This window comes from Leptosomus discolor, chromosome 2 (genome assembly GCF_034619465.1).
Source record: "Leptosomus discolor isolate bLepDis1 chromosome 2, bLepDis1.hap2, whole genome shotgun sequence".
NCBI classification, from domain to species: Eukaryota; Metazoa; Chordata; class Aves; order Leptosomiformes; family Leptosomidae; genus Leptosomus; species Leptosomus discolor.
Window position 1 is genome coordinate 18,919,089 of NC_141392.1, and position 143,589 is coordinate 19,062,677.

Consider the following 143,589-nt stretch of genomic DNA (forward strand, 5'->3'; position numbering starts at 1 on the left):
AGACAACAGTAAATACAAAACCAAAGATACAACAGAAACACAGCTGTGCACAGAGATAAAACCACAAAGATGGCTAACCTGCACTTATATTTCAGAACATGCAAAGGTTTCAAAGTTTCCTTAACTGAGGTCTGCATGTACAAATGCGGCAAGATGTTTTTATTGTACAGCGAACATAAACACTGGTAAGAGGAAGTTTCAAGTCTTTGGAAACGCTGTCGCTTTCTCATAAATGCAGGAACAGACTTAAGACAGACATCATTCTGGTTTTCTCCTCTACTAAAATAACTTGTTTTTCAAGGACACTAAGATATCTTTCAGAAAGACTATGTGTATTTTTTAAACTGAACTAATAAATTCTTCATAAAATATTTTCAGCATACTATACCTGTCTTTTGTCTTCCATTTTGGCATTGCTTTCAGACTTTGGAAAGCCATTTTAAAACCTGCAGCAGGCTTTCCTATGTTTCCTCCCGAGCAACCGTGCAGGGCTCTGGCAGTACCTACCATTTTGTAGGTTCCCACAAAGCTCTGCTGCTCGGAGACAAAGCACCCAAGACTACATTTTTCTGAACAAGGAAGTGCGGATACTGCAGCACCGGAGGCAACTCCCTTCAGAGCAGTCCTAAGGTAGAGTGATCGAGTGTGTATTTTAGAAAAGAAAAACAAACAAACAATCAAAACAAACCCCACAAACAGCAGAAAGATCTTTAAGAAATAGTTTATTCTATAGAGATTAATCTTCTGTTTTTTCTTAAATTAACCATGGGATTATCAAGATTTATTTTAAACACTAAGTCTTTCCAGAGCAGCTCAAAGAGCACCGCTGGACGCGAACATAACTAACTATCAAGTGCGAACATCAGCTTGCCGGGAGCAGAAGCGTGAGCGAGCCCGCAGAGCAGACACAACACCCCCCGCCTCTCTCCTGATGGAAAGGAGACGCAGGGCCGGCGTCCACCAGGCCAGGGCACAGACCTCGGGGCCGGCCACCCCCGGGGGAGGCCGCCCCGCGGCCCCCTCAGCAAGGCTGAAGTTCAGCGGCGGGAGCGGGAAGCCCCGAGCTGGGAGAGGAGCCGGCTGCGCCCCCCCCCCCCCCCCCCGCCCGTGTGTCGCCGTGCGGGGCGGCCTCCCCGCCCCGCCCCGCAAACACGCCCGGGAGCTTCCCTCGATGACTAACAGTTTCTCCTCGACGGCGGGGGCGGCCATCCCCCGGCTCCCCGACGACGCCCCCTCCTCCCTGCGACGGCACCATTCCACCACCCCCCGGCGCGGGCGGGGCAGTTTCACAGCTCCTTTACCAGGACGGCCCGCACCTCAGGGCACCCCTCCCCACCACCGGCGCTGGGCCGCTGCTCCCCCTCCCCAGCCCGTCGGAAGAGACTGTATTTGGGCTGGGACGGGAGCGGGGACCCGCCCTGCCCCATCCAGTTTCGCCCAGGTGCGGGGGGAGGAAGCGGCGGTTTAACAGCGCCCGGCTGGCCTGGGAGGAGGAGCTGCCACCACCGCCCCCTGCGCGTCCCAGGTGTAACCGGAGCCGGGAGGGTGCGGCGCAGCCACCACCACCTGCGGAACCTGTCGGGCGGCTCACATCGGATCGCCGCCGCGCACGCACCGGTCCGTCTCCTTCGCCCGCGCCTGGAAGAACTTTTCTCTGGCCCCTCCGCGCCCCGCCGCCGGCCCGAGCCATGAAGCCGCTCTGCGGGGCTGCGCTCCTGCTGCTGATCTTCTGCGCCGCTGCCTGCGCCCAGGATAACTGTGAGTACCCGCACGCGTCTGTCCGCCCTGCATCCCCGCTCCTAACCGGGTTCCCCGGCCCTGTGATTCCCCCCTCCTGCGGTCCCTCTCGCCCTCCACCGCCCGCGGAGCCGCCCCGCTCCGCGCGGTGCCACAAAATGGCGCCCCCTCCCCGCCGGGAGTGTGGGGCCGCCCCGCGGCGGGAAGGTGAGGAGCGGGCAGGGGTGCCTGGCCTTCGCACCCCTTTGTCCCCAGCCGGAGGGGTCCGCGGGGCGCCCGAGCGTTCCGAGGGAAGTGCTCGCACTTCACTGGGGAAGGGTGGGTGCCCAGGTCGGAAGCCGGCTCCGTCCGGTGAGGGGCGGCTTTGTCTCTCCTCCCCGCCCCCGCGGAGCAGCGGGGTGCCCGGCTACTTCCCCGGGGGCATCCGAGCTCACAGCTGCGCTTCTCTTTCAGCGTGCATCTGCGAGAAGAACAAGCGTGTCACCAACTGCAGGCTGCTCAACGGCGTGTGCTGGTGTGACTCGGTTGGCTCCGGCGTGTCCGTGAACTGCGACACTTGTGAGTACAGCGCGGGTGGCGGCTGCGGCTTGGCCCAGTATGCGCCCTGCTGGGGGGCGGCAGGGGAGAGCGCCAGCTAAACGCGAAGGAGTGTGTGAGAACGACCGGTGGGTTCTCAGCAAATAATGGTAGCAAGGAAGGAAAGCTTCTCTTCCAGGCCAACTGGTGATGGAAGATAAGCACTTAGAATTCCTTCTGCGTGGCTTGCATGGATGTGTGTGTGCTTATACTGATGCAGGCTCCTCCATGCTCCTTAATATTTACTCTAATGGCAAGGATTTCTCAAAGAGTAATTTGTAGCTTCCTTCTAAGCACATATCGTGACTTTTCCTACAAATCTGGGGGTGAAAGAACCTTGTCTTGGGACCTTACTCTTGGTTTGAGCTCAGCTAAACTGTAAATGATTCTCTGGCTGAATGAAATTTCAGGTAGCTGGGCTTCTTATGTGTTCGGCATCGGAAGCTGACGTACCCCCGTTGTGTTGACTTTCTGCACCGCCTACATGTTAAGCACACGCTTTTCCTTGTAATGGCTCTAAATCTAGTTGCTTCTGATGTAACCTTGTGTTTTTATGGACTAAGAGCTCTGTTCTGAATGTGCACAGTCTGATGCTGCATAACGTGACTTTCTGATTATTTTTAGTGACTTCAAAATGCCTGTTGATGAAAGCGGAAATGACACGGCAAAAATCGGGTCGTCGTGAGAAACCAAAAGATGCATTTGAGGATACTGATGGCCTTTATGATCCCGAGTGTGAAAATACTGGTGTTTTCAAGGCAAAGCAGTGCAATGGAACCACTTGTTGGTGTGTGAATACAGCTGGTGTTAGAAGAACTGACAAACATGATGCAGACTTAAAGTGCAATCAATTAGTCAGAACGACGTAAGTCTTTCAGTGGGGAGTGCTGTGACATGTGACATGAAAACATTCCTGCATTAGGTTCTGCGATGTAGAGGATTTAACCGCATGATATTCGTTCACCCCAGTGCATGAAGATGGAGCAATAAACACTTGATTACGGCTTTTTTTTTTTTTTTTTTTTTCCTTCAGAAACAATGAGACATTGAAGGGTTTTGGAGGGGGCTTTGTTTTTCTCTCACTTTGTTTGGGTTTTTTCCCTGGGGCTAGATTTTTAGTATGTAATGTTATGTTCACATGCTTTAAGAATATTCATTGTTCTTGATTATTACTTCAGGTGGATCATCATTGAAATGAAACATGCTGAGAGAGACACTCCTCTGAACACTGAATCCTTGAAGAAGTAAGTGATGATAGTATAAGATGTCATGGCAATGTCTGCATGCACTACTAGATAACTAGTGTATTTCCAAACAATTGTTTAAGAGTGCTATCAAACCTGTGAACTCATTTGTAAGACATTTTAGAAGTTTAGCTATTTTTTGGCTAAAATAAAACCCTGCTTCTCTCTGTCAGAGTAGATGTAGCAAGGAAAATGTGCTTGTAGCTATTAGATACCCCCACCCCCCTCAGTGGAACAAAAGCTGCTACTCTGTAGCTCCTCTTCTGAACTCTCAAAACTGTTCAAACTCTGTGTTTGTTTTTCAGTAAGTGCATCTTCACTGTTAGGAATTAACAGAGCTCTGGTATAATTTAATAGTGAGAGTGTAGTGGGTTTGGTTGCGATGGAGTTAATTTTCTTGATAGCAGTTGGCATGTTGCTGTGTTTTAGACTGGTGACCAGAACAGTGTTGGTAAGCCACCAGTGTTTTAGCTGTCGCTGAACAGTGCTTACAAAGTGGCGAGGCCTTCTCAGACTCTTGCTCTGCTGCCCCAATGTGTAGGTTGTGGGTGGGTAAGAAATTGGAGAGGGGACACAGTGAAGACAGCTGACCGGATTAATGAGAAGGATATCCCATATTGTGTAACGTCATGCTCAGCAATAAATCTAGAGAGAAGTTTTTTCCTAAGTAGCCATTGCTCTGAGATTGGCTGGGCATTGGTCTGCTAGTGGTGAGTGAGTGCTTTTGCATTGCATGGGGCTTTTTATTCCTGCCCCGCAACGTTTTCATTTATTAGACTGTCTTTATCTTGACCCATGAGGGTTGGTGGGGTGGGTTTTTTTTTTTGGGTGGTTTTTTGGAGGGGGGGGGGGGGGTTGGTGTTTTGTTTTTTTTTTTCCTTGCTTTTGACCTTCTGATTCTCTTCCCAGTTCCTGCTAGGAGAAAGTGAGCGAGAGACTAGGTGAGAGTTTAGCTGCCAGCTAGGGTCAACCTACCACAAAGAAACTGCAGGAAAAAACCTGATTATACTAGTCTTCCCTGCTTCTGAAAACAGATGTGTAAAATAGTACTGGTTTTAACAGCTATGGCTTTAATATCCTTACAGGTTCTTCCAGGAAACCATTACCAATCGTTACATGCTGAATGGACGCTATATAAGTAGTGTTCTGGTAAGAGGCACATAATTTTTAGTAAAGTATCAGAATTTTATTTTGTTGTGAATAACTTTGAAAACTCGTGTTTGGTTGGTGCAATATATAATGAGTCTTATTAGAAGACTCAAAATAGTGACACTTAATGGAGCAGCTAGCAAGTAGCTGTATCTGAACTGAAATACTGAGAAATTACATATTGCTGTCCTCGGTCTGTAGAGATGAGTTCTTACTTTGCTTCACTAAAAAAGTGGAATTTGAATCGTACTGTAAACAGTTGGCTTGAGAACAGGTACCGTAAACTTGATTCTGGATGTGAGTTCATAAGTTGGATCATAATGTTCTGCTGTGTATTTGATAGTCAAATTTAAACTAGCCCCTTCTTAATACCATACTATATTTTTTGCAGTATGAAAAACCTTTCATTACTATTGATTTGAAGCAAAATTCCTCAGACAAATCTGCTGAAGATGTGGATATAGCTGATGTGGCCTACTACTTTGAAAAAGATGTAAGTGTGTCGTGGGTAAAGTTTGCCAAGGACTAGATGTGTATATTGCATTGCATTCAGTAGTCTTACTGCGTACTGGCTGAAGCGAGATGAATTATTGCAGCACCTAGATAAATGCCTGTTACAATGGGAACTAGCAGCTCTCTTTATTCCTATTGGTTCTTAGGTAAAAGGTGACTCCGTCTTTCATAATAACATACTAAACATCAGTATCGATAATGAAATGCTGCGTTTGGAGAAGACCGTGGTCTACTACGTTGATGAAATAGCACCAGAGTTTTCCATGAAGTCTCTGACTCCTGGCCTCATTGCTGTCATTGTAGTAGTAATAGTAGCGATAGTTGCTGCAATCGTTGTTCTGGTAAGTTCTAACAAAGCTGGCAAGTAGAATGGGTAACGGTGTCATTTGGGAAATAAACAACGTACCAGGGTAATGGGACTCTGATAGAAAGTCTTCCTCTGTCAAACTGGCTTCTTTTTTGAGACTTGGGAGGTGGGAAAGAAGCGATGGACATACCATTGCTGTTTCAGGTTATGACTGAAGGGTGTTGGGTGAAAAATGAAAGTATTAGGAAAAACTCATTGAGGTAAAGAAAGTATCTGTGTTGCCTCCTGATTTAAAGTAGTTGTGAGTGACAGACAGCCTCTTGTGTACCTCACTTTGGAAGGGTGGGGAAGGGACAGCTTCAAGTTGGAGTTTTAAAGTTACAGCCAGGTAAAGTTACGTGTTAGTGAAGACTTAAATAAAACTTCACAATTATTTTGTCCTCTTACAGGTGCTCACAAGGAGGAGGAAAGGGAAGTACGTGAAAGCAGAGGTAATTAATTTCTGTGTACGGTGTATGTGTGGGGAGGAGGTTGGCCAGAATCCAGAAACTCCTAAGTCTGCTGTAGGTTAAAAGCTTGCTTTGGGTGCTTCAGATCCGTTCAAGGAGACTGAAAGTATTCAAATGCTGCAACTTGCTTTCATCTTTGTGTAGTTCACCAAGTCCATTCAGCCTTAGTTTCAAAGGCAACTGGTGATCTGCTGCATTTCCCAGGGGTGGGAGGCGGTGCCGACAGCAAGCACCGCTTTTACATATGTGTAGCAAGGGCTGTAGGATCCACAGGAAGTACTGATAGTCTTGTTCTTTCCTGAAGACCTTTACTTGAGATATTTGCGTGCAGCTTGCAGTTTCTATTGAAGAGCTACTTTCCAATGGAAAGTAACAAATGGTACTGGCGTCTGGTGCTTCACCCCAAGTGTAGAGCCTTTTGTAAAGGAATCAAAAGGGTGTTGTAGCTGAATGGTAGCCTGCTCCCTGCACACACTCTAAAGAGTGCCGTTTAAAAAAAACCAAAACAAACAAAAAAAAACCCAAAACAAACACAAAACAAAACCCACAAACCAAACGCTTAAGTATTACAATGGTCTTGGCACATTTGATTCTGTTAGTTACATCAAATACCTTTGCTACTGAAAATCTGGGATCTTACACGTTGAGAAGTAGCACAGATGTTGATGTCCCTCTACCTCCTCCCCTCCAGGTAAAGGAAATGAATGAAATGCATAGAGGACTCAACGCGTAACTACATCAGCTGAAGACAGAGTAAGATTCAAAAAGGACAACAGAAACACTGGCATGGAGGCATGGATCTTAACTCTTAAAATAGTCCTCCTGAAGGGGAGGCAATTGTGCTCACTTAATGATTGTTTTAACAGCCAAGACTGGTAAATGTGCTACTACTTTTACTGTTTGTTGAGAGTTAAATCTTAAACGCCCCATCTTACTCAAGTTAAACTTAACTCTTCCTCCCTGATTTTTTTTTTATGATGATAAAGGAAGTTCACAACTGCTGTTACTAGGGTTTTGGAGCATACATGCTTAAATGGCTTATTTTACCCTTGTGTGAGGTTTATTGAAAATAATGATTTTTGTAGCCATGTTGTAACGAGACTGACTCCTGTATAACTGAATGTGACATTTTTATGGCTGTTTGTACATAGTTGAAGTTCTGTAACTTTTTTTATGACTTGAATTAATAAAAGTTGGAAACAGGCTTTTAATTTTTCCATGTTGAAATGATGACGATCTGCTAAGCTACCACACTTAAAAATTCCTTAAAGCAAGCAACCACAGTACAGGTGAAAATATTCTAGAACTCCAATTAACAAAGGTTGTATTGGCTATCTAACATCTCAACACTACATTTTTTTTCTTAAAGCTGTGAGAAGTGTGGTTTGTCCTCTTTTCCACTCTTAATGTGCAACAGGAGCAAAATGATAAAATATGGATTGTTTGTATAAAAAAAATAAACATGCTGTGAATGTAGCAATTTCAGGAATGTATAGACTGCTCTTTCAAACGCTATGTGAGTATTTATAATAAAACAAGCCTCTAATCTAGAACATCTCTGGTGTAGGGTTGGGATTGGGTAGACTTGGCATCTGATGGTAGTGCTGGGGAAGAGCTGTTCCACCATGATTTGCATAGCTATCCACAGCGAAGAATCTGTTTTTGCTGTTATTACTGTTTACTGTCATGGAGGCTGACCGAACTTACACACGCTATCTACCTCCCAGAGCTTTGGATAAAAGAGCTTGCTTTGGCAGTTAGTAATCTATGTAATGGGTACTGGCTAGCAAGTAAACATGTAGAGTCCATCCAGCATATCTGATTTATAAAGGAAATGCTGTAAGTCCTGTTGCCAAAGAAATAATGAGATACAAGATAAGGAACTGAATGACAAATCTTAGTACTACTATGGTGTTTGTTTTCACCCCGCTGCCTAAAACAGGAAAAGTAGGATAAACTGAGAGGATATTCTATGTGCTGTGTGCGTAAGATTGTATGTGAAATGTGCCCCGTTGCAGAGCTTGCATGTATCTGCTAAATACAACAGGGAAGTTGCTGGACTGCATCGAATGTTAACCTCTGATGGCAGAGGGCACCAACATACCTTCCTTCTGCCTTTGAACGAGGTGATAGCTGGCATGCATTACTGTCTTGAAATGTAGGCAGTGACTGTTCCCTGGGGTCTTCCAACATCTGGTGCTGTGAACTTCGGTGTGTGTGCTGAGCTGCTGCAGCCCCCAGGTTTTACTAAATTTCTCTTGAGTCTACAGCATGTTTTGGGAAGTGGAGACACGTGCATTGGTTTGCTCTGTCAAATTGCTGCTCCTGCTAAGCACAAAAATCCTGTAGTAGGGAATTTACCAAATTTTCCGGAGTGCTTTGCAGCCTTTTTGGGCAGTTGTGGCAACTTCTGTAGAGCAGTCTCTCCCTCTGCCAATGTATGCAGGTGGTCTGCTGAGTTTTCATGCAATTCTGTAAGCTGTTAATCAAATGAAGCCTAGTTTTCAGTAAGCTTGCCTTTTGCAAGTGTATTATTGTCTTCCCCAATTCTTCACCCTCCATATCCTGTGCTTTCCTAAAAGTTTGCAATATAGTATCCTTGCCATTCCTTTCTTCTCCCCGAGATCATAATGCTATTGTTTCTTCTCCTCTTTCAACCCTCCCCATCCTCATTTAATACCTCATTTTTGGCTTGTGGGATGGAAAAGAGATGTCAGTATGCTGTGGCTGGGCTGGAGCTACACATGTGCTGACTTGACTGGCTGGTATGTACTTGCTGTGTGGCCTGGACCCTGTCCCAGTTGGTTTGTTTGAAAATGGTTTTCTCCCTACTTTTCTCACAGTAGAGGAAGGCATTTAGCTCCTTTTCAATTCTTTTTTTACCTAATGGAGCTTTTCATGTTAGATACTCACACAAGCAAATTTGACTGAAACTGGCCAAGGCGTTAGAAAACCACAAGGTTTACAGAAATTAATTCAAAAATAGAAGAGAGTTTAACTAAATCCACAACTGAAGGAGCTGTCTGTATCTGTTTCTAAACTCAGTTACTGTAGTGGAAACATGATGCTGCTCATCTCTCAAAATGGTGGTCAATAATAGGTTTTTCCCTAGTTTCCTTTTCTAAATTGTTTCATTGACTTTATATTGGGTTTTGTTTTGTTCTGTCTTTTTTACAAAACACTGCACTTGTGCAACAGTCCAGCTGCATAAAAGCGTGTCTTTATGGGGAAATGGAAAAGGATGAGAGGGACAAGAGTTGAGAAACTAGTGTATTTGCATCCTGCAGCTTTATTGTGTTTTATAGGGTTTTTTTATGGCGAGAGGAGACTAATCTGCTGAAATTAAAACAAAAAAGAAGCTACTATCAGATACTGTCAATTCTTCACATAAGCATGTGATGTTTCTTCTCACATACAGAGCAGTTTTGAACTGCTGGCAAAAATGATTGCTATTGAAAAATAATATGGAATTAAATAACAAAATACTAAATGTTCTCTATTTTAATACTTTGAAAGCATTCACCAAAGTTAAAAAGCAAGTTTCCTGTAAAAGAAACAAACCAATAGAACTTATCAAAAGAGTATTAGTCACTGTATCAATTTTTGAGGTAAGTATTTTGATGCTTCCATTTGCCTAATTCATTAACTTCCTGTTGTGAAGGAGCGTGTTTTTTAAATTTAAAGTTCTACCCAAAGTTGTGACACCATGTTCCCACCCTTTTAATGTAATGGCCATTGTGATAAAGGATATGAAGGGCAGACTGAAGACTTATTAAATAATTTGAGACTGAACAAATGAGATCTTTTTTACAGAGAGAGGATTGATGCAAACTGTACAAGAAACCGTAGTAATAATATTTATCTTAGTGCCTATGTACAATGTGGGAAAATAGTGTTTGTATAGGCCAGTGCAAATCTATTACTTCCTTATGAATTATTACACTAGCATATATATATTAGTTATTATTACTGCTGAGCAAAATTAATCTTTATGCAAAGACAATGAGACATTTTAGAAGAGGATATGCAAATAATTTATTTGAGAAAGCATGATCAATAAAGTCTATACAACTTTCTTCCAAAGACCTAAGTAATCCCTAAGCGTAGTTTCCACAACTACAAAATGAAAGGTCAGTGTTGTGTACATAGGGCCTGTTGACAGTAGCATGCTCATTCCACTCCTGAACAATCATAGTAAGTTGGGTAAGAGAAATATCATTGTTTGTGAACCATGTTTGTTTATGTCCTCACCCGCTGGACTTTGATTGACATAATATACAGCGATTTTGGATTACAGACTGCTTGAAAAAGCCTGAAAAATATTCCAGGAAACTCGAAATACTTGCAGCTCCGCTGCTCCAACTTTACAACTGCTAGCTACTGAATTCTAGCAACTTCCAGAAAAGGCTACAGTCTCATATTAATTACAAAGGTCCACTGCTGGACATACAGGCAGCCAGGCATGCTGTAGAGGTGGCTCATACGTTGGGGGATAGTTGGGGCCCATCCCCGCAGAGTTTTATGAACTTTGCTAAAATCTTTGTCCTCCTTGTCTTAGCAGTGACACACAATGGCAGCCGTGTATGCAAGGGAGAGGGTGGTAGATAAAAAGGAGGTGGTGTGTAATGTTAGAGGCAACACTTACCAGGGTATAGCATGTAAAAGCTTCATACATGTAAGAAGTGGGTTCTTTTCTCCCCTAACCCCTAAATGTGCTGTGGAATCCTTGTGTGTTCGTGTGCCTGCAAAGTAGAGCATGGCTGTGCCAAATTGATCTGAGTGAAAAAAGAGCATACAAGGAAGTTACAGGGTCTTTACAAGGCAACATCCACATTTTCTGTTTTCAAACTTACATTAACTAAATATTCATATGTCTTGTTAATATCCTCTTAAGTCTCTGCTGCAGTATACATACACATCCACTGGTCTAACACCAAATTTTCTGTTAACATTCTGACCAACTCGAAAGCATTAGAGCTGTCACTGGTAACACTTGAATACTAATTAACCTTTGGTGTAAAAGGATTTATTTTTTCTTTTTTTTTTGTTCTTTTCTGTGAAGTGGTTAACAGACATCCACTTTTCTAACTGAAAAGCCCTTGCAACTTTTCTGTATATGTTAGTTATGTGTAAGAAGGCAACAAAATTAATTAAGGTTTAGATTAGCATCCATTTCCTGTCTGCCATGTGTGTAACAATTAAAGCCATCTTCTCGTTCTGTCGCTCCTGGTAGGCAAGGGAGAAAGCAGGAAGCACTCTGTTAGCAACAGCATGGTGAAGGAACCGAGCCTGGCAACAAGGAGACAGTCCCCATCCAGAGTCAGACCTGTGCAGGTCAGCCGGTGCGCTGAGTTGCCTTGGAAGAAGAGATGGGACAAAGAAAATGGCAGAAGCTCAGAGGAAAGGTGATCGATCCGGAGATGTTTTGTGCAAGAGATGTTACAGCACAAATGTTTTTCACAGACTGTGGTCACCACTTTAAGAGCATTAGTGGCCAGTTTAGGTGGTGGCTTCTGTAAATGGGAGCCAGCAGCTTAGCAGAGCTGCCTTGAGCAAACTGCTGAATGAAGATGTGTAACCGGCCCAGAGGAGAGAGAAGGAAGCACTGCAACATGCAGCAAATACAGCTTAACAGCCATTATTTTATCTCTTTTGAAAGTTGTAATTAGGTCCCTGGAGCCCAGGGCCTCTCCAGCTGCTTCTACGGGACACTTTTTCACTTCTGGGCCTATCTTTGGCTCACCTGTAGTCATCAGTATGTACAAAGACAAGCAGTCCCAGCTATTCACAATGTGTACTTTGAGCTAACCCAGTATTATCACCTCTTGGCAAGGTTGCCTGACATTATGAGTGCTTTCAGAAGGCTATGTATTTGCTAAATGAGAATTATTTAAGCTGAATTTTCCTATGTGAGTACTGCTGCAAGCAAACACTTTTGGTGGAGAGAAGTATCAGACCAGACAATTTAGCCACTTCCGAAAATAAGGTTAGGAAAAGTACACTCATTCATACTGAAATAATTTTTACAGCTGTTGTAAAGATTTTGGGCAAATACAAAGCTGTCAAAGCTTTAGTAACCTTATGCTTTGCTTCTTCCTCCTGAGTCAAATGAAGGCAGCTCAGACTTCCTCTTCTCCACAAGAACTGCCCACGGTCCTTCAGCAAGTACATTTGCAAAAGGGCTTTGAAGGCCTTTTCTGGAAAAGCTGCGTTACCTCAGTGGTAACACAGGACTGGGGTTTTGGTGGGGATAGGCAGCCCAGGGTGACACTGGGCAGGAATGGAGCAGAGGTGGGGACACTGAGGTGTTGCCTGTGGAAGGACAGCCAGCACATGGCAACATCTTCAGACCGAGGTATCAGGGTGGCCCCAGCGGTAAAAGGATAGTTTAGTGTGAGAAACCTGAAGTAGTCCTTATGTGGGCTTCTGAGGGCCTTTTAGAAAGCACCTATTGACACCAACAAATATTAAGATAAGCACATTGATTCACCAAGCGGAAACAAGAGAGAAGACAGGTGAGAAATCTGGCGAAAGAGGTCCCAAAAGCTTGGCATTGCTGGGATCAAGGGTGGGCTGGGAAGAAGAAGGATGGGACACAACATGGAAGATGCTTGCGGTAACATAGGGTGGAAAGGAGAGAGAAAGCAATGGGTCACAGACGAAGGGACATACTGAAGCAGGAAGACGGACAAACCAAAGGAAGGGATAAGCATTTACGCAAGAAATGCTAAGGCATTTCTTCAATTCTAAGACATGTTTTGACTATAGGTGGTAAGGTGGAGACTGCTGAATTTGGGTACGAGAACCATAATTTGGAACTGACTGGAAAAAGAAAAGGGCTGTAAGAAAAAAAAAAAAAAAAAAAAACTTGATTTAGCCGACAAAACCTGGGTTCCCAGTTATTCTTAATAATCACGAAATGAAAGATTGTTAGCATATACCTGACGTGCGGAAAAGACTCTACAACCTGAAAGGTTATGAAGTACGTATGTTTACTGCGCGCAGATGCACGGGGGATCGCTTCACCAAAAACGTGCATACTCGTGGCCGCTCGTCCAGTATTTATACAGTTAAAACATTACCTATTCCGGAGACGCCTATACATGTTCATGATCTATCCCCGAAAAGGCAGCTCCTTCTGGTCACTTCATTTCCATAATCTCCGCCTCGGGCTCCTCCTTGGTGCGCTTGCGCAGTTCCTCATGGTGGCCGTGGGCTGGGGTCTTCAGGGATGAAGGCTGTAGGTCTTCCTCGCTGTATACTCTTCACCTCTCCCCTGGAATTTCTAATTTGGCTGAACTTGCAGTACCAGACCGATTTCAGCCTGGTCTGTCCTTGAGTGCACATCTGGCTATCTCCCTTTTGTCCTTGTTTAGAGGTGGATGTTAGCTAGCCTTCCTTAGCCCCTATCTCTTCCTGCCTTTAACGCCTTTGAACCATGAATTACGTCCTTGTTTCTGTCTTTTCTGTTTCCGTTATCAGCTTCTTTCTCAAGCATTCCGGCCTCCTTCTCAGACAATTTGCAGGAGTTAGTGACTAATTGCTTACTTGCATGCATGTTAGTTCTAGGAAAGCAAGTTTTAATAGTTTTAGCATTTTCTATATAGCTCCCCATTAATATTTTCGATATATCTTTGGTTATAAAGTATATTTTCTATATGGGCCCCTATCATACCTGTATCATTTCTATTCCTTTGTGTCCTTGCGTCAGAAGGAAGGTGCGGCTGCCCGGGGCTCCCTTCCTCTTCAGGGAAGGCCGGCACGGGGCCTGCGCACGCCGGCCTTCACACGGGGCTGCCGCACGGACACAGCTCCCGCCATCGCGTGGGCCTCGGCGCTCACATTCAGGCAGCACCGAGCACTGGCACTGCGCCCCCAGCCTCGGCCGCCTCACCGGCGACCACCGAGAAGCAGCGACTAGCCCCGCGGGGCCCGCCTGCCCCCCCCCCCTCCGCCGCCCTGCCGTTGCCATGGCAGCGTACGGCGCGTGGGAAGGCCCATCCCTCCCCCCTCCCACAACACAGGCTGCCACCCGCCATGGCGCGCCCGGGCACCGTATAGCGACGGGGCGGGGTGGCGTGACGTGCTGCGCATGCCCCACAGTGATTGGGTGGCGCCGCTGCCGCGCGTGCGCCGCGGGCGGGTCGGCGTGCGCGCGGCGGCCGTTGGCGGGAGGCGGCAGCATGGCGGTGGAACCGCCGCGGGAGGCGGTGTGGCCGGAGGGCGCGGGGGCCGAGGCGGGCTTCGTCCGCGCCGTGCTCTCGCTGCCCGAGAAGCCCGACACCACCGTGCGCTTCTTCGAGCGCGGCGACTACTACACGGCGCACGGCGCGGACGCGCGGCTGGCTGCCCGCGAGCTCTTCCGTACCCGCGCCGTCATCCGCCAGCTGGCGGGGGCACCCGGTGGGTGCGGCGGGGGAGGCCGGGACCGGGGACACCGGCGGGACGGTGGACTGCTCCCCCCGCCCCCGCCGGGCCTTGCTGCGGAGGGGCGGGCGGTGTCGGGTGGCCGGAGGGGCGCGGGGGGGAGGAGGGGGCGGGAGCGGGCGGTGACAGTGGCCGCCCCTGGTCGCCGGTGCAGCAGTGGCGTGTTCTCAAGGGGCGTCGCTCGGGTCGGGACGCGGCTCGGTGTGTTCGCCTTCAGCCGTGGTCTTTCGTGACTACTTTGGGCTTAGGTTCTCCGTGGCGTCGTTTTCCCAAGATGGGACTCCGTCAGGGCGAGCGAGCAGGAGGCGCTGCCGTGCCCTTCCCGCTGAGGTCCTTGTGGAGCCGGCGGCACGGGGCTGCCGGAGCGGGCCGCACCGCGGGCGTGGCCGCTGCTCCTCTCCGCTGTGGGGACCGTGCGGTACCGAGAGGTCTCTGGGTTTTACCATCCGCTCTGACTCATTGCGGCTTGCAAACGGGTGTAGCTGAACGCAAATCTTTCTTGTTCAAGTTCCCGCAGCTTTGAAACGGGAGTTAGTAGCCCTTCTGCGTAGGGCGCGTGCGACAGACGTGGGTGTACAAACGTAGGAAGGATCTAACGCAGAAGGCGCGGCGACGAGTGTGTGCTTGTCGCATCAGCTCGTGCGACAGGACTGTGAGATGTGGGTAGTTACTTGAACACACCGCGTTGCATAGTCTAACAGCAGTTAATGACGTTTTTCCAGCGCATTGATAGGCTTTCGTTTGTGAAAATGATTGCATAGTATTTTCGGTGATAACTGAGGGCAGGACTCGTGCAGTTCTGTAGTGCAGGTGATAGGTAACCAGTGGTAACGTCATGCTTGACTAACGATGGCCTGCAGAAGTAAATAACATTTAATTATGTGTTGCGTAAGGGTTTTTCTTCCATCCATCTCCTGTTGCTTTTTATTTGTCACTTGGTATAAGATGGTGGAGCTTGCAGATGTCAAACGTAAGGGCATTAAGGTAAATTATCTTGTTAGAAGAGGCAAACCTTAGTATTGTCCTTAATCTCAAGGGTTATAATGTTGCAAAGTTACTGGCTCATACTTCACAAAATAAGCCTGTTTGTTATGAATGATTTTTTTGTGTGTGTGCGCAATGGCATTAAAAAGAGAACGACATTCTTGTATGCTTTTCACTTTCTATTGCAAGTGATGAGCTAATATGTAAAAACAACAAAAAAAAACCCCCAACCCTTCACCAAAATCACGAAAAAACTTGTGGATAAGTTGCAGAGCTTGATAGTTTCAAGCGTAGAATTTGCTATGTCTTCCAGGCATGTGCATCAGTATTATTTTTGTATTCTGTTTAAAAGTAATCATTTCACAGATGTAAGCCTGTGACTATTAGCTCTGGTTTTAAGACCTTTAAAGTGTTATCTAGCACATCCAACTACAACTAAGCATAAAACTACATTTTTTGTGGTCAGGATGATTTCAAAGCATGTATCAGCTTGAGCTGCCCCTGGCTTCCTGTTAGTCTATTACATAGTCTCAGCTGAGAAAAAAAAAATTGTATTTTGTTGGACAGTTCTGCACTGGGAAAGAGGACCTAATTATGCGGAATCAGGTTTTTTTACCTGCTTCCAAAAAAAAGTCTTACTAGAGATTTGAGGAAAGAAGAGGAAAGAAAATTTAAAAATCCTATTTAAAATAAAGCCGTAAATTCTTACAGGTGTGGAAATTCGCTGTTTAACATCTTTCATATAGAGGCTGGAAGAGCCTCAAGTGTGATGAAGGCATGCTGCTGAAAAGAGGAGTGTGATAATCCCTATCTATTGCTTGTGCTTCTTTTGTATGTCATCTAGCTGTTGTGTATCCAGCATCAGTCAGAGTTAATTCCACTTGCCAGTCTGGCAGAACACTTAGTCTACCTGCTGAAACCTCAGTTTGTTTAGCGTTGGAATTACCTTATTCTGCGAGTAGGCTGGTGCCAGAGGTGGCACGGGACATGAGGAGGTAGAAGTGGTACTGCTCCTCTTGGCAGCTGTGCGGAATTAAATTTGTTCAGCTGTATCATCTGCCTGCACACTTACAGGAACAGGAGCAAGAAGTCTGTCAATTAGGCACTTTCTAAGTTAGGTTTTAATGTAAACTTTTGAACTTTTTTGAGAATATATTGTTTTTACAGTATATATTTTGATAAAAGGGAAATGTCTTGCCATCTTCTGAGTGCGAATAGGGTGATGGTCTGTTTTGTCAACAGAAGGAGCTTATCCAGGAAAGAAAAGACGTTATCCAGAAGGAAAACCTGTAGCAGGCTTATGCCACTCGTTAGATTAAAATGTGTGAAACTTTAATTAGAAAACCATAATATTGTGAGGAGGGGGAAAGAGTGAGAGAAACAGATCTTTGTAGATCTGTACGTATAGATTTAGTGAAATTTGGAAATGAATATTGTTTTTATTTGGATATGGAGTGTGCTTTCTTCATTCTTTATATTAACCGGTTGAATACTGTGGGTTTGTGTTGTTTCATGGATTTTACATGTTTGCTGCTTTGATATTAGGATAGTGTCCTTCCTGAAGGCTATTCTTGGGGATTTTGATTAGAGAAAATAAACTTTATGAACAAGTTCAGGTATCTCATAATTTTCTTTTTTCCATTTTTGTAGGAACTCAGAAGCTTGAGAGTGTTGTGCTTAGTAAAATGAACTTTGAATCTTTTGTGAGAGATCTGCTGCTGGTTCGTCATTACAGAGTTGAAGTTTACAAGAACAAAGCAGGGAGTAAATCTATCAAAGAAAATGACTGGTATTTAGCATACAAGGTACAATTTTCAACTTTTCTTTGTAATCGTGAGGTGAAAGAAAAACCCCATAACTCTTTCCTGAGCCCATCAGCTTGGAGTTTTGTGATTTTTTTCAGGGACTGACATTGGTGGTATGATGGTAAATTGTATGGTCTGTTATATATCCCTGTATTTTCTACTGCTGGTGAGGCTGGAAGAGCTTGTTCTGTATCTTTGCCATAGGTTGAGAAATAAAGGAAACCTGAAATAGTTCACTTTGTGTAGATAATATGTAAAATTTTAATGATCCAAAAACCAGAACAGCTGTATGTTTTATATTAATAGACTGTTCAGTACTTCGTTTTATCAGTTGTTCTTTTTAAAGAAAAAAAAGTATGTGTGTATATACACACTCTCTAAAAGCATATTTCTTTCCTAAATAGGGTTCTCCAGGAAATCTTGCCCAGTTTGAGGAAGTTCTCTTTGCCAACAATGATATGTCGACAGCCATTGGAGTTGTGGGGATTAAGATGTCTACTAATGATGGACAAAGAGTAATAGGAGTGGGGTATGTCGACACTACACTGAGAAAACTGAGTGTCTGTGAGTTTCCAGATAATGACCAGTTCTCGAACCTTGAAGCTCTACTGGTTCAGCTAGGACCAAAGGAGTGTGTGCTACCAGGAGGAGAGACTGCAGGAGAGATGGGAAAACTACGACAAGTAAGGGAACCATTGTGGCTTACAGTTAGACAAAACTTTATCTAAAAAGCTGTATTATTAGTTAGGCTCCATGATTTATGGAAAAATAAAGGAGCAGTATGTTAAAGAAGTTTTGATTTACGTGTCCAAAATGTATTATTTGTCTGTGACTCATTTGCATTTTCATCAGCAAAAATTACTCTAAGGGTAAAATCTTATCTGTCATTCTTCTCTCTGCAACCTAGCAGTAAATAAATCTCTCTTCATGTTTGCTTCTATATGATGTACATCTGTCCTCTGAATATTGAAAGTAATTGATAACTGTGTGTGTTTATGGACAACAGGTCATTCAGAGGGGAGGAATCCTGATTACAGACAGGAAGAAGGCAGATTTCACAACAAAAGATATTGTTCAGGATCTCAATCGCTTGTTAAAATCAAAAAAAGAAGAACAAATGAATAGTGCAGCATTGCCAGAGATGGAAAAGCAGGTGAGCACAGAGCAATGTTTAATGTGCTCCTATATTTTAGAAGCAGAGTGGTGTATGCACCTGTTGTGAGCTGGTCTCCTCTGTCCTCACTGGTCCTGTTTTATGCTGGATTCCCATATCTCTGAGAAAGTGTATGGTACAACCTATGGTATATTAAGCTACATTCTTGCTAAAGTGTTTAGCAGTTCTGCTCAGCTTGAGTATGTGTCAAAGTTGAATATCAGGGGTCCCGGAAAAAAATGAGAAACCCCTTCACTTACCTCTTTAAAGTGGTAAACTCTGGTAAGTAAATAGACTGTGCATAAGAGGTGCTTCCTGTTCATAATCTGTGTAGCCTAAGGACTGAAATACAATACTTTGATTACTTTGCATGACAGGAAAATTGGTATTTGAAAACGGAGTAATGTTTATGATAATATTTTTGTGTTTTATATCATCTTGTGGCTCAAGCATATGATTTAGTGCCTGTATGTGAACTGAACGTGTTTGTTCTTAGCTGCAAACAGGAGGTAATTTGCTTGAGATAAACATGTTTTAAATGCCCTTCAATGCTGATGCTCACTGCAGGTGTAAGGTACAGAGTTGTTCTCCCTTAATGTGTGATTTCATAACAGGATGAAATTGTTTGAAGTGTGTTGCAGCTGAACAAGTCAGTCATGCTGCTGCCTCTCTTTTGTGCTGGCACTAGTGTTTGTAACACCGTGCAGTGAGTCAGATCAGATCCTTATTCTGGCTGAAAACTAACCCTGAAACCATGTCCTAAGATGATCCATGATACCTCATTTATATGCAATAACTTGTTTGTGTTCCTGAGCCAGAAACATCCTGATAACAGCTTTGGAAAGCTGGTGAGCTTTCTGGAAAGCTTGCACTTCACATTTTGTTTATCAGATTATGCAAATGTCTAGTTCGTTGTTCTTGCATCTACCTAGAAGGACGCTGCAGTGCCATAGAGTGTCCCAATGAAAATGTCTTGTCGAACAGGATGAGCCTCTCGTAGCACTGCTGGAATTGACATGAATCAAAGTCTTCCCTGATTGTAATTTTCTAGGGGCGTTTATCAAATACTCCCTGAATCAGGAGTGTTTCTAACTAGAATGTGGTGTGGTTTTTTTTTTTTTTGTTTTGTTTTTTAAACTTCAGGTTGCTGTTTCGTCTTTGTCAGCCATTATCAAGTTTTTAGAGTTGCTGTCAGATGAGTCTAATTTTGGACAATTCGAACTGACTACTTTTGATCTTAGTCAATATATGGTTCTAGATAATGCAGCTGTTCAAGCCCTCAACCTTTTTCAGGTAAGAAATGCACACTTGAATTGATAAGTGTTTTGCAATATTCCTATTTAGCTGCTTGATAAGTAGCGTGACTGCCCATTTGCAACTCCCCAGATCCTGATTAATGGCAACTTCTACATTTTAGCTTTGTTTTCCTGGACAGCGTGTGTTTTAAATGCTGTTAGCCACTGTTACCACCTTTTTTGGGTTTTTTTTTGGTTTTTGTTAGCTTGCTTTGAATGTAGAAGAGAAGACCATCAAGGAGATAGGAAGTGGCCACAAACAAGTGTTTATGTAGAGTGCAGATATGGGAAGAGCCATAGAAGTACCTCATTATTGTAGCTGCTGAGGAGTCTGTCTAAGCAGCGGGGAGGACGCTTTGTCTTTCCTTGGTTTTAGTCAGAGAAGTTCACATCTCCAGTGGTGGGAGCAGACTTGGGGTGTGGGAGGGGAGGAGAGTTCTGTAGTTTCGTGGTATGATAGGGAACTCCCAAGCATAGTTGCTTTATACAGTAGTACTGTTTTCAGGAAAGAAAATAGAAGCCTGAATTAGATAGTATTAGTGGAACTGGAAGCGTATGGCAGAAGCACTGCTGCTCGTGATGGAAAGGGAGGGCTGGCTGCAGCAGGCAGGGCAGTGAAGAGAACAGCACTTAGGAACATTCTGAAAGAACTGTGGCATGCTAACTGGCCAGTGGTAGCTTTACTTTTTGCATGTTTTCTACAAGTCCAAGCGGGTTGCTAGTTTCCTCCATACCTCCCACCACTGGTTTTATGTTTTGCCTGTTTTAATAGTAGGAAGATGTGGACTCAGAGTGGTGTGTTGTATCAGCTTTTCTCTTTTGTTTTCATGTTAGTAAACTCTGCTTAGTGATCTTTGCTTGGAGTTAATCAGCTTGAGTTTCAGGTTTATAGGAAGAAATCACAACTATGGTCCCCTGTTTACCTTAGAGGGATTTTTGGAGGAAAGAAGAGCATATATTCAGCATCTGAGCTGGTTAACCCTGGAGAGAGATGTTCTGATTTTTCTTTTTTTTGCTTTGTTTCCTGGTTCTGTGCTACTGTCTAGGGAATGAAGCAAAAATTACATCTTTTCTCAAGTTATGGAAGTGTTCTAGGAAGTTCAGCACTGTCTTAGCTACATCCTTTTATAGTTACGTGTTTTGTGATAGGAAATCCACTGCCATGTCTATCTTTAGAGGCTGCTGTGAGCTTTGGAACAAGGAGTTTGCCATGTAGCAGGAAGCTGCATTGTTGTGTGGCAGGCTGGCTGTGGGGAGGTTTTTGGGCAGACACTAGAGCGAAGACAAAATGTTTTGTAGTCGGAGTTGCTCTGAGCTATGTAGGTAAAGTTCTTATGGTGCAGCAGATGCAGTTGATTATATGAAACTGTGGTTTTCCAACTTGGATGTGCTGAAGTAGGTTATTCATGTATAAGATATGTACTCTGTGACACTTTCTTGGATTCAGAAGTTTTTCATATGTAGTACTGTCCAGAACACTGAAAATAGGCACATCCGCGTTAGATGATAGATTTTCCAGGGGTTAAGTGTGTCAGTATACCTTCTCACTGCATTCATTTCCTGTTGCGGTGATGCTAGTTCTACATCCCAGTGGTTTACAGGCATCCAGACCTGCTCCTGGTTAAATGCTTGCCTGGTGTTTTAATTGCAGATGTTCTTGGGTAGAAACAGTTGAGATTTCAGTTTCAAAGTTAAGGGTTGAAACAAGCTTGTTTGCTGTTCAATGTTAAACATCCTAGCTGTTTGTGTAAAAAACCAAACAAAACCCCAAGAAAAATGACCAAAAGGCTGTCTTGAGTTTAGTTAATATTAAACCTAAATTATAGATAGTAAACTGTAATCTGAACAGAGTAAGTGTAGAGGTGTTAATAGTACTCCAAAGATGATCTGGGGAAGCTTGAGAGAATTTGGTTGTGTTCTTTCCCATTGCATCTTTCTGTTGTGTCTCTGCCTGCCCCACCCCCAGCACCCCCCAAAGATCCACAACCAAAATCCTTGAACCCAAGTCCTTTTTCTCGCTGCCTTTTTTTTTTTTGATGGACAGGACCCCTATTTTTTGACCTTACAAAGAGCAAACTAGCAAATATCTAGGTATATTTCCACTTTTCCTGTTCAAGGGGCAAACTGTCCAGTGACTAGATAAATTTCTAACTTTCCTGTTCAGTCAGGATGAGTTTCAAAATAGGCAAACCTATTCCTTGCTTGCCATGTTCTAGGGACCAGAGGGTAAGTGCTTTAATGCTGTGCTGTTTCATTTGCCTTTTCTGATGGGTGCAAAGTTGAATACAGAAGAAACAGTGATCTGTTCCTAGGTAGCAAAGTTGAGTGCCATTCAGTGGGTGCCAATAAACTTCACTAACTTGTTTTGTTTGTTTGTTTTTTTTCCTTTCCAGAGTTCTGTGGAAAATCCTAATACTGCACAGTCTCTAGCTGGTTTGCTAAATAAATGCAGAACTCCTCAAGGACAAAGACTAGTTAATCAGTGGATCAAACAACCACTTATGGACAAGAATAGAATTGAAGAAAGGTAACAATATTATATGTTTGATAGACTTGCACAAGTTAGTAACAATTTAACAGAAGATTCTGTCAAGCACAAAATACTACAACCAAGAAATAATGGTGTTTGGAGGTTTTTCTGTGCTATCCTGTAATACATAGTTAAATAGAGCAAAAAATAATTTTCCTTGAGGTGCAAATTGGCAGGTTACTGTTAAATTAAATGCTTTTTACAATTATGACATTTTGAAGAGGAGGTAAGATATGTTTAGATGGTCAAATGATTCATGCTACAGGCTAAGGCAGTATAGCAGCCACTTCCTATTATTCATACTGCAAATGCTCAGTCTGTATAGTATTTTGATGTCACTTCCAGTTTGCCAATTAAAAAAAAAAATCGATGAAACACCCAAGCAATTAAGCAGTAGTGACCTCTTCCCATTTCCAGAAAAAAGAAAACAACCCTACCTTTGGTTGCAGTGGGTCACTCTTAACCATATTTTGCCTAGATAATGTGGCCCAAATACGAGTGCTCTTTTTCTTCCTTGCTCTTTCATGCTGCTGCCTGTCACCCTGTGTCTGCCCTACCAGTAGCTAGCAGTATCAGTCGATACGAAGCCTTAGAGAATCTGGCAGACCTCTGCTGAGAATGTACAGATAATTCTTGTTCCTTCAGAAAGGAAAACTGCAAAGGCCATATTCCTACTGTGTGTGTTTGTCTCTTGATTATGGTCACCATGCAAACAAAAGTTATGCTTTTTTTAAACTCATGCTAAATATAGCTATATTCTTATAGTTTAAACCCAAACTTCATGCAACTCAGCTGATCATCAGGTTAATGCATTGCAAAATGTATGTTGATATGTATCTTGACAAAGCAGAAGAGGCCAGAAAACTGAATTTGACTTCGATGTCTTCTCTAAGGCTCCTATTTCAGATAAGGCATTACAGGTATGTCTATACATGCTGTTAGGCTTTAACACAGATCACTACTACCAAAAAAAGAAGTGACTTGGGCATGCTGATATTTAAAGAAGTTATGCAAAGAGTCATTTTCTCTCTAGATTTCTAGAGACTGAGTTATTCTGCTTCTCTTCAACACATTTTTCTACTTTTTCTAACCCTTTGCAGAATGGTGCCTCATAAGTTGATCAGAGCCTGCTTAGAAATGTTTGTAATGTGGCACTGAAATATTTGTCCCCAGGTTTATTGAATGCTGTATCTTACTTCTGTGTGTTACAATGGCTTTTGTCCTTAGTTCTTGATTACATACTCAGGATCTTCTGCTTCTGTCAGTTTTGGATCCTAAGATCTGAGACAACTTTAATTTTATGCTTATGCTGGTTTTAAGATTTTGAAAGTTATTACTCCGATTTGTAGTTTCCTTGTGTCAAAGAAAACATTGTAAATTCTAACTTTTGTGTCAGGCCTGTTTGCTCATTACTGTGCATCAGAAGTCCTGCAAGTTTGCAAGAGTGTTTTCTTTATAAAATGGGGTTAAATTATAGGCAGAAAATGTAACTTGACCTGTTTCATAGAGTTATGGTCATCTCTGCATTTTGTGTTGCGATTCTGTATGGCTAATGCTGACTGCATTTAGGAAAAGCTGTATTTAAAGGAGAAGCAAAGTAATTAGATGGAGTGAAACTCTTAGTGAAGCTTTGTAAAGGTTGGTGTATCCAAGTATTAGGAGGTTGAAAGAGATCCATTGATAACCTGTGTTTTGCCCAGCCACAGAATCATCGGGGCTGCAATTTGTTAAAAGTAGTTTGTTTTAATCTGTACTTATGGACACTGAAATACTATAGTAATATTTTTTCAGTTTATTCTGCAGCGTAGCTAAGCCTGTCTAAATGCATCTTGCTTCCAAGTACTACTTTGATGAATTTAATTATTTGGGATAAAAGCAATGTATTTTACTTGTAAGTTATTGGTGCACCATCCTCCCAGTCTTAATACTTTTCAAAGTGTGTAGGACTGTTCTGTGTGTGTTGCGTTTTTGGTGTTTTTTTTTTTTTTCCATCTGAAAGAACAAGCATAATAAGCTGTTAGTGGGACTGATGAGATGTATCGCCAGATTCAAGTATACTTTGAAAGATACGCAGCTGCCATGTTGTTTTCTGTATGCTTTACAGTATAGTGTGGCTGTTTTAAGAATTATGAGCTATAATTCAGAACATATAGGTGGTTTGAGAAGAAAATATTTGGGCTGCTGTTCCTTTACATTTCCTTTGTTGTCATAGGGAGTTACTGATTATTTCTTAGCTTGAAGTGTGCCATGTTAAAGGACCCCAGTTAACATTAACCAGTGCAGAACTCTTATCAAACTAGGCTGAACTACCAAAACTGACTGTTCTGAAGTAAGCCTGTTGTTTTGCTTTTGCAGGAGGTATTTTGACTTAACTTTTATTCTAGTAGTGTAGAATTTGATGTCTGAAAGTTGAGTTAGTCTCGTGTAACCCTCTACTAAGACCTGCAGGTGGTGCAAGTCATCTTTTGGAGCTAAATGGATTAACTTCTTTCAGTAGTTTGTTACGTGCAACGTGTTGTTAAAATTTATGCATAAATAGAACACAATGTTAAATCACTAGTCCATATTAACTATTGATACAGTAACAACACAGATTAATGTATGTAGTGCGCATGATTCAGATAGAATAATGTTTATTCACTGGAACAGTTCCTAATGAGAACTGAGAAAACAAGCGTTCCTGATACTTGCCTGTCTTGAAAGACTTGGGGTTCTGCCCATGTCTGGCTGGTTTTCCATGATGAAAAAAATAATTATCAGTCATAAGTATACAAGATACAGACCTGCTTCTCCCGTGTGGTGCATTCAGAAGGCATGTAGATGAGGTTCTTGCTCCTTGCCTTATAGTCAGCATATTTCTGAAATGAAAATGTAGTTGCAGAGACAGGAAGTGCAAATACATATATTAGTTGTGTAACATGATTGATGGTAATACAGCAAGCAACTTCAGTATGTAATGTTTATTATTCAGATACTGGAAAGTCTGAGAAATGTGGCACCGTATAAAATAGTGCCTATTCTGTTGTGCCCTAAGAAGAGAGCTGAATATATATATTTTTTTTTTTCTTTGAGAGAAACTATCTGACACTTATACACAGCGTAAGTACAAGATTCCAGCTTGCCTTTTTTAGTCCTCTATACATACTGTGACTGAACCTCTTATATATCTCTGTCCTGTGATAGAAGAGACGCAGGAGTCTCAGAGGAGTTAAAGGCTGTACTCAAACATCACCTGTTCTGGTTCACGCCTGTTTTAAGATTTTCTCCTAAATAGTGTTCCTAAATATGCTGCATGGGGGCCACATTGTAGAAACGAGTCTTATCTCGAGCAGAGTTGGAAAGTAGTAGAGTCAGGAAGCTGGAGGTGAATAAATGGCTAGCAGGCTAAAATTTCTGAGTTCGTAGAACATTCACATGAATCGGTCTTGAATGATAATTAAAGAGCTTGTTTAAAAATGAAAAAAAAAACCCAACTTGTTGCTAGCTAACGTAGGCAGGCTTGAATGCCTTTACAGTGCTTTATTTAGCAAGAAGTTAACATACTTTCTCTAGCAGATAAATGGAGGGACAGAGTAGGGTAATGCATGTAGGATAGCTCAGAAGCCATGTGACTGGGGGCTTAGCTCAGGTGCACACAAATACGCAGCATGCATGAGAAACAGCCAAGTGAAATGAAAAGACTGTGCGTTGCAGGTCTGTGATCTCCCTCGGACCGTGGAAATGTCATTGTGCAACTGGAGTGCTGTAGCGTGTGCTTTTTATGAAGGCTGGACAGGGAAGATGGAGGGGTTGTGTTTTTGCAATGCTGTGGCTTGAAGGTGCAAAGCTGTGCTGCAGAGAGGGCAGTGGGCCTATCGCAAGCTTCTTGCAGGTCAGGATCAGAGAGGGGACAGCAAGGCGGTGGGCATTACAGTGAGAATCTGCAGCACAACTGCCCCATCAAGACGAGGAAGCGGACAGAGCCGCCTTGAGACAACAAGAAGAAACATGATCATAGGCCCTGCTCTCTTGGAGGACTTGAGCCACCTGGCACCTTCTGGAGTGAAGCATGGTACTTGCATCTTTGCACATGCTGGCAGATGAGCTAGCTGAATGGGGGTCAGCAGTGCGCCCTTGCAGCAGCAAAGGGTGACTGTACGCTGGGCTCCACTAGTAAGAGCAGGCTGAGGAATGTGATTGTTCACATCTGCTTGTCCAGTGTGGGGCTTTGCAGTGGAAATAGATGGACAAAAAGGAATTGGTCCAGCAGAAAGCCACTGAGCAGGATTGTGGGGTGCAGCATGTGGTGCATGAGGAGAGGCTGAGGGAGATGGGTTTGCAGCCTCGAGAAGAGAAGGGGCAGACCTAACTGCTGGTTTCCACTGCCCGGTGGGTGGGAGTCATAGAGAAGGGGAATCCAGGTGCTTCTTGCAAGGGCACAGCAAAAGCATGAGACGAAACAGACATCAACTGACTATCCAGCTGGATATAAAGAATAAAATCTTTGCCTTGAGGATGGTCAGACTCTGGTATGTGTGCTTAGAGAGATAGAGGGATCCCTGTTCTTGTTCAGTGTTCAGCTGAAATTAGCCTTGCTTTGAGCAATGGATGGAACTTGAGGCCTTGAGTTCCTTTCCAACATAAATTGTTCTGCGTTTGTGATGTTCTGTGACCTGCAGCTGTCCCTGCAAAGTATTGCAGATAGGCTTTATTGCTTCTGTCATTGTGGTTAGCAGCTCTGGAAAGACCTTCAGTACTTTTCCCAGTACAGTTCAGTACTTCTCTACAGCGACAGACTGATTTCAGGAAGTTAAATCAGTAGGTGGTGGCTTGCATCCTCAGTAAGGGAGGGGAGAATGTGACCAACTTGGAGGTTTGTCTAAATGGCTTAATTAAAATGCACTTTAAATGCTGGGAGTGCCCCTAATGCCTGTAAAGAAGCTTCTGAAATACAGGTTGAATCTGAACTGGTTGGAAAACAGAAATGTGGTTTGTTATTGTCATGCAGATCATGATGCGATAAATATTTCACATAAAAGAAGTTGTCATTCCAGTGACATGAAAATGGTGTTGGCTTCTCAGTAAGCCTCTAGATATGTAGATATGTTAAAAAAAGAAGTCACCTTTGTCATTCTAAAAGTTACCATCTCTAAGTCCCTTAGGGAAATGTTTGGAGCTTGAAGCTGTCAATGCTTCTTCAACCCTTTGCCCTCCCTTCCACTTATTTTTACTATTTTCAAAACCACTAAATCACCTGTATTTTCATTTGGGTTTGCTTGTAAGACTGAGGCTGACAGTACCTGCTGTCTAGAAATATTAAACAAAAGCTCTACTAGTCAAGCGCGTGTCAGACAGGCCACATCTCTCCAAAGGAATTTCCATCAAAATCCCAGGCACTTGAAACCTATCAAAAAGCTTAGATTTTTGTGTTGCAGAAGACATTTTTAATTTTCTTGCTTGAGGAGAGAATAAGGGAATGTAAATAAGAGCTGAAAAAAGACACTTTTCATGACACCTTCAGGTGTGGGAGAGCCAATGTTGCCGTTTGAACTGGAGAAGTGCCTGAAAGCTCTTTGTATTCTGCACATTATCCAAATAATTTGTCTTCTAGGTCAAGGATCAGCAATCAGTGTTGCAAATCTGTAAATTATAGGTGGCATTCAGTGGTGCAGCACTGGAGCAGGTAGTCATAGTATCTCCTAGTTGATACTCCCAGCTCGCCCACTTTATCCTGACAAGTCCTCACTTGGTGCAAAATAAATAGAAGGATTAAGCTTCTAGTCAGTTTCTTTTACATCTGAATTTTGAGGCTCAAGGGAAAGGAAAATTAAACTAAAACTTGGTTGAAACATAATTTTTAAGAAATAATCGAATTGCTGTTTATTTAGGGAAACGTGAATCTGTAGCTGCCATACTGTTCTTTTGCTCTCAGCCTGCCAAAAGGAGGTGGATGGAAATTACTGCGGTAGTTAAATTTTACTTACAATCTGTGTTTAATTATTCAGGGTATTCAGGATAAGTTAATGAAGTTTCTAGTTAAAGAGTGACTATATGAAAGGTTTTACTACGTACATGCGCAAAGCTCTCTGTTTTATCAGTGTCCTTGGTGGTCACTATCTTGAACATTGTATACAGGAATATGGTATATTCTCCATGAAAGAACAGTGAACATGTTGTTTCTGCTCTGTTTAACTTACATCTGCAAACATTAGAAAGGTAGCACGTTAGGAAACTGCAGCAGAAGCTCTTGGCAAGATAATTTTGTCTCTGCTTGAAATTTAATTTCATTTGTCATGTATAAGGGTTATAAAAGTCTTTAATGTTTTATTTACATACAGTTTTTGAGTTTCTCCTCTGTACAGAATGAATGCAAATGAGGAAATATTTGATTTTTTTACAGCAAAGAAATAGATCTTGTTCAGTATGCTCTTAGTCTGCGCAAGTTTGAAGAAATGCACAGGTTAGCAATTTAAGAATATTAGTGTTGATGGAGTAGTGTAATAAACTTAACCTCTTAATTTTAATAATGAATGGAAACTTGAAAAGAATAAAACACACACAAAAATAATAATGGAAATACCTCTCCTGAGCTGTCTCTAGTCTTTGAAGACCATGCAGTAATATTGTTTTATCATTGGATCCCCAAATGCCGTGTTTAATTAAAAAGGAAGACTGACACAAAACCTCTGCAGTGTAAGGCATTATGCTGAGAAGTAGCTGTAGCTGCTTTCCGCCTTCAGTTTCTCTGGAAGGTTTTGGGTGGGGCAGTTTCACTATATGGAGTTTATGAAGTTGCCCATGACTGTACATTACTTGATGAGTTCTTGCTCTGTCTTCGTTGTTCTCTGTTGTTATAGAAGAAATGGAGGTTTATTAGTAGTTCTTAAAAGATGGGCATTTGTTTTCCAGAAGCCTAAATACTGTGTTGATGGAATGGCAGTGTTCAAAAAAAGTATTGTGAAACTGGTTTTTCTTGTCTTTATTTAAATTAGGATATTTTTGCCTTCATGTCCTTGACACTTGCTTATGCTAGCCATTCTGTATGTAGGATTTCCTTGGTCTTCAGTGGTCAGAATTCAGTGTGAATGGTTTTGGGTTTTTTGTGGGTTTTTTTTTTTTTTTTTGACTCTTATGTATCATGCAGCAACTTGTGATGCTGAGTTGTTTCATAGTTGGCTGACATTGTCAGTTACCACTTTAAATCAAAAGGTGTAGTCATGCTTCCTTGCCCATGGATTGTCACTAATTCACTTGTTATTTGCACTAGCACTAGTGTTCATGTAGCTGCTTCTTTCATCTTTCAGTGGAGAATTTAGCATGTTAAAATAATTGAGGGTGTAATGTCGTATATAATCTAATCCAGTAAAACTAGGCAGTTGCCAAAAGGGGCAATCCCAGTTCTTCTTTCTGGCCTTCAGCTTCTGCCGCTCTCTTTTTTTCGTCTCATAACTACAGAATTATTTGGTTTGGCCTGTTCACCTGATGAAAACTAATCCCTGAAAAAGTGAGGAAGTTGTCATCTAAAATTAATCCTTTTGCTACTCTGCAGCTGGTCCATGACCTGCTGTCATCATGAGAAAATTAACATCACCTTAAATGCAGATCAAGCAATACTAAAAGCCTGTTATTCAGATTTAATAATCTGACTTGTGTTTGCATTGTTTTGGTATCTTGACTTTTCTAGAGCTTACACTAATTAATTTATATTGTGAATTGGATTACCAAACTTGCTACAGGAGGATAAACTTGATATCTGCCTATCCTCAAATTGGAAAAGTGAATGAATCTGTGGAATGGAGCTCTTCACTACCATAGCTCAATAAACCTGCTGCCTTTCTGACAAATTCTCTATGAAGATGCTACTTGAATATTTTTAGCTCCTACAGAAGACAGACTATGCAAATTTTATGAAAAATAAGGTATGCGTGGAAATAAATTGGTAAGTCTTTTGTAACATTGGGAAGACAGAAAACATGTCTCTGCCAAAGTGTTTAGGAGATACTTAGGGAATTTTGTTTTATGACATATCCTTTTATTACTTCTGTCTATACAGTTCCTTCAGGGTAAGGGACTGTTCAATCCAGCAAGATTGTGCTGAGTTTTTGAGGTGGGAGAGGAGTTGCTGTGTAAAACATCTTATGTTCAAAATTCAACTTTGCTGATGGATCTTCTGTGTGGTTTTTCTTCTATAAGCATGCATGTTTAAAAGTTGGGAACAGTGTTTATCATTCTGTGAAGCAGCAGGTTGCTAGAAGGTGAGAATTTTCCCTTTTGATCCCAGCTCCTCTTCTGTGGAGCTGTTTTAATTCATTAAGGGTAATAATTTTGTTATTTCTTATCTGTGAATGAGGAGGAGTGGTGAATCAAATCTAAGTAGTACTGTTACATAAAACTCTAGTCTGAATGGCAGTTCTCAGTAATGATTAAAAAAGAAACTCTGCTCTTCTTGGGAAACATAACTTTTGAGAAACATAAGTGAAGGTTTATTTTCCTTTTCTGTAACTTGGATAGCTGACTTTTACTGTAAGTAATATACCCAAGTTGTGAAATGGGAAATAAAAGAGACTTGGTTTTGGTTTTAACTGTGACTGAGATGATAATGTAGGTGTAGGTTGGATGCACAGGTGTATGAATGTTTCTCTAGAATATAGACAGGAACAATACTTTTTGTTTTAAATGTTTTAATATTTTCAGGACCCAAGTCTTGTAGAGCAGGGCTGGTCTCCCATGGGGGTGTGGAGTAGTCCTAACTGCAAAATGAACCATCAGCGGGAGCTGGTGAGAGGGAGATGCTGGTAGGGCTCTTTGGGTCCCTGATGCAGGGCATAGGTCACCTTCTGTCCTATCTGGAGAGAATCAGTGGGACCCTTGACAAGTTCTGGTCATCATTTGCCTTTGGAAATGCTGCTGAAGGTCCCTCTCTCTAGCACTCTGAAACAGCTTGCAGCCTGCAACTCTTGGCCGTATGAAGGGATAGGTGTGTGATGGCATCAGGAGCGCTGCTGGCCTTGCCTTATAAATGAAGAAAAAATGTTTCCTTTCTGCTTCTCTTACTTTTTGTTGTAGGGAATTTGTGCGCATGCCTCGGAGCCCTGCAGTTCTTTGCTTTGACATGCTTTCTGGCTAGAGGAGGCAAAGCAGAGCTCTATTTGTGTAGTGCTGCTTTATTTGTATATGCTTCAGAATGATGCCAGGCACTTCCTTTCCTCAGGGTCTAAAAATATTGCTGTTGCAGCAGTCTGCTTCAGGAGCAAGATCTTAATTGCCTCAAGTGGTACCTTGCTGGCAAGGATAAGACCCAAAATTTTATTTTTCTACTGAGGAATTGTTTTCTTTACCTTGCCTAATCTGCTGAGGGAGGAAAACGTTTAAACACTTGTGTAAAAATACAACTTATTTCAGAATACATAAGACTGCAGTAAGTATCTTTGGGGAAGAAAAGCCCATTATATTGGAGTTAACAGTGCTTTTTCTGATAATACTTTTCTGGTTTTTATTCTGAGCTCATTGGCTTGCAGACTCACATACATACAGCTTCCAAAGGTTTGCTTGATTGTTATAAAAAGTAGTTATTTTGTGTCTGGTACCCCTGATATAATATCAGGGCTTTAATTTAGTATCTCTAGACTTTGGCATAATACTCAAATGGTATATGCAGGAATTCATGTAGGGTGGGAAAGAGTATCTTGCTTCCCTGATACGTATTAATTTTATATGTTATATAAATGTAACTGATGTAGAGGAGTGAACTCTTGATTATTTGGAAGAATGCATTTATTGAATTTAAAAATGTGTCTGTTAATGGACTGTTCTGAGGTTATAAATACCCACTATTTTCATGATGGGATGGTTTGGGGGCTAACTAGGAAAATTAGAAAAGGTGGGAGTGTGATGTTTGGGTGTAGCTTTCTGTTGTGTTGCTTAATCTTTCAGGTTAAGCAGCAGGGACCCTGATGCGGAACACTTTGGCTGCTTAGTAGCATACTTTGTGTACCCAGTGTGCTCTGCAAGTGTGTGCAATGTGATGTCTGTCTAAAACTGCCCTTCAAACCTTGGACTCTGTATTACAAGGGACTACTTCAACAGAGCTGCAGAAAATAGCCAGCATATTCATGGTTTCTTCAAGTTACACGTTTGAGATTAAAAGACAGTAGTAGCAAGTTCAATCCAAAGACCTGACTGGTAATAGTGGAATGAAGGCCAATTTCTAGTACTAAATACATCCTGAGGGCATCGGTTACTTGCCTGGAGATCCCTTGATTTGGTTTACTTCTGACTTGAGGGAGAAAGTATGGCGGGGTAGAGAAGAGCAGCAAGCAGCAATGCTATCTTATACTTTCTGTGGTGGAAGTGCTGGTTTCTGCTGGCTTGAAGTGTTTGTGGGACTGTGGCTTGAGGGTGTAATTTCCTAGACAGCTTAAGCCAATGTCAAGATACAACTGGGCTTGTCTACAGCTGATGGGGGGCCACCCCAGCGTGAAGTAGTTCAGGGTAGCTTCACTGGTGGAAAGCTAACACAGCTACAGCAAAAAAAGATGTGTGTTTAAGGAGGGGGCTGCAACTGGGAGCATCACCTTCGGTGTCAACCTGAGGTGTTTGTAGCTGCCTTTACCAGACTAACAGTTTTTCTTTTTCTGTGCTACCTGGCTTACCTGTGTAAAGAGCAGGACAGCTTTCAAGCTATACTACTGAGGCAGGTCATGCTTGATCTCTTGACTTTTTTGTTTCTGTAGAGGAGAAGTTTTGAAACCCCCATTTGTGTTTAGAACTGTGAATCATCGCAAAATCTCTTTGAGAAGCTAGGAAGATTATCAGAGTGCAAGGATTGCTCTAATCTTACTGGGATGACAGCATTGTCTTTCTAAGAACACAGACATTACAGGTAAACTAAGATGCATCACTCTGGGACTGTTCGTTCCTGGTTTGCTGTTTCTGTTAATCTATTATACAATATCTTTTCATTTCAAGAAGCCTGTAATTTCACATCCCCCACATGAAACAGTAATGCACTTTAAATTCTGAATTGAGGATCTATATACACTGTTGTAGTCCTTCACTGTCATCTTGAATATTTGTTATTTAGGCAAGCTGTATCTTTTAGTTTAGCGCTCTTTTTTTAGATGGTAACAGTGGTTTTCAGGGAGGGAAGCTGTGAAGCAATTTGATATTACAGAAGCTTTTATAGCATGTTCTTAACTGAGGAAACAAAATGAACTTTGTGCCAATGTGCTAAGAAGAAACGATAACAGGTCGCATGGTTTGGGCAAGAACAGGTGGGAAACAGAGGAAGAACTTGAGCCATTTAGTGTGGAGGGGAATACATGTGAAGGTGGAGGCTGCTCTTTTGGCAGAGTAGGAAGAAGCCTCACTTACCTGAGCGCAAGCCCCTCTCACAAGCCTGTTGGTGTTGGCTGGGTTGTCTGCTTCTGAACTACAGGCCCTTGTGCATCCATGTGTGTTTTGGAGAGCGGAAAGAGAGCTTACTGATGAACAACTTGTGACACTCAGATGGAAGATTTTGGACCCTTAATGATACGGTAGACCCAAATTGTATGAATTTCATTACACAAAGATTTTGACCTCTTACTTGGGATATTCTTTCTCTTATGTGAGATATGCTACAGAGATATGTATACAATTCATCCAGAGAGTGATATTCTGAGTTGTTGACCAAAAAAACCCCTGGATTCAAATCTTGTGTTTTCGAAGTGCTGGAAGAACTGGTACTTATGGCGAGTCCCCTGAAAGGCTGCTCCTGCAGTTTGGGTAAATATTGCCACCAGCTGGAGGCTTGCTGCCAGAAATCAGAGCAACTTCTGTCTGCCCACGGTGCCCAGTCTGAGCTGAGTGTGTAAGCTGACTGGGGGATTGAGAGGATCTGTAATACTAAGCCGATGGCATATGCATAAAATAAAATAGCTATTGATGGTACTACTCTCTTTCGAGCTGTTGGTTCTTTATTCCTGTGTTTAATTTATTTCAAGTTGTTCACAAAGATTGCTCCAGGTCCGTAACGAAGTCTTTTGTGCATAACTAAGCACTTCCAAAAGCATTTGTGGGTTGCCTAGAGCTTTTGCATTGTTAATTCGTTATTCTTGTCAGAGAAATTTTGAATGTTACTTTTATAAATGCATGTAACAACTCTGATTATATTGGGCAAAATGACCTGGGATGGTCAGTGTGATTTTTATGCTGCTAAGACGTGTGCCAGAGGTAAATAATTCTCAGTACCAGGCTTTAGATACCTGATTTAGGCTCCTGTGTGCCCATCTTAGGTGTCTGTCTTAATACTTCAAATGCTCTAAAGCATACTGGGATTCTTTGTCATAAAAAGAGCTTTGCCAATTTAAGGTGATATTTACTGCTTACCTGAGCTGGTGACAATTGGACTTCGGCTGATTTTTGTGAGAGGGATGTTTGTCTAGGGAACGATTGGGTCACCAGGGAGAAATTTATAAAGGGAGCTTAGGACAGCGCCTTGCTTATTTCTGGCTGGAAAACACAAATGCTGCTATTAAACAGCTACAGCAACTTGCTGTAGTGTGGGCTTCCTCCAGGGTATTAAAATCTGAAGTGCTTTGTGTGGAAAAGAAAACCCAGTTAGAAGAGGTAAGATGGTGGCTTGGCTTTGCCCTGCCCTCCTGTTGGAGAAGGCAGTACCTGAGGCTGTAGTTTATTACATTATTCTGGTAATTTCTATAGGGTTAGAAAAGAATAATTTATCAGTTTTTTATATATGTGGGTTAAGTGTGTCTGGGGAGGGTTTACCTCAGCTACATTGGATTAAGAAGAGATCTGAGTTTGAAAGAAACCTGAGGGAAACCAGAATAATGGTACATGAAGTGTTTTCAACTTTCTTTTGTATAAAGGAAATAGGAAATTAAACTGGTATAACTGTGCATATTCTGAAACTTCTGTGGTAAGATGAAAGTCTTAACTTATCTTAAAGCAGTCCTTAATGTGCTGCTTTTGTAAGCAGCATTTCTCTGATAAAATTCTCTATAATCAAGTTGAACAGTTAGAAAAGTTGATCTTATTCTGCAGTCATAGAAAACCTTTAGCAGGCAGAGAGTACAAATGTATGCTCTTCAGAAGACTCAGCTGTTGTATAGCCAGGGGAGTTACAACCTTGAAGATCCTGAAAGTCAGCCGGCTTCTCCTGTAAAGAGTGCATTCTTACTTTGATTTCAGTTTTAGCACTTTTTTCATTGTGTCACGTGGAATTATATTTAGTGCAGTTTTTCCTCATGAAAATGTCTACCAGAATTAGGGATTTTAAGTTACTACTCCGTAGCAGTAGTTAAATATGTATATATAAAAAACTAATTATTAAATACATATATTACTGATTATATATGGATCCAAGTTTCATAGTATGGTAAAAAACCACAGAGTCCTTTTTCTGAGCAGAGGTGCTTGGAGGAAGCATTCTCCTTACTGCATGCGTGGAGAGGTACAGAACTGTCCAGGGTTTTGCAGGATGTTGGTGGAGGAGAGATTAAAACCTGGATGCTTTATTACTTAGCTTGTTGTATAGCACATTGGTTTGTTGGGGTGTGTATGTGCTGTCTGATCCTGCTCGGGCATTAAAAATATTCTGTTTGTTCTAACTCTGGTCTTTTATTTTAATCTGTTAGTTTAGTTATTATTTCTACAGACAGAATTATTTTCATCCTTCTGTGAAATCTGCGTACGAATCAGGCTCGATTAATGGTTTCCCGTTAACTTAAACTTCTATATTTAGCTCCATAAAAGCCTAGAAAATCATGATGAAAAATGCTGCATAGATGTAGCAAAGGAAGAAGCAATCTTTTCCGAGTCAAATGAGATGTAAACCTCACTGGAATGGAAGCATTGTGATGAGTCGTGGGAAAGTGGGTGCCATTTATTAGATAGAAGCCAGATTTTCGTTGTCTCTTTTTGGTGTGGCATGTTAGTCTTTTGTCTATTAATAGTAGGTCCAAGAGACGCCTCTTATCAACGATAAAACATGGGAAAGGATGAAATGCTTTCAGTTGGATTCCAGAATATCCAACAGAAGGTTGGAGATACGTGGGGTTTCTTTCTGTCTGGAACAGCACACTAAGCCTAATGTTAGTTGTTATTGCACAGAATAAAGGGGGGTTCATTTCAGTGTTCAAGAAAAGTACTTGTGTTGGTTTTCAGTTATATTAGCTGAAACTTTGTATGCTCTTTCTGTCATTAAATTTAAATAACTGTCTTGAGACAAAGATTTCATTTATGTACTAGTGTGGTTTCACTAGTTATAATTGTTTCTGTTATCTTGACTGTGCTGCCTTAGGTCTCTGGTGGAAACTTTTGCCTTATTTCGCTTTCCCTTTCGGCTGTGTGGCAGAAACGAGTTATCCAATGTAGTCAGCTGTTGTTTGATTACACTTTCTTGGATTTTTTTTTTGTTTCTTTTGTGTTTTCTTTTTTGTTTCCTTGGTCAAGCTTTATGTTAAAAACAGCCTGCATTAGGCATGGCTTATGGTTGCATTATCTTAATGTAGCCCTTTCTATTCAGCAACCTTGTATTTATTCTTACCATACAGGAAATCGTTATGCAAAATGTGGCATGAACAGACCTGTCAGCCCTATATTCGTGGTTGGCAAATATAGCGGGAGGTGGGGGGGAATAGAGACAGTACTAGGAAGGTCATGAGGTGTTGGTCTAATTAGCATGGTTTTGGCAGAGGAAAGCTGTGTCAAGCTGATCTGAGAACTCTTTGAACTTGTCATTGTTGTGGACAAAGGAGGAGGAAAAAAAAAAAGGATAAATTAGATCTTTCAAAACGCCTTTGACAAGTTCTTACCCATGAGGCTGTTGAACAAGCTGAGGGAGTTGTGGGATGAAAGAGAAGGGTTTGTGTTAAAGGCACAAGCTAAAAAAAATACAAAGTTTTAATCTTGGCAAAGGTAAGCTCAAGAGTCCAGAAGTTGCACGTGAGATGTTCTTTAATGATCATGATAGCAGCTGGCTAGTAAGGTACAGACACTTTTATAGGTGAGACAAGTAAGTGCCAAACTTCTAATGAAAACCCAAACAGGCCAACTGATTGGACAGTACAGGGGTGGTTTGGATTTTAATGAGAATAAGTAAAAACCAATATGTACAGAAATGATGTAATCTGCCTGTGTCTGACAGAGCTTTACATGGATTCAGAAAGGGTGTTGGGTATCTGTGTGTCAGTTTGAAGTCAAGTCTCTGTGCAGCTGGATTTTAAAGATAAGGTATGGTGGCATTATAGAAACTGTTGCTTCTGGTCTTTTCCAAGTGCAAAATTTAGTAAATTTCAGTAAGTGATTCCATGTATATATAACTGTATGTCAGGATTATTGAGTGCGTAAGGACCTCTTGGAAGAGAAACTGAATGCTCTGGCTTTAAACATAAACTATCAGAGGACAAGATGGGATATAGTGTAGAGGATGAACTTGAATTTTGCACATTCTTGCATGTCTGAGATTGGTCATCAAATTCAGAGAAAATAGTTTTTATACTGGAAATTTTAATATGGAAATCATGGAGTAGTCTGTACCTTAAGCATGTTGGATAAAACCACTAAACCCTGGTTTCCTATCACAGACAAGGGTAGTATTTTTCTAGATTAAAATTCACTTTTTAAATTCGATAAATACTCCAAATGCGTCTTGCTTTCTTCCTAGTACTTTTTTTAAGTGAAGAAAGGGTGTTTTAGACCAGAACCTCATGCAATTTTGCAGGTAATAAAACTTGATGGTATGTTTGGTCACCAGTTGCTGCTGGTGCTTCTGAGAAAACAGTTTGTGAGTCTTAAGTTGGGTCTGCTAGGTAAATTATAGGGATTTTTAATAAACATGGCAATATATCTGCTGTGACAAGGTCATGTAATTCTTGTTATTCCTCCAAACCATTTAACAGAAGCCTGAAAGCTAGAAATTGTGCTGGAAAACACCAACAAGGATCAGAATTGGAAATTAGTTGGCTATTATGATATACAAATCTTGTTCTGTGTTCTTGCAGCGGGTATCTTAAGTATATTCCTATCTACTTCTCGCAAGCTCTGTATATATGCTGAACAGAGCATGTTCAGTGTATCTTTTAGAGATTGCCCCTGTTCCCTGTATTTTTTGGAAATAAAGCACAGTAATGTCAATCTTTAAATTTACTTACTAGGGCAATAGTTGAATGGATAAAAGTAGAGGTAGGATTCTTCTCTTGTATTTTTCATTGATTTTGTTTGGTATAATACAGAGGGTTCCCTGGAGTGGTGTGGGTAGAACACTCTCTGCAACACAAGGACGTTCCTTTCGGATTTTTTATGTACAGAAATGTACTGCTACCTGTCCAGGGGTGTCTCTCTTGTGTTACCTTAGATAAAGCCTTTGTTTCTTGAGTGGCTGTCTTTACTAATTAGCTGAGACAGTGTACCATGTTAACCTTTGTGTGCTGTTTCCAGTGTCTAGCGCTCTTTACAGAACACTGCATGGTGTAATGTAGAGATTACTGCTTTCAGAATGACAAAAAAAATTTGTCATTTGCAAATGCTCCTGTTATTGAAACTGATGCGGTTTTTTGCTGGTAAGTGAAACAGTAGAAATAATGTGGTGAAAGCTGTCCTTTCTCTGCTTGTGTGTCTCTAAATGTTTCTTCCCTGCTGAAGCCAAGATACTGCTAGATAGAATGTTAATGTGATTAACTAGAAATCAACGCAGTATATCACATGTGGAGGTCTCTGAAGGGGGCAGAGTTCTTCCTTCCTATTCCTAAAGTGTGACCAAGAACACTGACCTCTCTAGCAGTCCAAAATGAACAATATCTGACTTCCTTGTTTAACTAAGAATGTAAAGTAATGCAAAGTATTTAAAGGTGGCCATGTTAACTGATGCAAAAAAGAAAGTGAGAAATGTATGAAAGTCCTCTTACATTCTAGTGGGGAAAATATATTTTAACTCTCTGTCACTTCTCATTGAGATTTATTTCAGCACTTAAAGAATATTTATTTCACTATTTTTAAAAAAAAACAACGAAATGTCAGGGAGCAGCAGCAAGGGCAGGCCGAAGGGAAGGCAAGCTAGGAGTCAACGGTGACAAGGCAGGTAGAGACAGTACTCCCATGATAATGACATGGTCCCCCAGTACCTACATGGTGCGAACAGGGTATGTCTGGTGACAGTAACCAGTTTCAGCCAACAGTCTGGGTCTCCAGGCAAGGCTGTAGTGATGCTCTGAGGCGAAGCAAGGAAATCAAGTCAATGAGTCACAGCCTGGGTCAGTGGGGTCATGGCCAGGTACAGGCCATGGCTGCAGCATAACTCAGGTAAGAACCAAGTGGCTTGGTTTGAATGCAGCTCTTGAGTGAAGGTGAGGAGGCCTCAGACAAGGCTTCTTGCACCTTTTTCTTACACAGCTCTTCACATTGGTCTTTACTGGTGAGATTTACCTTCAGGAATCCCAAGCACGTGAAACCAGTGGCAAGTCTGGAGCAAAGAAGGCATAACCCCATTAGAGAAGGATCAGGTTAGCAAACATTTAAACAAATTGGGTGCAGGCAAGTCCATGGGACCCAAGGTATACGCCCAGAAGTGCTGAGGTAGCTGGCCAGAGTCATTGTGGGACCAATCTTCATTGTTCTGGAAAGGTCGTGATTGTTGGAGGAGGCTTCTGAAGATAGGAGTGACTTTTGCTTTCTTCCAGTCTTCAAGAAGGGCAAAAAGGAATACCCAGGGAATTACAGGTCGGTCAGCCTCATCTTCATCCTTGGGAAGGTGATTGAGCAGATGATTCTGTAAAGCACTGCTAAATGTACTAAGGGCAGGATGATTATTTGGAGTAGTTGGCTTGGGTTTATGAAAGGAGTATCATGCCTGACCAACCTGACAACCTTCTACAACAGATTGACTAGGGTGTTGGATAAGGGGACAGCGGTGAATATTTTTTATCTTTACTTCAGCAGGATTTTGTCATGATCATGGCATGAAGTTCAGTTGGAGGCTGCTCACTAGTGGTGTATCCCAGGGGCTGATACTGGGGACATCCTTGGAGATAAACAAAATGTGATTGGACCAGTCCTGGGCAGCTGTCTCTAGCTGCCCTTCCTTTGAGTAAAGGGGTTGGAGTAGTCAACGTCCAGAGGTGCGTTCCAACCTCAAGGATTCTGATTCTGTGATCCAGGGGGTTGTATAGCTGCACAGTGTCAATGTTGGCCTTGACCACAGGCAGCTAAACTCTGCCAAGAGTGGGGTTTTTCCTACTTAATATCTGTACTTTCATAGACTGTTGGATGACTTTTTTATGATGCTGGGAAAGGATTAACCTCAAAGTGGATTCTGAGCTTTGACATACCTACAAAACAGGTGTTGGCGTTTGCACTTGAAACAGTTTCACTCCAACGCTGTTCATTAGCTACCCCAACTGTTAAAAACTGCAGAAGCATGACATAGGCTAAATACCCTTGCTTTCTCAGCTCATGTGTTGTCCTAGTTTCATTTGTTGTTTTATCAGGAAAGTTGGCCAATGGATACAGCCACAGAGATAGGATAGAAACTGCTAGATAAATGTTTTCATTCTAATTAGTGACATAAAAGAATTGTAGGCCATGCCATGCTAATAATTATGAATTTCATGTTTAGGTTGAATTTGGTTGAAGCTTTTGTGGTGGATCCAGAACTACGTCAGTGCCTTCAAGAAGATCTCTTACGTCGCTTCCCAGACCTTAACCGTCTGGCAAAGAAATTTCAGAGACAAGCAGCAAACTTACAGGACTGTTACCGAATGTATCAGGCTATTAATCAACTGCCCAGTGTTGTGCAAGCACTAGAAAAATATGAAGGTAATACCAGTCCTGTCTGTTTTCAATGTTTTGTAATACACTGATGATAAAAAGAAATAGTGGGTAGACTTCCAAAGATTGCTTTTTTCCTGTGTATTTTTGTTGCAGGATTAGAGATTAAAGACATTCAAATTTGAAATTAACTGAAATTCTGAAATGCCAATCAGATACTTAAAAATAAACAGCCAAATCTTAACATGGAAAAGTGTTACATTTAGTGTGTAGCTACAATACTTGAACTGTTGGGTGATGGTCTGGTAATCTTTGACATTGGCTTGTCTCTAAGAATTCTCGACCAATTGTGTGTGTGTTATGATCTTATAAACAAAATACCATTCATACAAAATTGTGTTCCTTTTGAAGAGACTTTGCACATTGTGTTGTAATTAAACACAAAAAACCCACCCCAGTTTAAGCATTCTTGGTATAATTCGAATGGCTTTTTTTTTTTTTTTTTTAAATTATAATGCTCCTGTGTTTGATAAGAGTAACGTGGCCGGGTTTCTTCATTAGTAGGAAACTCAATGTTATGACAAGCAAGTCTAGAAAATACAAAGGTTGCTATTTCTTTTTCTTTCCTATGTGTTACGAAGAAAATACAGAATAGGATAGTGTCAGCATAACAGGGGGGTGATTCAGTACAGCAGCAGCAGTCCTAGCCTGTCAGAAAGCATGTTTTTGTAGAAGCCTATTAATTTGTTTGAAAATCGGTTTGCATAAAACAAGCATCAAAGTCTTAAAGAAATATTTTTTTTTTTAAATGGTACGGTTACAAAAATTTCTTTCCTGTATGTGAGTAGACAGTAATGTTACCCAATGTCTTACACCTTTCTGTACTGTAGTTTTATGACTTCAAGTAATGAAACTTACCTTCTAAAATATTAATCTTAAAAAGTGAATTTTTGATGGCTGGCTGTGTTATTTCCAAAAGCAGTTAAGATCTAGAACTGGGAAGGAATAATAGCAGATACAACTTTGTTAAAGAGCTGTGCCACACATTAGCTGTCTCAGTTGTGTCCCTTTGGCTTCTCCAAACAGACTCTGCTTGTTTTTGCCTTGGCATGGAGCTCTTGGGTTTCCATCTTAAACTGAGGTATTAGTTCAAAATGCTTGCTTCCTGTCTTTACTTCTTTTTTTATTAGTTGTCATTTGGATCTACAGAATTTCTCTGTCATAACATTGGGGTAGGAAAACCATTCCATTTTTAGAAATGTAGAGGAGCAAGCTGTGTAAGGCAAACTGCTAAGCTCACCATATGGAAAAAATTATTAGACTGCAAAAGGATCTTGCTGTTTTACATGTGAATCAGTTGGCCTTAGTAGAGCATCCATCAGCAGTATATCTAAGGTAATTTAAAATAGATGAAATGTATTATTTTTATTTTTCTTTGTACCTGTATGTCATTGTTTAAAGTACAAAAATGGTCTGGTAATTTTGAATGTATGTGACTGATTCAGACTGTATCTAATAATTTTCCTGTTTAAGACTGTACAAAATCTTTTAACTTATCAAGAGATAGAAAATCAGAAAGAATTTTGACAATTCTGAGTATCTGCCAGTTTCAGAACTTTCTTTTCTCCTGAGTGGCTATGGAGAGAGCGAGCAACTACACCATGAAGTGATCAGCAGTGGTTGCCTTTCCCTCAGTATGAAGCACTGCATTGTTGAGATGCTTGTTTTTGTGGATGATGAAAGCTGAGGAGGAGGGTAATGAGTAAAGATGACTTTTTAAATTTTTTTTTAGACATAAGAAACCTGCGTAAGACAGGAAAGGACTCTTGAGTCATCAAATAATTTTGCTATTGCTGGCAAAAGGGAGCAGTTGTTCATTACTCAAATTGCTGGGGCATAAAATCTAGGTACTTTCAAGATGTCTGTCTTCAAGAAGCTGCTGAAGCATCTTCCATTGCATCTCACGCTGACACTCTTTATTTTAAGCCTGTATAGATATGTAGGATACAGGAATTGTATGTGGGTTCCAAGTGTGTTTTTACAATATTGTATATAGTGGCTTGAATACCCCCTTACTGCTTTTGGAAGTACCTCCTAGTGCATGTTCCAGTACTGTTCTTTCCATGACTCTTGCATTGGTGTCTTAAAACCATGTTGTGATCGAACTTAGCTGTTTTCCATCCTTTGTCATTTCCAGCTGGTTGTTCACCTACTCATAGTGGTAATTGGTTTATCTATCAATGCATCATCTTACTGATAAATTTGACTTCATTTCTATTAGCCCAGTTTTCAAGGTCAGATAGTTATGTTTCTGATTTATTTTGTTCCAGTTTAATCTACTGATAGGTTCCACACCGTATATATTAGTGAATTTTATAAGCAGTCTTCTTTTGTGCATTAATATTATTAATTCACACATCTTAAAAAGATAAATGCTTGTATGAGCCCTGGAGGAACTGCAGTGACAACATCCTTACAGCTCATTCATCTTTTGCAAGTCGGTGATGTCCTCTTTATCTGCCTTCTGATCACTGTATTAATCATGAATCTTGCATCTCTGCATCCCATGTGGCACTGTATTGAAAGCTTTAGAAAAGCCTAGATTAGGTCTACAGATTTCCCTTTGTCTTAGGCAGTCAGTTATCTCAGACAGATGTTGTGCTATAGAGGTATGATCCACCTTTAGTAAACCCATGCTATATTTTATCTCTGTTTTGCTCCTTGTTCTTTCCTCATCATTTTTTCTAAGACCTTCTGTACTATCAAAATGGCTGGTTTAAGTACAGTTTGTCATTGAGATATGTCTAGTTTCCCTTGATAGAGCAGGGTCAATTGTCATACTTATGTTTGCTGCCAAACGTAACTGCATAGATGTTTCAAGTTTGAAGATGAATGCTTGATTTTAATTTCTATGCAATGTTTTAAACTGTATTAATAGTAAAGTCTTTAATGCATGAAATAAATGCTTATATGTGCTTCAGTAAGTAAATTATGGTTTAAATTAAAAACTGTACCTGGGAGCAGATAGGCTTTGTGATCAATATACATCTGTGCTTTTGACTGTACATAGGTCTATTGTTCTTTCTCTCAATGGTTAGCTTACATGCTAATAATGTTGAGTAGGTGCAAATTTTTACCATGCATCTTTTATGTGAGTTTATGAAAGCAGGTGCAAGATGAGTTAGAATTTAATTTAGAATTTTTCAATGATGTTTCTTGCTTATACTCTTTTAATGCCAAGTGTTATGCTTTTAAGAAAAGCACATACACACACCTTTTATAAATCCTCAGTGTTCACTGACTCCGCTATTTTACTTCCTTCAAGTGTTGGACACTGAAAGTGTAAATCAATTTTGCGATGTATCAGTTGGAACCGTATCAGAAATATATGTAAATACATTAGTATTTTATTAATAAATTAATATTTTCTTATTTTTGAATGTGACATCTTCCTGTGGTGTCTGAAGATAGTCTTCAAACTTAAATAATGAAATGGTATCATGAAACTTCCCTACTTACTGCTTTCAAGAAAAGAAATTGTAATGGTACTTTAAGTTCAAGCACAATAATTTTTAATTAATTCAAGAATAGTGAAGATCATTTAATTGTGTGTGCCGTGCACGGGGAACTGCTAAGTCTACTCTGAAGAATGGACATGAAAGTTTTCCTGCTCTTCAGTCTCCTCCTTCTTTAATGCCTTGTTTTATTTTCTAAGTTGGTTTAGATGTGTCTCCTTACAGGAGGGGGAAAAAAAAAAGAGGCGAAAGAGAGCAAGCAAGAGATTTAGAATAAAAAGCAAGCTGTACTTCATTTTGCATCTCTCTTAGTTTTGAAGATTTTTAGTCAGCAGAAGACTCCATTTTTACAAGTTCAATAACCTGTCAACAACGTGTAATTTTTTTTGTCTATTAATAGATAATAATCAGTGAGGAGCTTTAACTTTAAAGGCTTGGGGGAGCGGGGAAGCAAAAAGGCACAGGAGTAAAAGAAAACAAACCAAACTTTTTATTTCTACTTGAGTTACAGTGCTGTGAGAGAAGAGAGATTCCCTTGGGTAATCAGGTTCTCACTGTGTTGACTTTTGTAAATTTGTATGGAAATTTTTCTTAGGAGAGATTAGGAATTTTTCACTAGTCTGGTAAGAAATTGGGAGGCTCTGGAACAGCCAGAGCTTAATTCTGTGTTTCTCTGTTAATGTGCAAAGCCTTACCTGTGAGCATTGGAGGCAAATACTGTAATTCTGTACATAATCCCATGACTATAAACTCATAGTATTAGATTCTTTTTGAGGCATTTTGTGTAAATCATACAGTCAATAATGCTAGTCTTTCTGTGATTAAATCATAACTTGAAGTGGCTGCAAAATGTTAAATATTCATTTACTGACAGAGTTTTCACAGCTGGCTGATGGATAGGTGCTTATTTGTAGGCTTGAAGAAAGTACTTCTTTCACAAAATTGGCAATATCCGTGCATGCTAAGTTAACAGTGAACCGCACTTTGTGTTCGGTGCTTAGTGTTCTATGGGCTTCCAACCCGTATGTGTGCTATGCAGTTATACTTGGTGCTACAGAGTATCTGTGCTAACAGAATACATTGGAAAAGACTAATTTAATTTTGATGACTTCCTGTTTAGTGGAAAGATCAGTGACTATAAAGATCTCATTAGAGTAGATGGTCTTTATTTAAGGAAGACAAAACCAAAAAACATACACCTCAATTTCTATTTATGTCCATATTGTAACCTACCAAATATTCCCAATTTTTGGTAATTTTGAAGAAAACTAAAAACTCTCAGTGTGGGAGATAAGACTTCCATTTTGTATCTTTAAAATGGATTGCTGTGGAATACACTTTTTACTAAAGCCATTTCAATTTTTTATGTGCAAGAATAGGTAATGTTCAAACAGGAGGTTTGCTTTTGTTTGGCTGTAGTTCTACTTGTAGTAGAAGGGAATTAATACCAAAAAATATGAACAAAGATGACAGAATAGATGCAAGCTTAATCAGAATATAAATTGGATAATGTCAATTTTAGAAAAAGGTAAGTGTGTGTCAGCGAAATAATCATAACCAATCTTAATAAAAATTAAACAGCTGTATAGCAGTGCTGTTTATCTTGGATAAGTGAATTCTGGTAAAGTCATGGGGTTTTGTGAATAATCATTTTTCTTGTTTGTTCTTAACAGGAGCTCACCAGATGTTGTTGTTGGCAGTGTTTATAACACCTCTTAATGATATCTTTTCTGACTTCTCAAAGTTTCTGGAGATGATAGAAACAACATTGGACATGGATAAGGTATGGGCTGGTGTGTGGGAGGGAGTTTACTTGGCAATTAAAGTTTCTTATTGAACTTTGCAATCTGGTCTACACTCACTAAATTTAATTGATCATCTGTATTTAGTAGGTAGTAGTAGTTTAGCTGTGGAATATATGAAGACTGTTATTAGTATAGCAGTTGAATATCAAGTGGATATTCACCCCTGTCTGAAATTACCTGGCCACTGAAAAAATGCTTTGGGTACATGGATACTGTAGACTTGAAACTGTTTTTTTAAAAAAAAAACACATCAGTATTAAAAGTGGGGAAGTTATTTTGTCACTTTTCTGCTTCATTATATTTTCAAAGTACTGTGATACATTTCAAGTCTAGAATGTATCCAGAATGTTTATTACGTATTTATCTGCTTCTGTAAAATTCATTAAACTTGGTTCTATTTGGTGTGATTAAGTCTTCATAACTAACAGTTTGCTGCTCTGAAAAATGATTGACTTAAGTATAAAGACTGACTTTACTTTCCAGTGTAAAGACATTTCTCACTAGAGACAAATCTGCTACAATTATCTTAGACTTCCATCTACACTTGCTTATAAAATATTACTGATGATAGGACTATGATTGTAAGGGAAGACTGACATTTTTTCGGAGGGAAAGTTAGCCAAAGAAAGCTGGAAGAAATATTTCTTCCTTAAATCTGTATCAGAAAGGAGAAGGGATGAGTATAAATGACTGATTTGTCTTTGTTTATTGAACACTTAGGACTTGGGCAAAAAAATGAACCATTGCTTAAGTGGGTGAAACAATGCCAAGGTTTTTAGTGCATTTTGTACATAATTTTTCCCCATTATATTTGTTAGAGAATAGGTGAGATGCATTTTGAAACAGACATGCTTGGTTATAGAAGCATGTTTGATGTTCCCCTCTCAATAAGATGTTGCAGTCATTTTGGAAAACTTGGGAGGCTTTTAGGATTGTCGTAAGTGTCAATCTCAGCTGACTGTAGAAATACAAGATCTGCCTAACCACGTGCCAGGCATGGCTGTAAGGGCAAGGTGTTGAGCATTTGAAAACTACAATGGCTTTAAAATTTTGGACATGCATATTTCTCTCCAAAGGCAGAGGCACTGCATTTTATCTCTTTGTATTGTGTGTACATTCATCAACTGCGTTTTGCTGTTTAAGGAAAGACTGTTTGATTGACATATTGCAGTAATTTGTGATATATGCTAGCGAAGAAATTTATAGCTTTATACTAGTTACAGACCATCTGTTGATGCAGTTTGTATGCCCTGGGACCCTGTTTTCTTTAAAACCAACAGCTGTTCTAAGCCTTCATCCTTCATAGTCCAGCTCTTCAAATTTCTTTTCAGCTTCTACTTTAAACATGTTTTGTTGTCCTTCTAAACAGAATAACAAGTCAGTTATTTTTGATCGAGTCCCATAGAACCCAGTGTGTCAGATTTGGGGATTTTTTTCCCCTTGGAGATACTGGAAAATGGCTATAGATAAGCCAAGACTGGCTTTACCAGAAGAATAAACCTTGTCCATATGAATGTTAAAACTTGAACTTCAGATTTTTAGGGAGTTCAAATGAAATATCCATCTCTATTCCGAGTGTGACTGAAGGACAGGTTGTCATAGCAACTAAATTATGTCAATAATCCATTGTAATATAAAAAGAAACATCTAAGTTCAAAAAGCGTGGGATGTGGTTATTCATTTACCTAGCTGTAATAAAAGTTAAGAAACTGTCACTTCCATTCCTGCCTTTCACAGAGTCGTAAGGGGCCTTTGAAAAACCGTCTACTCCTGCCTCCTCCTCAAGTCTGGGCAACTTCAAAGTTTGTTAGCGCTTTTGGTATATAGAATTTTGTTCTGAGTATTAGGAGCACAGCACTTTACAGAAGGACTTGTTTTTCAGATTAGCTAGCTAGCTCAACATAGTCCCAGAGTCTGCACGTTATTTGCTGTCACCTCATTCATTTGAGCACCCCTTGGAAATGTGACTCACTTAGGTCTTATTTCATGTAAGTAAACATATGCAGGTACAAAAGTGTTGTCAGTGCTGTGTTAGTCTGCTTACTTACCACATGAGATGTTTTATACTTTGAACGTTCATTTCAGAATAGCTCTGAGCAAAACCTTACATTAAAGAAAAGTGTGTTTAGTAGAACAAAAGGGAATGTCTTATCTGCTTCTTATCCATATTGCATTAAGGGATCTGTATTCATTACAACCCTTTGCATGACTCTTGCCAGTAAAAGGTTATATAAAGAGTGAAGGTGGTAGCAGGAGTGTTCAGACCAATCTGTTGCACGTCTCTGTTTCATCTGAAGCAAATTTAACATTTGTATTTAATGCCATATTGAGTTGTAATTTAGACTTAAGTGCATTTCCGCAATCAATGTATCAGTGAAATACCACAATGATGATGATTATTTTTATTCTTCTTTTGGGGAGATGAGCGGGGAGAGAATTGGATTCACTGGTTTTTCCTTTAATTTTTCTGGTGAGGTGTAGCCTTACTGTACCATAACTGATGGTAGATTTGCTATGCACCAAGAACTTTTAATACCACGTTTCTGTTAATGCTTGTCCTGCCAGATTGTTGGCCCTATTCACACTGAGGGCCGTGGAAGAGGAAAGCAAAAGCTTGCTTTAAATGACTTACCTAATTATATCTGAGATACTGCTGTAGGAGGAGCACAGCTTGAGAAGAATGTTATGGGGTAATATAGTTGTGGGTGCCTGATGTTTTTATATAGTAATTAGTAGCACGAGTTTTTAATATTTTTAGTAAACCATAATTTTACTTCCTTACCAGTTTAGCTGAACTTTTAATTTAGTTTAAAAATGTTTTCTGTTAATTTGCTTCTACTTGGCTTTCACTTGGAGAATGTGGTCAGATGGAGCAGTTTTGTTTGTCACCTGCTAAGAGTTATTTCATGAGGCCTGAGTGAGGAAGGAGCTGCCCTATAGTTGCTGGGGTGGGTAATGCAATGTATTAGAAGCTGTCTTCAAACCTGGATCTGACATTTTTAAATTCAGATTGCCAGGCTGAGGTAATGGGATATAGGCTGCTAGATGTCCTAAGGATTTGGTATCTACACCTGGAAGAGCCACCGGGCTCTTAACCTGGGGCAGGAGTGCCTGGTCTGTTGCAAGCGGGTTCTTGAGCTGCTACAGTCCCTAACCCAGACTATTAATGTAAACAGGAGCTGAAGTAATTTTACTTTAATGCTCCTGTCCCAAAACTTCACAGTGGTTTAGGATTTATTTCTTGCATGCTAGCAGCCTCTGGGTTCATTCGTCATCACAGGTCTGTTGGAGCTGTAAGGGAGTTAGCAACAAGCACATGAAAACTAACTCTATCCCCACGGCTGCTGGACTGAGTGGTGGGTGAGGCAGTAACATGGCTTTTTTGTACATTATAAGCTCTAGCCACATACGGATCTTGGCTTGTAGTGAAATGAAAGCTAGCCTGCAGCAGGGAGGCCCTGAAGGGTGGAAGTGCAGGGCACTGTGTCAGTTCTGGTCAGTCTCTCTGGCATGGCAGCCTGGGTGGAGGCTGGAACCAACAGCCAGACTGGGCTCCTGCTGGGGCAGCTGGAGCATTACTGGTCCTTGGGTATGTTACCTTCCTTCTCCTCAAGTTATGGGCTTTCAGCAGTTTATTCCAGGCTTCAAATAGTTCTTTGAAGCTGTGAAACAAATTACTTTTCGCTTGACTTTCAACCTTGGTTGTCCTGTAAAGCTAGTTGTGACAAGGGCTGGCATGCATGGTGTTTGCATCCCAGCTTTTCCAATTTCTGTTTCAGATCTAGGATCTGCCCCACAAAACCAGGAATGGTCTTTTCTGCTGTGTGCTCTGTCATAAATGTTCATTGCTGTTCTTTTAGCAGAATTATTAAGGGAATGGGAGGAGCAGGCCTATCAACAGGGACGTAACAAGGAATGAATTTGTTCATACCCCTTTCTCAATGCCTCCAAGTTTCAAGACGGTCCTCTCAAATCTCGTAATCCATTGTTTTGTGGAGTCCACGTCTCTGGTTAAGCAACCAGAGAACTTTGCCACTGCAGCGTGTTTGCACACAACACAACTGGAACCAAAACGGCAGGCTGAGTGCAATGCGTTGCGGTGCTGGTAATTGCACGGAGAAAATGAACACCAACGGTTCAGTTTTCCATGATGCAACTTTTGTGGAAGATCAAATTGTCTGTTGGGAGAAGATAATTCTCAGAATAAGGTAGCAATCCTTTGAATATACAGCATGCTATGCAGTTTCTTCATATGATACTCTACTTGTCGCTCCATTCCAAGTTCAAAATGTGTAAGCCACATGCCTTTCCTCTCCAGATTGCATTCCCAGGTCTTTGTTCCAAGTTGCTGCAAAATCTGGGAGTCTTCAGTCTAATGCTTTTACAATTGTTTTGATGCACTACAGATTCGAAGTGCTGCTTGTTCGTAGTAGGACAAGATATATGTGGTAGTTCTTGCAGTTATAGTTCCTGTTGCTCAGCGCTTTCTGAAGTGGTACTTTTATTGTCTGGGAAGAAGTAAAGTTCCTTTCCTCTTCTCCTTTGTCCTCTTGCTAACATATACTTGTGGGTAAAAGTGAAATTGTATGTAAACCACCATCTTATTTCGGTGTGTTTTGTGAATTATTTGCAGCTGCTTTGTGTTCAGCTTTGCAGATAATTCCCAGCTAGGGGAAGCTTCATAGAAGTGTGGTTTGGTTTGATTTTTTTTTTAAATGTAATTAGATTAAATGTATTGCTGATATAAAAGCCAGTGCTTAGTTTCCATCTTGGACAAGAGTGCTAATATTTTGTTGATTGTAAAAATTGTATATTAAAAATCTAGTTTCTTTTACTTGGCAGTTACAAGTTGTGCTTGTGCATTAAACTTGAGTCTTGTAAGGTCATCAGAAACACACATCTGGCAGTGGAAGAATGAGGAAGAGGGAGGAAAAAGATGAAATGCAACTTATTTCATATGTGCCTCTGAAAATGTTTAGCTTGGAAGGAAATGTGTATGCTTTTCAACAAAAAAAATAACTGAGTAGAAATTGGGTAGAATTTTTGTTGATACTGTGTAGGCTCCTTCCATAACCTCTTAAGTGTGTTTTGGGCAGGAATTACTGTGTCAGAAACCTCTATTTCCAAAGGCTTCTTGTTTTGAAATGTCCCATCCTTTTACACTGTCTTGATTAGCTGCATAAATGATTAAGTAAATTCGTTTCATTGTGTATGATCAGGGAGGCGATTCTTTTCTTTTTACTGCATATGTTCATATGAATTTTTTCTTCTTATTTTTCCCTAGGTGGAGAATCATGAATTTCTTGTCAAGGCTTCTTTTGATCCTAATTTGACAGAATTAAGAGAGAAGATGAATGAACTGGAAGAAAAAATGCAATCCTTCTTAAAGAGTGCAGCCAAAGAACTAGGTAGGATATGAAACTGGCTTTGAGTCTTGTCTCCTTTGTAAAATGTTTTGAGATCAAGTATTGAGAACTGGCATAGGGGAGTTAAGGGATGTTTGTATTATTTTATTATTAGTTTGGGGTGACTTTAGTTGTCACAGCACAAACTGTTGAAAAGTGAGTGATTTTTGGTTTATAACTTGGCTTTTTTTTTTAAGGATGTCATTCCAGAATGTTTCAGAAATTATCACGTATGTTGCAAGATACTGCAGAATTCATTTTGTAGAACTGTGGCTCATCTCTTTGCTAATCCTAGCTCTGTTTTACATCCTTTGAGGACATGCATTGAAACCTTTTTTTCCTCCCACTATACATTCTCCTGAGTGTCTGTTCAGAACATGCTAGTTTTCTTTTGAAGTTGTTTGCAAAATGTAATGTGTAAGCAAATGAGACGTTTAAAGAATTAGTTATCCTATGCATAAAATTCCATGTGCAGCTGTTGAATTGGGCATTCAAAGAGCAACTTAAAAAATTACCAATTTTTAATGCCAATATGGCAAGAAAACTGGCAATACCATAGTTAGTTTAGGTTACACCTTTAAAGGCTTGCATGTATTTTGTTCTTGATTTTTTTTTTTTTTTTTTTAGTGTGAGCAAGATACCTGGGTGAAAAGAAGGAAAGGCAAGGTCATGTAGGGATCGAATGAGAAATATCAACAGAAGTATGTGTTAGTAAAAGGATCACAAGACTACAGATGCTGTGCTTACAGCAGCCGTATAGAATGTCCTTGCAGTGTGCTTAAGAACATTTTTCATATTTCTGGAGAATTATGTAGCAATACAATAATCCTGAACCTGATTTGAATATGCAGTTTGAGAGCAGAGAATGGATCAGTAGGCTTCTGTTAGGTCTAGGTGTTTCCCATACCTGTACAGAACGAAAGCAAGTATACTGAATAGAACATCTAAGAGAGGCTGCATCATACAAACTGGGGCTTACTGAGCCGAAATAGCATAGCCTGCAGGATTTTTGATAATACGGTTGTTTTCTTTTTTCTTTCTTTTCACCTGAAAGGTTTGGAAGCTGGCAAAAGTATCAAACTGGAGACAAATTCACAGTTTGGGCATCACTTTCGAATAACTTGCAAAGAGGAAAAAGTTCTCCGTAACAATTCGAAGTACGGAATAGTTGATACACAGAAGAATGGTGTGAAATTTACTAACAGGTAGGAGATCATCCTGGTAATTTTTCAAGCCTGTTGTGAAAGAAACAAAATTTGTTCCTTTCTTTATAATTATGCTGATAAACTGGTTTCCCTACATCTTGAAAGGCTCAATTTTCACCTTTTTAATTGGCTCACAGATTGAGATATTGAGCAAGACTGGCATGAGGGAGGACTGGTCATACAGTTTCTGTTAAAAGCTGCATTCCCCATTTCCTTTGCCAGCTGTTAGCTATTTTTTGTCCTTTGACTTGGGCTAATTTCTGTGTTTTAGCTGCAGCTAGTAGCATAATTGCATTCACCATGAGTGTTTGTACAGATACTTTCAGAAGCTGCAATAGGAAAAGAACTATTTATGTTTATCACCAAATATGACATGAAGCAGTTTCATGGGTGATTACCTTTTGTTTGTTTGTTTGGTTGGTTGGGTTTTTTGTTCCAAAATGTGGTAATTTCTGTTGGTCCTATGTATTGGACTTCAAGTCTGTGGCTCTATAGATTAAAGCTATTTGAAAATTTCAGTCTTCAGGCTGATTGCATTGGTGCTGTTCCAGCATCTCCTTGTCTGGACAGCAGTTCTGTCACAGGTCAGCCAAGCAAAAAGTCTATACTTTTTGTGAATTTTTAGCTCTTTTAGAGCATTTTAGGAGGAGCAAAGGCTACCTTGGTCATCAGATGTCTCTCTTTCTGTATTTCATTGTTTTTACACAGAGCAAAAGTAGGAAGTTGCGTATGCAGAATCAGGTCGTAGCTGAGGTTGAAGGCAATCTCTTGAGGTTAACTGGTCTAACCCTTCACTCAAAGCACAGCTACCTTGGAAATTAGATCCTATCTCAAAGTTAGGTGAGGGAGCTCAAGGCCTTGCCCAGGTGCCCATCCCCCAAGCATCCTTCACAGCCTGGTGGGGCACAAGTTCCAGGGCTGAACCACTCTTTGTGAAAACTTTGCTAATCAGATCTGATGAGAATTTTCCTTGCAGAAGCTTGGTTTTTTAGTATCTCATTCTTTCGCTGTGCATCTCCAAGAAGACTGGTGCTTCTCCAGGCTGACTTCAGATTCTCTCAGCCTAGGCAGGCATCTCTGTCAGCCTGTCCTTGTATGCCATGTGCTTCAGCTCCAAATCTTTGTGGTGGCCACATGCTCCGGGTTCATTGTCTCTCTTACACTGGGAAGACAAAACTGGAGCCAGCACTGCAGATGTGGTCTCATGAGTGCTGAATAGAGGGGAAGAATCACTTCCTTTGACGTGCTGGCTACACTCTTGCTAATGCAGTCAGTATGGGCTTGGCCTTCTCTGCTTCAGGGGCACACTGCTGGCTTGTGTTCGGTTTCTTGTCTACTGGGTCCCCCAGCTCTTTTATGAGTAGCTGTTTTACAGCCATTTGGACCCCAGTCTGCACTGTTGCTTGGAGTTATTTCATCCCAGGTGCAGGACTTTGTGTTTGCCTGTGTTGAAATTCTTGTCCACCTATTTCTCTAGTCTGAAGATATCCCAGTGAATGGCAACCCTGTCCTCCAGCGTACTGACATCTCCCCTTAGTGTGGTATTGTTCACAGCCTTGCTGAGAGAGCATTTGAGAGTGCATTCAGTCCCATCATTCAGGTTGTTAATCAAGGCATAAATAGTATCAGCCCCAATATCAACCCTAAGAAATGCTGCTAACAATCAGCCACAGTCAGCAACCTGCTGACAAGTTCCTCCCTGTCAGTGGCAGGTCCAGGCAAAAACAAGTCTTTAAGTCTCCTGCATGCATTATATACAGAAGGGTAAAAATAGCAGAGATTAATACATCGTACAGTTGGTTTCAGACAAACCATGCTGCTATTGCTTTATGTATAACTGTTCCTGCTGGAATTGGCATCAGAGAACTGAGTTTATTGAGAGAGAGATCTTGATTGACAGACATGTATGAGGAGCACTGCCTGCAGGGCAAGGTTGGTTTCAAGCCAGTGCTATTACTAATAGTAACTGTTTCTGTTAATCACTCACTTTCATAGTAATAAATCCTTTGCTTTGAAAAGGAGGGCAAACATATTGCTTCTTGCAAACCAATATGTTGGTGTATTTCGCACCAATTTACTTAAATGAACAAAGTGTAAACCTTAATTGCATTTTGTTTTAACATTTACTCAGAGGATATTTTTTCAAAACATCCCTGAAATTTAAAACAGCTTTTTGTTGCCTCTAAATATGTTATAAATCTCAACTTAATGATGAAGTTAGGCTTTTCTGTAACTGAGAAGATGGTACTTAGAACCTCCACTGTGTCATCTTCTACCTTGGGGTAGAAGCCCATGGATCACTAATAAAACAGACTTCTCTGTGCTTAGTTAAGTTATAGTTGCTTCTGTAGATGGTACTAGAAGCACAAGGCTGATTTCTGATTATAGTGTGGGTGCAGTACATAGTGTTTCATATTCAGTCTTGAAGACTCTCTTCCGTGTTTGGAGACTAACTTGAGAAGAATAAATACTCGTTTAAACTGTCTCTTGGTTTCAGCTTGCCTTTTTTTTTTTAAGACTAGAACCTGTTCTTAGTGACAGCAGTTCACTGAGGATTTAACTAAATGAAAGAAGTCAATGCCTTTAGCTGTGATAAGCCTGTTGTAGAACTCTGGGCTAATAACACACTTGCTTAGCAGGAATTCTCCTCTGCCAGTTCTATAACATGCCGCATCTCATTGCAAAATGGCCAGAAATTCAGCTTTAAGAGCAAGTCCTTATCACATAGCTTGTCTATAACAAACAACTACTGTGAGATTTTTTTTTTAAGAATGATGTGTTCAAAGATGCTAGAATGGCTGGTTTGGCCCTTGTGGGTGACCTTCAACTTGGAATTAATCTTACTGATAATCCTGGTGTGGATGAATTTTAGATTAGTTGCTTTATGGTCCTTGTGCTGAACCTTGCTATTAAAACAGGTAGGGACAACTAGTATTGATTCATAGATGAGGAGGCTAGAAGTTTGGCGTTGTAGCAGTGAAAACAGAACATCACAGCTTCTAAATATTGTGGTTTTGTTCACAGCAAACTGAGCTCCGTCAATGATGAATATATAAAGAACAGAGAAGAGTATGAAGAGGCTCAGGATGCAATTGTCAAGGAAATCATTAACATTGCTTCAGGTGAATATATCAGTGTTGATGTGTATCACAGTCTGGAATGCCGGGAGGACTTGCAGTTAACTTTGTAGGACCTTCTGTAGAAAACCATAACATTCTCCAAAAAATTAGTGTGAAAAGTGAGGTTTGGCTTCTAGGCAGTTGTTGAAAGTTTGAAATACATTGTCTTCTGTGGTCAGACCCTTTCCTGGCATTGCTACAGATGTGCAGTGATGGATGTGTACAAATGCTAATCCCATAAAAGTAACAAAAATATGCCCATAAAGGGCACATCTATCCTCCACCTACCTCCCTGTAGGGCATCTCCACCCAACTGGCAGACTCAGTAGAATGCAGAAGTACTAAAGGACAACAGAGAACTATTGCCTGTGAGTGATGGTGAAGAAAGAATGTTGGTACGCAATACAAGATCAAGTTAGTCTTTGCTTATATGGTACAATAAAAAAAGATTTGTTTTCTATTTAATTTCCATATATTTTGCTCCAAGATTGCCTACTTACAGGATATTCTTTACAATTCTTCACCAAAAGGAGAAGAGACATCAGGGAATTTGGACTGGAAGATTCTGTAAATATTGCCACTCCCAAAGGCACTAGTTTCAGCAGAACAAATCTTAGTTCTTTGAAAGAGAAAAGTGGAAAGTGAAAGCACTAATGAATATTAAGCTAAGGGTAAATGTATTAAAGATAAACCCCCCACTTTTTAAGCTGAATTATTAATATATTTGAGTGTGTATTAAGTTATGGTGGAAATCTTCATAAGCCTTGACCTGTTGTCATGATAGGGAATTCGCTAGTATATTGCAGAATCAGTAGCTTGTTAGATGATTTTTTTTTTATCTTGGTAATTTTCAAGTGGTGAGTTTTTTCTGTGTAGCATAGTAAGATTTGCATATTTATGTAGAAAGCTAATTGTGTATTATATGGTGGGATTAGCTTCAATATGCCGTCTATAAATACCTAGTATATTTAATAAAGTGTTTTGCTGAAGTTTAAAGCTGCTGTGGCGTGCAGTCATAGACTTACAAGTGTATATGTGTATTTAAAAAGCATTTTTCTTCCCCAAGTGGAGGCAGTTTAACGAAAAAGACTCAATTATGCGTGTAGTTCTTGAATAAAAGTCACTTAAAGTCCTCTTAATGATCTATACCTAGCCACTTCAAGAAATGATGTTAGAACAGTAAATGTACTTTGTACAGGTAGGACTCTTTCTGCAGGTCACTGCTCATCTCTTCTGACACATGCATCCCATTTGCAAGTGTTAGATGATTTACCTCTGTAGACTCCTGTCCCTCATCTCTTTCGCTGAAAAAAAAAAAAAAAACAAAAAAACCAAAAAAAAACCCCCAAACAAACACCAAAACTTAAAAACTGGTGCTGGGAACACTGGGCCATCTAGTCTAGCTGTCTGGTATCACAGACACTGTATCTCACAGACCTCTCAATACCATCATTCACATAAATATGAATGGTTGCTGTGTCTCTATTGTCTTTGCATGAACATCAAACTGCAGTGTATTATTGAGGAAGGAGACTTACTGGATTTCCAGCCATCTTGCCATAGTGAGCATTTGCCTTCGTGTACTAAGATAAGCTGTTCCTTGTTGTCTAATGTTAACGCGAAACAGTCAACACTGCCTAACCTCTTCCTCTTCTTAGTCTGAAGAAGTCCACTTTGTAGTCAAGGCATGGGAACTTTAGATTTACATCTTAGACTCTCACAGAAGGTGACTGCTGTCTTGAACGAAATGGACTTTTAACGCAGATGAGTTAAAGCTTACAATGAACCCATAAAATTAAGATATCTTTTCAGCAAGAACAAAAAAATTTCTAACTGTTGAATTTGTGTATCTCTCTAATCAAAACCAGGTTATGCAGAACCAATACAGACGATGAATGATGTGATAGCTCAATTAGATGCAATTGTCAGTTTTGCTCATGTGTCAAACGGAGCACCAGTGCCGTATGTCCGTCCTGTCATTCTGGAAAAGGGACAAGGAAGGATTGTGCTGAAAGGTGCCAGGCATCCTTGCATTGAAGTGCAAGATGAGGTGGCCTTCATCCCCAATGACATTACATTTGAGAAGGGCAAGCAGATGTTCCACATTATTACTGGTAAATGTTTCTGTTCTCTCTTTCTTTTGTTGTTTACGTTTTAAATGTCTCCAGTATTTCCATAATGAGGTCTTTAAAAAAACAAACCAACAACAAGCAAACAAACCAGTAACCCAACAAAACTCCGTCAAAACAATTTATCTAATCAACAAAGGGTGAGCAGCTGGTAAGTTATTCATCTTTCTGTATGGGGGAATAAGATTTAGCTCCGGAAAAGAAGCAAGGGTATTTGTAAGCTGTTCTTTATTATATTAAAAAAAGAAAGAGTCCGCAATGTTCCTGTGAAATGTTTCCTTTGCTAGTGGATATTCTACATGTATATGCCCATACATATGTATTTCTCATCTTCCAAACTAATAGTCATGGAATTAGTTGTTATGATTGTAGTTATAATACACTGTTTGGCGAAGGTAATCACTAATTTAGAAATAGTCATTTGGGAAGAAGAGAGAGGCTGCCAGGACAATAGGAAATAAGAAATCAGTTCTTCCTTAATATGTGCATTCTTTGCCTTAGTGAATGTAACTCCACAAGCCAGGCAACCTCAGGAGCTGGAAATCCTGTACCTGCTTAAGTGATCTGGAAAATTCCACTAGACATCAGTTGTACTGTAGCCACACAGGCACTTTCTGTGGGCAAGATTTTAAGCAGCCTCTTTGTTAATGTTTTCTTTGTTTAGTATTAAAGTCAATTTTAAATGCAAAACATGTTTCCATGACTGTACCCTTTTTTCCCCTATTCCCTGGCGTAATTAAGATAATTTTACTACACAGGAAAACATTTTTAGTGTTTCTGAATTTTAATTTCTATGCAGATGTCATTGACATACATTCTGAGTAGCAAGAGCATAGAATTCGGCTTAATGATCAGTTTTCTGGAAAATACTTTTTATTTCATTTGTACTTCAGTTAAAATTAACTTATTAATATCTGTTTTTGCTGATTCAGAATCCCTTTAGATTGTAATTTAAATCACCCATTAGCTTGTACATGGTCTGTAACTAAGCTGTTCCATTTTTACAGACAAATTGCAATTGTTGTTTGAGGTGAAAGCAAATTATTTTCATTCTTAAGCAGCAACACTGATGACTTAAATTAAAGCTTATTAGTTTTAGGTATGGCTGTGTGTTTTAGATGATTGTTTATACTTCCGAGAAGTCTCAAAAGTTATGAAAGCCCCTAATGTTCTCCGATCCCCTTTCTTTTGAAAAAGCGGCATTCAGTAAGATATACAAGCAAGCCTTATTAGTAGTGGCACTACTTGTTGCACCTGTTTGACAAGTCTGCTACTCTTTCCTGGCAAGACAGTAGTGAGTTTGAATGTTCTTTGCTTTAATTTAGAGCCTGTTCTCCTTTAAAAGAACTGTTGAATTGTAAAAGATTATGGTTTTCTAATTCATCTACAAAATTTCTTCTTTAGGCCCTAACATGGGGGGAAAATCTACCTACATCCGACAGACAGGGGTGATTGTTCTTATGGCCCAAATTGGGTGTTTTGTACCGTGCGACTCTGCAGAAATAACCATTGTGGATTGTATCCTGGCTCGGGTGGGAGCTGGAGACAGTCAGCTGAAAGGTGTGTCTACTTTCATGGCTGAAATGTTAGAAACTGCTTCAATCCTTAGGTAAGTCCGTGCTTATTTGATTTTGTTGGTTGAGGTTGGTGGGGAAAGGAGGTGCTCGAAGAAGGGTGTATTTAAAATTTCCTTCTTTGTAGGATCTCCGGTTCTTTTAGGAGGCTCATAAGTTCTTAAAGTAGTCTTCTGTTTAGTTCAGTGGTCAAATGAAGCTACTACCAGGATGCCAGAGTCTAAATGGGACAAAGAAACTAATTTGGAATGATCTGTGTGACACTGCATGTGCACTTTATTTGTATGCTGTTAAGTAAACAGGAAAGGTCTTTTGCCTTTTTTATACTATGCCTCTGCAACATAACTTGTAGTACTCCAATATCGAGTTCGTGCTGTTCTCAAAAATTATAAAATGCTCTTGTGTTTTTAGGACAGCATCTGAAAACTCCCTGATAATTATTGATGAGCTGGGAAGAGGAACTTCTACCTACGATGGCTTTGGCTTAGCATGGGCTATTTCAGAATACATTGCTAGCAAAATCTGTGCTTTCTGTATGTTTGCTACACATTTTCATGAACTGACAGCTCTCGCTGACCAAGTGCCAACAGTAAATAACCTGCATGTTACTGCGCTGACCAGTGATGACACGTTGACGATGCTTTATCGTGTCAAAGAAGGTAAGCCTGTGTAAATGGTGAACAGGGTAAACTTTTATTTTGCCCCAAGAGAGGAAGAAATCTTAATGGAAAAAAAAAAACCCATTAAAAAAATGAAATGTCGTACTCCAAGGCTTAGGGTTTATAACAGACATGTTCTTGTCTGTCCATAGAGAGTGTGTATGACAGGAGCTCTGTCCATGTGTGAACACAGTTGGTGGTGTTGTTGAACATTATTTGTTAAGACTTCCAGGTTATTTCTACCACTCAAGTTGATGCTTTTGAGGTTGTTCACTTTTTGATTTTTAAAGAGCAGAGAGAAGGATTCCAAGATGTTATTTTCTGGTTTCCTAAAGCAGACATTTTAACATGCTTGTAGAAAAGACTTATGTTGCTTGCGCTCATTCCTTTTAAAAGAACAGTTTTATGTGCTGACAGTTTTTAATAATGTCTGTTTTATTGTAATAAGGCTTAGTCGTTGAAGAAAGATGTGGCCCAATTGGTGCGGTAGTTTGGTATAGGAAAATATGTTTCGTTTTTAGCAAATGGCATCATAGGAAAACAAGGAGCCTGTTTTGTTAGTGTAAGATAAGTCAGATGTATCTAATTAAAATGCTTTCGTGGATCCAGTTATTCCTTTTGCTATTAAATTAGACAATTTTTAATTGGGCATAAATTTTGTCTGTTAACTGTAATAAGTGGTTACTCCTACTTCTCTATATCCCAAATAATTTGTTCTTGCTTCCTTCAGTAGGAGCCTATATTTATGCTAAATAAAACAGGGCTGTGTAACTGTGGCTTGCAAGGTGTGGTCATTTATGGCATTCTAATTTAGTTGCAAACTCTACAGTGATTTTTGTTGTTCCCATAAGAGCATGTCATTCAGATTGCCAACCTCTGGAGTGAGATTTTTGATTTAAAATGTGGGTAGATCACTGTTACGTTATGTTTTCACTTGAAAATACCTCTTAATTTTCCTTTTCTGAGTTCCACAATGAAGGAATGAGTTAGATGACACTTGGATAGATAGAACATGGTTACTATAGAACACTGTGGCTATACTGGATCCAATCAACAACTTACCTTGTGGAGTGGTAGTAGTATAAGGAATAACTATTTGAGGAGTTAGGCTATTACCTTTACTAGAACAATTACTAAGTGTCATCCATCCTTGTTAAGGCTAAGGAGCTAGTCCTTGTCTCATATCTCAAGTTCTGGAGACTGATGTTTACTTTTAAAATTTTATCTTAGAATTCACTCTTACAGGTACAATTGCTGAACTTCATTCCTTATTTTTAAAAGCTGTCTTGTCATGTTGACATGATACCAAACACTTGATTTTGCTTGCCTAGTTCATCCTAATAACTCAGCTTTTCATAATCACTGTACATTTCGTAGGTGTTATCCTGGAACTCTCTCTGTATTTCCTGATTTCTTTAGTCAACTTTTCAGTTCATTCCTTCTGGCATATGTTGTTCTGAAATGAATCTAATATGCTGTTGAATTATTAAATTTTGCTGTTAGGCTTTTAAAGATAACTTTTATAATCTTCACAGGCTATCACTGTACTATGAAGTGTCTTTAGACAATTTGTAAATGTATTTTTATTATATCCTGATCTGAGCTTCACTAAAGTGATACCATGCTAATTTTACTCCTATGATGTTACTAATTGACTATTTCTTACTCATTTCTTCTGGTTTTAAATCCATGAAATTACTTAATTTCTTGTCCTTTCATTACTTGTATAACCACCTCTAATTTTGTATTCCACTATGGCTGTAGTCTTGCATTTGGGCTTTGGGTACTTGTCTGTAAAGTTAGGAGTCTGCTCTGAACAAGAGGAATCAAGGCATGACCAGAAGTATTGCTGTCTTCTGGCTTTACTGAGAGTCTGCTTAAAGCTGGTTAGAGTATCTCCAGCTGCCACAGTCATGTTTCTTTTAACTCTGTGTCCTTGTCTTTTGAGATCTTTATTCATTAGAAATGGCCTCTGTTCTCCTCTCTGTTCATGCACTTTTCCTAGGCAATGCCTAGGCTGTGCTTCTGAGTGTTAGTCCGAAGTGCTGTGGCCCTGGTACCCAACCAGTTCCAGTGGAGAGGCAGTCTCTATGGTTCTTTTGTAGTTTGCTGTTTACCATCTTTTCCCCATATGTTGAGCTCCTTCCACCAAATGAAGGTTCAGAGCCGTCCAAATGCCTTGCACAAATCAGTGCTTAAAGTATGACTTAGTGTGGCGTGGGAACTGAAGTATAGTCATAAATTGCTGCAAGCGTACATTGAAACTATGAGTGTTTTCAATGCAGCGAGAGCTGACAATGTAGAGTATCTTCAAACAATCCATCTTCATTTAAGTGCTTTCTTTTGAATACTTAGGTTGGGGAGGGAAGTAATACACACTAAATCTAAACCTTCTACTTTCTAAATCCTTTGGAATAGCAACTTTTACAATGAAAACCCCTAATATTCCCCAGATAGTTGGGTGAATTAGTTTTCTACAAACACTCCGCCCCCCCTTTTTTTTTAACTTGTATTAACTCACCCATGCTAGTCCTGGTGAAAACTCTAGAAGCCTGGTTTCATATTTTTCTTCAATCCATTTTGCCATTTTTAGTCATACGCATCTTTTATTTGTACATGCAGTGTCTTTTCATTTGATCTGTTTTCTTGGAAGTGGTATTGAGCAAAGAGGCACAACAGTTTGTATCTATCTACTTAAACCTCTGTCAGATGAGATACAACATTATGAAATCTTTGTCTTAAAATACCCGGTCTCAAACTGGATGTCTTTCACGTAGGTTTTTGCATTTAGTGTTGTGCTCTTTCCCTTTTGGAAGAGTTATATTACTCCGGCAAGGATGTGAGTATAGGCAGCTTGGTTACATCTGTGTTTTGAAATAAATAACAGGTTTCATGTCATTTGAAATGTGTAACTAAATCTGAAATGCATGACAAGGAACTTCTATACAGTATTTTAATCTCTGTTTTCATGCTTCAAGAGTGTGACAGAATTGCTGGAAGAGGAGACAGAGAAAGTACGGTTCTCCAGGCCTCTGCTCAGGATCCTCTGAGCAGAGACCTGAGTTAGCTTTGTGTCTGGGAGGTGTGTGTTTTAAATATAAAATCAAGATGACTAATTTCTGCTTAAAAATCTTAATTTCCTTTAAGAAACCTGAGAGATTACAAGATTAATAAAAAGAAAAAAATCTAAATGCTAGGGTTTCCTTTACCTGTTCTTCAGTTACCCACTATTTAATAGATGATTAGTTAAGTATCATTTTACACATGTAATTCACTTAGTCATAACTCCTTACTGGAGACAAGAATTAAAAGGATGTAGTAATATTTGTGGGTGGCCAGTCGGTATTATGGTAATGTAAACAAACGGAGTTGACAGAATGTATCAGCGGGCCTTTGATATTGAAGTGAAAATTGTGACTGGGTATAATTGACATATTTTGAGCAATTATGAGAAATTATTTCTCAACCAAATGTTATAAACAGTGTATTAATTGAAGTAAGTGTAAAGTTAAAGTTGAAAGGTTTTGACGTAATTGAAGACGATTTCTGGAGACTGAGGAGTTATGTGGTACTGATGCAAAGGAGGAGGAGGATTGAGAATATATATACACACATATATGTGTATTCCTATAAATATAGAAAAAAGAGAGATAAAAAAAAATATATGAATTACTACGTTCTACAGACTGTGCTGAAGTACTTTAATAAAAAACATTATTCAATTTCATTCAAGTACTAGAGGGAAACTCTTTCTGCTTGAAGCGTTTTCCCTTTCTTCCTGAAGCAATTTTGGAGCTCTGCAATTACTGCTGTAAGAGAGCTTAATTAAATAAGAGCATATTCTTTAGTCTGTGTTATCATGCGTAGTCCAAAAGATAAATCAGAAAATGGTGGGAGAACCGAACACTGTCATGCACTTAATTTTTCAGAACAAAGATCTGTTACAAATGTGTTCATATAATCTCTGTGTAGCCATATTATCTCTTGAGAATTCTTTACTGTTTGTTTTTTTTCCCCTCTGCATCCAGGTGTTTGTGACCAGAGTTTTGGAATACATGTAGCAGAGTTGGCGGCTTTCCCAAAACATGTGATAGAAAGTGCAAGAGAGAAAGCACTGGAGCTGGAGGAGTTTCAAAACATTGGCAAGTCCAAGGAATCTGAAGGAGAACCACCAGCCAAGAAATTCTACAGTGAAAGAGAGGTTTGCTATCAGGAATGCTTTTTTAAATTTGTTTAGCTGGAATAGCCCAAGCAAAATAGTTTAAGGATTCAGATTCCTCCAAAGCTTGAGGATAATTAGCTATAATCTCATTTTTCCATAACCAACTATTTCAGCTGTGAAATTCACTAGGAGTTGAAGACGTATTCAAGGGTAGTGGTTTTGGTTTAGATTCATTTCAAGTTAACATAGGCGGCAAGAATTTTATCTAAAAACGTAGTTGTGAGAACGAAACTAATTTTTTTCTTGAAGAATAATGACCAGCAGTTAGTCTGATTGGCATACAACTGGAGTCATACAAGGGAACATGTCTCTAGCTGTCCTGTGGGTTTTTCTTTAGGCTTGAACCAAGCCAGAATTTTGTCTTCGCTTTTGTTGGCTACTTAGTTTGTGTGCAGTATTTCTTGGGAGTTAAGTTACAGCTTTTGTTTTAATTGTTGTTTAGATTATTCTTGGCTCTGCAGATGGGTTGCACCTGGTTTTGCTCCCTGTTATTGGTGGGCTCATTAGTGCTGGTCTCTTGAAGCCTAACGTGAACATGGTCAGATCTGTTGTGCACGTCAGAGAAAAGCTGAATATGCAGCTTTCTCCTTTGCGCCCTTCCGCGTCCCGTCAGTACTAACAAGTTTCATGAGCTGATCATACTGAAAGACAAGGCAATTTGGACCTGGAATGTCTGATTTAGAAATGTCGTAAAGTTCTTCCCATATCACACGTGAGAATTTTAGCTTGGTTCTCTGCATTCAACTGAGAAGTAAAATGCTCTTGGCTTTGCACAGCCTTCAAGGACAAGTTGATGAAACCCACATCTCGGCATAGATCTCATCATGTCTACATTGCATAAGACAGTTATGTAAAGCCATTTGAGTGAATTGTTTTTTCTCCCTTCCCTTTCTCTCAAAAGAAGCTTCATTAGCAGGTAGTGTAAAGGAAAACAATAGATTGCAGGAAGGTTTTTCAGAATAGCCTGTGTCATCTCGTTGCTGGGTTAGGAGTCCTTACAGCGACATCTGTTGCAGCCTCCTAGGAAATCCATGTGCTACCTTATGACTTGCATTGTGTTTTGCCAATAGTCAGGTCTTCCTTCTGCATGCATATAAATCTGCTTACAGATCTTAGTTCTGTGTCCCAGCAGTTGGCCTGAAACTTTGCAGCCTTGTAACTCATTTATCTCCTCCTATACATCAGTGGAAATCTTGGTAATAGTCCAGTATATGGAAGCCTTGAAGTGTTAGTCCATATCCAGAGTACTTTCTACATATAAAAAGCCTTTGCTCTAGGTAGAGGCTGTTACCTATTACTCTGTTTTCAGTTTCAGAGGTCTACTGCATTTGTTCCTGGCTCAGTAAGTGGATCTGATGTTGCAGATCAATGATCTCTGGTTTGTCCAGTGTTTTAGTGCCAGGAGGTTCCCCCTTCAGCTACCTCAGTTGCCCCACTACTAATTAGCTTGTCTTTGACAGCTTGCTGAGTATCATGGGGAGGTATTTTTCAGATTAGTTGGATCTGGCTGTGTGGTTGTAAATCGGTGTAAATGAAATTGACGTGGCAAACACTTCTGACAAATACAGCATCATGTTTAATTCTTGGATATCCCAGTAATACATAATATTCATAAACTCTTTAGTCAATAGAACGGTACAGCTTTAGGTGTCTCGCCCAGACAATTTGTCTGCTTTTGTTAACACCATGTTTAGAGGCGAAAGTGTGCTGTTACATTTCCAAGTCCTTTGGAGACTTCAGCACTGAAAGCATACTGCGTTAGTCTTAAATAATAAAACAAAACTAAGAAAACTCTGTAGTAGAGTTCTAAAATGCAGAGGACTAGACAAAATTCTGTATTGTGGGCAAATTGTTTCTAATACAGTGATCCTGAATACTGTTCATTAAAATGTTTTTTCTTGCTATTCAATTTAGATTGTTTAGAAGTTCCACTTTGCCTGTTTGTGTAAAAGCATATGCATAAAGCCTAATTATCATCTGTTCTCCTTGGTGACGGCCGCTCTCCAGTTGCTTGGTTACAATTTGTTCTTTCCTTTTGCATATTGAAACATCAGTTTTGATATACAATTCCTCCAAAAAGTAACTAGTTTGGGCAGTATGGCCACTGTGATGCTATTATTGCTAGCAATCCTTGCCTAATGTGTTTGCACACTGGAATTAAATGTGGAACACGTAGGAGCTCTCAGTGTTAAATATTGTATTTCTGCTGATCAACTGATTCTTTTTACTCATGGATGGAAAGAGAAGGAGCTCCCGATACCAGTATAACTGGAGTGTTCTGGTGTTGAGAACATGATGGCAAGGGCAAAAATACCCGTGTTTTTTCCCTGCAAAAAGTTTCTGGTGATGAATAATTCCTTGTATCTTTGGGGAATTTGGAAAAATCCTGCTTGCAATCTAAACACCCTGTTTTCTTTTTCTTCTTCTCCCTCCATTTCAGGAAGGTGAAAAGATAATTCAGGATTTTCTTTGTCGAGTGAAAGCATTGCCCTTGACAGATATGTCAGAAGAAGATGTCAAAATCAAGCTGAAACAGCTGAGAAATGATGTATTGGCAAAGAACAACAGTTTTGTGAACGAAATAATTTCCCGAACAAAAGTTACATCATGAAAGATGTAAGAACAGGATACAGCTCTTGGGAGCATGTTTTACGTTGCAAGAACTAACATTTTCTTGTCTTGTAGTTTTTATATTTTGTGATGCTTATACTGATTTACGTAGGCATTTTTTTCTTGGATTGTAATTATTTTGTGAAAAATTATGAGTGTATTCTGTGCGATTCCTGCTTTAGTTGTGATCATTGTGTCCTTTTAGAAGTTTTCAATAAAATGTTTTTTTTCAGTTTTGAGAGAATTATTGACTGTACAAACAAAACACGTAATACTTTACCAGAAGTGTGCTAGAAAGTATTAACAATTGAGATGGCATACAGCTACCACAGCCTTGAAAAGCAACTGCGCACACAAAATCTTTGTCCTATACTGTGATTCTTCTTTTAATGATGCAATTACATTAATTAATTCAATGATGTTTTATTAGCACTTCATTAGAAAAAAAAGCATCTAATCTAAGCGATTTGGCATAAATTTTTGCATGTGTGACCTGGGTGGGAGGGGGCAGATTTTTTTGTTTGCTGTGTGTATGATAATGCTGGAGTCAAAAATACTATAGGTCTGCTCTTCATGCCTGAGTGGTAATGTCTTGCATATTTTCATTGTTTTATAATGTAAGCAGAGGCTGGGGTGAAGTTGCAGTTTAACCAGAACTTCTGTGTTGATCATGATTTGTGAGGTCTATCTACAAAGAAAGAACACGCTGATTTTTGTCTGATGTGCTTCTTGCAGAGACAATTTGAAAGCGTCCAGATACAAGTTTATATTCTTCTTGAAATTTAGCATTTTAAATTGTAGCTCAAGAACACGTTACCTATATTTAAAACTGTCAGTGTTGAAAGATTAATGGGAAGAGGTGTTTATTGCATGAGCTTATAGGAATAAAATCGTGCTGAAGATGCCATGCAGACTCTTGCTGCGTTCAGAGATTGCATCAGTGGGTGTGTGCTAGGGACAGCAGTGCTGCTCTTAAAGCTATGCTGTAGCTCTGTGTCAGGGATTAATGTGTTGCAATGGTCTGCATTTAAATGTGCCAACAATAGTCATAAGAGGTGTGTTCAACTCACTGTTGGATAACATTTGTTTGTAGTTAGACTAGAACTTGGACATACTAGATATGCTTCTCAGCAGAAGAAAAAAGGCTTGTTTGAGAGGTTTGGGTTCTTGGTCTTTAAATTAGAGTGCATTCTACTTATTAAGATGAAAGTGGACTTGCATTTACAAACAGCACGGTTGATACATGTATTCAGTAGCTGTGTCTGGAAAAGTGTGTGAATGGAAAATTCGGTTACATAAAGTAATGAAAAATATACCTTTTTTGGCAAATTCAATTGATCCAAGCACAAGCTAGCCGAAAATACAAAATTATACATAAAATAGACAATGAGAATCAATTTAGAGGATCAAATACTGCAATGACACACAATTTGTATTGGATCAAACTTCTTTAACTGTTGCTTACAGGCAGTTGTAAGGGACTGGAATGGCTGGTATTTACAGCCTCTTCCTACATATGCTGAGATGTCTGTGGTCTGATCAAAGATGCTTCTTGCTCAGTCTCCTGTCCCTAACCAGGGGAACAGGCATAAACCCATCTGTTTTCTCTTCCAGGAACTTTTCTGTTTTCTCCTTGACCTTGTGTGAACTTCCAGTGTCTGCAGCACTCTTAGCCAAGGAGTTCCTTACTGAGCTGCCACCTGCAAGAGGGACCACTTGTTCTTTGCTTTGAACCTGATTCCTGGCTTCATTCAGTTTTTTGAACCTGATTCCTAGCTTCATTCAGTGCCTCTTCTTTTTATTCTTCAAGTGTCCACTCTTTCCACTCTGGATGTGGTGCGTCAGGACAGCATGTCTGCAGTATGCTGAGGAAAGGCTGCTTTTATTTTTTCATTGCAGTTGGAGGCTGATAGAGCTGCTCCTGTGTAACCAGATTTGCCTCTCTCTGAGAGTGAAAGCTGTACTTGTGTGCCTTACTTGGAAGTGATGGGGTACCCTGACTAGACCAGGTCTGGGCAGCACCTTCTCCTCGGTGCTTCAGAAAGGGACTTAAGAATCTGCAACAAAAAAGATTCAGGTTTTTTTGTGCCCTTCAACGCTCGCAAGGAAGAAAGGTGCAAATTAATGGGATTTTAAGACTCATCTTTTCAACTATTTTCTCTTCTTCACTATGCTTCCCCCCCCCCCGCTGAGTGTACTGCTGCTGCCGGATACAGCCAAGAGAGGATCAGGCAGAGTTTAGTCTCCATATGTCAGTGCTGCTTGCAAACTGGGTTACAGGTAGTGTGATTTCATGTGAGCAGGAGGATGGCTATTTTTGCTAGTTCCAATTTAGCTTCTCGTTCAGAAACATACCTATGAGACAGGAGCAATTCCAGAACTTGTTATTACAGAGCTGTGCCAAGGACGCAAAGACTTATAAAAGCTTCAGAACCAAATAATGGAGCTATTGAGGAGCAGTGAGACCACTTACTGTCAGCCTTGAATAAAATGCAAGTTTCTCTTTGCTCACTCACTTGAGAAAGCTTGTCATTGAATGATTACTGCAGGTGTGGTCATTTTAGTCTGTGCTGTTACTGTTCATCTAGAAGGCTCTTTATGAAGAAAGCTGCATTAGGTGGGGTAAAAGTACGGAGCGGCAATGATCAAACACTGAAGGAGTTATTTTCCTTTGATCACTTTACTGCCCACCTCTTAGTGATCAGGAGTTCAACTTTTTTGTGTGCGGGAGCACCTCGTAGCCAGCCTGATGAGAAAATGCTGGGTTTACCTCTTGGGTTGTGGTCGAAAGCACGTGAGGTGCTTGGTGGCCAGCAGGCTCTGGTTAGGTTTGGAGGAGTCAGGGATCAAGCTCACAAATCCAGAGAAGACAGCCTGTCAGCTCTGGGACTTGACTCTGCCTGTTCCTACTTGCAGTTGTGCAAGTTCGTCTCAAATAATAATGCAGTCAGTAAGTGGCTCTGTATCTCTTTCCTCCACTGGAGCTGAGGTAGTTTTGGAAACGGAAATGGCAGGAACATGACTGAGATGAGTCCTTGGCCACTGGCAGATGCACTGAAGTTAGCTTGAGGAGACTTTGAAGCCTCCGAGAGAACTTCAGATATCTGCTTGTGAGGAGCAAATCCACTACTGGCCTGGGCTTTGTTGAACACAATGACTTTGTGCTATAGCATTTAGTGGATGTAGTTGTTCTGGATTGCTAACCGCTCTGTAAGCGACCAGGAGTGCTTGTGGTCTAGTTTTTCAGATTTAGGCAAGCCTGTGTGACACTCATTTCTCTACTGTACGAGATGCTGCCTTTGCAGCTCAGCTGTGGTCTGGGATGTGTGAGGAGTTTGATCTGATCTGGTGCAAGATTTAGGATGACAGTTTAAATTGGTTTTCATGGCATTTAATGACTTTTGAAATATGTGCCCGGTACCTTGGCTGAGAGATTTCTGTGGCTACAAAAAAGTGTGACAATTGGTCTTACTATTATGTGGTGTGACAGATTTATTTCAAAAATCAAGGGAGAACAGTTGCTGCTCTGCATCCAAAGTAGCGTGAGGTTACGTATTGAATGCTTTGTATCTTGCTGATCTGGGAACAAGGAAAACAAGTGGCCATAGGAGCCTGAAGCCTTAAAAGACAGTGGGAGGGTTGCTGTCATCTTGGAGATGGCCGCAGCCCTTGCAGATAGAACTTGCCTCTTGCTGCTGCCTGTTTGCTGAAAAAGCCTTGTTTGCAGTAATATCTCAAGATGTCCTTGTTCCTCTCCCAGCCTTGCAGCCATCTTTCCCAGTCTGTTGCCTTTCCTTTCCCCTCCTGCCAGGTGTCTGTTACTGTACACAGGGGAGCACCCTGCATTGCTACGTTTCACACGTGCATCTCCTTTAGCTATCAGCAATACCTTTTTTTCTTTGCATGGCGTGGGACAGGGGTAGATACATCCCTGCATGTGCTGCTTTGCCAGTCAAGTTGAGAGCGATCAACATCTGCTGTTGAAGAGGGAAGTGAGAATTTCTAATCGTTCTCAGTGGCAGCTGGGACTTACCCTCCTGACGTGGTGTCCCCTGCCACCCAGACCAGCAGCAGTAGCTGTAGCTGGAGGAAACAATACCATAAAGCAGATGGAAGACTGTGTTTGCTCCAGCAGCTGGAGCAAGTAACACTTTCCTGGAGGTGAAAAAGTGTACTTGCTTTTTTGCTATCGTGGAAAAAGGTGCCTTGGCACCTGGGTTGAGCTGCTGGATGCTTGTGGCACTTTCCGTAAGGATGTAATTGTTCTGTCTTTGTAGGGACGGTTTGAAAGCTGGAAATGGCCATGCTAAACAAAAAAAAGCTGAGAGTAAATAGCCTGTGCCTATGAGAACATTTCCCCTGCTGATCTCCGTGGTCCTGCTGCACACTGCAAAGTTGTTGCTTGGGCAATGCGCTCTCATGGGGGGTGGCTTCAATTTGCCTTTTTTTTTTTTCTTCCAAAAAAAAGACAACTGTTCCTGTGGGATTACTGGGCTCTGGCAGCGGGCCAGACTGCCATGGCAAACAGCAGAGCCTTAGCCTAAGCAGGGAGGGCTGTACCAGATCCCACTGGCAGTCTGGTCCCATCTCCAACCTGCTGCTGGACTATGCAGTGGGGAGGCAGGAACCTGGGCAGCATTCCTAAAGAGAGTCTGTCCCTGCCTGAAGTTCCTGGTTTACACTCTGAGGGATATGGATTTTTTTCATATTGAGATTTTGAAATAATACTTTGTCTTCTCCTGTCCTGCATATTTCTATTTTTGCATAGAAATGGTACAAAACTTCAGGAAAATATCTACCACCATGGGCTTTAGACCAGAGATTGTTGGTCTTTTCAGCATGCCTGATGGTTCCCCTTGTGTGGTTGTTCCCACACCACTGTGATGCCTCTGACAGCAGACAGTCCAGGCTTGTAAACCTCTCTGCTCTCACCAGACCCCATCCAGAGCTGCCTGGGGACCTACGCAGGTCGAGCAAACCTGGCCACGTGCTGTATCTCCTCCCCAGGGCCTGTGATTTCAACAACGAACACTTTCCAAAGGATTAAAATTGCAACTGTCATCACAACATGGTCCCAAGCCTTGCAAGGACTGACAAGGTGTGTTACTTAGGCAAGTCTTGCAGATTTTAGGCGATGAGTGGAAAAAGGCCTTTAGAAGCAATTCTCTTCTTGTTGGATGTTTTCAGTAGCTCTTCCTTGTGTCTTTCTGCTGTAGGTTTTTGCTGACTTAAATGTCCCTTGATTTTTCAGGGTCCCAGTGTAATGGTGAGTAGTTACATTACACTTTAATGTGCTAGTGAAGAAGGTAAAAATAAAAATCAAGCTTCCTATCAATGTTGAACCCTCAAATTAGCAGCAAGATGATTCTGATGGTGATTTTAGCGCACATGCTCTGGCTGTACAGTCTTTGCTGTGATCTGGGAAGGCAGCATAGGAGTTTCGGTTGCTGTACTCACTGATTGCTCCTCTTTTCACCTTGGTCAGTGATAGATTTTTCAAGCTCATGCTCTCTTTCTGCTTGCAGTAGGTTGTCTCATATCTTCATTCTGCTGAGGCATTTATCATGCAATTCAGGGACACTGGGATGCAGTGTAACAATTCACTTGCACATTAAGAGTGATAAATGACATTGAAAGAAAAAAAAGCCTGCTTACTTTGTGCCTGCGTGCTGCATAAAAGGATGTGTATTAAAGTGCAAAAGGATAGTGATCTAGGTGCGGGAAAACCAGGAAGTGCACGAGCTGTGCAAGATGCTCCCTCTTTCTGTGGATGTACGTCCCTACTGAAAGTCAAGCAGGCCCTGTATTTAAAAACAAAACCAAACCAGCTTCCTAACCTGCCAGCTGTGCGTGAACTTGATGAAGGTACCGTTTTCACCCAAGTCCCAACCTTGGTGGCTTTGCAGCTTTGGTACAAGGGATCCCAGTTTCCCAGGATGCCAGATCTTCCACCATCAGCAAGGGTGAGAGAGGGTTTGGGAGGGAGATTGCAGTAGGTATCTCATTACTCTAACTCTAGCCGGGAACCGAAGCACCTAGTTCCACCTCCCTCCATGCAGTAAGATGATGCCAGCATGGTCACTTAATTTTACATTGGTTGCTGTGATGGTACCCTGAGCACTGCAAAGCCAAACAACTAGAACAAATTGCATAGCGGGGCTTGGCTGTCAGTCAGCTCTGTCCTTCTTTGGTCTGGCAGAAAAGCCTGAGCCTGCAAAAGTAGCTGTAGCAGCTGGGAGTGACTACCTGGGGTAGCTCCAGTAGCACTGACTCCATGGCATTGCCTCTTTTGGTTCAATTTGGGTGGATCCTATTCACTGTAGGAACCCTGGTCCCCAGCACAGGTTCTTTCTCCGCAAGGGCTCTTGAAGATGCTATTTCAGCAGTCCTTTGCCCACTGACGTTTTGTTCTAGTTGCTACTTTTAATTTAAAAGAAGTAATCTGAGATCAAACCCACCTGTGTGAGTTTTCCCCAGGAAATGAGTAGCACTTGTTAAGCAGGCGGTGGACCACCAGCACTATAAAACTCTTGCATGGCTGGGTAGCTTGCTTAAGATATTTGTCTTCTGAGGGGAAGTGTGGCCTCCCCAAAACGCTGCTGATGCTGAAGGCAGACAGTGTTCTGCAGCTCGAGTGGGACCCCAGATTGGACCTGCCTGCCCCGGTACTGCAAACCTGGCTCACAGTTCAGCAAAGCAGCAGCTAGAGCACAGCTAAACTGGCTCTACTGGCTCTAGCAGACCCGAGTCTTATTCCTAGTCATCTGATGTACATTTTCACCTATAGTAGCATTTTAATGGCGCTTTTTTTTTTTTTCCCCCCCTTGGGAAGGAAATCTATTTGCAAATGAGAAATCTTGCAGAAGCCCTTCTTTCTGTGCTGCAGTGCCTGGATTTCAAGCACAATGTGTTATGGTGCAACACTTGTTATAAGAAAACAGCAGTGCTGTTTGTCTTTCTACTGTAGAGACACACAGGTTTAGCTCTCTTTAATCTCTTGTAAGAGATGTGCTCATCCGGGGTGAATAGGAGGAGCTACATGAAGTAAATGGTCTTTCTTCCTGAAATTAGACTGGCTGTTGGTTTGGACTATGGATCTATGCTAATGCTATTGTGATCTTAGTAGTTCTCAATGGTTTAATTTCTCTCTCTTGAGTGTAGTTTGTCTGTAGATAAAAGTGTAATTTTCTTACAAGAAAACTTTGGAAGCTGATGAACATCCTACCCATTAGTATTGCAAAGTTCAGTTTTACTGATTTTTTTTTTTTAAAGGATTTTTGGGTGCAGTACGTTACAGTGCATTAACCTGACATTTGCAGATGATACCTAAAAACTTGCTCTTTGGCCATTCCAAGAGGACAAGGTGGCATGTAGGGCATGGTTGGTATGAACCCCAGAGCTGCTGCGCCTGCCCTGGGAGCTGTGGGCGCGGCACCTGATCAGTCTCCCTTGCAGGAGGATTTTGGCCACCAATATATTGTGTAGCAGCCACTGGGCTGCCTGCAGCTGGCCTGCTGGCAGGGAGGGTGAGCTGCAGTAGCCACTGTGGGACCACAGGGATGGAGCAAACCCACCCACCTGGTAAACCGAAGGGAACCAGAAGTAACAGGTGCAGTTGCTGCTTTAGGGAACAGTAGGGTCTCTTGTTCTTATTTTAAATTCAGAGCTCCAAGGCATTGTGTAGTACTGTTGTTGGTGTCAGCCTGCTGTCGACTTGGCACAGAGATGATCTTCAACCCAAAAGAAATTTTGGCGCATCTTTTGGTTCAAGTGTGATAGGAGGGCTGTGGGATTGGGAGAACACAAGATGTCCACATCAGGGGTCACTCTGGAGCTTCAGCCCATATAATGTGTGCAAACAAAGTGGAGCGCTGTGGGGGGTGTGTGTGGAAGTAGCTTAATTTCAGCGCTCAAAGTCGTCATCCCACAACGTCAAACTGCTGTGAACATACAGGAGTTACTCCTAGCTCCTGGCTGCGGTTTGGAGGACCCTTAATGGGAGCTGTTTGCTCTTGCCTCTTTCTTAGTCCATTAGACAAGACCTTCTTGGTTAACTGAGAAGAAAAAAGAAGGAAAGCAGTAATTAAATGAACATATAAGCATGCACAGCCATAGGCCTCTTGACTTCTTAAAAACCCATCTCATTGTAATATACTGTAAATGCAGGAATACGACTAAATAGGACAGAGAGCAGGAGGGAGCTCGTGGTACGGCACTCGCACATGTACATGGAGAGCAGGTCTCTCAGAAGCTCCTGACAGCTTAAATTATGTATTGATCTCCTATTGGAATATAACAAATGCCACTGCTTCAGAGCTGTAAGCCAGAAGTGACCACCACAGCAGTGGCTCTGACAAATGTATGGATGATCCATTACCTGCCCCTTGCTGCTCTTCCCAGAGTCAAAGGAGGTGGCATGTTGTAGGGGTCACATAACTGAATGCCTTCTTACGCAGAAATAACCCCCTGTGTCCTAGGGCTGTGGTGCTCTATCTAGACCTGTTGTGCAAGTGGAACAGACCAGCTACACAGACTGCTTGATGCAAAGAAACCCTTTTCTTTTGCATTAGTTTCCCCAGGCTTGTAGGAGCTGGGTTTCACCCATCTACCACCTGTGATGGGCTGCATTGCTGGTAGGAGACGATGGGTGATTTGATTTTCTTCTGCCCAGGCTCTGCTCCTCCCTCTGCACGCAGGAGATCCCTCTGCACGCAGGAGATCCCACTGCAGCAGAGCTTGCTGGCCAAGGGGTTTGCCAACGCTGGCTGTGTTTTCTGCTGACCAGTCTCACAACTTTCCAGCTTGGCTTCTTCTGCCGGCACAGGGTTGCTGTGCTGGGGCTGAGCTGCCCAGAAGAAAGTGAGGTTTTAGCTGCCAGTCCAGCTCAGATCCTTAGGCCTAGTTCAGCCGGAGCCTAAGCCAGGGAAGGCACCTTCTCCACCCCTTCACACCAGCCTTGGATGCTCTCAGAAAGGTGTATTTTCTTGCCTCTGAATATCTGTCTCCCTACCACCAAACCAAGGATAACAGTGATCCCTGTTTCAAATCGCTCAGGTGCTGATCAGGTCCTAGAATGATGAGCACTGTAAAAATAGAGAAAAATAATGCTAAAGATAGATTTTGTCCCCTGCAAAGGGGAGCTCAGCTGTAGCATAACTGTTAACCTGCATGACTTCAGGACGGCCAACAGCAAACAGCTGGGCATCACTCTGCCCAGATAGTATAAACAGAAATCAGTAGAAAGACAGCAATGTTGGGTTATCATGTCTGCCTAAGTATGATCTTTATCCAAATGGGGAAATTTAGTCTGGAAAATAGATTGCAACACATCTTGTTTGTAGGGAACAGCTGACAGGGATCTAAAAGAAACCTCCATAACCATCAGCCAGGGCAGCTTTGGGAAACCTTCCTGTGGCTGTAGGGGTCAAATGCCTTGCCTAGCTTTGAGGTGGTACTTGACACCTTTGGTTGCTGAAGCAAGGGATGCTCTTCGCTTCTTCTGCAGTTAAGTGTATCCCCAAATGCAGTGTGCTGCTTTGCCCTGTATGAAGTACGTGTGCAAATAGACAACCTAAATTCCTCTGGTTTTAGCACTGGAACTGGATAGAGAAACAGGGAGGAGAGGATGAGCTCATCTGAGAGGAGCATGTGCTTAAAATGCGATGGTACAAACAGACAACCGCAGGGTTTTCACTTCATATACCACAGTCTGCTTGATTTTGCTGTTATGGGAGTTAGTGACAAAACTTGCATCGATTTGAATAGAGCAGGACAAGGTCACCCTGCGCCTGCGTGATGTTTTAATTCTCACTTCCTCGTGTACTGAAAACACAAGCCCTGAACCTTTTGAAACTGAGTAGAGTCCTAAACCCGAAGGCTGAGGTCTGTGGCTGCAGCACCCCTGCCCAGGCTGTTGCTGCAGGGGACAGGCCAGTGGTCCGCACAGAGACCACCATTGAAAACATCTCAATTAGACATCAGTCTTTAATTAGGCACCAGGAGAGCTGCTGCATACCAGACCCCTTTATAGCCACTGCACTCTCATCTCCCTGTTTCTCTCTTGCTTTGTGGCTATCGCCTGTCTTCTCCATCTCTTCATTACCTGTCTCTTGTTATCTTCCCTTCTCTTGTGCAGAGATAGCATAGATGTTGGTTGGCAATGGAGGCCGGCGATGAGGGAAGCGTATGCTGCAGCTGAGCAGGGGGCGAATCCTCCTTGGGGAGGTCAGAAGGGGACAGGCTGCGATTTTTGGATGCACCTCATATGCAGCTCTAAAAAAGGCCAAAAAGAAACAAAACAAACAGGCTGTTTGCATGCAGAAATAGTCCGATTTCTGCTTTTAAAAAAATGTCTGTACTAGCAAAGTCTTTCAATTCTAGCTAACGAGGAAAGTGCCTGCAAAGATCAATACTCCTAAATGTGTGCAGGCAGAACAGCTTCCGGACTTGATGGCGGAAAGCTGAATACAATCAGCTGAAAAATTCACCTTTCTAGAAATGCAATCAGGGAAAATGTAGGCTTGAGATAATGCTTGGAATAGGCAACCTCTAGGCTGTATTGAAAACACAGAGGTTAGCCCATTCCCCAGATGCCTTCACTGTTCCCTCAGTGGGTAGGTTAGAAATAAAAGCCAGCAGAAAACCTTTGGTGTTTTAAAGGACTTGTGTGGCCCTTTAAAATCACTTACAATCACCTGTTAAGATGTAATAGTAATATAATCATGGCAGTATGTTGAGTGCTTATGTAAGCTTAGTATAAAATGCCTCATGTTGACACCTTGACCAAGAGTTAGGAATCACGTGGAAAAAAAAATATATATTTAAAATATATGAAAATTAATATATTGGTTAAAATATGTATTAAATTCATGTTTCTAGAGACAGCTTTCTGAAAATAATCTTTTTTTTCCCACTGTTCTGCACCCTCCTGTCAGGCCATGTTAAAAATGTTCATGGGATCAGACAAGCTGTGATGAATAATGATGAGCCCCTATGGCGGAGCGTGAGCTCAGCTGGGGTAGACCTGGCTCTGTTTGTAGCAGTTTCAGAGAGCCCAGCGTAACAGAAATAACAATTCTCAGCTTTGGTGTACCCCAGAAGTCACCCTATTTTAAAATGAACTGAGCAGTCAAAAATGGTTGCTGGAAAAACTATTTAGGATGAAGTTGGTCTTTATCCAGCTCATAGCAGAAAAGTATATGAATCCTCACAGGCATTCTTGCTGATGTCCTGAAAGGAGAGGGGCTCTTTGCTTCCCCCCAAAGCAGGACCAGTTGCTGCTGTGGGTAACAGCACCTTCACATAAAACCACTTGGGTGTCACACTCACCCCTGTGCTCAGCCCTTCTCTGGGGAGAGCAGCAGTTATTCTGACCTGTACTTTTAATAGCTTGCAGCTCAATACTCTCTCCAGATAGATGTGCCCATCAATAATATAATTGGGATTTGAAAGACTGTATTTGTTGAGGAGCAGGAGAAGAAAATCCATGTGGGGACCTGTCACTTCACTCTCCCTGGGGCAGTTCTGTGGACCATGCCATTTAACTGCAGTGGAGAAAACCTTTGTGGTTTGAATTAAACACCACACCACTCTAAAGGTGAATATTGCATACTCAGAGTCTCTTCTCACATCCTCAGCATCAGCCTTGCAGGTGCTTTAATAACGTTCACAACAAATTCCCTGCCCACACGAGAAAGCACTGAACCAGACAGGGACAAGCTCTCTGACAGATGATGCTGACTGGTAGCTCCCAGGGCTGCAGATGTGGTGTATCGAACATCAGTGGGCTACTAGAAAGATTCTGGAGGAAAAGGGCTGTTGCTAATAACGCCCAGCTGCAGCTTCTGGAGTTTTAAAAGACTTCAGAGCAAAGATGACTGACCGTGCTGAATGATGCAGTGGATGCATCCTCTCCTGACTACGTGGGGTGCTACTGGTGCTGCCTTGGGCCTATCAAAATCGTCTCTGGCACTGGGCAACCTTCCCCCTGGCCCTGGGCATCTGTGGGTACCAGCAGTGGCTTGGAATGATTTGCTTTGTTGTTTACCTCCTGGAAGGTCATGGAGACCCTCCATGTCATGGCACCAGATTTTCATCAACAGCGGGAGATGTGCAGACAGTGCCTGCTGCTGAGCTGAAGGGCTGACAGGCAAATAGCTGCTGTAAGCAGCAGTGTCACCCTGACCATCAGAGTCCTGCCAATGCATCAGCCCTCCTCGCCTCTTGTCAGGCAAAAACAATTTCTTAAAAACCCTTTAATCAAATTATGTTCTTAAAAAAAATGTTTCCCAAGTCTCTTCTGCTGGAGTTGTTACGTATTTATTTGCTTGAAGGGCATCCAGGAGCACTTCTTTGGGCACCAGTGCCAAACCATCTTCTGTTTGCAAATGGGATGGATGCTGGTGGTGCCTTGGATGCTGCTCCAGGGCTGGCGATGGAGCTGAGCGGCTCTGTCGCTGGTCTGCAGAGTGCTTGGCCTTCTCAGCCACAAGAGCCACGCTCAGGACCCTGCAGTGTCGCAGGTGAAGTGGGGGGCAGGAAGAGGAGAGATGGCTAAAACACCCCAGATGATGTGCTGAGACCCCTGTGGTGCTCCCGTGCTTCTCTGCTACGTCTGTGCAGGAGCAGCCATGGGACATGGGGCTGCCAAGAGGGACACTGGAAAGCCCCAAATCCCCCCAGAGGCACCTGGGTCTCCCCACATTTAGCTTAAGGGCATCTAAATATCAAGAGCTGCACTGGTGCATGTATGATGCCCAGGGATGCTTTGGGTGTCTGCCCCCCGTGCATTGCAATGCACAGTGAGCGTTTGTTACCCCAGAGCTGTGTTAGCTGTTACCTCTGCCCGTGTTAAGCTGTATTTTCTTCTCTGGAGGTGCACAGAGTGCGTATGAGCCCTCTTTGGCAGTATTTGCTGGCTGCACTGCTCTTCAGTATCTCTGCGGGAAAGCAAGCAAAAGCGTCTATGACGTGAGGCACAATTTTGCACTGGTGATTCTTCCACTTGCTCTGGAAAATAAACCAAAGCGCTCTAGCAGGAAAGTGGTTATGGTATTTCTGGGGTCTTCCAGCAGTGTCTGGCTGTGGGCCCAAATTTCTCTGTTGTCTCTGCTCTTTTGTAGGTGAAACCAGCCAAAAAAGAGTGAACAATCCCTCAGTTGTTTTCACGTACACTTTTGAAGTAATATTTTTACAGCAAAGCCATGTAGATCAAAATGCATTCAGGTTGGGAGGTGATATCATAAAAAAACTTCTAAGAAGTTAGCTTATTGAGTTTTCAGTGCTTAGGTACAAAGGAAAAATAAAGTAATTCTTTGAAGAGCTTTTAAAATTGCTGAGAGATGCAGCTGTCTTTTCACTGGCAGTTTCAAAACCTAGAGATATGCTTTTTTTAGACTATGATAAATGGATGTTTTGTTGAAATCCCACTAAGCTGAGCTGCTTTCTGACTCCAGCTTCCTAATTCTGATACCTGTGTGATGGGAGGATTCATCCCTGACAGCTTTATACATGGCAACATCTGCTTTTAGCTCTTCCATTTGACTTTAATAATGCCTCAATTTTTCAGTGCTGTGGCCTGATGTCTGCTTTCATCAGCTTTGCATGCACAAGGGAGCTAGTTTGGCAAAAAATTTGGAAAATGCCAAACACTCTTCATTTCTGTTGGAGTCAAGGTGCTCAAGATTTGTAGAGCTGGGACTCTCATCCTCTTCAGGAGAAACCACATAGAAAAATGTGCTGCCTATGACATTTGTCTGGGGCTCAAGTATCTTCTGTTAATTCCTGTGCATATCTCCTGTGTTATGATGGACAAGTCCCTGACTCTCCAATGTCGGAGTTTCTGCATATAGAATCATAGAATCATTTAGGTTCGAAAAGACCTTTAAGATCATCAGGTAATGTGTATGAAATGAGGATGCCAAAAGCTTCTTGTTCAGAGGCTTGAGGATAAGCTTATAGGTGGTCATGAGACACTTGGAAATCACGGCCCATAGAAGTACGAGTGACAGAAGGGAGCAAAGACGGAGTATTTAATTCATCCACGGGCTCCTCGTTATTGATAATGCTCTGAGGAGTTAGAGAAAATGTGATTGCACTTCAGATGGAAACAGTCACTAAAAAATTATTCTTGATGGTTCATTTTTTTTTTTCTCTAAAGGGCTCTGGATACAGCCTGTAACTGCCTACAACACATTTTTAATATAAGGTAATTTCTGCTTAAATGATCTCACGGATCTCAGGGATATGATAACATTTACCATCATTTATTAGATCTACACAGGAATATTTCATTTCTTCTGTAATAGCACAGATGATGCTCATGAGAGGTTGCTTAATTATACCTACATTTTGGAAGATGAAAGATAGAAATAAATATTGGTACAAATAAAGATTTTACTTGCAGTCACGAAGAGCCGAGAGCAAAGATTCAGCATCATTATATGGACATGAACAATCTCATCTGATATTGGCTTGATCCTTTCTACTTGCTGATGTGTTTTACCTGATTTTCAGAGATTTCAGGAGTGCGTATTTCTCTCCCTGTACAATTCAGATGAACTGGTTTGATTTTGCATTGCCAATCCAGTTGATGTAACGAGACACAGACTGTTGCAGCAAATGGCGCAGACATGTCTCTGGCCAGGAGTGCAGAAGACTTCAAACCCTGCCTGACCAGGGTGGGAGTGAGCTGGGGAGACCCCAAAGCATGTGGGTAGAGTAAAGTGACCCCTTCACATTACCCCAGAGGAGTCCTCCTGCATTTGGTCCCTCCATTAATTTCATCACTCATTTTGCCATGTCATTAAGCTGCTGTAGCACTTTAGGCTAAATAGTTTTCCTTTCCTGGACATCACAGGTTAGTGGAAATCCCTCATTTGAAAGACACTATCAAATTCCCACATATTTCCTACTGAAAGAGCAGAGACTTGGAGTCACCTGTCTCATATGGTTTCCTTGGGAAGGGATGGGGGTGACCACCGGTCTGTGGCTCAGCAAGGATGGAGGGTTTATCTCTGGTTAAAAGATCTGAGGAACAGCACAGAACTTGTGTGCCATAGGGACTGTCACTCTGTTACTGGTCTATCAGTATCCTAGTGCCTCTAGCGCACATGGCTGCCCTCAGTGTAATGTGTGACAGGAGATCAAACCATACTGAAAGGAAAGAGATGCAATAAGATGGCTATTCTTATTAAAGCAAACCCAAGCACATCAGTTACAGATGCACTGGATCCACTCCGCTGGGGATTTTGTTATTCCTTTCTCTAGTTTACCAGGAGCATAAGAAGGTTAGAATAATTTCCTTGGCCAAGAGAGCCGTACACGTGGTATTTTGCCAACTGATTGACATTTAGTTGGTGATGGACGTAAAACTGTATAAGCATCTACCTGCAGTAGCTGGAGCTCTCAGGGTAAGGGAAGGGGTCTGCCTCTCCTCTTTCAGCATACATGCCCAAGGAGAAAGTATCCCAAATCATTTGCCATTGCTCTAGGGCTGAATCACTCAGGAAGCCAGCTCTCTTGATGTCAACATGATGTGTTGTGTTAGAGGCAATCAGAAGTTCTCATATGGAAGATTGCATAGAAAATAAGATTTCTGCCAGCACATCTCTCCCAGGGCACGCAAATGTGTTGCTTCAGGTTCTGCTCTCTTCGTTTACAAATAAAACAGAATAACACTATGAAGGAAAGCAGTTTACAACTCTGGGGAGGTGAGACCTGTGGCCAGCTCTTCTCAATTTTGATGGCACCTAACTTCTTTTTTATAGAGGCTCTCTCACACGTTCACTGGCCGTTTTGGGATGTAGCTCTCCTGGAACGGGACCTTATGTCTATGCAACATCTCATGGGTTGCAGGAGGACTGGCAGCCTCCAAGTCAATGCAGTGGTATAGTTATGATTATAGACACTCAAATGTCAATAAATTCCAAAAAAGGGTTTCATCACAGCATTAAAAACTTCCCACATGAACCGTTTTGAATGACTGGAGGGTGATAATCTAAATATAAATCTAACTTTTTTTTTAAAAAATGATTTCAGGCACATATGTACAGCTTCGTCTGACTTTCAAGAGGAGCCTGTGGGAACATCTGATGACAAAATTAAGTTATATGTTTCTTGTGGGAGTTTGTTTCCTACAAAAACTGTAAACACCTTGTTTCCCTGGCACTCAGATTTTTAAACCTGTAATCCTAACAGGATATGAACTGTTTTTAATCACCCCCAGTTACAGTACTTTTTCCTTTGAAGGAGTAGCTTGGGAAACAGAGTGGAACAGGGAGGTTTGGTGCAAATGTGAGTTTGTGATTTATTTTTAGGGCGGGTGTGGTGATCAGCTCAGCCATGGAGGTTTTGTCACCGATTTCAGCAGGTCACAGGTTCATGCACTGCTTTTGAATTAGTTTGGGAGAATGAAGCAGTGAGAAGGAAATGGGAGACCTGGAAGCAGGCAGAAGAGTAAATGGGCTAAGAGACCAATTAAACTGGATAAAAGCAAAGAGACAAACAGGAAGCATGGTGAGGGCTTTAATGACTTCTACAGCACATTTCAAGGGTATTTCAGGTTAAACCTTTTTTGGCTCACTCATTTAAACAGCCTCATTTCTACCAAAATAACTGGTTACATGGCTAGGGTGAGACAGATTTTAACCTTTATGTAATCTTCCTATATAAACGTAATAGTTGCACAAAATGTACTTTCCGGATAGGGTATAGACTTGCGAAGGAGGTGACTCTGTTTCTCAGTGTGTAATCAGATGCCCACTGAAGATGGAAGGAGAATGAAACTCAGACCCAGGAAAATGCAACAATAGTCATCTTAATCCAATGAAGTTTGCAGCTCGGTGGCTGGAACCACTGAAAAAATGTAATACGTCATGAAACCCCAAAACACACTGCACAAGGTCTAATGAATCATCTGTAACTGCCTCATCATGTATGTATCAGCCCTCGTGCAGGGTTTTATCCAGCATGCTCACTTCTCTTGAAATTAAGGCCATGTCTTCTGCCATGTCTCGATGAGCTGGGAGCAGGATGGGGGTGTCAGAAATGCACGTGTGCCTGTTGCGGGGGATGCTGGAAAGGAGGGAAGCCAGCATGGCACAGCAGTGACATGCCAGCGGACAGCCCGAACGCTGAGCTGGTACTGGCACGTGTACGTGATAAGATCCCAGCAACGGATTTGGGAGTTTGAGACAGCCTCATCATCCCTGTAATGTAAATGCTTCACGGTTTAGCGAAATGGAAACGTAAATATAAATGCGGCCCTTATGTGAGTGCTGGATCCTGCTGCAATAAATTGGATTAAGGGCTGTTTTTACACTCCTGCCTCTAGAACGGGTTTGGGCGGGCTGGAGGCAGATGTATGCCCTGGCTGGGTACTGGCAGCCCCATGTCTGCTCCTAGAGGTGTCACCAAGGGCCTGAGCAAGCCAGTCCAGGCTCACCAGAGGGATAAGCTTTCCACCAGCAGCAGAAACAAGGGAAGTCGGCTCCCAGCAAGCCAGTTGTCTTCCCCCACCTCCTGATACGCACCAAGGATGGATGCCTTCACAGTGGCCTTTCACCTACATCAGGACGAGCCACTTGAGAGATCTTGGGAGCAGTTGTGGAAGCTGCTGGTGCTGCCCATCCACATGGAGTTTTCTCTTCCCCTCATTTGCTTTGCTGCCTTCTTGGAGAGCAAATCTCAGTACCTTTTTTCTTTTCCTATTAGGAAATGAGCTGAGGAAGCTGGTGGTTCCCCAAGAAGTATATTAGCAAACCGGGAAGGTACCAGAACAGTAACATCAAAAGGGAGTGGTGTAGAAAGTGTAATTGTTGTTTAAAAACAAAAAGGTACTTTCTGTAAGTATGAGTATCTATAAGATTGGGAGGGTTTTCCTCCCATAGTCTGTGATGGAGAACTTTATGGTTGTAATTCTGAAGAAATTTAAATATTCTGAAAATCTTAACTTCTTTGGAGCATGGGAGACCCTGAATAAATCCCAGGGGACTTGGTAGTCCCAATATCAGCATCTTTGAGGACACTTAGCATCAGTGGAATCGGTGCTAAAGAGCCAGTAGCTTCCCTCTCCCCTTCTCTGCCTGGCCCACCATAAATTTTGGTGGCTGCAACTCCTCAGCCCTTACCCTTTCTACCGGGAAAATAATTTGTGTGCATTGTGGTAAGCAGGTGGGTGCCATCCAGAGCACGCACCCAGCACCATCTTTCACTGGGGCTTGTTTTAATTAGCTGAGGAGATGGCGACAGCAATATGGGTTTTGGCTGGGTTTATAAACCAGAAAGTTTTGCACTTTGAGTCCGTGTTTTCTAGCAAGATTAGCAAGCCTCCACATTTGGTGCAGTGACATTTCTCTGTTTGCAGTGTGATTGACTTTTTAAGCGCCTTTCTAGTCAATACCAAAATTTCCAGGATTTATCTTAATACCTTAGACAGATGGATCCTATTGATTTGAATGGAAGCTGGGGAGAGGGGATATACAGGGAGTTCCTTACAACTGTTTACAGAGCAAACAGTTTCCATCTGCTCTCTATTTTACTGTAAAGCAAAGGACCAGTCAGCTGCAAACTTGAATAGACAACTGCCATGTAAGTTAGAAGGATGTCGCACTAGCTATTATCCTCCCCGGCTCTGCTCAACCATACACAGTTTAGTCAGCTTCTGTGGAGGGTGTGAGGTCTCCTCTTACAGCTCCGTGGTCTCCAAGCCATACGTTTCAGAGAGCATCCTTCAGCCAGGGGGTGCTTCTGCCTCACCTCCTGCTCTCCATGCTCAGAAAAGCACTTGCATACACATCCCAGGCAACATTTTTTCTCCTGTTTATTTCAAAAGTCTTTGTAATAGCTTAATTGCAACAATCCGAACGTCACCTGGAATTTGACATCCTCCCAGATGTACAGAATTCATATTCGGTCATGTATCACAGCATTAAAAACACACAGGAATGTTCCCCAAGTACCATCAGTGAGTTCTTCCACAGTCTCATTAACTACTAGCTCTACACATCCTCCACCAACGCCTCTGCACCACTTTGCAATGTGGCTGCACATCAGCCATCTCTGCCTCCTAGGTCCATAACCATGCTTCTGTGAATGAAGGGGTGCCAAGCCCAAAATACCCGTTTCTGTTTGCTAACTGTATATAATATACCAGTAGAAATGTGATCTGTATTTAATTGGCTTTGTATATGGCTTTTAGTCCTCTTCATTCAAAGATCTTACAGTGGAAAAATCCTGAGCTGACATCAAAAATGGGATTGATTTGTTAAAAACACAATTATGGTACATACTGCAGGCAAAGTTCCCGTCAACCCAGAATTAAAGCATTTTAAAAAATGTCACTTGTTTAAACAGATTTCAATCTTGAAATTTATTCCAGTTTAATGTTTTGCTAGGAAGCATCATCTGAGAGCGAATAAAAATCCGGTTTTAATCAATGATTTACAGGAACTTGCGCTTCTTCATTTCACCTATTGACTCAGTAAACACAACAAAAATTGTGCTGGAAAAATACATGCAGCCTCTTTTGATTTCTAGCAGGCATTTAAAAGTCATTATGTCTATTTAATTAGGCTATTTACTACCTGCAATGCAACTAAGTTACTCCAGATTCAGGCAAGAGCAGCATTTGCTTCCTCAAACCTATGGCTCTTTTGGCTTATTTAGGTAATTCCTGTACTGTTAAACTCTTTGGGAGTATGTTGAGTGATGCCAGGCACTGGGACCTGCCGCAGCTGTTTCCGGACAGAGAAATGTCACTTTTTCTGACCAACGCTCAGCTGAAATTCCTCTCAGTTGTTACAATAGTCCCTGGCTAATACCCATATTCACCAGTGACAGTAAAAAGCTTGTGTAAGACTTGCTGCCATCCTCCAATTTCAGTACCAGTAATGAGAAATGTCCCCAACAGTGTAGAAACAGCTGCAGAAATTTGTTTGGAAAGTGTCGTTTTTGGTGCTGCAGCTGTTTGTGGGGCAATGTCCAGCACCCCAAACTTCCAGCTGATGCTCTCCTGATCCCAAACTTCTCCCACTGCCGGGGAAGCAGCTGGCTGCTATGGACAGAGGCAGCTCTGCTCACAGCTTTTGCATGTGAGGTCATTACTGTCTCATTCAGGACTATTTTGCTTTTTCTGATACGCTGACATTGGGTGTGGGGTTTAGGGTTTTTTTGGGGGTCTTTTTTTCTTTTTTTTTTTTGGAAAAGCTATGACCACTTGAAGGTCATCTGTCAAACAGATTGAATGATTAGCGCAGGAAAATTAAAAATCATGACATCTTGTGTGTAGGCTGTGGATAATGGGCAACACCCTTTTGATCATTAAAATAGAAAATGATCTTTATATTTTCTCATGTTTTTAGCCCATTAAGAAGGCAGGAATATGACCGCATTGCTGACGATTTGCACTGCTTTCCTGGCAGTACATTCGCTGCTGCAGACCAGGGACTGGTGGTGGGATGGATCCCACGCCAGAGGAGGCAGCTGCAGGTTGCCGTGACATTCGGTTCCTCTCCAAAAACCACAGACACCCCGAGGCAGGTCCATTTTCTGCTGGGGACTGGACCAGTATTCATGGCCTCTGGACCATGGGTGCGCTTAAATTTGGGGATAGAGGCAACTCCATCCCTGAGTGCTATTCAGTCCAAGGTATGTCCTCAGATATTTTCTGCTTTTATATAGATGAAGGAAACCTAAGCCTTGACTACCCCAGCTGCTGTCAGAAATGAAGGCTTTTCCTCGAGATGCAGGTGCACTGAGCATTAGAAATAAATGCTATGGTAATTTTGTGTTACATGCCTGAGCTTTGGGATCCAATTTTGTATTTTAGCACCTTACTTTCTGTTCACAGCACCACTTCTTTTGTTGCTTCACTGTACTTGTAGGATGGTAAGACAATTTTTCCCTTTTTTGCTGATAAAGATCTCTTAGCAAATATAACCAGACTTGGTAATTCATTCATCTTGTAATATTTATATATACTGTCATCATACAGAAAGCCTAAACAAATCTCTCTATCCATTTTATGAAGAAAGTAGGATCACAGCGTTACTGCTTTGCCAGTGCAGAGGCTGAATGTAAAATGAGTTGACAACTGCACCTGGGTCCCAAACACTCCAGTATTGAGAACAAACTGGGGCTCAAAGGTGGCCAGAAAGAGTCTAGCACAGGCTAGAGCACTTTGCTGTGCTTCTCAAGAGTGGCTCAATAGAATGCCAGTCTTCTCTTTTCCTTTTGCCTTTCGCTGTTTTTTATATCTTGACAATTCAAATAGCACAGTTGCTAGCCCGGATTCAAGGGCAGGGGCAGGTGTGTACGATGCCTAAGGACAAGGACCATCCCTAGGAGCTGCAGTGGGCTGGGGTGATGGCAGACCATGTCCTGAGGCACAGGGAAGGGAACTGCCTGCTATCACCCAGCCGAGCTAGTTTAATCACCTCGGTGGACACTCCCAGCCACTGAACAAACTTAGAAAATAACATCTTTGGGCATAAAGAGCCAGTAAATTATCCCTGATGCTGTAGCTGTGTACTGGTGATCTTTTTGATAAAAGTGCTTAGTAGTGAGCGGAGCTCTGCTCTTTATGTTTTTTTTCTGCCTGAATTAGAATTACATTAGCATGCCCTTAGTTTGCAATTGCCAAACAGGTAAAAGTATTCAAGTTTTGAAGATTTGTAGATGTAATTGTGTTTGCAGAGGTCAGGTAGTCTCAGTTTTAATCCCTTTAGAAGCTCTATTCATAGGAATGAGTGTACAGCGCAGGGCACTTTCCAAACGGGATTTACATCCTTTTGACATTCTTTTAAAAATTGTAGACAAATTAGGTAAAATGGGCAAATAAAATAGGAAGGTCTTTTTACATAAAACTGGATCTTCAGCATCTTTCACTAAGTTCATGTCAAGGATTTCTGTTGGTAGGAAAAATATTCAGTCTGCTAATTCCAACCATAACACATAATTTCTACTCCTTATTTAGATTTTACAAAACAGTATTTTAAAGAAAAATACTCATAACAGTGTCCAATTTTGGTGTGTCTGGGAACATTTGCTGGATAATTTGCCGGTGACAATATTTCAGCTGTTTGCATTCAATGCAAATAGGAAAAAGTGATACCAACTAGAAACCAGCACAGAACAGGTCATTCCTTTTATAATTCACATTTAGTGAAATACAGAAGCAAATACCAAAACCAGTAGAATTAACTGCAGAAGTAAAATTCTTGATGTTTGTAATAAGAGATAATAATGCCAGCTCAGTTAATGATACTCTACCAAGCTGTGCCCCTTCAAAAAGAAATAAAATAAACAGGAATAGTTTTGAGCACATATATTACAGTTCAAACATTTTAAATTGGCTTGTAATTTTGAACTAATATTTTTGCAGAGAGTATGTAACAGGCTAGTATTCTACTGAGCTAAAATTGTGTGTGTCTGTATATGTAGAATGACAGCATTTTTCATTTTTGTAAATAAACAATGCGTACACACACACACACACAAACCAAACCCAAACCCGTCTTTCAGATGTTATGCTTTCAGATACTCAGGTTTTACTATGAAATTGGAACTGAATTCTTGCACTGCCTGTGCAGCCCATGGGTGTTGCTACAAGCAAAAATTTTCTAGGCATAATTTTACTTGCAGGGAATAAAACTGATTCACTAATACAAATTAGGAAATGACAGCCATTGAGAAAATACTTGGTGTTTGAATGGCACATTGTCAGAAATATCAGTAATTTTTTTCACATTGTTTATTGTATATTATTATAAAAGCATTAATTTTGCACCGATTCACTGGCTTTAAAAAGTACTCTTATAGTCTGTAAAGTACAAAGGGATTCTGGGAACTTCTTTGTATTTCTTAGATGGTCTGATAAAGCATCATCTGCTGGAGGGCCTAATCCTGAAAACACTTGGGACAATGATGTTACACAATTTCAAATCCACCTACACCCCTGTGCTGAGTCCAGGCTTGGGAGCTGGCTGGGATGCACCTGGGCATGATATGGCCCTGGGATGGGGGGACTGGAGGCATGTGAATCTGCACCTATGATACACCCAAAATACTGTTCATCACTGTAAGGCATCAGTGTGGCTGCTTTTCCAGCAGCAGGCTGGGTGATTATCTTCCCGAGATCAGCCCTTGACAGTGTTCACTACCTAAATGATGTGCATATGGTGTGTGTAAGTCTGCGGTCCCTCTCTCTTCCCCCTGGGTCTCACAAAATACTTCTCTCCATGTTCCAGACAAAGTAGCTGAGCCTGGGATGCAATGAGAGCTGCCTGGGGCTGTGACAGTGTCTCATCATTTTGTGACAAGGCATAATGCACATGCATATGGAAAGCAAAGCAAGTCTTTGATTTTCTGCTGGATTTGCTGGAAAACACTTCCGAGCCTCTCCCTTTCACCACACTTTTCACTTCTTGGTAACAGTACACTTGCTGCACCTTCAGAAAAGCTGGTATTTATTTTGTTCTCATGGTAAATTGCCAGACTATTGGATACTTAGCTATAAACTGTATCCATATTTACCGTTTCTTTCCTTTCCCATGGAAGGACTAAACACAATAGATTGGAAGGCTGCAGGTCTGCAGCCCTACTTCAAAGCAAAACTACACCATTTTTGTTCCAGACTTGAAAGTTTGGATTTGATCCTAGACCTCTTTTTGGCTATCTAATATTTAGGGCAATTACATCTTTCCATCTTTCTTTCTTTTTTTTTTTTTTTTTTTTTTTTTTGTGGATTAGCTATCTTCTAATTAAAGAGTGAATGTTAACTATTTAATAAACAAAAAGAGTAAGAAAAAAGGCATGCATCTTTATTGGTAGCTGCATTCGAACTGTGGCCATGTAAACTGAAGTAGTTCTTCCTCTGTGCCACCATTACACAGCATATTTGTAATGCATAATGAACCACTTACCGTGCATATGCTAATATGCATATCCTATGAGTCAAATCTCAGGGGAATTGGCCATATCCTCCTGCATTTTCCACAATGTAATGCTTCTGTTTTCCTAGCATGAGCATTCACAAAAGCAGAATATGAGCTGAAATACAGATGCATTCACAAAAAAGAAATTGCATATTGTTTGTACAATGTGCAATGCACATTTCATTAGTTATTTTGTGTGAGTCAAGTATTAATATTCCCTAATTGAATTTATTATGTAACATAACATTTATTGTATTATTTAAATGTACATTGAAAAAGTGTGTTGGCTTGGAAAGGCACATTAGTAATCCAATTAGAGCAGACGCCATATCCATAGATTTGCAATCAGCAAAGTATGATTTTGTTTAGATTAACTCTGAACATTCATTGTAATAATTAGTCGCTGAATATTTTTCAACTTAAAGGTAGAAAACCACAAAACTGAGAACGGTCTCATTGCTACAGCTAATTTCCATAAATTATAAATTTATTCCACATAGGCAATAAGGTTTATATCAAGCCTGCATGCCTGGCTATATGGCCTCCACTGCTGCTAAGTCCTCCTTTCGGTAGGAGTATTACCCAAAATACAGGTGAATGGTCACAGTATAGCCAAATTTTCACCCGCAGAAAGCTGGGGAGAAGAGACTAAGGACCAGCCATGCTGGGACACCAGTGCTACACCAACAGGCAGCATTGCAGTGCATCTCTGGGTAACCCGAGATGGCATGGGGCAGTCACAGAGAGCATTAGTGTGATTCTTACACGTCTCCTGTCTTCCACCAGCAATTTTTGCTGCAATTAGAGATGGCAGTTGGGTTATCAATTAGCATGTACATCCAAAAGGCACAAATGTCCTTTGTAACAAACCTTCTTTCCATTTTCAGTTGTGCTCATTGCTGCATGGCCTCAACCACTGCCTAAGGTACATTTGTATAGTCTTGCTAGCAGTAATGAGAGTTACTTGTGCAATGCTGCTTCTGCAGGGAGACAGGAGAACTGCAGCCTCATCCTTCAGCAACTTCCATCTGCGACTAAGGTCAATGAGATTACTTCTCTGAACATCTGGATCGTCTGAAGGACACCCTTCACATTGCAAGGAAATAAAAAGTGATCTGAATTTTTTGCACAAAATGAGAAGTGTGTTTGCAGACGGGAAGAAACCAAAGCGAATCAGATGACATCTCAGTGTGACTCCAAACTTTGTCCAAGACACACACAGGGAAGACAAACCCGAGGAAGTAAAAGCAGTAACCTGCCAAACACTACAGGTTTCACAAGAAACTGTTCCTTCTAACTGTTCTGCCCTGAGCTCCAGGGGAAAGAGAAGATATCACTTGAATTTGGTCACTGTCCCTTATTAATTTTCACTTAAATTCTCATCTGCAAGGTATTAGCACACTGGCCAAGTAAACACAGTATCTCCTCCCTTCTTGCTAAAGGTCTGAGCAGCTCATGCCTGTGCACTAGAGGCTGGTTCACAGAGAAGTCCTAAGTCCTGTAGCTTTCTGCTGCTCCTGAATGCTCTTCTCAGGCTCAGACAGCAGAAGACCAAATGAGGGCATGGGGTCTGAGCTCCTGGTTTTGCTGCCTGTACAATTGCTCAGCAGGCAACCGGGATGTCTGGGTCTGTGCCAGCTAGGAGTCACTGCTGTTTTGCAGGGTGATGCAGAGGGGCTTGTATCAGGGAAGATGAACTTTTAAATTCGAAGATAATTGCATTGTTTCAAGGATGTCCAAAACTAAAACCTGCGGAAAGAAAAACATTTCAAGAAAGTAATACAACTCCTAAGTTACCTGAAAAGAAAGTGCAATCTAGTGCAGTGTGCTTTCACTGTCCCACTCCTTCAGTTCCTTCTGATTTCTTGTCCTTCAGCCTGTGTCTGGGTTTTGCTGGTATCTGCTTTCTCTGTGAACATGAAATACCTGGAAGAATTGCACTTGCTGCAACTGGTGCATGTTCAGGGTTTTATTCACAAAAGGAGCACGCTGCCCTGGGGAATTCTGAGTTGGACCATGCACAACAAAAGAGAGGAGTTAGGTGCCAAAGTCAGGCAAGTTTAAAGAGAAGTTACCATAAAAAAAGCTGAAGAAAGAGCAGGAAGGACTAGGAAAGACTGATCTCAAATCTCCTGCGAACTCTTGGCTCACGTACACCTGCGCACGGCTGATGGATGCCCAGGTAGCGCTAGCAGGCAAAAGAGGAGGGATCTGGAGCTTGGTTTTCATGTGTCCTTCAAAAATACTCTGGCTACTGAATCTGAGGGAACCGTAAGGCCACCCCTTGTCAGATGCCAAATCACTCAGGGAACCCAGCTTTAGCAGCCAACCCAAATCCCCTTGAAGTCAACTGGAATGGCAAAGGGTCCTGCAATGGTACCACTGTGAGCAATGGTACCAGAAAGACTCAGAAACCTTTAAATCATACTACAACAGATTGTGTGACTGCCTGTGACTGGACTTGGAAAAAGTACAGAAATAGCAGAGGAGGTATGTACAGTTTCATACTCCTTCACCATATTTCCCAGGCACGAAAATGTAGTTTGAAAACAATTTACAAACATTTGAACAGGTCCTTAATCATAGCTATAATATTTATCCTTTAAAAACCACTTACTCAAAAAACAAAATCCCTGAATTTGCAAATTTGTTATCATAAAAATAGAGTTCTTGAGCTCACAGAATGCTAATGCATTTGAACATGTTTTTATGAGTAATTTTGCTGTGGCTTAGGATCCTATCTATTCAAACTCTTACGATCTTTGGGACAGAGCTGGTCACCCTAGATTTATGCAACATTTCACACAGCAGGGTCTGCTCTAATGAGTAATGGTCCCCGTGACGGCACATGTACCAAGATATAACACTAAGAGAGGTCTAGCTGCAGAAAGAGACCAGTGCCCCATACTCACTTTTAATAAACAAACACATAAATCATCATAGTTAAAGAGATTTACCCCTGGGGGTAATCCCAAGGGAAAAGAACAAATTTTTATTCTTTTGGTTCCTGCCTCTGCTGTTTCCAAAAATGGGCCCTGCAGCTCTCGAAGCTGCCTTCCTGAACTGGGTCTTTGCAGCTGGTCTTTGAGTCTTTCCCAGACCGCGACCTGCCCCTACACATCCTGCTTAAATTTATCCTTCAATGGGCTTCAAATTAGGATCACCAAACACTTTGACCTCTGCCTGCTTCTTCCAAGGGCCACTCATCTGAGAAGCATCTGAGATGAAGTGAACAGGCAGACTGGCACATGCACACATGGACCTTAGGGGGTCTCTCTGCCACCAGGGAAGCTCCTGCCAGATGAATTCCTCTTGAATGCAGTCTCTGCCTTACCATGTACTCTTAAATATGACTCTGTATCAGCTAGAAACAGAACACAAACAACATTGCATGTTTCTGGCCAAATGCATCTTGATAAAATCTGTGACTATATTCATAGAACGATACAGATCCACGTGTGAGGGTTTATTTGCTGTCCTGATTCCTTCTCTTTTAGGCCAAAGATACAATCACTGCCATACTTCAGCCAGCAGGCTCAAGTGTGCAAAACCCCAAATTAAAAGTTAGCTTTCCAAGGTTAAATTCCAAAATGTTTTGCAGTACTACAAATTTAAAGGAAAGCAAAAATGATGGATACCCCAAACCCATGCAAAATAAAGTAAGTAAACAACAGAGTAAAGTATCTATATGAAACTTCATGGAAATATTTTCAAACATTTCTAACACTCCTAGTCTGTTTTCATCAGCTTTTTCAGTTTATTCAGTGATCAACCTAGTACTCATGGTCTTGCCTACAATTTCCCAAGCAGTTTTCAAGAGCAGGCCATTGTGATTTCTCAGACTTTAGGCTTAAGTTTTATTTGTTGCTGGAATCAGCAGAAGCTTTTTTATTACCTTCACGGCATTAAAGGAGTGGCATAGTACAGAGAATTGAGAGAAATGATCCTGAGCTGTGCATGGGTTTCTGAAACAAATTTGCAGCAATTCCTCTGCACCCACTTCTCATGCTAAACTAGACACTTAGACCAGTTTTTTTCTGGTTCTTCAGCAGTTTGGGCTAGCACAGGTTAAATATGACTTAAGACAGTAAGCAACAGCCTAAGGCCAACTTATGACTTAGTACCAATGTTTTGGGGAAGACAGCTTCTGGGGAAGCTCCAAAGCAATGCTCTCCTGTATAACCTACACAATCAGATTTGTGGGAAACAAGTACAGGGTTAGGGCCCCCAAAGAACTGCAAGGAAATCATTTGCACAAATCTCTGCAATAACACTGCAGAAGCAAAAGATGCAAATTCAGGACAACAGAGAGTCTACATTCATCTTAGCTACTTAGTTTCATGTAAAAGTAACAAAACAAGCATTTCAGTGGTGATGCAAACATTTGACACCAGAGGTGCATACTGGCTTCTCTTCCATTAAATGAAGTCAGTACTGAAGTTGACAAATGCCTGTTCTCAGTTAGTCAGTAAGTGGGACCAGTTTTGCACATTTTAACATGGTTCTTTATAATTCCTTGACTTTTAAGATTTACACGGCAGTAGTGTTTCAGACAAGACTGGCTAAAAGCCATCATTTGTAGTCAGGGGAATTCAGCCCATTCGATCCTCCACCACTGAAGTCAGTAGGATTATCCAGGTGAAGAACATCACCCTAAAGCTGGTGTAACTGCAGTCACCTACGTGTATGTTACATACAGGCCTGCTATGAGGAATTGCTGAAGGGCATTTAGTACAAAGTTCAGGGCCAGCTCCGGACCTCAACAAACTGTGAGATACTGGTTTAGACAAATCTTATTAACCCCAAGTTTGAATCTGGATCTGAACTTGCCCATTTTATGCATTTTAACACAGAGTTTGAGGTCAGGCTATGTTCTGAAGAAGAACATGTTGGTTTTGACACCACCGTAACCATACACACCATCCCTCTATAATTGCATCAGATTCTGCATCACAGGCATGTCTCTTCCAAAAACCCCTTTGGGGAAAATTAAAACATTACAGTAAAGATGTTACTGCATATTAGAGAAGACTTATAAACCCCCCAGAAACTAAAATACTGAACACCCAATGAATACCAAGGCTGCCTCCATTTAAAACTTTCCAGTAGCTTACAGTGATAATTCCACCCTAATCACCATTTTATTTTTATTAAAGAAACAAAAGGAATTTCAAAAATTCTACCTAGAATCACTCGTTTCTGCCAAGCGGTTGTTCATGATGGCTAGAGCACCCACCCCTGCAGAGAAACCATTTTGTCTCGTATTGATACAAACATTCCTTGGGTAGCCATTGGCTGTCTCCGACAACTGCTTTTGCAAAATGGCCAGGGAGACTTTATTGGATGCCGTGAGCTCCCTCATGGAGATCATCTCTCCAGAGAGCCGCCTCCCCTCGGTGTCGCTGTCGTACTGTCCATCAGCATCCATTGAGATGTTATGTCGACGTAGGCGGGCTCCTGGGGTGATGGCGTTGCGACGTCCGAGGCGGGTACTTGATTTATGGCACTTTGGGCAACATCTGCATTCGAATTTTTTCAACACCCAGTTCAAAACTTGCTTGATTACAATTGAGATTACATTAAAAAGAGAGTATATGCAACATACCCCCATTAATATAAATATGAAGTTTCCAAATCTGTATAATCCCTGATTTTGGTACGCAGCATTTTGGCTGCTTACCAAATCTCCAAAGCCGATGGTGCTGAAGGTGACAAAGCAATAGTACAAGGAGTCAACGTAGTTCCATCCTTCCACTGCAGTGTACATTGCAGAGGCGCAGCAGGAAAGAGTAATAGCAAAAATTCCCAGAATCAGCATCACGTGGTAAACGGATGGCTTCCACCCCACAAGGCTGCCCACCCCAGACATAGCTGGCCCCCTTCGGAAGCTGGGAGGTAGGAGACCACTCCTTCGCAGCTGTCTCTCATGGCACGCCTTCATGATAAATGCCAGGAGAGAGATAATGCGCTCCAAGAACAGGTTGAAGAAAAGGATAGTCCCGGCACACCCAAAAAGGCCATAAACGATGAGGAACACTTTTCCAGCCACAGTTGCTGGTGTGGTCATTCCAAAACCTAAGGTGTGAAGATAAATGGGTAACGTTAATGATGTAGTTTTTCATATGTAAGCTCAGGACATAACAATAACTTAACAAAGGTCCCATCTCACTGTACAAAAGGAGCGCTATCTCTAAGTCAGCTCAGCCAACATGAAACAGTTTTGTAAAGAATGAATGCAGCAGCAGAAAGCCCATCAAGATGACTAAAACTCAAGAGTGAGCACAAAATCCTCGCAGAGATCAAAGGCAGTGTATTAACAAAGCAACACCATTCTGCAAATGCAGGTGGAAGCGTTCCTGAGCTCAAACCTCTTTGAGGTGGAATGAGGTGAAGAGGCCATTTCCCTGCTCCCACGTGCATGAGCCGGCATGGTCTGATGGAAAGTTGAAACTCCCTGTTCACAAGCTGTAACCTCGATTAACACTTTTGTTATTGAGGTCTGATTATACCATTCCCACTAAGAAGACCAAAGTTTTCAGGTTGTGTAACAGGAAAAGAAAACACCTCCCAAATAGTGAATATTGTTTTAAAAATAACAGCACTTCAAAGCTTTAACTAAATCCCAACTGCAACTAGCCCACCTGATATCATCACAGACGGAGGGAAAAGCCATCAGCAAGATACCCACACTGCAGAGCCGCCTGGCAGACTGGGAGCATAAGAATTTTGCAGACTGATAATTACAGCAGGGAAAAACACTGCTGCACAGTTAAATAGAAAAATCAGAGTATACAAACTCTGGAAAATCCAGCAGCAATATTAATTCACCTCTTCCTTACAAGAATTGTATTTTGACATCACTCACACACATTAATATACATATAAGCAGTAATGCCTTGTAGCTACAGATGCCTAAATAACAGCAGAAGTAAACTTAAATTTGCAGTGAAATAAATACAGTAAGTCTGCTTCTCGTTACTTGCTGATACCAGTTACTTTATGAAAAAGAATCACATCTATTTCACATACTATCTCAGGAAGATTCTCCTGAAACTCAGTTCTGTAGGTATTGCCCTTGTTCTGCTAGTCTTCCCTGTAAAAATGCTTGGTGGTTCAGTCAAAAAGTGTACTGATGGGACTGAGGTGACTGCTCACATCCCATGAATAAGTAACTACATCTAATCTAAATTAATGGTTTGTGAAAAATCCACATGCTGAAATTTCTTTACCTTATTGTTCCACGAAAATGCTGAGCAGGTAACACATTCAGGGTGGTAAATATCAACAGTGGACCACATCAATGAAACTTTGCAAAGAAAAAGGAGCTACTTTTAGCATAGAGCACAATGAAATCATTAAATCCAGTTTATTATCATGACGCACCTTTAAACAGCAACAGGAAAATACTCCCTGTGTGTAATGAGTCGAGATTGCTGCTTGAAAACTAATGATTTATTTTCATAATGGCTGTATTTTTCTGGGTAATTTATTTGTGCTGCCTTCATTCTTCATTGATACAGAAGTTTGCATTTGTTGATAAAAGAATGTAAATCCTCATGACAAGTAAATCTGGACGACATGAAGGTGCATGAAGAAAGAGGTGGTCCCACTTTCACAACAGATTTGGCATGCTTGGAAACATCTGCGTGCCAGCAATTCAGACTATACTGCATCATCAGTATTGTCACAGTAGAAAGTCTTTTACTAAAAGACAGTGAAAAACTCGCACAGTAGTATCAGAAAATGAAACATTACCAAAGAGTTCATTAGATATTTCTGGACCCACGGTCTCTCCCTTTTGTCATGTTAAAGACCACCTTTGAGCTGACCTCACAAAGTCTGCCTTGGGGTCCCAGGCTTAAAATGCGTGACTGGGAAGCTCTTCTCAGTTCCTCCTCCTCTGTGGGGTGAAGCTGTTATCTGGTTGGGCTGTCTGCTCACAGGAGCCTTCTCATTTGAGGATGAATATCCACGAGTGCCCGGTCCTCAGAAGAAGCTGGGGAGCCTGTTGCGGTGTATCCCAGCTAGGGATACATGGCCAGCTTGTTATGGAGAAGGCATCTGTTTGCCCATTGTCAGCAAAGCATTTAAACATGTGCTTCACAGCAAGCATGTGAACATCACCATCAAAATAAATGGGTTTATTGTCACACATATGGCTAGACACATTTATTAATTAAAAAAAAAAAGATAGTGACAGTTTGGATCAAGTTGTAAATGCGCTGAAGCTTTTTAGTATTTTCTGGTGATCATTCACGGGAGGTGGTAAAGTTTTATATCTTTGATGTGGTCTGTTTAAGTAAGATTTTCTGAAGCATAATGTTACCAAAATTCAGTATGTAGCCATGCAAGGTGAAAGGACCCATCCCAGCAATGAGAGTGCTAAGAAATACATAGAACAGGCAAAAAGTATGACCAGGCAAACAGAGTAGTGTCAGGTCAATAGCTAGCAGATAGAACTGCACTCACATACTCTTCGTACAGGGTCTTCCTTTGCTAGCTGTGTTTGTCCCTTTAGTACCATCTGGACCATGAGAGGTTAGTCCTGGTGTGTTCTGTACTACACGTCTGAGCTCAGCCCCTGCTTGAGGCTAAGTACAGCATGATGCCTGGATGAAGTGAATTCATCCAAAACTGCCTGTGCTTCTGAGACAGTAAAAGGAAAGAAGCACAATGGCACTTTGTATTTTTCATGGCCCTGACACATATTGTACAGGTACCTTGGGTTGATTCTGTGTGGCTCAGACACAGTATTTCAACTGCCCTCATGCTAATTCCACCCCACTCTGACTCACCACTTCAGGTACAAGCTCTATGGCAGCATTAATTTCAGCTGTTTGATACTTCTTCTCCCCAAACAAACAGAGTTAATAGAGAAGAGTTGATAAAAACTCTGAGATAACACCCTTCAGCAGCCCCTCATGGGTAAGTGCTGGCAATTAATGAGTCCGCCAGGCTGACTTGCATAATAGGTTTTGTGATTACTACTCTGCTCATCTGGATTTTTAAATTACTTAAGCTGGTGACGGATTCAAGAGGTAGTGCAACTGGACAAACTTGTGATATGCTTACTGTTGCTCTTGCTTTCTTTCCTTTTACCCATTTTCTTATGGGTAAAAGAGACGGTTGATGCCAAAAGATGAAAAGGAATAGCAGCTTTAGTACCTGTGAACTCTTCTCTCAGGTCAGTTGGTTTGCAATTACCTTGTCTTACTACATTTTGAGATTAAAGGGGGTGACAGTTTTCCAGTAAAGATGTATTTGCCCAGAGAAGGAGGAAAGTTTTGGTCAGCTCAAAAACTGAACGCAAGAAACTCTTCCAACCTTTACTATGGCATCGTGTGTCCCTGCCTCCTTCAGCCAGCCCCTCAGCTCTTCTTATGCAGGTGTTCTGCCATGGGACTTGGCTCATACAGCATGTCAGCAATCACTTTAAATCCTAGGGTGTAACAGCACTTAGATCACGACAGCAGCATCACCTCTATACCATTATATAACACAGTTATACTTAAAGGAAGCAAAAGAAACTAAAGTTGAATATAACTTTTTAAATGAACGATTTCTCAGAAATAAACAAAAAAAACCCTATAACCAGAATGCTGCTTCCAGAGGGAAAGAAGTTCTTGCAACATAAAGACTAAGCTCTTACAGGACTGGTCTCCAAGAGATGGGGGTTACAGAACACAGATAGATAAACTGAGAGCAACCAATTTTATTTCATGTCTGTTCCACACTTGCTTTACTTCACGGCTTTCCAATAGTCCTGCTTGGTCTTTATTGACTAACACGTATACTGTGTCAAGGAACAAAGCATTGTATTCTGAATTCCATATTTGGGTTCTGGTGCTCCCTTCAACCCCTTTTCCACCTGTTAGCATTTCATCATTATTGCCCCTGAAAGAGCCATATCTGTATATGTCACAAATACGTCTCATTTATTCTATAGCTCCTTACCACCTAACATCCAGAAACAGTTGCCTTGGATACAGGGTCACAGCTTGAGCCGACAAAAGCGCTGCAGATGGAAACCTTCTGCCGCATCCAGTGCTTTTACCCAAGGAGTGAGAATACTACAAGGCAGTTCTTCCACCTGGCTTTGCATTTTCAGACCATAAATGAAAAACTTAACCTTCCCTTTAGCATTTCTGTCAGCCCATGTTTTTAAAATACCCCCCCTTCGGGCTCAAACAGTAAATTTTTTTAAAGCTCTTCCACTGCCAGAGCCTTCAATATCAAAGTTGCTGTACTACCACATTTGATGTTATTTAGATTACTATCTGGACAGTAGTATTCTGTACAGCACTGTGTGCATTAAGACACTTTAAGTCAGACCCATACTATGTCTGAAGATAGCACTGCAGTTTTTAGGGCTAGCCCAACCTGTATCATACAAGCTTGCAGATCTTGGTGACTCCTGTACTGGAGCAGATATCCCATGGAGAAAATACCGAGTGACTATGCAACTAAGGACTGACTCCTATAATCTATCTATCTGTCAATCAATGTATCTATACTTGGTAACACACATACCACTTCAAGTTGAATAAGCAGGCTGTTTCTGGCATTTCCTAACTTTTTTTTGTAAATTTCGTAACATCCTTTTAACATGGACTTGTTCTCCCCAAAGTCTACAGTAAATAGATGGTCAGAGGTCCTGTAAAATTTGCTTTGTGAACCAGGGTGGGCTAAAACAGGTCTTTTTTTTCCATAACTCCTATGACTGAACGTAAAAATGTGCATACATGCACCCCATCCACCAGAGACTGTGGGAAAAGATGCCCAGTCTACTCTGTGACCTGGAAGAGCACCATGATAAACTCAAGGAACGTAGTTAAAAAATGTCCAAGTCACTGCTGTTGCTCCTTGTTACACCTCCACCGGTGAAATATTAGTCAGGTGTTTGAGACAACTGCTACTCAAAATGAGCGACGCTGGCAGAACAGAGCCAGGAGATGATTAATTGAACATTAAGCAGTTTCAAGGAGCTGCAGGCAATTATTAACGGCTTTCCACAGTACCAATTTTATCCTGTTTACACACAACTGCGAGCAGGTTATTGGCTATCCAAAGTGCTGCTACGCATAACATCAGTGAACACCAGAATCGATCACCCTCAGTATTTCTCTTCTGGCTGTGATTTAAACCATAGCCTAAAAGGTCATGGCTGCATTTTCATTCCTTTTTAAAGTACATTATTTTTAAAAAGAGTTAATAGAGTAGTTAGCCTAAAATCACCTAAGCTTCCTTGAAAAATTTGGCAACCATGACACTGAATAACTAAAATGTAAAGCTAAAACCAGCTGTTAGTTACCAGGTGGATGTAAAGGGTATAAAAGGAGACTGAGAGGTAATTTTGTTTTAATTTTAAAAATATTAAAAAAAAAAAAATTCTTCTGTAGAGATGAATGACAAAGATGAACCTAAAATTATGCTCAACAGTGACTCAGGTGAGGATGAGAGACAGGGCTGGGAGGCAGCAGGGCAGCTCCATCAGGACAGGGATACCGGGACTCCCCAGCTCCTCTGGCAATCTGCGATTTCTGCTCGTGGGCAAGGGGTCTGCACTCCCATGGCCATCCCTGGAGAGCAGAAAGATGCCATGAGGTGGTGCCCCTCAGGAATGGGACAGAAGGCACCTGCATCAGCGAGCACTGTGATAGAGAGGGCTGTGGAGATAACCAGAGTCACTGGTGGCTGCAATCCTGGGATCAAAGTGGGGACTCAGGTGCTCTGGAAATTTTGGAGGGAAGAAGGTGGTGAAGGATCTCCTCTGCTTGCAATGGGAGAGGTCAGAGAGTCAGGGGCTAAGAAGCTGCAAGGAAACCTGTGTCTTGTGAAACTCCCTAAAGATGGGAATACGAAGCCTGACCCTGGATGCAGGGTACTTGCACCTGGAGTGCTGCTGTGTGCAGCCGATACCTGCCCATGTCAGCAGGCAAGGAGGGGACCCCATGTGTCTTGCATGACGGAGCTGGAACAATGTCTGTAGGGTGAAGGATGTGCTGGAGCTGAGAGGAGTAAGTGTGAGACTTCTCAGAAACCTCAAGTGTTATCACCTTGGCATTAGGGGTCTAAGGCATCAGAAGTACCCCCTAAGATCTCCCAGGAAAGGGAAGAGTAATAACGTCAAAATCTGGCTGCTTGTGTACGTTCACCTTCTCCTCACAGCAGGTTTCCCAAGTGTGTTTTTCTATGCTGACAGCTTCTAGTTGAGCTTTCCAAGAAAGATCTTCAATTTCTAGTGAGTACTCAACAGGCACATTTATCAGCTCAAGTGGTCTAACTTTTGTAAATCTGAGTGATAAATGACCCTTAGAAAGAGAAGCGCTGGGGCTTCAGCTTCACCACCACCAGCATACTCATGCTCTATTCATTTACCAAGCTTTTTTTCTGAGTTGTACTGCATGTTGCCCTTTCTATGTACAGCATGAGAAGAAAGTGCATATCAAAGGCTAACCAAACAAGCCCACCCTTGCTCACCACTAAATGCCATTATCATAAAGACATAGCCCAATAAATACAGAAGGAGGCTGATCATCTGGTCTGGCCAAGTTGCTCTGGTGCAGAACCAAGCCAAGGAAGAAGCAGAGGTGTCTCTAAATCAGTTTTATGGTTCCCTGGCTGGGGCTGGCTGTTCCTCTCTGTACCTTGTACAAGCAAACAGGGAATGACTTGTGCCAAGCCACCAGCATCACTAGCTGAGCGGCACCTCTGGCCCAAGGTCTTGCTAAGCAGCCTCCTCTGAAGAGGGAAAACATGGGGAGGGTTCACAGGCTTGAGATCTTTGGCAAGCTTGGAGTTTCTGGCTAATTGTATTGCAACAGAACACAGTTTCTAATGAGGGACAGGGGCCCTCTCCTAAAAAGAGAAAATGGAGAGTGAAGCTGAGAAGGATGAAATCAGAAGAGTATGAATTCAAACTGTACAGAGAAAAAAAAAGTCAGGACCTACAAGCCGGCATTATTCTTGCTGACTCTTGACTGAAAAGGGATGGAGGTGTCCTGTGGCATGACAGCTTTCCTTCTCTATTAACATACTGCTCAGAAATAAACTTTCTTCAAATGCTTCAGGGTTTATTGCTCTTATAAATAATATAATCTTCTTTTCTTCTAAACTCTTGGGGCCAGACTCTGGTTTACAGTCATAAAAATCAAGTCTGAAACTATTTTCTTCATTTTATGCTACCTTTCTTGGGCAAATCTTAAACAAGATGATACTAAACCTGCTCTTATTTTGCCAGTTACTCTGCTCCTTGGCACAGCTGGGGTGCTCTAATGGCTTGTTAAAACAGAAAGAATATGGGTTAGTGTTGGCTAAATTAGTGCTAAACCACCTCACAAAGGAAGACTTCCAGAAAAAAGGGGTTGAAAGCAGGACACTCTTTCTTTTGGTTGCAGCCTGTCTTCTTGTGAATTGACCTAAGCCAGTCCAGAGCTGCTTCTTGTGGCTGCCTCCACACCTGATGATCGCAGGGTCCTATCTCTGGTTCCTTTTCTTTCCTTACCCTAACAGCTGGGGAAAACCATTTTCCCATAATCTTTTCTGAAATGGTGGTGGTGTTACTAATGGAAAAATATAGCCCACACGGTCCTCAGTTGTTTGAGTAGGTCATATTACTGTGGAAAAACTCTTCCTTGCACTAAGGCTAAGGGTCTTCAAAACATTGCATCAACAGCTGTCGAGGCCATATCAAACCACTGCTCACACTCCAGGTTGTGTGCAGAAGCATCTCTCTTGGCTTACCGCACTGCCAAACCTTAGCTAAAACACAAAGGTTTCTGAGACACTATCAGACAGAGAAAACATCCCTGAATTTATAACTTTTCAAAACTCTGCAGAAAACAAAAGCATAATAACCAAGAAATACACAAAGTCCATCTCAGTAACCACAGGTATATATGAAGGTATAGCTCATGGATCCCAAGAGTGGCCAATTCCCTCTCTCCGAGACGTGTCCAATATCTGAAGACATACACTACTACTTCCTCTGATGTTCCTACAGACCTCATGTAGCTGATGATACAATTCTAGGTGAACGTTGTTTCAAAAGCTGATTTCTCTTGCACTCTTAATTTTTCATCCTTTAAAGCTGCTTCCACCCTTATTTCACTATGTTTTTGAGAATTTTTTTTGTGTGGATAATTCTGTATCCAAGCAACACCCTAACAGGAAAAAGCTTATGCCCTGTCATTTCAAATGGAGTGTTTCAAACGTTAGCATTCACACCTTTTTTTTGCTGTTTATTGAAACTTGCAGTTGCACTTCAGATGCCTGAGTAGACCCAAGGTTGTGCAAAATTTTCTTCTGCGCTGCAAGGAAAACTGAATAATGGCATCCAAATTTTGTTATATTCTTGAGACATTATGGGCTTCAAAAGAATACTTGGATGTGTACTGCCACTCCAGTGCCAGTACATCTCACAATACTCCTTTCAGGCTAAGAAACAGCATTATCTGAATTTCATAAGTGATCTTGGGCATATGTCCTACTTCCCCATGTGAGAAGTCTGATAAAACAAGATGTCACTCCTGGGCTTTCTAAGCCTTACAGATGGGAAAGGCTATCAAACGGTTAAATCACTGGCTTATCTTTTGACTGGATTAAACAATAGATGTTCAGCCTATTTTTCTTCTGCCACTGGCGTTTGTGTAGGTAGGTATTCAGAGAATATCTGTTTCTTGATAGCTGTCTTAGTTCTTCTGCTTTACAAAGGATTAGCCTATGAAGATGGAACTGTAGGATAAAAAGACCATAAACGTACAAACACCTTTTCCACTGTTTGGCCATTTGTTTTCCAAACCTCTGTACAAACTCCTACAGTTACAATTTAATGAAAAAAACCTGATAAATTATCTTGACTTCTTAATGGTTTAAATATGTCTTCATGAGTCCCTTATTTCAAACAGTTCCAGCTGAAAGCAAAGAAGAAAATTCTCAAGTATCTTTTTGCTCAGGCAACTCTTCTAATGCATTCATGAAGGCACAAAGACCTAATTTTAAGAAACTGTAACAGAAATACAGGGTGACAGGACTGCTGACTAGCCAGTTATTTCTCATTTTCTATTTCTACATTTAACCATTCCTTCCTTAGTATGCATTTCCCTTGACTACTTTTAAATTTAATGATACTGAAGAACTTTGCCACTTTATCAAGATCATTTTGATTTTATCTGAGATTTTCCTGGTCCTCACAGCTCTCCAAATAGCAATTTTTCTAAATGGACAAGTCATTTTCTCAAACAGCTTCTTTCTGCCCTTCTCATTAAAATCACAATTTGGATTTAGATCTTCACACCACAGTCATTTCCAGCCCCAAAGGGCTTAAAGTAGACTTGACTCCATACACATTGAGCACGAATGACACTGTAATTTTTGTTTATCCTCAAGAGATAAATAATGTTGCTTGCACAATACTCAGTCTGAGCAAAGACATGACGGAATATTTAACAACAAATAATGAAAAGGATTTTATCTGGTTTTCTTTTTAACTGCAAATTACTGAATTAGCTTCTCACCCAGGTCTCACGCGGGCAAATTTCCCCTAGTTGCTGTTTCTGCCATGTTTAAATTTGCCTGCGTAAGACTTGAGAATGAATGAGAACATTTGGACCATAATTTCTAAAAGGGAAGAACCTGCAGTGGTACAAGATCAGAAAGGTTAAAATTCATTGAGGAATCACTGTGGGGCTACAATTGTTATCAAGGTACTACTGCTTTTTTCATCAACGAGTTAGAAGCACTTACCATGGATTTTTAAACACAAGCAATAGCAGTGCCTCACCCATGTAAGTAATCCCTTACGTTAACATTAAACCAATCAATTTCTTACCTTATTCCACTCCAAAGCTTTAATTACTTGAAAAGGCTGCTAATGCTTTGCCTCATTTAATGCAATTAGGTTTAATTTTCATTCTCCTTCACCTTCGATTCAAGAGAGATTGCACTGAAACCTTTCTTGTGTACCACCCATTGCCATCAACAGACCTGCTGAGCTCTAGGAGATGTATTACTTACAGTAATGACAAGTGCTGGCAACATCACACCTACATTTGTTTTACAAACTTAGCGTGCCAGTAAAACGAGTAAGGTGGGATTTCCTAAAGCTCGGTAGACTGGTCTACTATTGACTTCAGCAGAAGCAGGCTATTGAGGAGATATAAAATCAAACATGTTTGATTTGTCTGGATTGCTATGCAATTGCCCCTTAGATTAGAATTCAGTTTGTTACTTAAGTGTTTCTATTCACAAAAGGTTTTATTATCACTTCTAAGATTTACTGCACTCAGGAGAACTTTCACGTTTCAAATGTTCACCAGCATGAACCCTAATCTTTGTCCTTATCCATCTTCTCCCAAAATGCACTCAGATATGCACTCGGTTACACACTGGCATACATACTTACATATGCACTTGGCTGACATACTACGAAAACTGTCTCTTTTGATAAAGGTACGCAAGGCTCATGTGGATCATGGGTACAGGCTATGTTTCCAAAAATATCAAGCTGTCTTCATACTAAAAACTGCAGATGAAATGTTCCAAGTTGGTCTTCTGTTGCTCTAATCCTGATGCTACTACAGCAAGAGGTAAAATTCTCATTGACTTCCAATAACTGCAAAGATAAGGTAATACTGCACTCATTAAAATAAAGAAATGACATTGTATTTTCCAGCACAACACCGGGAGTGTATATTGTTACACGAATTTAATTGCCAACAGACCTATCCTATAATTGTTTTCCTCTTCACTCCATGATGAAGAGCGATTAAAGTTTGCATAAAAGCAAGACGGTGTGCTTGCAAAGATGACCCATCAGTAGAAGTGAGAAAAAATGACCAAGTGCGTATGATCTGTGTCAAACTTAAGATAATCAGAGAAGGAAGAAATAGTTAGACTGAAAAAAGAAATTAGGGTCAATAGCAGGATTAACACCAGGGAAGAGAGACAGGTGCGATGAGGAACAGAAACTGTAAACCTTTACTTTTGACTTCTTTGGTAGTAATTAACTTGAAAGACTGCAAAGACATCAAACAAATATTCAAAATGTAATCAAGCAAACAAATCATCAGTAGAGGAGGGCATGCTAATTGGGAGGGAGGCAGCAGAAGCTGGAGAAATTAAGAGTGCCTGGAAAAGGCAGGTGATGGAGGAGTGTTAGATAAGCTGTGAGAGAAGGAAAGGGGGAATATCCGCAGGAGAGCAAAGCAGGAAGGCAGGAGCTAGGGACTGGCCAGGCTCCATGGGAACACAGCCCATAGGGTTTCAGGCAGGATTTGGATTTATGAACCCGCAGCAAACAGGGCAGCTGATAAGCTCAGTAATTATGATCCCCCACTGCTATTAGAGGTGCGATAAGTGGTTTACGGGGAGGTTTCTTAGCAATACAGACTGACTGGCTGGAGCCACGTGTCACCTCTACAGATGGAGAGCTGTCAAAGTGGTATTTTGGCCCACCAATGTTCGGTTTGCAATCGCATCTCCAAGCTCTTGTAAATGCATAGGGAACCAAAATACACGTATTTGCTGCCCAGCAGGACTACCACCAAAGACCAAACTGAATGTTGGGCTAAGTGGGAGGTACGTACCTACTAAGCAGACATTGCTCCTTCAATTACCTGAGCTAGAGGGACCCTGAAGGCTGCAAAAATGGAGAATCCTTGATTACAATCCCCAGTTTGTCTTTTTTTTGAACCTGAACCAGCACACAGTAAGTCAATATAAAACTTGCCCTGACTTCTGAGATGCAGAACGATATTTCACGTGATGTTGGCCAAATTCTTTATTCCCTGATGTTACAGACAGGCTTTGCTTTTTTAGGTGACTGCTCTGAGATGCTGTGGTGCTTGACATTCAGTTCGGAGACCCTAGGTATCAGTGCTCCAGCTGAGCACCCCAAACTCCACAGCCACAGGAAAAAGAGGTGCAATTTGGTTGTCCTTGACTTAACTTCTCCAGCTGTAAAATAACAATTAGATCTCCATTGTACTGACATGTTTTGAAACATTTGGTTTCATAGCTAGGGTTAATGTTTAAGAAACCTCTGAAACTCTTAGATTAAGTAATCTGAACAGATGTGCTCTGTAGAAATCACTCTGTTTAGATGACCAAAGCACAATAATAGCTTCATTTTCTGGCATAACCCTACAGGGGCAGGTAAACCCTAAGCAGTATTGAGACTGATTAAAATAATATTTTCAGAAAAATTTTTCTTTTAATAAGGGCTTTATTTAAAGTACTGGAGTTCTTCCCTCCTGCTTTCTAGAATAAAAACCCAAGAAATTTAGGATCAAATTTATTTCATCGCCACCCTTCAGCAGTGACCTGTCAAGTCACCCGTGTAATTACATGGAGGTACTCCAAGTAGAGCTTCCTGTTGTTCCTCTCAACTACAAGAAGGCAAGCTGTGATTTAGATTACTTTTCTGCTCGGAGCACCCAACTATGCCCACACATTTAGGAAATTCCTATCAGTGGTACCCAAAGAAGTTAATACTCCCAGGCAGCTACAGCAAGTAGAAAACATTGCTACAGCGCCAGGTTTTCATCTGAGGAAAATCACTGTAGGATCACTTCCCTCCACAGAAATATGCTCACCATTGGCCTGCTGACCTCTGGAACCTCTTGCTCTCCGTTCTTTATCAAGACTACCCAAGTGAGAAAACAACTTTCAGAAATCCACTGCCACCAGTGGTCAAAACATCACATGCACCTAAGGTATCAGATCTGGCTACAGCAGACCAAGCTGAAACACACTCTCATGCTGGCTGTAGACCACATATGGGATGGCAAAGACAAATAACCTGACACTGCAGCTTAATAATACTGCTTGCTCCTCCAACTGCTTTCTCGTTTGGTTTTTGTTTGGTTATTTTTTAACTTCAGGAAGGGCAGCTCTGGAGGCAACTGCCCCCTAATTTGAACCCTCTGCAAAAGCTGCCTGTACAAACCCCAGAGAATTGCAGAGCTCTGAGAAAGCATAGCGCTGATGCTGACCACGTGCACATGCTGGTTTGACTGTCGCCTTTTGGTTTGTGTTGGCCATATGGACAGTGAAATTGCATTCACGGAGAGCAGACAGACAGAACCTTCCCCAGCTGCGGCTCAAATTCATATCCTGAAACACAACAATGAAGAAGACTGGACAAACATATTTTCCCCTTAAAGCCTTCACATCACCTCAGTTATTTGTGGAATTTCTTGCCAAGTTGCCACGTGAGATGCCTGCTCTTGGGCAGGCTCACTCCCCAGCTCCTAGCGTTGCAGTCCAACATTGGACCATGCACTTGCTGAGCTGTCCAACTGTCTTTTGCACATCACTTCCACTAAATTATTGCCTTCAGCACATCTGGACCTCCAGATTTTCTCAAAAGACTGTGACACAGAACCAGAGGATACAAAAGACTGTGACACAGAGCCAGAGGACAACTTAGAAGTGAGTGGTTATGGTGCCTAGGTTGTGAAGCACAAGCAGTAGGGATGTGTGGGGTATGCTGCGTCCCTACAGAGGATGCAAGGATCAGAGGGTCTAACCCAGCTGACGTCCTAAGCAAGGAGTGAGCAGCTGCTAGGAGGTAGTTAGCTGGTAGAAAATACTGAACATTGTGTCTCTCATTATGTGGCCCTTCTTCATGTGGCTTCAAAGCCCCATCTCTCACCTCACTGCAGGGCTGTGCCTTATCTCTTTGAGGTAAGAGCAAAGCATGCCCAATCCCTTTAGGTGGAGCCATCAGTCCACACGAATATTGAGTCATTTAACAGGACATCTCAGGGATAAGGAAAGGACGAGCAGTGGCGCTCACACACCTATATACACTGTGCCCTAAACACCTCTAACTCTCACACGGCTGTACAGAGGGAAGCTCTCTGCACCTTTTCTTCCCAGGTGCCCTTCTCAAGCACCTGTAACCCAGACATGTTCCATCCCAAAACAACTCACCCACAGTAAGAGTGCTTTGTAAAAATATTATGTTGAAAAATCACTTTTACATAATGGAGCACTTCTTTTGACCTAATTTTTTAATGCCTGGTATGGATTTCAAGAAAGCAATTGTATTACTTGATTTTTGAAATGTGTACTTACACATAAGAAGCTTAAAATCAAAATTTAATAAGTCGATGTCTTGTTTTAGATAGGCACCTAATGTTTGTTCCAACATTTGAGAGGGGAAAAAAATATGGGCATGAAGTCTAGACTCATGGACTGAGAAACCCCGAGCTTCAGGCCTCCTGGAGTTGCCTTATGCACTACATAGAATGAATCTGTGCTACTAGAATATGGGGAAAGCTATGATCGACTATGCTATAGTTGGCAACATTGTACCAGGAAGAAAACTGGTTTATGCTTTGCCTTCAGTCTTTAACAAACTGCTGGGAACTATTTCTGATTTGCATTTGGGGAAGGAAGGAAGGGAGGGAGGGAGGGAGGAAGGAAGGAAGGAAGGAAAAAACTCAACTGAGAAATAAAGTCTACTGCCAGTTAGACCAATGAATCACAAAAAAATTTCACCTAGCTGCTCCTTAAAGAAATCAGAACAATAATAATTGCCTACAAAAAAATACCTTTTGGAGTGCAAAATAATGACTGAACAAATGGTGTAGACTGACAGCAAGCAACCAGAAATTAGACTGAAAATTTTTTTTTTTACATAGCACCGAAAATTGGGATGTGGCTAATGAAAAATAGACTAAACATTTCATTATTCAACCACAAACAATGCAATAATAAAAAAATGAATGTCCAGAGTGCTCTCAAGAGGATGTTTTATGGACTGTAAGTCACTCACTTGGTGGGCTATTCAGGAAAACGCTTTAAGATTAGACTTAGCATTTCATTTTAACTCTCTCTCCCACTTCTGAAAGACCACACTAACATGTTTCTCACCCACAGGGTTTGATTGTGTCCCTGCGTAATTAGGGAAGATGCAAAAGTGCAGCAGTACAGGAGACGAAGGGGAGCTGCTAGGCTCTGCAAAGGGCTTGCTCAAGGAGGGAGGATGGATCAGTTTTCTCCAAGTCTGACTGCACCTAACCCTTGCGTTCACAGAACGATGAGGAATTGGAGTCTCCCTCCCTCTGTTCAGCTTACACAAACCCCAGGAAAACTTGCAGCCCTGTCCCTGGATGACTGTATTTCACTGCCTACATACGAAGGATTTAGTAGTTTTATTAAAACCACTGAGAGCAGAGTGAGGATTTGAAAAGACCCTGCGAGTTTTCTGTAAGTTGGAATCCTCTACAGAGAAGATGCTGACTAACCTGCGGGTGATTTACCCTTGACAGACATAGCATCTACTTGCCGTTTGTTAAGCAGTGAGTAAGAAAGCTTTCCAATGCGTCACTACAATAGGAGTGTGTTTAACTGGAGAAATAAAGTTGCTTTGACACATGTAACTGATGAAGTCGTTGAGGAAGGCAAGCTGTTTTGACTCTAGAGGTCTGGTAGATCTTGGCAAGGTTGAATAAAGACAGCATTCTCCTTGTCAATTAAGTGTGACACGAAGGCAAGTGAAATTGCTCTGAACCAGGATGATACGATATGTGAGCTGGCAGTGAAATCAATACTCCAGGTAGGTAGGTAGATAAATGAGCTGGCTAGGAGGGAACAAAGGGACCAGGAAAGAACGGTTCTGGAAGTGCTCCCCAGGGTGACATTTTGATGCCTACCATTTGGTTTCTCCCATGCTGGGACTGTGAGTGAGACAGCTTTGTGCACATTTCAGTAAGAGTACAGCTTTCGGGTTTTAGTGGGACTACTAGCTAATTCGCTGTTTTTTTTTTTTTTTTCGCTTTTGCTGGGCAAACACAGCTGCCAATAATAACACAATTCTGCGGTGGAAGAAACCTTGCCCATGGAGAAGCAGCTGAGCTCACCGTGAGCTTTACCTCTCTACAAGCTGTAGCAGCTTGAAGAGGCAAACGAGGAGAAGCGCTGAGGTGGGGGCAGCAGTTCCTCTTCACCTGCAGGAGCTGTACAGCCCTGGGATGCCGGTGCTCCAGGAGACACTACTCCTGCTGGGGCTGTGCAGCTTGGCACACCCAGCGCAGCGGCTCTGCCGTGGCCTTCGCTGTGCCCAAAGGCACAACTTGGCTTTGCTTCAAGCCGCCTTCTGCTGCATCTCCTCGCTCAGAGCAGAACCTTGCTCTACAGCAGGCTCACTGAACTCACGTGAAGTACTGTAATCCAGGAGCAAGTACTAGCAGGTAGTATGCCAAGAGAAGGTACTACTCAGGTGAACACTTGGCAGAATCTGGCCTTTGTTGTAGCTCAGGAAAAACGATCTTCAGCCTCCATCTCGCATGTGAGAGAGGCAGACATTTTTGGCTATAAAGAGAAAGCGGTGCCCTAGGTTGCACTACAGGAATACGAGAAACACAGTTCCTGGTTCAGCCATTTACACCTGTCAAGACTGCCAAAAAACCCCGCTGAGTTTCTCATTCCCTCTGCCCAGGTACAAATGACTGCAGACAGGGCAATGAAGTAGAGATGCAAACAAACGCTTGCAAATGAAGAGGAAACATTTTACATCTCAATAACCACAGAGAGGAGAAGCCAGGGTTGGCAGAGAAGTGAATGGATGTGCATTTACACATCTCCTGAAGATTTCTCTGTTTGCTACAGCAGGTGTAAGGAAAGAGTGCATTCGTTAATACACTGACCTTTTGTCCATCCATTCAGGTCAGTTATAATGATCTCGTAAAAATATATGCTCTCGTGACGAAGAAGGCCTAATGCTTAATTAAAATGGTGTTTTAATGACTGGACTATTGAATGTACTTGAAAAGGAAAAGTTAACTGAATTATTCAATGCAAAAAGTAACAATACTTGACAACATTGCTGTAGTCACCATCACGACTATTATACAGATGAGTCACTATTGATAAAACATTTTCTGAACCTAATGAATGTAAGTGCAATAATGAGCTGTGCATTTCTTCTTCTCTAATAAAGGGAAAGCATGACATCTATGCTCAGAAGCCCAAGACAATCGGCATGTTACAAAACTTAAAAACAGCAGAAAAAGAAAATCAGTAAGATCTTGCGTCCGCAGGGACAGGATTTCTCAAGCAGTACTCTGAGAGCAGCAGACAGCCACAGCTTTACTTCAAGTGAATCTCCTACACGACAGTTCTTAATGGTGCTTTTAGAGTGAAAAAGTAAAGAAAAAATGGTAATTCTAGAGTAAAAAAAAATTCCTCCCCCAAAACTCACCATTTGCTCCTAAAATGCTGCTCTTCCTAAACACCTATGGGATATGAATAACCGCAGTCTGCTGTAGCCAGCAACGTACTGAAAATGCGTATTATGGTACAGCTAGAAAACATACGGCTAAGTGTAGCTCCTGCCTTTATTCCCATACGCATTTTAACTTTGCCAGCAGTTAAAAACCAGTATCAAGTTCAGCGGTCAGGCACCGCGAAAGCCCGGCTATCACTCAGCATCTTCAGTAACCCGCTGCCTACCAGCCCCCGGGCCGCCTCTCCCGGTAACCAGCCACTCGACCACCAGGCGCACCCCGCCGCGGGCAGGGCAGCGGGCAGGGCAGCGGGCAGCCCCGCTCGCTCCCTCGGGCCGGCTGAAGCCCCACCATGCAGCCGCACCGCCCGCAGCCAAAGTTTGCTGGGGAGGGCCGGGGCTCCCGCCGCGGCGGGCCCGGGGCACCGGCTGCCGCTACGCTCAGCGGACCGGCGGCCCCAGCGGGAGCCGGAGCGCGGCGGAGCGGAGTCCAGCGCCGGTCCCCGGCTCCGTGCACCGGGGGCGGGCGGGGCCGTAGGACGAGCGGTGGGACCGCGACCCCCCGGGGTGGGGAGTGAGGGGGGACAGGGACCCAACACCGCCCACGCCCGCCACGGTTGCAAGGCCCCCGGTTGCCATAGCAACGCGGCGGCGGCTCTCCCCAAACTTTGGTCGCTATAACGACCGCCCCGGGGCCGCAGCCGCAGCACCGCCGCGGGCGGGCGCCTCCGCCGCGGGGCCGTCGCTCACCTATGGTGGAGACGACGGTGCCCACGAAGTAGAAGGCGCCGGGGAAGTCCCAGCGGGGCCGCAGGGCGTCGACGCGGATGCCCGCGGCCATGGCCGCCTCGTAGCTCCGCAGGAAGGCGCGCAGCTCCGGCAGGCTGATGTTGAAGATGCGGCTGAAGTTGTGGAGGGTCCGGTTCCAGCGGAGCTGCGCCGCCGCCTCCGACGGGCTCTCGAGGGCCGAGAAGACGGTGGCGCCGGCGCTCAGGTACGCCGCGATGAGGGCGGCCAGTAGCAGGAACCGCCCGTTGTCCTCGTTGAGGGGCGCCAGGCGCCGCCGGCGGCAGGCGCCCGCCGCCCCCCGCGGGGGCATCATCCGGTGCGCGGCGCGGCGGGCGCGGCGGGCGCGGCGGGCGGCGGGCGGCCCCCGGCGGGGGGTGCGGGCATGGGGCGGCGCGGCGTGGAGCCCGGTGCGGCGGCGGCGGCGACAGCTTCGCTGCAGGGGCCGCGGCTCTGAGTCATCCCCCGGCGGGGCTGCCCGCCCGGCTGGCGGCGGCGCCCCGGGGCCGCCGACCTCGCCCGCCCGCCCTTAGCCCGACGCCCCGCGCCCCCGGGGCCGTGGGCTGTTGCGGCGGCGCGGCCTCGCCGGCGCGCCCCGGCCCGCTCGCTCTGGCCATGCGGGGCGGCGGCGGCGGCCCCGCCGCGGGGGAGACCGCCGCGGGGAGGCGGAGGCTCCGCGCGGCGCCCGGTCGACGGCGGGCGGAGGGCGGGAGCGTGCGGCGCGGCCCCCGGGGAGCCGCATCCCCGGCGGGAAGGCTCCCCCGGCCCCGCTGCCGCCGCCCGCCCCACCGGGCCGGGGCGCCGCCGCCTCTGCCGCCGGTGCCGCGCCCCCGGGGTGCCCCCGCGCCCGGCCCGGGGGAGGGACGGGGCGGGGCGGCCCTGCCCGGCCCGGCCCGGCTCGGCCCGGCCCTGCCCGCTGCTTCCCGGGTCTCCGCTCCGCACCGCCGCACCGGACGGCTGCCGGCCCCCCGGGCACACCCGGATAGGGGGGACACGGCAAACGCGGCAGCCCCCTCGTCATGTGTGCGATGCGCCTTGGCGCTGCGGAGGTTTTTTTAGCTTTCAAACCTTATCTCTGTGCCCGGTGCCAAGAGATGCGGTTTTGAGGGAGCTGGTGGTGTTCGGCGGGGCAGTGAGTAATTAATTTCAGCCATCTCTATGTGCACGAATTGTTGTTTCTGATCTGACTTCAGTTTCTGGGCTGCACTAAGTTAGACCCAAGAAAATGATAAATTTTTTTTTGGTGCCAAATGCCCATTCAATCTTAGCTAGCGTCTGAAAGATGATTTCGCCCCCCCAAGACGGTGGATTCTTTCTTCACTGTTTGGCTCGGAACAAACACTATAGCATTTTTTTCCATTAGGCTGCAGTCAGAACTGCAGTCCTTTCCTGGGGGAGACTTGTAGTAAATAATAACATTTGTTGTGGTTTTTTTTGTTTTGTTTTGGTTTTTTTTGTTTGTTTTTTGTTTTTTGTTTTTTTTTTTTTAAAGAGAGAATTCACGCTGATAAAGTATTGCAAAGAGGATGGAAGTGATGCCAGTCCTGCAGATGTGTGTGCAGGGGACAATAACACGTGTGGGAAAGATGTGGGCTTGGAAGAGGAAATACTCCCCACAATTTGCATCTGCCAATGTCAGCCTCATCTGGATGGGAGTTTGTTCCTTGGTTTATGCTTTTTTGTCTTAACCTGGGTTTTGTGGGGTTTTTTTTTATACAGGAAAATCCTGGCTGCCTCTAGGTAGCTACTTGATGCCTTTTAGCAAATGGATATTTTCTGTCGCTAGGACTTCTCCGTAGCTGTTCTTCACACATTTATTTCTTATTTTGGATCTGAGAGATTTTACACTGCCCTGAGATTTCATGTTACCAGCAGTTATCTTCTGCCACATCCATAACGGGAGAATTCCCTCCCTTCCTAACAGGCTGTTTGTACTTTACAGGTGAAGAAAATGGCTTGGGTTTGCACCTATGCTTCCTAGGAAAAGACCACAGATAAAATGCAACAACTGAGTTTACAAAGTATCCTAATATTTTGATAGCCACCAACACATTTAAACTTTGCCTTTTGCCATTATTGCTTTTGTGATAAAGCATTTTGTTCTGTAGAGGTAGAAGGAAAGTGTCTGGAAGTATCAAAGAAAATTTCCGATCTCCTCTTGGGCACAAGGTGAGCAATACCACATGCAACCCTTAAGAAAAAAAGTGGCTCCTGTTTCAAACTGTCAGTTGTGTCCCATTATAAATACTAAACCCAAATAAAAATAAAATAATTAAACCAATAAATCACAAACCCAATAGCTGTGGGACATGACAGCAAATCTCAAGGACAAAAGAAGCAGAAAAAAAATTGGGAAGTATATCATACCTAATCAAAAGCCCGTCAAAACAAATGGGAAGTATCCCATGGGTAGTCAAGGGCGTAATGTAACAGGTCAGGTACAGACCATTTAGTGCCAATGACTATAGTTAGAAATAATTTCCACTCCAGTAATCCAGGAATGATTACATGCAGTCCACTGTGCCAAATACTGTAAATCTAAGCTAATTTACCTGAATACACGGGAATTATGTTGCTGCAGCTGGATATTGGGTTTTGGATTCCTGGTATTTTTGTGTTTGCAGGGGAAATAAGACTGGGTTTTTTTTTTGTTTTTTGTTTTTGTTTTTTTTTTTTTGACTGAAAACATTAAAAATTGAGAGTCCAGTTCTCTGCAGTGCTTAGCAATTTCACTTACTGTGAAAGGCCAATGATGTTTTCAGTGGGAAGATGGTTAGAAAAGTTTGTGTAACTCAGATTCTCACCATGCCATGCATTGTCCCCTCTTGGGTGATGGCTTGGCCATAGATGGAGACTGAAAAATTGGCTATTTACTTGGGTGACAGGACTGAATCTTTTCCAAGCGGAAGAACTGACTGACTCTGGAGTCTGCGGTGACCTTTCTGGAGATGTCCTGCCTTTGAAAGGATGATGCTGGTGGGATGCCAATTAGCTTGAAGAATCACATAATAGATATGAAAGCATGCCAGTAACTTTCCATGAAGAAAAAAAACTAAGCTGAAGCAGCAAGGAACATAGTTTAGCTGCTTCAGCATGGACAAGACAATATTTCAAGCACCACCAAATTATGGTTTCTAAGAATTAGAGCTGTTGACAGATTTTCAAAATGTTTTGACAACTCATTTCGCTAAGATTTTTTTACTTAGAGCCTTGAAAATTTGTCAGTGTTTTGCAAAAATACTCCCTTTTTTTTTTTTTTTTGTTATAAAGCTAGGGAAAAAAAAAAAGAAATGTCCATCTATTTTTTTTCATTAAAGTCTTGCTAAAAATGTGTGGTCCTTTCCAAAGTAACTAACTCCTGGAAAAACTCCATTAGCTGCATACAAATCCTCCACAGTCACAGGACTTTGGCTTAAAGGAAGGTCATGGTTTTGATTAATCTGATCCAGATACCAGAGTTTGTTTGAGGAAATGTCCTGAAGCTGCTGCTGCTTGGGGAAAACTCCTAAAGGCAGTGGTTTGGTTAAATGAATGATGTTTTTGTAGATTTGCTTGATTAATTGAATCAAATCTTCAAGCATTTAGTGAAAATATCACTGGCTTTAAAACCATTTGCCTGGGATTTTTTTGATAAGCTAATGGTCAACTGTAAATCAGATTTTATGCTAAAACTGGACCCTTGCACCATGGGTGCACTGTATGCACAGCACCAGCCATTTGTTTGCCAGAAGGCCAGTGTTTGTGGAAGCAATTATTTCAATAATCAAACAGTTATGTTTACATTATTAGTTTGGTTGTTTAGAATGAAGCTCATGCAAAGAAATGATATGCATTAATTAAATGTTTAATTAAACCGTTGTCTGAAAATAGGTTGTAACACTGAACATCATGTCTCATTATTAAAGAATAAAGTTTAATATGTATTTTAAAACTTAAACAGCCCAATTACTGTTATTCCTTTCAAGGGAAGAGTTCTTTTTTTTTTTTTTTAATTTTGTGGGTAAAATCCTTAAATTCTCAACCATAGTTTGACCATGTGACTTACAAGCAAATTAGCAAGACCACTTCTTTTCACTTCAGGGATACCAAGACCTCCACAGTTGGATTCTTGGTTTCACTCATCGGCATCCCCACTGACTTTGCAGTGAACATCTGCTGGAAAAAAAAAAAATCAAGTATGTAATGTAGGAGCTTTTACCACTATATTCGCATGGAAATGCCTCAAGTAATTACTTGGGAGCATCTCACACAACTTGGACGTAAACATGCCATACAGTTCATGACCTGAAATGTACAACTGGTTTGGAGTAGCCTGATATATTTTCTACCCTGATAGTGACCAAAGACAAATAGATTTGTAACTGTTACTGCAGCTGGGATTAATGTACAGATGTTTTTGTGCTGCTCTTTATACAGCCCATTATGGTTTTGATTTTGATCTGCAGTGTGTGCCAAGGAAATTACTTTTCAGTGAGTGGCCTTATTATTAGTCTGGATGCTCAAAACTGCACAGGCAATGAGATAGTCCTCTTCTTCACTTGTACCTCCTACTGGATTTAAGGGGGTCTGCTTTGCTATTACTTTGTAATTAGAAGAAACGGCTGAGGCAGTTGGGAGTCTATGCAATCAGAGCGTTGGCAGCATTGTCAGCAAGGTCTTCAGTCACAATGCATAACGTAAGTGAGTATGCCAGTTTTCTAGATTAGAACTCCAGATACTTTGGGATGGAGGGCAAGATTTTCCCACTAAGCTATTTAGCACTATGACAGATTTAGACAGTGAAAAGTATACTAGCTACAAAGTATTAGGTGAAATTTTGTGTTTCTGTGGAGCCTTAGATGTTACTAATGTCTCCTCATCCTCTCAGTGTACTTTTGTGGGTTTTGAATCAGAAGGCCAGCCTGGTGACCCAAATGGCCTTTCATATTCTCATCTCCTGTCTGTATCAGGGGGACCTTTTGGGGAGGGGAGAGAGAAAACAGGCAGGCTTGTAACTGGTCTTGAAGCCGAGTTGTCTATTGCAGCCAGCTGGGTTGAAAACTAAGTAATTTTATGGGTTGGCTAGCAGGTGATCTGTCTTGAGTCTTTGGCTGAAACAGTTACCAGGTAGCTGGGCTCTGTAAGCCCTGGTTACTCTGTCAGTAACAGAGCCGAAGAAGCCAATGAGGTAAACTTAAGAATCCCTTGGGAACCCTTTCTTGTACTCCCAAGCTCAAAATTAAGTCAGGGTGACAGGTAGGAGTCAGCCATGTGCAAATTTTGACTTGGTAGGTCTAACTGCTAGGGGATGCTAAGCTGTATTGAAACAGGGGTACTGTTAACTAAACAGGTGGTTTTACTAGGAGAATATTTCCACAGGTTTAAGAGAAACAGAAAACAATTGTTGTTCAAATCAAGAGATTTCCTTCATTCTTTCTGCTAATTTATGAATGGTTATGCAACAGCCTTTTTTTTCCATTTTTCCTGAGGCCCTGTGATAATCTAACTATGCTTTCTCACTTTCACTGTCCTCACTGAGAGAGAGAGAGAATAATCTAATTAGCTATTCATCCCTGACAATTACATTCAATTTAAATGTGGTGAATAGCCAGTTTCAAAAGGCCTGATACTCCATAGTGCTGTGAGCATCCTGAGCATGTTAATGTGTTCTCTCTTGCCGGTAACTTCAATGGAAGTGAAGGCACCCAGCGTCTTGTGCTGTTTAGTCTGTATTCAGATGAGTTATTTTCATCTCAGCCTTTGGTGGTATGAAACTTCACATTTTATGGGCAAACCTTCCACTGTGGTGGGTTATTTTCTTCCTGCATTAGTTTTGCTAATTTGTTTTCTATTATTGCTTTGCGCAGGGAAATCTCAGTCAGTGTCTCAGCGTGCAAAGGATTTTTAATACATTTTGATAATGGAAAGATAGTATTCTACAACTCAGGGAGAAGCAGCTATGTAATATTTCTGAGACCCTACAAAGGATAATTTCTGAATACACAACCCACTGTCGAGTTCATGTAGGCTATTAGGCAAGAAGCCTGTCACCTTCTTGGTTTTATTTGGATCTCGCCTTATTCAGTACAACCAGGACCAGGCCTTTCAGAAGAGATCGGCAGCCTTCAGCTCTCCAAGTGAATGGCTGAATTTTTGAAAGGACTGAATGGCCAATTAGGCAGTGAAAGTGTTCTGCAGCCTCCCATTTCTTTTGACAATAATTTGGAAGAAAGAGAAAAAGCTCTCTGTAAAGCTCTCTACTAAGGTGAGAGAGGTGGCCCCTGTATTCAAAGAGGGATTGAGGTTCACAGTGCTGCGGAGGGGAGGGATGGATGGACAGATGCATGGACGGATGGGTGCAGGAACCTACAGAATGGGATTAGTGCAGCTCCTGAGAAACCTGCATCCTCCAAATCCATGCTTGCCTGCGTACTGAAGAGCTGCAGGGAACTTGCCAGGAGGGGAAGTAATTTTAGAGTGTGATTTGGAAAATGATTCAGTTTAAAAATTGCTATTTTTGAAGGGCTACTTTCAGCTGGGATCCAGTCCCCAGCATGTGTCTAGAAGCACTTGCCTTGCTGCAGCAGAGCATGGTGGAGGAGGAGGAGAAATGTCTGTCTGGGAGCCAGGAGCCCTGAATTCGCACTGCCGCTGAGAAAGCAATTCATGGGAATGGGTCATTCTCCTGTTTCATGTCCCATCCTGCATTTGGCATGTGTTTTAGCCTGGCTAGCTTGATGGAAACCACAAAGGTAACTCTGCCCACCCTCCCTAGGGGTTCACTGTCCTCAAGGGAAGGAGCAGGCACACATATCTGGAAATGGGGCTGCTGGACAAAGTTTTGAGACAGGAAAGCATGCTTTATCCTGTTGACATAAAAGCCAAGGATAGCTTGAGGAATTTATCAAGCGAAGTTATGAAATGGCAAACAAACACCTTTTTCATGCCATCTGAAGATGTACTGTATGTATTTTACAGACCCAGCAGCTGCATCTCTCACAAATCTCTCCAGCTGGTGGCACTGAAATGAAACCTCCTAAGCTGACACTGACTCCATCAGGCTGAGGCTTTACAGAAGTGCAGGACAGGCAGCATTTGATCACATCACTGAAGAAAATGTTGGCCTGCCCCCCCCCCCCCCGATTTGCTTTCTAGGGTGAGAAACTGCAGATAGCGATCCTGTGCTGATTACACCTGTCAGTTATCAACAAACAGGTTAAAATATCCCTTCCACTCTGGGTTTATCCCTCTTGTTTCATTCAGGTAGGTGCTGAGTGATGGTCCTCTGAGGCTAAGGTTTTCATGAACAGGTTCCACTTGTGACTAAGCAACATCACACAATTTGGTTTATTCTCAAGGACATGTGGAGTTGAAGTGTATGGCTGAAGACTATGCTTCAGTTCCCATGCAGGTATCAGGACTGCTCGCTGGTGATGGTTTTTGGAAGTGTTAGCATTTATCACAACAGTGCCTGACCCAAGCCTGCTCAGTGACTGGCTGACAGGTTTCCTAGGCAGGGGACCAAGCCCAGTTGAGACATGTGTGTATGCATGTGCATGCACGTAGATACAAACCAAAGTAATTTCCCTTGAATGAAAGAAAAAATCTGAGCCAGTTGTTTGATCATCAGTGTATCCATCCAATGTATGGCAGTGTTCTGTTAAGAGACCAGCTTTACACAAAGTCTCATTTTCATCTCTGCCTCTCGCTTTTGTCAAACATTGCGAAGAAGTGGAAGCATGGGTCATTTTGTGAGTTGCTTCCCTTCTCCTGTTCACTTTCTGACAAGCGGCAGGTGAGTAGCCCACTGTCAGGCTGTGTGGGAAGGCCCTGATCTAGCAAGCAGGTCTCCAAGGCAGGAAACAGGGGCCGGCCCCTCACTGGCTTACCTTGCATCTAACAGAGAGAGTGTTGACTCTTCTACTGTGTTAGGGGGGAAGAAACGATGGTAAGAGGGGGCATGTTATTGTGCTGCTTTGTTATTATTACTTTTTTGGGGGATATTTGTGTGTGAAGAGATATTATGGTGTATTCTGTATCTGAGAGGATGAGGAACATATAAGGAAAGCTAAACTTCTGCTAGGAAGCAGAAGGTGAAGAAAGAACTTGATGGTGAGGAGGGCTCCATTTTACAGCTGTCCATTCTTGCTTTGAACGTGGTGAGCAAACGGGGAAATGTGTCAAGCTTTCAAAAAAAAAACCTTCCAGTTTTCTATGTAGAGGGTTTTAAAGGACCTTTCCAGATTAAAATTTTCCATTATTTATAGCCACATAAAAGATGTTTTATATGTAATACCTTCTTTGTGCATGCAATGAAAGAAAGACAACTGCTGTGCCACTGAGCATGCAAAAACATGTCAAGGAAAACAGACAAAGCTGCATTCAGGACCAGATTCATTTTCATCTCTGGTCTTCCTTAGCCTGGAAATGAACTTCAGCCTCCTCAGTTTTCCTATTTTTAGAGTTGGCCACTGCCCATATTCACCTGGGCACTAGGGGAAAATAGAATGAAGCTGTTTGGCAGCATTTTGCAGTCATTTTACAAATGAGCAGTCAAAGCAGTGGAAAGGGAAAGCGATTAAACTTCTTACAGTGGATTTAATCCATTGTAGGTGTACTGTGACCGATGCTGTCACTTTGGTTTTAGAGCAGTGGGGTATGATGTAGCCTTTAACAAGCACTTCTCTGGTAAAAATGCATCAGTGGCAACATAAAAAATAAAAATGCACAATGAAGAACTTACAATACTGAAACCTAGCTACATGGTGTGCTTCAAGTAAGAAAGACCTTAGGTAAGGAATGAAGTGAATGTAAAAGAATAGTGGGACAGAAGATGCCTAAAAGTGGACATTTCAGAAGTGGAGTGAATAATGATGACTTTGAGGGCGTGCTGTGCCTGAGAGACCACCTCTGTAGCTCTCTATCTGTGAGAAGCACAGGAGGCAGGGATGGAGAATAGAAAGAAGCCCAGACTTTCTTTAAAAGGTTTCTGAAAACTCCACTAGTCTTAAAGTCCTCTTGAAAGATTTCCTCCCAGCATGCAGCAGTCTCCCCTTTGGGTTGGTTAACTTCCAGTTAAATGAGATAGTCAGGCTGGTCTAGTGCAGATATTGGAAAGTATTCAAGCATCACTTGCTGAACTGCTTTTTCCTTTTCTAAATTAGAGGTTCAGTGGGCTAATAGACAACATTTTGCAGATACAAAATTTGTCCCTTGTGAAAGCAAGCTGCCTCTGGGCAGCTGAGTGTCATGCCTGAGTCTCATGCCCCTCTGGCAGGCAGGGCCTGCTGTCTTCCCTTGGACTCTCAGCTCATCTCAAGATGCAACTGTTCCCATTTTGCAGTGCCTCTGTGTCAGACTCAGCCCATGTGCCATCCACTGCTACTGTGCTGTCAGCTACTGACTCCTGGTCTAACAGCTAGGTCATCTGATTCAGGCTTAGAAAACACAGGTTTTGTCACCAATTCTGTGCTGATATATTAGATCACCTTGATCCAATAATTTCTCTTCCATTTGCCTTACCCTTCTGACCTTGGTCCTGTTTCTTTCCTTAGGTTGAGAAATATTCCAGAATAGAGTTTCTTTTATATTAATGCATTATCATAGCCCCATTGGAGATGCTATGAAATCATGGCTGGGATTATGGCAAGCTGCCCACCACCCATGAAGGAAATAAAGAGCATCCTGCTGGTGTGAGAACCATTGTACTGGGGAGACTTTGTCATGCTGGTAATGATACAAGGATAAAAAACTGCTATGAAAAAGATGTGTGTTCTAGCAGGCAGGCTTCATGTCTGTTCAGATGCCAGCATGGCATATTATTTTCTAATGAAATGAAATATATTTGTACTCTCTGAAGTAGACTGTGTTGATTTAATTTGTGTTTTATGATCAAGATTCTAAATTTCATATCTTTTATGTTTCATAAGTAGAGAGCAGGGATTTAGCTGCATGAGATCCATTAATATCAATACAGATAACTCCCCATGCACTTCTTTAAAGACTAGAACATGGAATTTCACCTCTCTATTTCTCTCAGTCTCTGCAGGAAAAACCAGTGATAGCTAATCTGAAGGCAAGCACACTTCTTATTATTGCTCTCAAAGCAATAAACATTTTTAGTACTCTGAATTATTCCTGCTGACAAACAACAGGCAGTGTATAACAGAAATCAAATAGCCGCTTTGTTTTTTGTGGTCTGGGTTGGGGAAAGTAACAGAACAATCTCAGGCAAGAAATCACAGATTGTTATTTATTTTATGTGATTTCGGTGTTCTGCCTTTAGAGTTTTTTGCTTTAGAGAGTTGATATGCAGTAAGTTAGAGAGATGCTTCTCCAATGTGAAATATTATTAGAAAAGTAACATTCACTTTTCTAGATGAAATTTTCTGGGTTTGCTTCCTTCCTCACGTATGAATAAAAATGATCCAGCTACTGTTGAGAATGAGAATAGGGAAAAACCAGACATGATTTCCAAGGAAAAGGTGTGAATTTTACTCTTTCGTTGTCCTTACAAACCAGGTATTCTGACTTTCATCTCGTGTTAAATTTGTCTCTCTGTGCCTCCCACTACGAAAAGACAAAATTCACATCTTAAACACTCATTCATCTTGTCACTATCCAGGAGAATGGAACAATCTCGGGATGATCCTGGGTGATTCTGAGTATTTTCCAGCAGAAGGAAAGACCTGTCAACATCGCTTGAGGGCTGTCGGTGGGTCTTGGACATAACGAGGTGTGCTATTTGAGCTCAGCCTGGTGAGAACTGTTGCCAGAACAGGGTCTGTGCCGTGGGATGAACCAGCTGGCTGAACCTGCAGCAGGCAGTGCACTTTGTAGGGCGTATCTGTGGGATCACACCTGTACTGTGCTTACCTTTAAGTAAGGAAACATACTTGTCAAAGTTTAGTCTTCCTAAGATTTAGCTTTCCCGATTCAATTTGTGATTCAGATAAACAAAATGCAGGTCATTTTGTTGGCACTTTACAAGGGTTGGACTCATGGTGGCCCAGTCACAATTTTCCCTGTTTTGGGATTAAAAAACATTCGGTTTGTTCTGAACTGAAATGAGTGAGTACTTCCCATTTGGCAAGTATAGAGTGTCTCTGGACCTGTGTGTTTCTGGTCATGAAGAAGATGGTGCACTACACCAGTCATTGGTACTGTGTGTATTAATACCATGAAGCAAATTATCCCATCTGTGATCAAGTGCTGAAGTTTAAAGGGGCCAATGCAATACAGCAGAACAGAAATTGTCACCTTAACTGCAGTATGTGGAAACTTGTGTCATGGGCTTCAGCCTAACAACAAAACAAATCTATAAATAGAGAGGTAATCAGCTGGAAATGACCGAGGAGATGAGTGTCTGGATTTTATCAGTTGAGTACTGAATAATTATGAGCTGCCAGTGTGGTTGCCCAGGTCTCACACACACACTGGAAGCGTATAGCTGATAGAGCTGTAGCTTGGGAGTTCATTATTTGACAGCTGTGGGAGTTATGAATCCCAGGGACTGCCTAACCTTAGGATGCTACTTCTAGGCTGCATCATATTTAAAGCAGGTGAAACTGAATTCCTTAGTACTGGTGTTTATACATGAATCAGAGTGATGAAGATCAGGGAAAGAAAAGGTGCATTTAAGCTGAAGAGTATTGTTGGCCCAAAAGCAAATGAGTGTATGTTGCTTATGAATACCCTGAGAATGAATATTTGAAAAGGTTTCTATCTATTAAAGTAATCAACTTTCTAAACAGTCTTCCAGTAGGAAGAATGAGAGCAAAAAGCTGGACTGCTTCTAAGGTGGAGCCTGAAGTGTATTACATGAAGTGATGGCTGCAATAGCATCTCCTAGGTTCCTATCTAGTACTTATGCACAAACCTGCCTTCTATGTAGCAGCAAAGCTTTTCTAGAAGAGCAAAGAGGATGAACAACTCTGTGGTGTCTCAGTCCTTCCTCCAGCACTTGCAGTACCATGCTGCATTCAACTTATTCCAACACTTCTGTAAGTCTCGATTCTCTGCAATAAAGCACCTTTCACAATCATTTCCCAACAGAGGTGTGATAGCTATAAGCTATCTCCTTGTCTCTGATATTAAATTCTCTGGTACTGATAGATTATGGCCTTCAGCGTCGTCAATGTTATTAAGAACAATGCTGTTCCATTGGAAACTCAATCAACCCTCACCTTTTACATTAATTGTTAAAGCTTTTTTCCCTTGGCAGCCCAAGAGGAAGCAAATATCCTGGATCCATGAAAACATCTCAGACATAAAAGGCATCAAGTGGTGATTGTTTTCCCTTTACACTCAAAGGAAAGCAAATAATTAGAAAACAAAATAATTAAAGACACTAGTGGAAGAAAAGGGGACATATATACTGCCATAGGTCCTTCATAAGAAATTCTGCCTGCTTACGTCTGCATAGCACATTAGCAGTTCAGCTATTTCTCGAAGGCAAGTGGGTTGCTTTCACAGCAGTTTTTGATGCGTCTTTTTGGGGACCTGTGGCTAAGGAATGTCCATCTGTGAGTTGTATTTCTGCTTCCCAGTGCATTTCTGCCTGTTTCCACAGGTGCAATGAAAACTCCTGTATCCTCTTCTCCTTTTTTGGGCACAGCTGGGTAAGGGCAAGGGTCCCCAGGGAATTCTAAAGCAAAATCTTGTTCCTGTTTTATGGTAACTTTGAATTGAAAAAAGAAAATAAATTTTAACTTAACCTAAAATGGTACTGGCTTTTTGGACTAAAATTCCTGGGTTGAATAATTAGAACTTTGATATTATCCTGTATGTGTTTATGAAGCAATATTGTCTCAAATGGCTGATGATGCAGTGCTTTCTCAGTCCTGCTGAATGTAGGAATAAATCTATTTTAAGTTAATTCCCAGTAAACCAGTTTGAAAAGCTACTCCTGCTATTGGCATTGTTTATTTGTGACAGCAGGAGTCTGCCAAATTTCAGGCTTTATCCTGAAAATACTGAGAACTCAGTCCCTTATCCGGCAAAGCCCTTCATCACAGGCTTAATTTTGAAACACATGAACAGTTCCTAGTGACATCTGCAGAGTAATTCATCTTCAGTGTCTTCATTTAAGCACACACATCCTCCTGGACCAGAGTTATTTGTCTGTATGTTGTTCAGAGCACAACACTTTAAAAAAGTGTTGGCCAAAAGAAGGTATCTGAGGAACTGTTGATCATGGTGATCCACAGAGGTGAGTGGCGCAGGAGAGGGGGGACCACATCTAGCGGGCAGTGACATCGGGGGGGGACAGGAGGCTTGTCTTTCTGCCTTAACATTTCTATTCTGATTCACCCCAAGTATTTGATTTTCTTAGCTGGAAGGTTACCTTGGTCTGGGTGTGGGTTCAGGCCAAGCACAACATCAGGCTCCCGCAGGCTTTGGGGGTTTCTGCTTGGTTTCAGGGGAGATGTGGATCCACTGTAGACCTCTGCCTGGTGAGTGAAATGCTGTGGATGCGGGGGTTGGAATGTCACTGGGCATTGCTCACCCTTGGAAGTGTAAATGGGTGCTGGTGAAGGAGGGTCCTCTGCTACAGACTAAAACCTGGCCCAGACATCACTCTCCTGCGCTAAGTGCTTTTAATCTGATGGAGCCTTCTTTATTCAAGTGGCATTGCTCTCAACTGACATCAGTAGTGAAAATAATCGTCTTGAATAGAAATGTTTCTATCCTTAATTATAACTGGATTTTAGTCACTTACCCTCTTTACTGCTTTGCTCATGCAATATTTTCTTTGATTTTATGCCTGTTTGGGAAGAAAGCCTGCTGGATCATCACCTGTGGGCATCAATTCTTCTGTAGAAAGGGAGAGTTTATGAGGGCAGGTGCACAGGAGAGAAATGGATATGTCCTTGTGTTGACAGGAACTGTTATCTGGAATGGAAAAAGTTTAATTTCAATACCACTATAAAACATGAAGTCAATTGCTTTGTGGATAGTGAAACACATACTGAACACACTCATCTGATCCTTACTAGCATGAAGAGGCCTCTGACTCAGATGGGTTGAAGGCAGGTCAAGCTGAAACCATCTTGCTCACAGCAAATGAAGCAGTGACTGACAGTGCACAGGTAGATGGATAGCTTATTTCAGGCCAGTGAACATGATGGTGTGCACAAGATGTCCTCTGGTTGTAGGAATACGGTAAGAGGCTGTAGGGTGGAAATTGGTTTGTGCAGCTGAAAGTGTTCAGGAGCTCAGAATGTGGCTCACCAGGAATGTTCTGTAATAATCTAAATTTGGTGGTATTTTTTGTTTTGTTATATGAGAGCTTATTGCTGCTTTCAGTGGCCTTCCAGAGATGAACTTTCAGCTAACGCGGGGTGCATTTACAGTGCTGGCAGTATGAAGTGCTCTCCAATGGAGCAGGCTTTCTGCAGTTTCAGTTTCTGCATTTGTCTTGGTTTAAACAAACGGGAAAGAAATAGTTAATCATTAAACTTAACAGATAACGCTGTTTACAGCTACTAAGCACATTAAAAATGGTTTTCTGTGTGCAGCACCTTTATGCCTCTGAGGATGACACAAAACTGCGAGGAGTGGCTGACACACCAGAAGGCTGAGCTGCCATTCAGCGAGACCTAGACAGGCTGGAGAGCTGGGTGGGGAGAAATTTAATGAAATACAACACAGGCAAGTGTAGAGTCTTGCATCTGGGAAAGAACAATCCCATGTACCAGTATAGGTTCGGGACTGAACTGTTAGAGAGTAGCGTAGGGGAAAGGGACCTGGGGATCCTGGTGGACAGCAGGGTGACCACGAGCCAGCAATGTGCCCTCGTGACCAAGAAGGCCAATGGCATCCTGAGGTGTGTTAGAAGGGGTGCGGTCAGTAGGTCGAGAGAGGTTCTCCTCCCCCTCTGCTCTGCCCTGGTGAGACCCCATCTGGAATAGTGTGTCCAGTTCTGGGCCCCTCAGTTCAAGAAGGGCAGGGAACTGCTTGAAGGAGTCCAGCGCAGAGCCACAAAGATGATTAAGGAGGTGGAGCATCTCCCTTCTGATGAAAGGCTCGGGGAGCTGGGGCTTAGCTTGGAGAAGAGGAGACTGAGGAGTGACCTCATTAATGTTTATAAATACGTAAAGGGCGAGTGTCAGGAGGACGGAGCTGGGCTCTTCTCGGTGATGTCCAATGTTCAATGATAGAACAAGGGGCAATGGGTGCAAGCTGGAGCATAGGAGATTCCGTGTTAACATAAGGAAAAACTTTTTCACTGTGAGGGTGACAGAGCACTGGAACAGGCTGCCCGGAGAGGTTGTGGAGTCTTCGTGTCTGGAGACATTCAAAACCCGCTTGGATGCGTTCGTGTGTGATGTACTCTAGGTGGTCCTGCTCTGGCAGGGGGGTTGGACTAGATGATCTTTCGAGGTCCCTTCCATCCCCTAACATTCTGTGATTCTGTAATTCTGTGAATCTGTGATTCTGCGATTCTGTGATTCTGCTTTTGTACAAAAACTGCTGTCATTTTGCTCCCAGCTACAGGCAGTAGCATAGGAGTGCCGTGTTTGTCCAAACTCTTGCTTTGAAATCTTACTTCTATTCTTTCTTGGCATTGCTTGTCTCAACCCAGAGTCATTCAAACTGAAAATATATCCTTAACCTGTGTGCATGGAAAGCATGAAAGCCACAGGTCAAAGTCTGTCGGTTAAATAAACTTGTATAATAAACTACATAATGTCAGGGGAGAATTAGCCACAAAGCATTATCCAGAATTTTGAGCTGCTTTTGCCACTCAGAGAGTTGGCGACTTCAGCTATGACATCCACAATACCAACTTTGACTGAAATATTTTTAATACAGGGTTTTCGCTCCTGCGTGCTGTGAGGCAATTGTGAACTGTCAGAGCAGGCAAAAAGCGATGAAATGCTCCTTCCAATGAAGTCAAAGTGATCGTTTTGAAAGATACATTGCAAAAGTGTTGTTCTTCTAAGATGTCAGGTACTCTCTCGTAAGTTGTTGAGCATCCTTTTGCTCATTATCATTAGAAGGACAGGAAGAGCTTGATGTGATGTAGGACCGGGCATGAGGCTGATTGTGGAGTCTGTAGTTTCCTTCCCCTTCTGACTTCTGACATGAACCAGAAAAGTGTGGTTTTGTTTTAAAACTAACTGTAGTCACCACCTGAATCACGTCATAGACATTGAAGCTGGTTATTTGCTCTCCTGAACCTTGCCTTGACAATTTCCTTCCAAATCTATGGAAAATACTATTACTGCTATTTGTTCAGGGAAAGGATTGCTCCCAACAGAGAAGAACAGGGAAATCATTTCATTGTGTTCTGTTGTTCTTTGCCACTACATGGCAATCTGAGCTCCTGAATTTTTAGTTTGTAATGAAATGCAAACTGGAGTGTCATGCTTAAGGAATCATGCCCCATAATACATCTTTAAATTGAGGTTTTAACATGTATAAATCACAGCAGTTTTAATCGGTGCACTATGTATTTGTATTACTATGAATAAGCTCTAGAGATGTTATTTATAAAGAATCAAGTGAGATTTTACGGTGGGAAGCTTAAGGGGCCTTCTTTAACTTAATTCACTAAAAGAACTCTGCTAAAATCAGTGAAATGATGTGACAGTAAGCAGGACCAGAGCTTTCTCCTCCATATTTACTAAGCACATCTGGCTTCCTGGACAATCTGATAGTTAACAGAAGACTAATGGCTGCTGAGTGTCTGCCTGTTACACCAAGTCTTAAAATATGGTCAGATTTTTATGCTTAACAGAAAGCCCAAGGTTTCTCAGTACCTGAGAACACAACATGGAGTCATGCATCACTATCATTTTGTTTTGAAAGAATAACAAAGTTCTTATCTGCCTGGGAGATATCTGGTCATCTAAGCACTTGTGACTTTTCAGAAGCAGAATAAACCCGTTCCAAATGAATGATGCCTGCTTTAGAGGAAAAAAACTCTTGATAAACAGCAATAAGCAACTAGATTGGCTTCAGTTGAGTTGTAAACTGACCTGCTTGTACAGAACGTGGGAAATAAAACTATGAGAATTTAATTCGACTTAGTTGTAGAGGGAACCAAGAAAATAGCCATTACTGAGTGAAAACTGCCTTTTGTGCAGTGTAAAGAGTAGTAAGCCCAGTGTAACAAGAAGACCTGTAAAATGTCATGAAATACAAAGAAAAGGCCTATGTCAGTAAGTCTGCAAAAATGTTTTGAGTAACTACAGAATTTTGCTAGAGAATACTTGCAGAATGAACTGGAAACACTTTTCCTAATGACCAATGTGCGATATAAAAGTCACATGATTTTCTCTCATCCCAAAGGACTGGAAGTTCACAATGTCAGTCAAAACTTTTTTTCTGATTTAGAGCAGTACTTGTGGCCCTGAGGAAGACTGATATTCAAACGCAATTTGGACAACTTTGTGAAAGAAGATATACTGCCTGCTATAGGAACCCATTCAACATGAAGCGGGCAGAAAAGGCAAGCAAAACCCCGAATGGTTTAATATAACAATGAAATGTTAAAGTTGTCTTGATGAAAGCTCTGTTCTATCTGACTTTCTTAATTAATGGAGACATTGCCTCTTAGGACCAGAGAGTACAGTCTGACCATCAGGTCAAAGTAGAATTTCATCCCATTATTTTTCTGGGGAGCCCAAGACATTGTGTCTAACTCAGGCATGTCTTTTGGAAAGATGTCTAGTCTTGACTTCAGTACTTCAGAATGTTGCAGTGATTAATCACACTTGAAGTTTAAAAATGTGCATCTAGTTTCTAACTTGGATTTGCCTGGCTCTAGTTTCCAGACACCATTTCTTGTTTCATACTTAGTGTTTGAGTTCTTGTTTATTACTTACTATTTGTTCTTTGTGAAAGCATTTATAATCCAGATAATTCTTGGTTTTCTTTCTGAATGTGACAGCATATCTACCCTGGTATTTAGAGCAGTTCTCAGCCTGCTTGAGCTAAATCTTATGCTGCAGTCCTCCATACTGTGACCTTACATTTGTAAAATGGAGATCTTCCCAAGTTCAGTCTAGACCTGTGTATAAGAAATAAAGAGAGGAAATGGGGTGAAATAAAGAGACAAAACAGGATGCACGGGGAGAGATGTCAGAAGCACAAAGTCCTTAGTGCTGGCTGATGCCATGTCCGAACACTTGCCAGGCTGACCACAGTAGGGCTGGGGCACAGACCTGTCTTCACACCTCAAACTGGAGCAGAGTTTTTAGAAGGAAGCAGAGCAGCCACCAGGTATTACAAGGGAGGCATGGAAAAATCTTTAAAAAAATCCTCCGGGCAACCCTGTTTTACAAGTGCAAAACCATTCCTGTGTTTTTCCCTCTGCCTCCTCTTCAAGAAAGGGAGTGAAAGATGAACTTCAGTATTACAGCATCCGTTTTGCCAGTAATTTACATTCTGGTTAAAACCCAGTGGCAGGAACAATAATGCATTCTGGCTCTCAAATACTGGAAGTAAAGAGATATAAATCACGTTGCAACACAGAAAAGCCTGTTTTATAAATAAGAAAACAATGGAGAAGAAGGGAAACTGTTTCGTGCCTCGCTGTCCAATATGTAAATTGCTACATGCAAGGTACTTGAACTGCAAGAAGGAATAAAAGACTCTGAACAACAAGGGAGAAAGTTGAGAGGTAACCTAGGGACACAGACTGGAAAATTGGTCTCAGCTTACATGGTGACCTGCAGCCATTCAGAAATGAAAAGGAAAATAGTTGTTAAAGAAACAGCATCTGTTGGGAGGTGCAGCAGCGAAGGTGGGTGTGGAGCTCCCCTTGCAGCAGTTTCCTGGAGGCGACGGTGGGTGACCCTTTTCCTAATGCACACATGACAATGGTCACAGACCTGCAGGAACATCGTATACTTGGAAACTCTATTTCTCTGTCAAGTTTTGCTGAGAGGCCGGAGCTCTGTTTAAGCAGAGTTCCTAATTGCAGCTCCAAGGGGGTTGCATGTACCTTGAAGGGACCTTCAGACTGAATACTTGTTGGCTGTAGTGTTTTGGATGCTAATAAACTAACTAAACATGTCTGGTTTTCACAAGGCTTGCAGCAGGTGGCTTTTCTCACCAGTGCCATCCTGTGTCCTGTTCCATATTTCTATTTCAGAGCATTGGGGTAGGGTAAAGGAGAGCTGTTCACAGAAAAAGACTGAAATTTAAAAATGGAAACAAAGTGGTTTTCCCAGTCTCTCATTCTTGGAAATACCTGAAGCGATGTGAAACGGAGGGGTGTAAGGCTGTTCTTGCTGGTTTCATTAGGTGGTCAGTGTGATGGGCTTTTTGAACTGCACCTTAGACCCAGCTCTCTGCCTACAATGCAAAACCAAGGTGGTGGCGTGCTCAGTGCAGCAGCACAGAGGCAGCTCTGGGGCGTCCATCTCCAAGCTGGTGCCTGGAACTCTGCTCCATGAAGCTGCTCCCGCTGGGTGCATTGTTTTGGGTCAAGGTGGCTACGTGTCTTCTGGGCCTCAGCCTGTACCACCTTGCGGTGCTGCACTGTGCAGAGTGGATGTAGTAGGTTGGGTTGGGGCTTGGGGGCACCCCTGCAGCACAGTCCATGGGTGGGGAGGCATGTCCCTTGTCTGCAGCTCTGAGGAGCTAGTAGTAGGAACAACCTCCTTGTCGGACATAAGGTGTTCACAGAGCGGTGACTGGCTTTTTGTGCTTCAGGAAAATGTCTCAAGCAGTGGGACAGAACAGAAATTCGCTGATACTGCCTTTTCACTTCTGCAGCTTTTTTGTCAACGTTAGGAAATGATTTGGAAATTAAACTTAGAATAAGTTTATTTCAGTCCCTCCGCCTTTCTCCTCTCCTCTCCTTCTTCCTTCTATCCTGTCTTCCCTGCAGAAAAAAAATCACCACGCAACTCAGGAGGGACAGTCCTGCAGAAGGAGAATTAATCTTGTTGAAAGGAAGTATGGAAAAGTTCTTCAAAACTTTGCCATCTATTTGTAAAATACAAGACTTTTGATTGATTTGTTTTCCCTTTCTTATTAATCTTTCCCATCTTCAGTCATTTAAGAAATGTTAGTAACCCCTCCCGCCCCGCCCTGATTCATTAAGGGCAATAAAAATCTTTCCTTCCTCTGCCTTCTTTTTCTGAGCATTGTGGGATTGCATTTTACTGATGCTTCCCTGCAACTTAAAAGAATTGAAATGTACTTAGAATTGAAATGTACTTAGAAACAAAATAGCACCTTAAGAGGAGTATCAGCTCTCACTACATTTGTGATGAAATGGTATGATTTATCTTCTAGGTATAGTGTATGAAAAAGGAAGCACACGTATCTTTATTTGATGGATGTGTCCTTCAGGAGTAAGGAGCCGTTGGTAACAATTACTTTGAACATGGTTACAGAAGTTGTCTTCTTGGCCTGTCAGCATACATCTGCATCTAATAGACATAGCAGGACATAGGGTCATTGCAATGGCACTCATGTAACTACAGGATTTGTTGAAGTACTCTTTACACTTCAAGTTACTGACTGCACACCTCTCCCAGCCTTGCTCAATGAATGACAGACAGATGGACAGACAGAGTAAAAGATGACACAGTAAGAAAAAGCAGCTTGGCTGCCATTAGTTGATGGTGAAAACCTACTCACATGATTTTCTCCAGCACCAGTGAAGGTGAAAAATCCTGTTTCTGCTCAACAAGCCTATGGCTAAGTTACAGAAAGCTAGGATTAAAATGTGCTGGGAGAGTCAGGTGTATGTTTTGGAGCGCAAGATGGGGCAATTGCATGTCAGCAGTTGTACTGACAGGGACAAAGCTTCCCAGGCTCTCAGCAGCGTGCCAGGATTATAGATGACTGGGTGTGAATTTTTTCCTCGCTTTGAGCATTAACAGAAAAAACAATTTTTACAGCTTTATTAAATGGACCTGATTGTGAAAATGGGTGCTATATGTTTGTAAGTTAGAAATAATGTAGATGTGTTACAGTAGATTTCTAATGCATTTTCCTCTCATTCTCCTCTTTCCCCTCAGCTCCAGTTTAATATATTTTTGAGGTGATGCTGCTGAATCACATTTAGAGAGGATGGAGGATTGTTAGGTCTCTCAGGTGTGTTTCCTTTCATGGCAGTGCTGTCTCTTGCGGCTGTGATGGGTATGATGGGCCACTGAGCTCTTGCCAAGGACCTGTGGAGGGTTGAACCCGTGTTTGCCTTGGAGGTCTCACACAGTTGAGAAAAGGCTTGGTGCTGTCAGAAGTCTGTGTGAAAACTATTATTTGAATTTGTTGTAGTGAGAGAATGCCTCTCCAGCTGGAAAGGAAATAAAAATTTAAAAAATCTATTTAAGACATAAGAAATGTACTGTTTAGTGCAACTAAATCTACGCTTACACAAACCATAGGGGTCAGCTGTAGCCCTCTATCCTCAGTCCCAGAGCTGTGGCCCTCTGCAGCTCTGCTCCCAGTAGATACCTTACTCTATCTGCAAATGGTATTGGATGCCAGGGCTTGAAATTGCTCTGATTCTGCTCATTTCAGTATATTTGAAACTGAGTAAGGCCTCAGACCTGGGTATTTCAATGTCAAGAAATCTTCCCAATAGCCAAAGATTTCCTTTCCATATTATTTGATCCCTTTGTCTCTATTTTTTACCTTCTTTCCATTTCCACTCAAAGCTACCCTGAATAAACCTGCATTTTTAAAATTTACATCTTAGACGATTTAGAATTATTTGTAAGTAGTTATTATGTTCCCTTTTATACTGCAATTAATTTGCCAAGCTTGTGTGTGTACAGTCTTATGTGGACAATTTGTGGGCAGGATTACTTCTCCCCTATACTTGAAGCTGCTTTTGATATACCTCCTCAGTATATTTTGGTCTTTACTCATTTTTAGCTCATTAGTAGAGAAAATGGAAAGTGGGTCTTATAGACCTTTTAATACCACTGTTGCAAATCTGTGTGCTGTAGGTAACCACTACTAGCTACGTATCAGCCTCAAGGTGAAGGTACCAGATCTTGCTTGTCCTTGGGACACTTTGCCAAGTGACTGATTAAGAGCAATCTTCATGGAAATCATTGTCTCTTCACCTGGCCCATAAAAACACAAGCACATTCCCCTTTTCTTAGTCACTCTGGTACCTTTAGTCAAAGAAAACTGTCAGTTCTCTGAGAAGACTTGGATGTCCTGTTTTTAAACTTCTAGCACTACTCTTCATTCCCGGACACTACGCTCTGCAGGTATTCAGTTCTACTGGGCTGCAGAAGAAGACTGAGAATTAATATAATTTTTTTCTCAATGCAATTAGGCTGCAGATCTCTGTCCATGGACAATGGTTCTGCAGAAGGCATGTCCTGCCCCAGGAGCAAAAGCCAGAGCAAAGAGCAAGGCTGCCAGCGAAAGTGCTTTGAGGAGACAGATGGATGGCTGATTGGCAGTGTTGGGGCAGCAAGGGGGTATTTGGGGGGTGGGGGGCTGGGGGGGTGGGGAAAAAGGTAAGGAAATGCAGAAGAGACATTAACTGCAAAATTAGGATGGGAATGAGGGAGATAAGATACTGCTTAAAAAACTGGTTGATTTTTAAAAGACATTATTTTGCTGTCAAGTGAATTATAGAGGAGAAAGGGAGATTATTCATTAGATTCATCATAGAGACAGGACATAAAGGATTAGAAATGCTGTTTGAGCCATAAAGCTTTCACCAAGCAGGGAAAGAGTAATGATCTTGTTTTTATTGTGCTGTCTTCAGGCTGACAAAGTTCTAATTTTGTTCCAAAAATAAAGTTATAAGCCAAATATAAAGGGCTTTAAAATCGTGTGTATTTCCTTCTGTGATGGTGTTGACTGTGCATAAGACAGTTTGACAACTATCTGTCAGAGATGTAGAGAAACCTCATGCTTTATGGGAGCCCAAACAATCCTCAAAATAAATGCAGATGAAATTTCTTCCTATTGATTAGCTTTCTGGCTGTTTTTATTTGCTATCGCAGCATCCTCCATAAGTGTAGGATGAATACTCAGTGCCTTGCAAGAAATGGCAGTCTGACCATAGCTTCCTGTGGGACGAGGGCTACATTTGCTGTGTCTGAACTGGGTCTGGGTCCTTTGGCCCAGTGTCATGAAACGTCTCTCTGAAAAGAGTCTCATCTGCCTCCCACCCCCACTCTTCTGAGTCACACGTGTACAAAATCATCCAGCGTCTATGAGCAGTACTTTGGGGGAACATGGTGCTGCTAGTGCAGCATCACTGACCCCATCCAGCAGAAAGCATTCAGCTTGCCTTTCACACAAACTGCCAAAACCACAGATGAAGGCCCCATATCAAGCTGGAGAATTGATCTGACAGGAATACCAGGCACTTCAGTTCTATTACTTCATAATTATTACAACTTGGACAGCCTCTTGACTGGCCATGGGGGCAACTCTAAGAAGAAATTTCAGTGCATTTTATTTATCAGAACAGCAAGTACTGCTCTTTACAATGCTCAGAACAAGGTAGCTGGTGAGGAAAGTAATAAATACACTCAAATCCCTTCTGTAAGCAAAATTCAAAACTCAGAGGAGCGTTCTTAACCTTCCAAGCTCACAGCAACCGAAAGTGGTTTACATTCAGAGCTCATAGAAAGGCAATATTACAATACAGTGACCTGCACTTTTTTGAGCCATTCACTCTTTAGAATCACTCTTATGTGATAAACATGGGCTGAGTGAAAATACAGACCTGATTTGCTAGGTAGTCTCTTTCCTTCTTTTTTTTTTCCACCTTTTCCCATTTTTCTTAATTCTCTCCCTTCAGTTGCTTAACAGTATATTTATCTCAATTTACAAATTGAAGTTCACAAAGAGAAGGATATATTAAGTACCCAGCCAACATATAAAGGTTGTGACACACGAATGAAGCACCAAAAAGATAATAAGATATAAAGAAAAAAAAGTTATTTTAATTTATAAGCCTCAGAGAGTCACATTTTCATACATTCTGAGCAATTTGAAGGCTAGCAATTTACTTAAAAGAAATTTCACAAAGGTAGCTGTCGCTTGCTCATTGATGCTTTCATAATGTTCATGTCCTTCTCTTTTTCATGAGTTCCAGCAGATGATAACCTTAATTAAAGTAGAAGATTTTGTTAGCAGTTCCTAAGTCTATTACCTTCCTCTTTGAGCTGCACTGTACAATTAAACTAATTTCTTAGACCGTATTTCTCAAAATTATCTGCTTCTTCCTGTGGCATATTCTGATTCTTGTCAGGCACTGAAGCAAGTTCTTCCTCACTAGCATTTTTTTTCTGGAGCCACAATATTGCAAGAAAACAAAATATGAAAAAAATATTTTGAAGCTTGAACCGTAAGAAACTTCAGCAGATCCTTTCTCCACCCCAAAAGTTCACTGTCTGGTAACATTTACTCTTTAAGTAGGTCCCCTCTCTAATAATTAGTCTCATGCTAAGCCTCCTTTTCTGTACCTTAACTAATATTTTTTCGTGAAGCTCTTCATGAAACATGCAAAGGTGGGGTGTTGTGCATCATGTTTTGGAAAAAAACCCAATCTCTTCTCTAGGAAAGAGACCTCATTTATCTTTAGTAATTTTATTCTGTACTTCATCCCTCTTTCCTTTGTGTCTAGGTTTGTGCTTATTCTTGCATTCCAGCTTTGTTCTCAATCTTACGTATTGGTAAAGTTCAATTAATTAAATGTCCTTCTCAATCACTTCTTTCCACTACTTTAAATGTGGGTAATCCAGGGAAAGGTCATTAGCATGAAGAGGGCTTCAACTGCAACTGCTCTTTTAAAACTGTGTGGAGCCAGCTGTAAAACAAAGCCTGGATAAAATCAGACCAAACCTGGAAGGATTGAGCTGAAAAGCAAGATTGTTTGGCTGTGCTTAACATTTGCCTAACAGAACTACAAAAGAGCTTAATTCAGTCCTAGAAACAAAACTGAAAGCATTATTGGCAAGGACAAGAAAAGACTGTTGATAATAATAATCATACTTGGCACTCCTTTTCTCCAGAAAATGCTTTACAAACATTAATTAATTAATCGAAATACAATATATTTCACACCCTGTGGATCTCCTCTAATACAATTTTTAAACGTTGCTTCTTCTGTGGTAGCCAGCCAAAGACTAACCATTGTTAATGCTCTGTGTTTAGAACTATAGTAAAGCTTGTTCTGGTGGAGAAATGGACCTGGGTTAGTCTAATGACTAGTCTTAGTGTATGCTAATGTACACTGCTTTATCAAACAGCAGTCAACACTTCTTAATGGAGATGCATTTGTTCTTGTCTAATTGGGCATTAAATAAGGGATAAAACATTACATTCACTAGTAGTCATTGGGTGGAAGTGTTGGGGAGGAGAAGGTAAGGTGCTGGTAGTCAGCTGCCAGGTCAGGGCAGTTCACACCTTCCTGGCTGGTGAAGCTGCATAGATCGTAGTTTGAAGGTGACAATATCACGTACTTTGCTTGGATTTTTTTAATAAAATCTCCTTGGGGTCTGTCCCTTACTGCATGTCCATACTGGAGTCTAGAGCATCCATCTAAGGTCTATCCGCTGTTGCAAACACAACATGAGGACTAGGAGGAGTGTTACTGTCTCTGCAGTCTTTACTCCTTTGTTAAGCGACTCTCTGCAGTGGTGACTGTGAGACTGGCCTACAGAAGTGTTCTATACAGTTCCAGTTACAGATAGTGAATACTAATAATTAAATAACCATTACCTTTGCCTACAGTGGAACCTACCACGCATAGCTAAAAGCAGAGGAAGTCTCAGGTTTAGTTTCTTTCTCCATCTCTCATGCTCACTGTACGGCACAGCAGCTATTTAACATGAAAAACGGGCTAGTCCTTCTTTATGATGGATAAAATACCAAGCCTCAAAGAATTCAAAACACTTGGTAGCACACAGACTATCCTCATCATGCTCTCATGCATAAGGGATGACTATATTTTTCCACTTTGATCGCTGGGGTCTATCTTGCATCTCAGCTTCTCTCTCTTTGACATTCCCAGAGATTTGAAATGAAAAGAGGTACATATTTGTAAGTGACAACATCCATTTTCTTTGCACTGATAAGTAAAATCCACCCTTCTTTTTAGCAAGAAGAAAATTGCTCTGCCATTTGTATGTTACTGGCCTGTCTTTTATAAAATGTTATGCTATTCAAAGCTCCATCAGTCTGCTACAAATACAGTTGTAGCACAGTACATTTTACAAACAGAATGTCGTGACAGAAATAAACCCAGCCCTAGCATTAGAGAGAAAAATAATTTGGTGCTGATTAGCCATTTACGTCTGTGCAAGCTTTCTATGAAACATGGTGGGAGAGGTCGCAAGCCATCCCTCTTCACCCTGCAGGCTTCATATCAGTGTCTCCACAGAGCTCAGCTCTGCAAGGTGTGAGCCATGCCTCTCAAAGAGCTGAGGGAAGGAGGGTCTCCAAAACCTAAAGGAGCCTCAACATCTCCTGCTACCTCCTTTCCAGTGGGCTGGCTGTGCGGTTGTCCGGCAGCCCCACTGCAGAATTGTCTTGCCCTGCTGCCATGCCAAGAGCGGCCTAAGTGATGGCACTGCGCTGGTGCTGTAGCAGGAATCATAGATCATAGAATTATAGAATCATTAGGTTGGAAAAGACCTCTAAGATCATTAAGTCCAGCTGTCAACGCAACACCACCATGCCCACTAAATCATGTCCCAAAGTGCGACATCTATCCATTTTTTGAACACCTCCAGGGATGGTGAGCCACCACTTCCCTGGGCAGCCTGTTCCAATGTTTGACCACTGTTTCAGTAAAGAAATTTTTCCTAATGTCCAATCTAAACCTCCCCTGGCACAACTTGAGGCCATTTCCTCTTGTCCTATGGCTAGTTACTTGGGAGAAGAGACTGATCCCCACCTCACTACAGCCTCCTTTCAGGTAGCTGTAGAGAGTGATAAGGTGTCCCCTCAGCCTCCTCTTCTCCAGACTAAACAACCCCAGTTCCCTCAGCTGCTCCTCATAAGACCTGTTCTCCAGACCTTTCACCAGCTCCGTTGCCCTTCTCTGGACACGCTCCAGCACCTCAGTGTCTTTCTTGTAGTGAGGGGCCCAAAACTGCACAAAGTACTTGAGGTGCAGCCTCACCCATGCTGAGTACAGGGGCACAATCACCTCCCTACTCCTGCTGGCCACACTATTTCTGATACAGGCCAGGATGCTCTTGGCCGCCTTGGCCACCTGGGCACACTGCTGGCTCATGTTCAGCCGGCTGTCGACCAGCACTCCCAGATCCTTTTCTGCTGGGCAGCTTTCCAGCCACTCATCCCCAAGCCTGTAGGGCTGCATGAGGTGTTGTGACCCAAGTGCAGGACCCGGCTCTTGGCCTTGTTGAACCTCATACAATTGGCCTTGGCCCATTGATCCAGACTGTCCAGACCCCTCTGCAGAGCTTTCCTACCCTCGGGCAGATCAACACTCCCACCCAATTTAGTGTCATCTGCAAACTTACCGAGGCAGCACTTGATCCCCTCATCCAGATCATCAATAAAGATGTTAAACAAGACTGGCCCCAAAACTGAGCCCTGGGGAACACCACTTGTGACTGGCCACCAGCTGGATTTAACTCCATTCACCACCACTCTCTCTGCTCAGCCGTCCAGAGAGTTTTTAACCCAGCGCAGAGTGCACCTGTCTGGGCCATGAGCCTCCAGCTTCCCTAGGAGAATGCTGTGGGAGACGGTGTCAAAGGCTTTACTGAAGTCCAGGTAGATGACATCCGCAGCCTTCACCTCGTCAGCTAGGTGGGTCACCTGGTCATAGAAGGAGATCAGGTTGGTTAAGCAGGACCTGCCTTTCATGAACCCATGCTGGCTGGGCCTGAGTCCTTGTTTGTCCCGCACACGCAATGTGAGCACCCTCAAGATGAACCGCTTCATGATCTTCCCGGTACCAAGGTCAGGCTGATGGGCCTATAATTCTCCAGATCCTCCTTCCAGCCCTTCTTGTAGACGAGTGTCACACTGGCAAGCCTCCAGTCATCTGGGACCTCCCCTGTTGTACCAGGACTTCTGATAAATGATGGAGAGTAGTTTGAGCTCCCTCACTACTCTCGGGTGGATCTCATCCAGCCCCATAGACTTGTGCATCTCCAGGTGGTGTAGCAGGTCACTAACTGCTTCCTCCTGAATTATAGGGGGTTTATTCTGCTCTCCGTCCCTGTCTCTCAGCTTAGGGGGCTGATTACCTTGAGGATAGCTTGTCTGACAATTCAAGACTGAGGCAAATAAAGCATTAAGGACCTCAACCTTTTCGTCATCCTTGATGGTAATGTTTCCCCTCGCATCCCATAGAAGATGGAGATTCTCCTTGGCTCTTTTTTTATTGTTAATATATTTGTAAAAACATTTTTTTGTTGTCTCTCACGACACTGGCCAGATTGAGTTCTGGTTGGGCTTTTGCTTTTCTAATTTTCTCTCAGCATGGCCTAATGAGATTCCTGTACTCTTCC

General features: G+C 42.0%; 3 protein-coding genes across 5 annotated transcripts; 2 read left to right on the top strand and 1 right to left on the bottom strand.

The window, feature by feature from the left end:
* The first annotated feature begins 1,688 nt into the window (after positions 1 to 1,688).
* Positions 1,689 to 7,246, top strand: EPCAM (epithelial cell adhesion molecule). The gene is made up of 9 exons (XM_009958803.2): positions 1,689 to 1,758; positions 2,191 to 2,295; positions 2,938 to 3,178; positions 3,492 to 3,557; positions 4,643 to 4,706; positions 5,098 to 5,199; positions 5,366 to 5,560; positions 5,976 to 6,017; positions 6,727 to 7,246. The coding sequence occupies exons 1-9, from the start codon at positions 1,689 to 1,691 to the stop codon at positions 6,766 to 6,768; spliced, it is 927 nt and encodes a 308-aa protein (XP_009957105.1). The 3' UTR covers positions 6,769 to 7,246.
* Positions 7,247 to 14,206: 6,960 nt separating this feature from the next.
* Positions 14,207 to 67,330, top strand: MSH2 (mutS homolog 2). 3 transcript variants are annotated; one of them, XM_086460675.1, is made up of 16 exons: positions 14,207 to 14,438; positions 17,097 to 17,251; positions 17,656 to 17,934; positions 18,258 to 18,404; positions 19,548 to 19,697; positions 22,093 to 22,226; positions 40,822 to 41,021; positions 46,162 to 46,271; positions 51,578 to 51,701; positions 52,753 to 52,903; positions 55,928 to 56,025; positions 57,891 to 58,136; positions 59,556 to 59,760; positions 60,137 to 60,384; positions 64,413 to 64,585; positions 67,047 to 67,330. In XM_086460675.1, the coding sequence occupies exons 1-16, from the start codon at positions 14,219 to 14,221 to the stop codon at positions 67,215 to 67,217; spliced, it is 2,811 nt and encodes a 936-aa protein (XP_086316801.1). In that variant the 5' UTR covers positions 14,207 to 14,218; the 3' UTR covers positions 67,218 to 67,330. The 3 variants fall into 3 exon arrangements, with proteins under 3 accessions (XP_086316801.1, XP_086316800.1, XP_086316802.1); XM_086460674.1 differs by lacking the exon at positions 19,548 to 19,697 and having other exon boundaries at positions 14,219 to 14,438; XM_086460676.1 differs by lacking the exons at positions 55,928 to 56,025; positions 59,556 to 59,760; positions 60,137 to 60,384; positions 64,413 to 64,585; positions 67,047 to 67,330 and having other exon boundaries at positions 14,219 to 14,438; positions 57,891 to 57,948.
* Positions 67,331 to 93,021: 25,691 nt separating this feature from the next.
* On the bottom strand, positions 93,022 to 115,484 carry KCNK12 (potassium two pore domain channel subfamily K member 12). The gene is made up of 3 exons (XM_086460809.1): positions 115,133 to 115,484; positions 96,333 to 97,224; positions 93,022 to 93,058 (listed from the first exon to the last, which is right to left on the bottom strand). Exons 1-3 carry the CDS (start codon positions 115,482 to 115,484, stop codon positions 93,022 to 93,024), a joined length of 1,281 nt encoding a protein of 426 aa, XP_086316935.1.
* Between the last annotated feature and the right edge of the window lie 28,105 nt (positions 115,485 to 143,589).

What these genes read in the sequence shown, in the direction of transcription:
- EPCAM (XM_009958803.2), top strand. Translation starts at nt 1,689, where the DNA reads ATGAAGCCGCTCTGCGGGGCTGCGCTCCTGCTGCTGATCTTCTGCGCC. An exon ending in TGCCTGCGCCCAGGATAACT is followed by an intron (nt 1,759 to 2,190) that starts GTGAGTACCCGC and finishes CTTCTCTTTCAG; the next exon opens with CGTGCATCTGCGAGAAGAAC. An exon ending in GTCCGTGAACTGCGACACTT is followed by an intron (nt 2,296 to 2,937) that starts GTGAGTACAGCG and finishes GATTATTTTTAG; the next exon opens with TGACTTCAAAATGCCTGTTG.
- MSH2 (XM_086460675.1), top strand. Translation starts at nt 14,219, where the DNA reads ATGGCGGTGGAACCGCCGCGGGAGGCGGTGTGGCCGGAGGGCGCGGGG. An exon ending in ACTGGTATTTAGCATACAAG is followed by an intron (nt 17,252 to 17,655) that starts GTACAATTTTCA and finishes TTTCCTAAATAG; the next exon opens with GGTTCTCCAGGAAATCTTGC. An exon ending in GCTTTATCGTGTCAAAGAAG is followed by an intron (nt 60,385 to 64,412) that starts GTAAGCCTGTGT and finishes CTCTGCATCCAG; the next exon opens with GTGTTTGTGACCAGAGTTTT.
- KCNK12 (XM_086460809.1), bottom strand. Translation starts at nt 115,484, where the DNA reads ATGATGCCCCCGCGGGGGGCGGCGGGCGCCTGCCGCCGGCGGCGCCTG. An exon ending in CACCGTCGTCTCCACCATAG is followed by an intron (nt 97,225 to 115,132) that starts GTGAGCGACGGC and finishes TTCACACCTTAG; the next exon opens with GTTTTGGAATGACCACACCA. An exon ending in GCAGAAACGAGTGATTCTAG is followed by an intron (nt 93,059 to 96,332) that starts GTAGAATTTTTG and finishes TCATGTTCACAG; the next exon opens with AGAAAGCAGATACCAGCAAA.